The sequence below is a fragment of the Zingiber officinale genome, chromosome 3A, assembly GCF_018446385.1.
Source record: "Zingiber officinale cultivar Zhangliang chromosome 3A, Zo_v1.1, whole genome shotgun sequence".
Taxonomy (NCBI): Eukaryota; Viridiplantae; Streptophyta; class Magnoliopsida; order Zingiberales; family Zingiberaceae; genus Zingiber; species Zingiber officinale.
In genome coordinates this window covers 104,838,552-104,943,480 of record NC_055990.1, presented here as the reverse complement: position 1 = coordinate 104,943,480, position 104,929 = coordinate 104,838,552, and the positions used below count along the sequence as shown (strand labels likewise).

At 42.8% G+C, this 104,929-nt stretch overlaps 4 protein-coding genes, 1 long non-coding RNA gene and 1 pseudogene across 6 annotated transcripts; 3 read left to right on the top strand and 3 right to left on the bottom strand.

Moving 5' to 3' along the window:
- Positions 1–17,671: 17,671 nt before the first annotated feature.
- On the top strand, positions 17,672–19,587 carry LOC122052223 (root phototropism protein 3-like). Its single transcript, XM_042613645.1, has 2 exons — positions 17,672–18,496; positions 18,948–19,587. The coding sequence occupies exons 1-2, from the start codon at positions 17,726–17,728 to the stop codon at positions 19,494–19,496; spliced, it is 1,320 nt and encodes a 439-aa protein (XP_042469579.1). The 5' UTR covers positions 17,672–17,725; the 3' UTR covers positions 19,497–19,587.
- A 704-nt stretch (positions 19,588–20,291) lies between these two features.
- LOC122052222 (probable histone H2A variant 3) lies at positions 20,292–33,050 on the bottom strand. Its single transcript, XM_042613643.1, has 2 exons — positions 32,843–33,050; positions 20,292–20,760 (listed from the first exon to the last, which is right to left on the bottom strand). The coding sequence occupies exons 1-2, from the start codon at positions 32,951–32,953 to the stop codon at positions 20,464–20,466; spliced, it is 408 nt and encodes a 135-aa protein (XP_042469577.1). The 5' UTR covers positions 32,954–33,050; the 3' UTR covers positions 20,292–20,463.
- Positions 33,051–37,409: 4,359 nt separating this feature from the next.
- Positions 37,410–44,778, top strand: LOC122052221 (calcium-dependent mitochondrial ATP-magnesium/phosphate carrier protein 2-like). Its single transcript, XM_042613642.1, has 4 exons — positions 37,410–38,129; positions 43,430–44,209; positions 44,278–44,368; positions 44,438–44,778. Exons 1-4 carry the CDS (start codon positions 37,715–37,717, stop codon positions 44,628–44,630), a joined length of 1,479 nt encoding a protein of 492 aa, XP_042469576.1. The 5' UTR covers positions 37,410–37,714; the 3' UTR covers positions 44,631–44,778.
- A 236-nt stretch (positions 44,779–45,014) lies between these two features.
- On the top strand, positions 45,015–47,304 carry LOC122050556 (annotated as a pseudogene).
- Positions 47,305–75,801: 28,497 nt separating this feature from the next.
- Positions 75,802–79,540, bottom strand: LOC122052220. 2 transcript variants are annotated; one of them, XR_006131941.1, is made up of 3 exons: positions 79,408–79,540; positions 77,279–77,793; positions 75,802–76,042 (listed from the first exon to the last, which is right to left on the bottom strand). It is a non-coding gene; the product is annotated as an uncharacterized LOC122052220 (long non-coding RNA). The 2 variants fall into 2 exon arrangements; XR_006131942.1 differs by having other exon boundaries at positions 77,279–77,866; positions 79,408–79,528.
- A 374-nt stretch (positions 79,541–79,914) lies between these two features.
- Positions 79,915–83,282, bottom strand: LOC122050555 (type I inositol polyphosphate 5-phosphatase 1-like). The gene is made up of 11 exons (XM_042611451.1): positions 83,132–83,282; positions 82,969–83,062; positions 82,827–82,886; positions 82,662–82,749; positions 82,452–82,556; positions 81,550–82,345; positions 81,285–81,469; positions 80,968–81,076; positions 80,669–80,811; positions 80,265–80,475; positions 79,915–80,042 (listed from the first exon to the last, which is right to left on the bottom strand). The coding sequence occupies exons 1-11, from the start codon at positions 83,159–83,161 to the stop codon at positions 80,016–80,018; spliced, it is 1,848 nt and encodes a 615-aa protein (XP_042467385.1). The 5' UTR covers positions 83,162–83,282; the 3' UTR covers positions 79,915–80,015.
- Between the last annotated feature and the right edge of the window lie 21,647 nt (positions 83,283–104,929).

Genomic DNA, 104,929 nt, shown 5'->3' with positions numbered 1-104,929 from the left:
TGTGAGTTATCCTAGAGAAATGAAAGTAGGTTTATAGTCTTAAAAATCAGAAGGTCACTGATAGTATCAATGATCGATTTTTAAAAAAGGACTATGTAATAAACCAAGTGCCCATAAATAAATTTGTTCTTACGGAAATAATAAAAGACATGTCTAATCTAGTACCAACTGTACAAGATGAGATACCACAAGGAAAGTGCAACACGTATCACAAATGATACACAATTGCAGAAAGTGCCTCATCGTAGTGGGAGGGTTGTTAGGCAACCTAAAAAGATTCATGTTTTGGGAGAATTTTTGGACTCGATCCCAGGAGGACATGAACCTGATCTCCGGACATATGACGAAGCACTCCAAGATAAAGATGCAGCATCTTGCCAAAGAGTAATGAATAATAGAATTAGAATATATGTATTCTAATAAAGTCTGGAAGCTTGTAGAACCACCAAATGGTGTAAAAGCCTTTGGGTGTAAAAAGGTCTATAATAGGAAAAGAGGGATAGACAGGAAGGTAGAAACTTTCAAAGCAAGGCTTGATGAAAAAGGAAACTTTTTCACTGGTAGCCATGCTTAAGTCTATCCGGATTCTTTTATCTATTTGGCAAGTGGATGTCAAGACAGCATTCTTTAATGGAAGTCTTGAAGAAAGCATCCATATAAAGCAACCAGAAGGATTCATTGCAAAGGGCTAAGAGCATCTTGTGTGCAAGCTCAATCAGTCTATGGACAAAAGGTCTTGAAACATCCGGTTTATCAAAGTAATCCAAACCTATGGATTTATTTAGTAACCGGATAAGTCTTGTGTATATAAAAGGTGTGATGGAAACATGGTGGTATTTCTTGTACTATACGTAGATAACATTTTTGATAGTTGGAAACAATATCAAAATGTTGTCAGAAGTAAGGGTATGATTATCCAAACAATTCGATATAAAGGACTTGGGAGAATGTATATATTCTTGAGATCAAAGTAATAAGGGATCGCAAGAAAAGAATATTTTACTTATCTCAAGCTTTATATATCGAAAAAATCCTTGTTTGTTTTAAGCATGCAAAACTCCAAGAAAGATCTCTTACCTTTTTAGCATGGAGTAACTTTATCTAAAGATATGTCTCCGTAGACATCAAAGGAGATAAAGGAAATAAAGGCAGTTCTTTATGCTTCGGCTGTCAGAAGCCTAATGTATGCTATGCACGAGATCAGAAATTTGTTTTGCCAAGGGCATAGTTAGCAGATATCAAAGTAACCCTGGACAAGGACATTAGACTACAGTAAAGCATATATTAGTACCTTAGAGACACTAGAGATTATATGCTAGCTTATAAGGCAGTTAATTTGGTCCCTGTGGGTTGCACGGATTTTGACTTCCAATAGGGACAATAATAAGTCAACATCGGGGTTTTGTGTTTACTTTAGGAGGTAAAGTCATAACTATGGTAGAGTGATAAACATAGATGTTTTTCTAGACTCCACCATAGAAGCTTAGTATATGGCAAGCCTCTGAGGTGGCCATAAAAGTTGAATGACTCAATAACCTCAAGATAGATTTAGATATGATTTCTGGTTTGTCCAAAGATTATTACAATTTATTGTAATAATATTGGTGCAGTAGCAAACTCGAAGAAACCATAAGTCTATAAGGCAAGTAAACACAATAGAGCGCAAGTACCACCCAATACGAGAAATCGTATAAACGAGGAAAAGTTGTTGCCGCCTAGATTGCATCAGGTGATGACCTATAGATCCTTTCACTAAGGTCCTTAAGGCAAGAGCTTTTGATGGGCATGTTGAAGGGTTGGGAATCAGATGTATGACAGCAGATATAGCAGTTTAGTCTTTTAGTATAAGTGGAGATTGTTAGGATGTATACTAAAAGCCTAGCTTTTGGTATAAACATTTATCTAGAAATAAGAATCACATTGGTCAAATGACTACATTTATGATAAATGTAGTTGTTCAATTAATTTATATTGTAGATAATATGATGTGTGGTGTTACACACAGAGGATCATTTTATCAGTACCTTATAAATTATAAACAGTAGCTCACGACCATGATGGAAAGGAACAAACCATTGGAAGGTCGTAGTGTAATTAGGTGTTAGTTTATCTTAACTATATAATTACACTAATACACTAACAATGTATTGAGTAGGACCATTAGAGGTCGTTTCTTTTATACTGACTTTATAAAGGAACAAAGACCTCAGTTATTATGGAAGTGTGTGCTCTTAATCCTAATATAATAACAAGCACATATATTTGATATTTATTTCTTTAATTTATTAATGGGTGAGATTTAGTTCGATGAATCAATAAGCCCGATAAGTTGGGAAATGATATCACTTATAGTGTGTGTTGTTGATTATAGAAGGAAACTGTGTCCTAGTAATTTAGGTTGAGAATGTCCCCAAGAGGAGCTCATAAGGATTGTCATGTTAAATCCTGCAGGTGGACTTAGTCTGACATGACGATGAAGTTGAGTGGTACTACTCTTTGAGCTAGATATTAATTAAGTGAGTTGTCAGTAACTTACTAAATTAGTGGACATTTGTTATCTTAAACACAGGGAGACTAACACACTCATAATAAGAAGGAGCCCAAAATGTAATTTGGGATTGGTACGGTAGTTCAATAATAGTTCTTTAGTGGAATGAATTGTTATTGATAAAATTAAGTTGTGTGTTCGGGGCGAACACGGGATGCTTAATTTTATCGGGAGACCAAAACCAATTCCTCCTCTCGGTCCCTATCGTAACCTCTTAATTATAGAGTACTATACCCACCTATATCCACCTTCTTACCCATCCTATAAGGGGTCGGCCAAGCTAGCTTGGAGACCAAGCTAGGGCCGGCCAAAGTTTGGTTCATGGGTGCTTCAAGGTGGCCGACCCTAGCTTGAGTTCAAGCTTGGTGTGGCCGGCCCAAATTAAAATAAAAAGGATTTTTATTTTTTAAAATTTTTTTTATGTGGATAACATGTTTTAAAAGAGAGTTTAAAAATTTAAATCTTTCCTTTTATAAGATTCTACAAAAGATTAAGAGAAGAGTTAAATTTCTTTCCTTATTTATAGATTAAAAGGTTGATTTTAATTTTGGTAAAAACTTTCCTTTTTAACCATGTTCATGATTTAAAAGAAAGTTTAAAAAATTAATAATTCTCTTTTATTAGTTTCTACAAAAGATTAAGAAAAGATTTGATATCTTTCCTTATTTGTAGATTAAAAGAGATTTTAATTTTTAGAGATAATTTTCCTTTTATCCACATGTTTAAAAGAAAGATTTTAATTTATTAAATTTTCTTTTTATAAACCAATCATGAAGGGATTAAATTATTGGAGAAATTTTTATAAATTTTCGGAAACAAATTAGGAAGGTTTTAATTCTTGATTGAATTAAATTTCCTTTGATTGGAGGTTTGTTGTGTGGCCGGCCATGTTGATTAAGAAGAGGAATTTGATTTTAATTAATTAAATTTTCTTTTTCATGGCAAAGGAATTAAGGAAGTTTTTATTAAAGTTTCCTTATTTGCCAAAACCAAGGATTATAAAAGAGGAGGTAGAGGAGCCTTCATGAGATGAACTTCTATTCTTTTTCTTTCCTCTCCTTTTTGGTTTTGGTGGCCGGTATTTCTCTCCTCTCCTCTTGTTGGCCGAAACTCATCTCTTGGTGGAGCTTTTGTTTGTGGCTGGATCAAGGAAGGAGAAGAAGGAGAGAAAGCAAGCCTCGTCTCTAGCATCCCTTGGAGCATTGGTGGTGGCCGAAATTCTTCATCCTTGGAGGAGTTTATTGTGGCCGAAATCTAGAAGAAAGAAGGAAGGTGGAAAGGTGGTTCTCATCTCGGAAGATCGTTACCCACACAACGTCCGAGGTTAGAAGAGGAATACGGTAGAAGATCAAGAGGTCTTTCTAAAAGGTATAACTAGTATTTTTCCTTTCCGCATCATACTAGTTATTTTTGGAAATAATACCAAATATAAGAGGCATATGATTTTAGTGTTTCGAATATGTTTTTTGATGTGTTCTTTTGTTTTATTTTTCCTTGTGATTTGATTGTTCTTTTCGATTAACCTAAAGTTATTTTAGGAAATTAAATATTAGCTTTCCATAAAAGGTTTTGTCTAGTCGGTGGTGGTTGCTCCCATATCCAAGAAGGCCGTGTGCCTCGCCACGTCAGTACTGGGAACCAATTATGGAAAATAATATTTAATGGAATTAATAACTTAAGGTGATTTGGGTCGAACGTGTTAAGTTCCGCAGGAGACCCAAGTCAAAACCTAAAAGAACGAATAGATTAAGTTTTGGATCAAACGTGTTAAGTTTCGCAGACGATCCAAAATTTAATTTAAAAGAACACATGGTAGCTAGGAAAAGGTTCAGACCTTTGTATAAAATTTTTGTACAGTGGAACCTCTAGGCTTTCCGAGTAGCAACCAACATAGTGATCTCTTCAAAATCTATTGAACTAACTTGTTTTACACACGTAAGCAAGGATCCAAACTAGCATAGTGCAATGATTACAGAATTTGATGCACTTCTTTGAAATGGAACATGGAGTCTAATTCCGTGCACTCTCTTAATGAATATTGTGGGTTCTAAATGAGTATTCCGTCTTAAGCATCGAGCTGATGGTTCTCTTGAACGACACAAAGCTCGACTTGTAACTAAAGGATTATTCAACAATTAGATATTGACTTTAATGACACTTTTAACCCAGTTATCAAAATTATATCTGTCAGACTATTATTATCAATAGATGTTAATGTTAATTGACATGCATGATAATTAGACATTTCAAATGCATTTCTCCATGGTCATCTTGAGGAAACTGTATTTATGGTGCAACCACCTGGGTTCATTCATCCATAATTTTCATATGATGTTTGTTAACTTAAGAAATCCTTATATGGTCTTCGACAAGCTCCTCGTGCATATATGATTTCATTGACTATCTAATTGGTTACAAGCTCAAGGATTTTCTGGATTAAAGACTGACTCGTCTCTATTTCACAAATATAATGATGGATCTATGATATTTTTTCTTATTTATGTGGACGATATTCTGATAACCGGCAATGATCACAAGAGTATTACAACTTTATCAAATCTTCTCAATCAAGAATTTTGTATTCGAGATTTGGGTATTGCTTATTTTTTTCTTGGTATTGAGCTTATTCCACATGAGGATGACTATCTTCTCTCTCAGAGCTAATACATTACTAGACTTCTTCAAAGAGCCAAAATGGATGGAGCACGTCCGATCTCTATACCAATTGTTATAAATAACTCTCCAACTTCATCCTCTCATGCTCTGTATGATCCACAGATTTAGATTTATCGAAGTATTATTGGAGTCTTACAATATGTCATTATCACACGTCCTGATATTACTTTTGCGGTAAATCGTACTTGTCAATTCACGCATGCTCCAACTGAATAAAATTGGGATAATGTAAAAAGAATACTTCGTTATCTCAAAGGTACTATTCTACATGGTATTCTTTTATATCGTTAATCGTCTCAAGATTTACATACATATAGTGATGCAGATTGGGCAAGTTCTCCAGAAGAAAGACGCTCTACTAGTGGATATCAGTAGGGATGACAATGGGGCGGGGCGGGGGCGGGCTTGCCATTCCCATCCCCACCCCATTCTCATTTTTTCGGGTTCGGGGATTCCCCGAACCCGAATCCACGGGGATCAAATCCCTATCCCCGCCCCCATCTCCGTCTTATTCCCAAATTTAATTTATATTATTAATATTATTATTTAATAATTATTATTAATGATAATATTAATATTAATAATATTATTATTAATAATATTTTCAAAAATTTTAATATTAATATTAACATTATTTTTAATACTCTTTTAAAAAAAATCATATTATTATTTATTAATTGATCCGGCGGTAAGAATGGGGGGCCCACCCTCTGAAGGGTCCCAGCCTAAGGACGGATGGAAGGCTGGTCAAGCGGGTAATGGTCCGAGCGGAGCTAGAAATAACCCATCCATGGGCTTGAGTTTCCGACGCCAAGGCAGGAGGATCGAAGGGCCGAGCGGGAGACCGATCGGCTGGGATCGAAGGGCCGAGCGGGTGGTCCGTTCGGCCAAGATAAGGGTGAGGGTACAGATGTAGCCGAGCGGCCTATGCGCTTGTCTCGGGATATGGGATGTCAGAGAAGGCATGTCTGATGATTAGGCCGTACACAAGATTGCACGATGGAAGATCTCGCCGTCACATCAGGAAGAGGTGGATACAGTAGCAGTATGGCCTCATATATGCTCTTCTGACAGGCCCATACTTGGGTATGGTCTAAAGCAGATGACTGCTTCGATTGACGTGCCTGGGCTCTTTCGATAGTTCTATATAAGGCCTCCATTTCTTCACCGGAGGTACGCGCGTCTGGATCTCTGAAGCCACTTCTTTGCTATTTCCTCGCCTGACTTGAGCGTCGGAGGGCCGTCGCCGGGACACCCCTCCCGGCTCGGTTTTGTTGCAGGTTCGCCGGAGCATCTGAGGATCTAGTAGGGAGCGCCACGTCCCCAGCGTTCGTTGACCACTGGTTCGGACAGGATCAATTTGGCGCCGTCTGTGGGAACGCACCTGCATCTGAACAGAGACAATGGACGAGGCTGGAAGAATACACAATGTGGCACTCTCACAAGAAGAGTTGGACGCTCTGGTCGAGATGAGGGCCGCCAAACTTGTGGAGCAAAAACAAAAAGCGTCAGCCGAGCGGCCGGAGCAACAAGCAACATCTGCATCGGGTGGTCGAGCGGACGCACCTCAAGCCACCGTCGCATTCCACCGGGCCTTATTTCGCACCCCTGAAGCCGCACCAACTCGAAGAGATAGAGGTTTTTCTTCAGACGAAATGCCAAGGCGGGATGACAGAAAAGGGAAAGCCCCCCGGGCGGACTCATCTCCCGAGCGGATCAATCGCCAATTCTCGGAGGCTATTCTACGAGACCCTTTACCCAAGCACTACGTGCCTCCGACGATCGGAGAGTACAATGGAACAACGGACCCGGATGATCATCTGGGTATGTTTGATAACACAGCTACACTCCATCAGTATACAGATGGAGTAAAGTGCCGCGTCTTCCTTACAACTCTCTCGGGATCGGCTCAACGGTGGTTTCGGAGGCTGCCGGACGGATCCATCACTAGCTTCAAGGACTTCCGAACGGCCTTCCTCCACCACTTCGCTAGCAGTCGGCGTTATCAGAAGACAAGTGTCAGCTTGTTTGCCATCAAGCAAGAGTCGAGAGAATCGCTTCGAGCCTACATCCAGCGATTCAACCAAGTGGCGATGGATATCCCAACGGCCACATCGGAGACGATGATGAATGCCTTCACGCAAGACCTTGTGGATGGGGACTTCTTCCGGTCGCTCATCCGAAAGCCGCCCCGAGATTATGATCATATGCTACATCGGGCCAATGAATACATAAACGTGGAAGAAGCACAAGCCGCCTGGAAAAAGGAAATTCCTACCGAGCGGGTACCTATTCATGCCGAGCGGAAACAGCACGCCGCTCAGCAGTCACCTAGAGGACCGAGAGACGAAGCAATCCGATCTCCCCACGCCAGGTCGCACGTACAAGAAGTGGCTGCCGCTCGGCCCAAGCCAAAGAAGAGGTGGACCCCTATGTTCTGCTCCTTCCACCAGACGGATACGCACAACACGAAGGATTGTCGAAGTCTTCCCTTCGTGGCTAATCCCGTTCCTAGGAGGGCCGAACGACGGTCACCTCCCACCGACATGAGACAAAGGATTCATGAAGCTGACCGGACCCGCACCGAAAGGCGACATCAACAGACACCCGATCGGCACCGATCTCCGAGACAGGATAATCGCCGGGCGTCCAGAGAACGGTCACGACCGTCCGCTCGGGAAGAGGAGAATCGAAGCAATATTGCCAGAGGCGAGATCAACGTTATTGCGGGTGGGCCGACCGGAGGAGACTCCAACCGAGCCAGAAAGGCGGGCGTCCGGCAGCTGCAGATCCACGCAGTCGGCTGTAGCCAAGAGCGGGCAAGTGGACCGGAAATCACTTTCGGGCCCGGAGACTTAGAAGGAGTCGAAGTGCCCCACGACGACGCGCTGCTCATTAAAGCGGTAATAGCAAATTACACTATTTACCGCATATTTGTTGACACAGGGAGCTCGGTCAACATCATATTCAAGAAGGCTTTCGATCAGCTGCAAATTGATCGAGCCGAGCTGCTTCCCATGACAACCCCGCTCTACGGGTTTACGGGTAACGAAGTCTAGCCGGTCGGACAGATCCGGCTGACTACCTCGCTGGGAGAGGAGCCGCTCAGGAGAACCAGGACAATAAATTTTGTGGTGGTCGATTCTCCCTCGTCCTACAACGTCATTTTGGGCCGACCAGCGCTCGGCGAATTCCGAGCAGTCGTCTCAACCTTCCACCAGAAGATGAAGTTCCCCGTCGAAGACAAGGTGGGAGAGGTACGGGGAGATCAGTTAGCAGCTCGGCGGTGTTACATAGAGATGGTTCGAGCAGAATCCAACTCCGCTCGGAAGGCGCCTCGAATCGAGGTAAATACTATCACTGAAAAGCCACCCGCCTTAATTTACGAGGAAAAAGAGGAGGTGCAGATTCATCCGACCCGATCGGAGGCCACGACTTTTGTTGTCTCTGATCTGGAGGAGAGGCAGAAGGAGGAGCTGATCCAATGCCTCCGGCGAAATCATGATGTATTCGTCTGGTCAACACATGAATTGCCTGGAATCTCGCCGAGCATAGCACAGCATGAGTTGCATGTTCGACCGGACGCTCGGCCGATAAAGCAGAGAAAAAGAGATTTAAGCGCCGAGCAGAAGAAACTACTGGAGGCCGGCCACATACGAGAAGTGCAGTTCCCGAGCTGGCTGGCTAACGTAGTATTAGTCTCCAAGCCGGGCGGCAAGTGGAGAGTCTGCATCGACTTTCGGGACTTAAACAAAGCATGCCCCAAGGACTTCTATCCTCTGCCCCGGATAGATCAGCTGGTGGACTCTACGGCCGGCTGTGAATTAATCTGCATGCTTGACGCCTATCAAGGATATCATCAAGTGCCGCTCGCCCGGGAAGATCAAGAAAAAGTAAGCTTCGTAACGGCCGACGGCACATATTGCTATAATGTGATGCCGTTCGGATTGAAGAATGCCGGGGTCACCTATCAACGCTTGATGAACAAGGTGTTCAAGGAGCAGATCGGGCGTAATCTGGAAGTCTATGTGGACGACATTCTTATCAAATCCGTCCGAGCGGCCGATCTCTACAAGGACATGGAAGAAACCTTCCGAACGCTACGCAAATATGGAGTCAAGTTAAATCCCCAGAAGTGCTTGTTCGGAGCAAAAGGGGGGCGTTTCTTGGGATATATAGTGACCAAGCGGGGAATTGAAGTCAATCCCAGCAAGGTGAAAGCTCTGCAAGACATGCCGCCTCCAAGGAATACAAGGGAAGTGCAACGGTTGACCGGTCGGATAACTGCTTTGTCCAGATTCATCTCCAAAACCGCCGACCGGAGCTTACCATTCTTCAAGATCCTGCGGAAGGTTACTAAGTTCCAGTGGGATGAAGAATGTGACTGAGCATTTGAAGAATTGAAAACATATCTAAATTCTCTGCCTGTACTTGCCAAGCCGATCGGGGGTGAGTCACTTTATATGTATCTGTCGTCAACTGAGCATGCTGTAGGCTCGGCACTTGTGAGGGCGAGCGGCGAAGAGCAGCCGGTGTATTTTCTAAGCCACATTTTAAAAGATGTTGAATCTCGTTACACCGGGCTCGAGAAGTTGGCCTTTGCTTTGGTTCTAGCCGCTCGGCGCCTTCGACCATATTTCTTGGCTCACACCATCATCGTTCGGGCGAACAACCCACTAGGAAGAGTGCTGTTGAATCCAGAAGCGTCCGGACGGCTCATCAAGTGGACGACAGAACTAAGTGAATTTGACATCCAATATCAACCCCGCTCGGCGATCAAAGCGCAATCCTTGGCTGATTTTGTGACCGAAGTGCAGAGGCCAGAGCCGGAAGCTCTGTGGAGAATATATGTGGATGGGTCTTCCACTCGGCTCGGAAGTGGGATTGGAATATTGCTGCTTTCACCTCAAGAAGAAAAGATGCACCTATCCGTCCGACTGGATTACAAAGCCACCAACAATGAAGCAGAGTATGAGGCTCTCATAGCCGGATTGCAGGCAGCACGGCATGTGGGAGCCGGTCGGGTGACACTCTATTCGGATTTACAGTTGGCCGCTCAGCAACTTTCTGGTACCTTCGAAATCAACAACGTTCGGCTTAAGCTCTACGCTGAAGCATTTGAAAAACTCAAAGCCACTTTCCGAGAGGTCCTTATTCAAAAGATTCCCCGAACGGAGAATCAAGCAGCCGATGAGTTGGCCAAACTAGCAAGTTCTATAACACCGGTCGTCATTCAGCAACCAATTGAAAAAGTACTGCTGGTGGCGCACGTCGACCGGATGGAAGGCCTCACATTTCCAAGCGACTGGAGAACACCCATCATAGAGTTCCTCCGCTTGGGAGCCACACCGGCCGATCGGGATGAAGCCCAGCTGCTCAGGAGGAGGGTCGGTCGGTTCACACTCATCGGCGATCAGCTCTACAAGAAGGCTCTCTCTCGCCCGTTGTTGAAGTGTGTGAGCTCGGAAGATTCGGCTTACATCTTCCAAGAGGTACATCAAGGATCGTGCGGAGGACATCCGGGCGGACGATCACTAGCCAAGAAGATTTTGCTAGCTGGATACTTTTGGCCGACCTTACAAATAGATGCCGCTCGGACAGTATCTACATGCCTGTCTTGCCAGAAGTATCACAATTTCTCCCACCAACCGGCAGAGGAGATGAAGGCATCAACCGTCTCATGTCCGTTCGATCAATGGGGAATGGATATCGTGGGTCCATTTCCGATGGCGACCGGGAAGAGGAAATTTTTACTGGTGGCGGTCGATTATTTCTCCAAGTGGGTGGAGGCCGAGCCACTAGCCAGGATCACCGAGCAGATGGTCAAGAAATTCATCTGGCAACACATCATATGTAGGTTCGGTATACCTCGCCGATTGGTTTCCGATAACGGGCGGCAATTCACAGGGAAAGTGCTGGAAGATTGGTGCAAAAGCTACGGCATCGAGCAACGCTTCACGTCCGTGGCTTACCCCCAAAGCAACGGTCAAGCCGAAGTAGCCAACCGAGAAATTCTCCGTATTCTGCGCGCTCGGCTCGACCACGTGGGAGGACGTTGGCCGGATGAAGTGCCGGGCGTTTTATGGGCCATCCGAACAACTCCTAAGGAAGGAACGGGCGTTACACCTTTTCATCTAGTATACGGCGGTGAAGCGGTCATTCCGGTTGAAGTCGGCGTCGAGTCCGTTCGGGTCCAGTGTTATGATGAAGGCAACGCCGAGCGGAGAAATATGGAGCTGGATTTGGTTGACGAAGAGCGTGCCAAGGCATCCGTTCGGCTGATGGCATACCGTCAACGGATGAAGCAAAACTACAATCGGCGCGTCATTCCCCGATCATTCCAGGTCGGCGACCTTGTCTGGAAGAAAGTCAAACCGGTCGGCGACGTCGGCAAACTTGAGGCTCCGTGGGCAGGTCCCTTCAAAATCATCGAAAAGCTCCGCTCGGGCGCGTATTATTTGGAGGATGAGGACGGCCGACAGCTAGATAGGCCGTGGAGCGCAAACCAATTCCAGACTTACCGGGCGGGATGAAAGGTGTACCACTGTAAATCATCCTGTGTATTTTTTTCGACTGAATACTTGAAATGCAGAAATGAAAAATCAAAAGAACAAATATAAGGCATCGTCATCAAGGAACGAAGGCCCCGCGCCGCTCGGCCGGTGGTAAATGGGTCGAGCCAAGCGCTCGAGGAATGAAGGCCCCGTATCGTCCGGTCGGAGGTACTTGCGATGCAGGAAGTAGAAAGATGAAAGCACATTGAGTATTCTCTGCTGAAAGGAAGGCCAAGGTCGCTCGACCTGGTAAGGAGTTAACCTTAAAGGCCGACGAGCACCGTCGTTAAAGATCGAGAGTCGCGCCGATCGGCTATAAACATCCGAGCCGACGAGCCCCGTCGTTAAAAATCGAGAGACGAGTCGGCGTCTATAAATGATCCGAGCGGAAAAGCCGACGAGCACCGTCGTTAAAGATCGAGAGCCGCGCCGATCGGCTATAAACATCCGCGCCGACGAGCACCGTCGTTAAAGATCGAGAGCTGCGCCGATCGGCTATAAACGTCCGAGCCGACGAGCCCCGTCGTTAAAAATCGAGAGACGAGCCTGCGTCTATAAATGATCCGAGCGGAAAAGCCGACGAGCACCGTCGTTAAAGATCGAGAGCCGCGCCGATCGGCTATAAACATCCGCGCCGACGAGCACCGTCGTTAAAGATCGAGAGCCGCGCCGATCGGCTATAAACATCCGAGCCGACGAGCCCCGTCGTTAAAATTCGAGAGACGAGCCGGCGTCTATAAATGATCCGAGCGGAAAAGCTGACGAGCTCCGTCGTTAAAAATCGAGAGACGAGCTGGCGTCTATAAATGATCCGAGCGGAAAAACCGACGAGCTCCGTCGTTAAAAATCGAGAGTCGCGCTGACCGGCTATAAATATACGTGCCGACGAGCCACGTCATTAAACATCGAGTCGGTCCGGCGACTATAATACCCCGGGCGGATGAACGAATATCAGAATAAGAAACCGTGGAAACTACGAATATTAAAACATTCACGCCCGATCGGGGGTTGGTCCTTCGATACTTGGCGTTAGCTGAATTCACGTAAGCCAGATACGTGCAGCGCGAGTAGTCTTCCCCGCTCGAAATTTGTTTAATGGGTTAAGCCGATCGGCCGCGTGACGGAGAACGCTTAAGAGCATGACTGACTCTAAGCATAAACGTTAAGCAAACAGAAGAATATTATAGATAATGAGTACGAAGACAAAGGCAAAGGAGCAGCGTTTCATTAGAAGAAAAATAATGCCGAACGGCAAGTACAAAGATTTTACATCCGCTGAGCGGATGAAATACAGGAAGTACTGGGAAGAATCCGCCTCACTCAGGGTCCTCAAAATTGAAAAAGGCGTCCGGGATATCGTCGATCATGGCCGCCAGGTCGGAGGCTAGAATGTGCATTCCCGCGGGAAGGTGGCCGCCCTTCTTCAAGTACGCCATGGTGACCTTGACCGCCTCGAGGAAAGTTGAGGAGACGTTGCCACCGAATTTTGTGCCGAACCGCTCCGAGCGGAGGTATTCTTGGCGAGCTGCTGCTAGGCGACTCGACTCTCCCTCCTTATATTGTCTGAGCGCCGCCCGGGAGGCAATCAGAACTGGTCCACCTCCGCTTTGGTGCGTTCAGCTGAGCGCCCATCCCGTTCGGCAGCTAGTTGGGCTTCCAGATTCTTAGACTGCTGATCTAGGGCTCGGACTTCAACTTTCATTTTGTCCAGATCAGCAATCGCCCGCCTCTTCCGGCTGCTGGCGCGCTTCACGTCTGCATCGCGTGTCTTGACCAGGCCTTCAAGTCGAGCCACCTCTGTCGCCAAGTCGGCGGACTTCTTCTGTTCGGCCTCGAGGGTTTGTTTCTCCCGCTCGGCCGATGGACCCCCTGACACTTGGAGTTTCTCCAGGAGATCCTCCAGCTCGGCTAGCCGATGGCTAGTGGCGATTTGCTCAGCCCAACGCAGTAAGGGAAATAATAAGATCAGCGACCCAACGGAAACATGGCACAAGAAGAGAAATGAATTTACCTGAGTCGCCTGCTGCATATTGTTATCGCCGAGCTGCTTAGGCGTCATGAGGGCCACTTGAATCTGGGCGTCCTCGAAGAGCTTGGCGAGCGGGCCCGTCAGGGTTATTTCATGGACGGGGCTTGATGGCCGATCAGCAGACAGTAAATATTCCTCCGATGGGAATCGGAGGGTAGTCTTGATGGTTGGATGGCCGGACGGTGCTTCTTCAGTCGCGGCCGCCTGATGCGAGGACTCCCCCATGGTGGAAGTTTCGCCCAACCGACGTAAGCGGCGACGAGTTTGGGGAGGAGAGCCAGAGGGCCGTGCGGTAGGCGAAGCCACGGGGGTCCCGGTGTGCGGTCCGGCGAATCTACCCCGATCGGCGCTTGTGGTTCGCCTTGAGTCGGAAGGCTGGGGTCTCTTCGACGTTTTCGCCGAACTTCCAGTGGGGGATCCCCGACCTGGGGGACTCCCAGCTCTGCTGGAGCAGAGGAAACAGGATCCGCCTCAACCTCCGTTGAAGCGGCTGAGGTGACTTCTGTTTCAGGGGCAGACTGCGTCCCCCCCCCCTCTCCTGTAGCTGCCGGACGGCTGGGGATAAGACCCCGCTCGGCGAGTTCTCTTTTAGTCACCGCTTCGATTTCCACGGACTTCAACTTCAGATGATCGATGGCCTTGGAGCGCCACATGACTTCAGCTGTAATGGAAGAAATTAAAATCAGTTAGACAAAAAAGGCGAAGAGAGTAAAAAGTCCTTACTCATGCGGTAGGGGAGATTGGCCCGAACGGGTGATAATCCGAAAATATACAACACCCCCTTGAGAAGCAACTGGTCGATCTTGTACCGCTGACCGGACAACCAGTTCGCCGCATGAAGGTAAGCCGAGTTCCGGCTGGGTCGGCACAGCGGTCTGCCATTTGGTTCTGAATGCCGGCCGCTCAGGAAGTCGTATGTAGAAGAAGAACTCCTTCCAATGCTTGTTAGAGGTCGGCATATTATCAAAAACTTTTAAAGCCTATTCTACTTTGGAAAATGAAAGTGCCCGGCTCGGATTGTTTGGGATAGAAGAAGAAGTGGAATATTTTGGGGTCAAGTGGGATACTGTGCAACTTAAAGAGGACAACCACCCCGCTCAGCAACCTAAAGGAGTTCGGCACAAGTTGGCCGAGCGGGATGCGGAAATAATTGCAAACCTCCAAAATAAAGGGATGGGTAGGAAATCTAAGGCCGCCCTGGAATTGGTCTAGAAAAAAACAAATGGTGCCGATCGGGGGGTCATGGGGCCGGTCAGTCGGGTCGGCTACAACTATTTCATAGTTATCGGGAATCCCATACGTCCGAGCAAGGCGCCGAGCACCCTCCTCATCAAACCGACTCTCCATGGTCAGATACCAAGGGCCATGAACACCAACAGCGGGTTCGGAGAAGCTTGCCATCTCGAAGAAGCAAAAAGATAGCGAGGAATCGAAGGAATGGGAGCAAAAGAGGCAAAACAAGTTGGGAAGACCTTGTAAACGAAGGGAGAAGACTCACTGAGAAGGAAACGGACGGAAAAGATCACCGGGGAGAAGGTAGCAGCCGAAAGGTGGAACTGGATCGCCGGAGGCTGCAGCGGCAGAGGAGGCAAAAGGAGAAAGCACGAGCGAGCGTGCGACAAAGGAGGAGAACTGAGGCTCTATACAGCCGGGATCAGTCGGCCTCCGCCGTCCGATCTAGGTCACGACAGACAAGGACGTCATCGGGCCGTCCATTTTAAACGGGGGCGTCCCATCGTAAGTGACGCCGCCGCCACACAATGGTCGACACGTGGCGCTCTGTCACCAAACGTAATTAATGCGCCCATACCGCGCACGCTTCGCCTTAATGAAGAGGATTTACGTGATTTTCGAGAAGATTTAGACAAGCAAGCATCCACGTTGAGCGACAAGACAACCATAACTAAGAGTCGAGCGGCTGAACTTGGCAGAAGGGCCGAACGGCCCCAGGAATATTATAAGCGACTGAAAGGCGACGACCGCCCGCTCGGACACATAGTCCAGTCAGTCGGACTCACTGCCTCCTTCGACTAGACTTGAAGGGAAGACAAGTGATCCGACGGTAAGAATGGGGGGCCCATCCTCTGAAGGGTCCCAGCCTAAGGACGGATGGAAGGCTGGTCAAGCGGGTAATGGTCCGAGCGGAGCTAGAAACAACCCATCCATGGGCTTGGGTTTCCGACGCCAAGGCAGGATGATCGAAGGGCCGAGCGGGAGACCGATCGACTGGGATCGAAGGGCCGAGCGGGTGGTCCGTTCGGCCAAGATAAGGGCGAGGGTACAGAGGTAGCCGAGCGGCCTATGCGCTTGTCTCGGGATATGGGATGTCAGAGAAGGCATGTCTGATGATTAGGCCGTACACAAGATTGCGCGATGGAAGATCTCGCCGTCACATCAGGGAGAGGTGGATACAGTAGCAGTATGGCCTCATGTATGCTCTTCTGACAGGCCCATACTTGGGTGTGGTCTAAAGCAGATGACTGCTTCGATTGACGTGCCTGGGCTCTTTCGATAGTTCTATATAAGGCCTCTATTTCTTCACCGGAGGTACGCGCGTCTGGATCTCTGAAGCCACTTCTTTGCTATTTCCTCGCCTGACTTGAGCATCGGAGGGCCGTCGCCGGGACACCCCTCCCGGCTCGGTTTTGTTGCAGGTTCGCCGGAGCATCTGAGGATCTAGTAGGGAGCGCCACGTCCCCAGCGTTCGTTGACCACTGGTTCGGACAGGATCATTAATATTAATAATAATAATATTCGGGGCAGGTTCGGAGATGGGGATAATATTCCCATACTCGCCCCGAACCTACCCCATCCCCGAAAAATCAGGGATCCCCATCCCCATTTCGAGTTTTCCCCCGGGGCTCCAAACTCGCGGGGAAAATTGTCATCCCTATGGATATGTAATATTTCTTGGATGAAATGTTATCTCATGGAATTCGAAAAAGCAACCTAAAGTATTTCGTTTAAGCACTAAGACAGAATATAAAGTTATAATAAATACAACGTCAGAAATTATTTGGCTTCAATCACTTCTCTTTGAACTTCATCTTGCATCAAATATTGCACCAAAAATTTGGTACGACAATATTGGAGCAATATATCTCACAGCAAATCCAATCTTTCATGCTCGTACAAAATATGTGGAAATTGATTTTCATTTTATTCGTGAACGTGCGACAACTCAGCAGTTATCTCTCTTTTATATTTCTGCTAAAGATCAAATTGTTGATATCTTTACTAAGTCATTATCCAAACAATATTTCAACAAATTAGCAAGTAAACTCAACATCAAAGATCTTCCGTTAAGTTTATCGACGGGATAAAAGACATAAAAGAGAATTACCAGAATTGATCCGATCAAATCGCTAAAATAAATCAAATTAATATTTGAATTATTCTAATAATTCTGTTATAATTATTAGAATAATTCTGAATTATTCTTAGAATAATTATATTATTAATTAATTAATTGATCAAATATATTTTAAATATTATATATTATATTATCTTTAGGATAAATATCAATGAACAATAAATTTTATTATTCTCATATTATTTCTTACTCTCCTCCTCCTCCTCCTCCTTATGATAAAGTTCAACTAAAGGATGATGGACTTCAGACCTGTCCACTTCGAGCATTTTTCGATTTACTCTGATGGCCAATGAGAAATTTCTGTGAGGCTGGATCGATCACTCCAAGTTCGACATTATCGAGCTTGGTTAATTTTTTTTTTCTTCCAGTAAAGTTCGTCATAATTTGACACGTGGCTTATAAAAATAGATGGTAAATTTGATGGTAAATTAATTAATTAATTTATTTTAGTCAGTTACATTTATTGGACCGGAAATAAAATGTTAAAAAGTGGTTCGACCCGTGACCTCCATCGTGAACCAGCCACTGCACTGCGCACGCCGACCATGGCGACCATAACGGCCATGGCCTGCGCTTCTCCCCCCTCGCCTTCGCTCACCAGCGCCACCGGCCGCAGCCACAAGCTTACCTGCTCTCCGCTGCCGGAGGAGCACCACCGTCTCTCGGCGGCCGACCGCTCCTGGCTCGACGATTCGTCTGTCCAAGAACTCGACCACTTCGCCGAGAGCCTCGCCGGCATCAAAGCCAAGGGCGTCGGTCCGGAGCTCCTCGGCTCTCTCCTCGCCCACTACGCGTACCGATGGCTCCCCGAGCTCTCCGGCCGGGCCGCCCCCTCGCCGGAGAGCCCCACCGCCGCCTGGCTCAAGAAGCGGTTCCTCATCGAGACCCTCGCCTCCGTGCTCCCGCCCGACAAGGCCGCCCTCCCCTGCGACTTCCTCCTCCGCCTCCTCCGGTCCGCCAGCATGGTCGGCGCCGACCCGGCCTGCCTCCAAGCGCTGGAGGCCCGCGCGGCCGCCCAGCTCGACGAGGCCTCCCTCAAGGAGCTGCTGATCCCCGCCTTCAACCACACCACCGCCACGCTCCTCGACGTCGCCATGGTCCTGCGCCTCGTCCGCCGCTTCGCCGGCACCGACGACACCAGCAGGACCGGCGCCGCCCTCGCCAGGGTGGCCAAGCTGGTCGACTCCTACCTCGCCGAGGCCGCCCTCGACCCCGTACTCACCGTCCCTACCTTCGAGGACCTCGCCACCTCCCTCCCCGCCCACGCTCGCCCCATGGACGACGGCCTCTACCGAGCCATCGACACCTACATCAAAGTAAACTCTCTCCGCCATTTTTCTTCTTCAATCCAAACACACAATCATTAATCTTCCTGCTTCCGCTTTCACGCCGGCGGTGGGGTATTTTATTTTATTTTTTATTTTTTTTGCTTATTTACTTCGGTTATTTTTTTTTTGTTATTATACTCAAATCTCGTCATGCCATTGCTGTTCATCTTCGTCCTGTTGTTGAGGAAGGACCACTGGACCAGATGGATGAAGCCTGGCTTAGGCCTTAGCAATTAAATTGCTGGTAAAATGACAAGAAGAGAATAAGGTGAAGGGGATTGGTAATTAATGAGTTCGTAGCCGCTCCAAGCTCCGGCCGTCCTTTTCTTTACATTCTTATCTGCTTCGTCTGTATTTTTGTTCATCGAGCTTTTTATTGGGACCATGTCGGCTGATTAATTAATTAATTAATTAATGGCGGGGTTGGTTGGAATGGAAGGCGCATCCCAGCAGCAGCAAGGAGGAGAGGAAGGCGCTGTGCCGTCTGGTCGACGCGCGGAAGCTGTCGTCGGAGGCGGCGCTGCACGCGGCGCAGAACGAGAGGCTGCCGGTGAGGTCGGTGATCCAGGTGCTCTTCGCGGAGCACGGCAAGCTGAGCCGGTTGGCCGAGTGGAGCGGGTCCTTCAACGGGTCGTCGACGGGGAGGAGCCCGAGCGAGGCAGCGGCGGCGTGGCGGTGCCCATCGAAGCGGGAGGCGACGGCGGTGCAGCAGCAGGAGGTGCGGCGGCTGAGGGACGAGGTGGCGAGGCTGCACGTGCGTTTCATCGCGCTGCAAGCACAGGTGGATAGGCTGGCGGCCGCACAGAGGAAGAAGACGACGCCGAAGAAGAACGGGTGGCTGGGGTCTTGGTCTTGTTGTTTCTGGAGCGGCGGCGGTGGTTCGGAGGCGGCGGGGAAGAAGGTGGTTCGGTCGGAGTTGAGCGCCGGTCGGCGGACGCCTGTGCGAGGCCGGCAGAGATCAAAAATATTAAGAACTGCTTCTTTGTAATTGTAGTTACTGATCAAAATTGTGCTGCTGTTAGCTAACTTTCTTTTCTCATGAATTGTCAATGTTTTTGTCTCATCCACCTCACCGATGAATCGATCGAGTCCAATAGATTCGCGCTTGATTTGTCGAATTCATTTCGAATTATTTGAACTTGAATGATTTAAATTTGAACCTCAATCTGAGTATATTCAAACTAAAATTATCTAAAAAAAAATAATTCAAATTTAATTTTAAAAAATTATCAAATATATTCAAGTTAATATAAATTTAATAATTTAAAATATAAATCAAATATTTTTTTGAATCAGTTCGATAACTACTCTAGTAGTTTGTAGATTAGACAACTCAATTTATAGGATAAAAGTGAAAAACAAATCAACACAATCTACCAAAGTCAACTTAGTTGAACAAGAATGAATTACTGGAATGAAAATCATTACCCCAAGTTTATTTCAAAGTCAACTTGTTGTCTATCATGCATAAAACTGCTTTAGACAAATTGATTTTGAGCTCATCTTGACTGAACTCAATCACAAGATTTCAAGAATTTTCTTTATCACAAATAAAAGAAAATTTTGAAATGCAAAAGTATTAAAAGAAACAAGAATAAAAGTACGAATACTTTTTTCATAAATTTGGGTGGGGGAAGGCCATGGTCCTAAAAGAGTTCATAAGGTCCCAAAAGTTGCATCAAGATCACTGAACCTTCTAAAGTTGGAGTTTGCAACGTACAGGCGATAATAGGTAAAATAAATGAAGCTACAAAGAATTCAGCACCGAAATCAGATCGAGAGAGACTTATTAAAAGTGCCTAATTCATGAATGTGTAGCGGAGAGCATGACAGTTTAGGTGGCGGTTGAACGACAAGAGATGATAAATTTGTCTTCAAATCATATCAAATCAAAATAGCATGTGTTGGCATTAATGATACTTGAAAGAAACCACAGTGAACTGTTGGATTTTCAATCATTCCTTGGTTGATTTGTTGATAAGGGATTTGTGGATGTGGGGAATGACACCACCTCCGGCAATGGTGCCCTTGATGAGGGTATCCAGCTCTTCGTCCCCACGGATTGCGAGCTGCAAATGCCTTGGAGTGATGCGCTTCACTTTTAGATCTTTGCTCGCGTTACCAGCCAGTTCTAGCACCTCTGCAGTCAGATACTCTAAGATGGCGGCCAGGTAAACAGCCGCTGTAGCTCCCACCCTACCGTGAGCTGCCACTCGAGACTTGAGCAAACGGTGGACACGCCCGACTGGAAACTGTAATGAGGGAGACAGACACACACTAAAAAGAAAATTTTAAAGAGACTATTTGATCAGCATATAAAGCAGAAAGGGCAAAGTTAACAGAATTCTGTGTATTATGTTCAATTTGAGTCTTGTTAACTATTTACTAATAACAGCATCAGCTAAGTCTTGTCCCACTAGACAGAATTAGTTATATAGATCCGAGTCTATCCCCTACTATATTATTATTTATATTTAAATAAAATTTATTTTATTATTATTCATCAAGTCTTTTTTTGGTCTTCATTTTCCACATTGCTCTTCTTCATTTCAACCATCTTGCTTCTTGCTTGTATTCTGTATAAGACATCTTTTAATTTCTCCATCCTTTTGTAAAAATAATCCTAAACACTTAAAACTCTCAGTTATAGATAACTTATCATGCAATTAGGAATGAGCATTAGGTTAATTTGATATTAATTTTGTATAAATTCTTTTTATTGTTATTTTAAATAAATTTAGTTAACTCGATGTTAACTGAAATAAGTAATTCAATTAATTCAGTTTTAGTAAAACTTTGATTTGATTCGGTTAGCCAACACTAAATCGGTTTTCGATTAAGTTGGTTAATTTATGGACCGAATTAACCGAATATTCATCCCTACATGCAATTGTCTTATTACATCTAATATTACTAAAAACTTAGATTTCATATAAAAAACATAAACCCACTCCTAGCATTTCCATATAAAAAACTACCAACGAGACAATAAGTAAAACAAAAATTTCAATCTCGAGTTCCATATTTTCAACAATTTTGTCCATCTTTTCAAAGCAAAAGCATAGTATATATGGGTTCATGAAGATGTTTAGTTTTTCCCCTTTGTGTATATGGGCAAAAGGAGCATTACTCTTCAATGTATAAAACATAATGTCGAGATTCTGAATGAATCTCATACTGGATCTTTATTTGTACGAATTACTGAATCAGATGTACAAACCATCATATTACCTTGCACAGATTGTTAACAGTAGTACTAAAAATAATTAAATTTAGAAACAAAATCAAAAAACAGAATACAAATTTAATCTAAGAATAAGATGTGAATATGTAGATAATTTTAATGCTTATTTAGATTATAAAAATAAATAAGATTAATCAAATTCATTACCCAGTTACCTACTAGTTTTTTGATAGGATCCAAGAAAGATAGCAAAGACCCATGTAACTAAGAAATAATTTCTTTTATTTTCTGTATTAAGTTTCTTCTTTTATATTCTCAAGAATTCTATTCCCTTTATCTTTTCATTTTATTGCAGACAAGCCACTCCTTACATTCCTATGAATAATATGTTAATAACACCATTAGTCTTTTTCATATCAAACAAAGTAATACATTTTTGTGGTTGAAGATTGATACTCTCGATATGGTCATCCTTCTATCTCCTCCCTTTCCCCATGCTTCTCCCTTAGGGTCCCTCAAGGATGGAAAAACTTTCCATGAATTGACACAAAAATTGAGGCACATAAACTCTCATCTCCATTCATTTGGCAAAAGCTCCCGTGGAAAGGACTTGGAAATCTTTTCTGCACAAGGAATTTTGGCACAAATTGTTTCCACCCAAAATCGAGTAGAATAGGTCACCTTCCATGGAGAAGTAAAAAAAAAAAAAAAAAAACTATTTTGCCCCTATCGAGAGTTGATCACTGTAATCATGCGAGCTTTCATCTTCCTAATCTTTTGATTTGCCACTAAATGACACTCTCATCTGTTGCATTATCCTATTCATCACCACCTGTGGGATGATTCCATTGTCCACCTCATCTGTTGCATTGTCCTGTTCATCGCCACCTGCGGGATGATTCTATTGTCCACCTCATCTTTAACCTCAACAATTTTAGTGAGGAGGGCAAGGAGGCAGGCAGATCAGTCGAGGGTTGTCATAAGCAAGTCAGGTGTTGTGATGACAAGGATAGATGCAGTCGGCATAGCTAACCATTAGCTTGGCACAGCTCTCAGACCAAACGACATGGCCAGGGACTGGCAAAACATCATTGAATTTCCAGGAAGAAGACAAGAATGAGAGGTAACAAGGTAATTTTAATCTTTCCTACTGCATTCCTTTCTTTTATTAGGTAAATAACTTCTTTCCTTTCATTCCTCACTTTCTTGAAAATCCTCTCCATTTTCCTTCCCTCAAGTCTTCGATAGGACTTAAATTCCTATCAATTTGAAATCAAAACTATAGATCCTCTGTATCACCACTATCCTCCTATGCACAATCATCTTTTAACACTGCCACCCTCACCTCTACCACCACTATCCTCCTATGCACAATCATCTTTCGACACTGCCACCACCCCACTTATGCCTTCACTGCCACCCCCACCTCTGTAGCTTTCTAGCTACGTGCAATTATTCAACATTGTATTTCATGATGGAATGCATTGCTTCTACAGCTTCATCAGAGAAAATCTGCATCAATTACTAGCATTGAATCTCACGACACAATCTCTTCAACAAAGAAGAAATATCACTTCACAACAACAGTAGGTTGCCCAATCAGATGTACATTGTGTTACAAAACTCCAAAGTACCCATGGCTACATATTAGGTGAATTGCAAAACTGAACAAGATGACTCAAGCTAGAGCACTCAACTAAAATATACACAACAAGGAGATGAGTGCTTGTTGACCCTGACCTATCAAGTAAAATCTCAGTGGCAATTCTCAAAAACATCATCAGATAGCACTTTTTGATTGGATGAAGGATTTCCCATGTCTAAAAGAGTATATTGTACTTGGTGAATTTCATGAGCTGAAAAGTTTACTGAGTCAATCACACAAAATAACCTAAGGTAATGATAGCCTCTACTACTTGAGGTGCCAACATCTAATAATATGAATGGTTTGACTTATGTTGTGAGTTTCCATCCTAAGAAGAGTTTGTAGATGGTCTTTGATCCTGTCTGAGAGTCGAGGCGAAGGATGCTTGGGACGTGACGCTCCTGTTGACCGTTGGTGGACTTCTCGTTAGTGAAACCTGTAACCACAGCAACGTTAGTGTCGAGCCAGGGAGGGGTTCTTCGACGATGACCCTCCGACGCTCAAATCAACCACCGACAATGTAGAAGAAACGAGGAAGCAAAATGACAGGGTAACTGTAGCTCCAGTAGAAATTATGCAGACCTCCGACGAAGCTTGGGGGTCCTTATATAAGGCTCCAGGGAGTGCGTGCACGCTTCTCGAGGCATACACGCTCATCAAAACATACCCTGAAAAGACATATCAGAAAAAAAATCTCTGTCACCATACCTCAACAACCCGAGCATATCTCTAACAAGACAGTGGAAGCTTCCAAAAAGCTCGAGCTTGCCTCCACAAGGAAATAGCGAGCCATCGCCGACCTGGAACTAAATAACCAGGAGGCTCAGCGGCTCGCCCAAAAGCTTAAAGAAGCTCAGGACTATCTGATCGCCGAGCGGGCCTGTCGAGTGGCTGGAGAGGAGTCTTTGAATAAGAAGCTCCAGGATGTCGAAGTTGCACTAAAGGCCTCCCGTTCTGTACTGATGGTTTATCAACAGGACGAGCCGAGCCGATTTGCAGTGATGAAACAAGAGTATCTCCGCTCGGACCAGTTTACTGACAATGTTATCCGACGGATCATCCGAGCGTTCGAGCCAGCCGTTGATGGGACCCTCTAGTAGCTCAAGGTGGGCGGTCATCTCCCCGAAGCCCTGACGGACGACATTATCAACCGTAGTCAGTTGAACGACTCCATGCCTGATGATGTATTTGACTATATAGAGTGAGCTGGAGTCCTGTATAAGTTGAAAAGCTTAAATGTATTCCAGCCGCTAAGCAGTATCCTTTTGTGAAATTAACGGTTTGCCCGCTCAACGGGGCTTTTCTTTATGATTTGTTTGTTTCCATGCTTGACACCAGTTTTTCCGCTCGGCTATAATCATGGTCTGTCTTCGATCTACCCCGACGAATCATGATCGGCCATTGACGAATTCAATAAGGTTCATACTTTCTCCTGGGTTTAGGGTTGCCGCTCGACCGTCGGTGGAGGCCGGGGTTTAACGTCGCCGCTTGACGATTTGATGAAGTCTAGGGTTTAAGGTCGCCGCTCAACCGCTGATGGAGACAAGGATTTAACGTCGCCGCTCGACGGTTTGATGAAGTCTAGGGTTTAAGGTCGTCGCTCGACCGCTGATGCAGACAAGGGTTTAACGTCGCCACTTGACGGTTTGATGAAGTCTAGGGTTTAAGGTTGCCGCTCGACCGCTGATGGATACAAGGGTTTAACGTCGCCGCTCGACGGTTTGATGAAGTCTAGGGTTTAAGGTTGCCGCTCGACCGCTGATGGAGACAAGGGTTTAAGTCTCCGCTCGACGGTTTGATGATGATCCCGCATTTAACGTCACCGCTCGACGATTTGTTAGGTCGTTCGACACGGAGCTCGAAATTTGAGTTTTTTATTTCTGCCCTGCACACCAAGAGCATAGGGATATAAAGATACATTTGACTGTTACATCGGTACACCTTTTACTCGACTCGATAAGGCTAGAGATGGTTAGCGCTCCATGGCCGCTCCCGTCGTCGCCCATCCTCATCCTCCAAATAATGAACGCCCGAACGGAGCTTCTCCATGACCCTGAAGGGTCCATCCCACGGGGCTTCTAGCTTAGTGACGTCGCCAACCGGCTTTACTTTCTTCCACTCCAAGTCGCCGACCTGAAACGATCTTGGGATCATCATTCGGTTGTAGCTCTGCCTCATTCTTTGTCGGTATGCCGTCAGTCGGACGGTCGCTTTAGCATGCGCTTCGTCCACCAAGTCCAGCTCCAGAAGCCTCCGCTCGGCGTTGTCCTCGTTGTAGTGCTGTATCCGGTCGGATTCAACCCCGACTTTGACGGGGACGACCACTTCGCGGTGGAAGGGCGTTGCCGCGGTCCCTTCCTTGGGAGTCGTGCGGATCGCCAATAGCACGCTGGGGAGCTCATCTACCCAGCTCCCTCCGACGTGATCGAGTCGAACGCGGAGGATCCGAAGTATTTCGCAGTTGGCGACCACCGCCTACCCGTTGCTCTGAGGGTAGGCTACCGAAGTGAAGGTTTGCTGAATATCATACCCTTCACACCACTCCTTGAGGTCTTGACCCGTGAATTGTCTCCCATTATTGGAGACGAGCAGGCGCGGGATCCCGAACCGGCAAATGATGTGCTGCCAAATGAACTTCATGACCATTTGCTCGGTTATCCTCGCCTGCGGCTCAGCTTCAACCCATTTAGAGAAATACTCAACTGCGACGAGCAGGAACTTCCTCTGACCCGCCGCCATGGGGAAGGGTCCCACGATATTCATGACCCACTGGTCGAATAGACAAGCCACTGTGGACGCCCTCATCTCCTCGGTCGACCGGTCCAAGAGGTTGTGATACTTTTGGCAGGACAAGCAGGTGGCAACCGTCCGAGCGGCGTTCCCTTGGAGTGTCGGCCAGAAGTATCCGACAAGTAAAATCTTCCTTGCAAATGAACAACCGCCCGGGTGTCCTCCACAAGACCCTTGGTGCACCTCCTGCAATATTTAATTGGCATCATCCAGCCCGACGCACTTAAGTAGGAGCCTAGAGAAAGCCTTCTTGTAGAGCTGATCTCCGATCAGGATAAACTGACCAACCCTCTTTCTTAATAAGCGGGTCTCCTCCCGATCAGACGATGTAGCTCCCGATCGCAGAAACTCTGTCAGCGACGTCCTCCAATCGTTCGAGAAGGTAAATCCCTCCATCCGATCAATGTGGGCCACTAAAGACATCTGCTCGATCGATTGCGATATGATGATCGACGATAACGAGCTGGTCAGTTTGGCCAATTCGTCTGCAGCTTGGTTCTCCGCTCAGGGGATCTTCTGTATTACGACCTCCTGAAAATTGGCCTTCAGCTTTTCGAAAGCCTCAGCGTAGAGCCTGAGCCACGTGTTGCTTATCTCGAACGTCCCGGCCAGCTGCTGAGCGGCCAACTACAAGTCCAAGTGGATGAGGACCTTGACGGCTCCGACGTGCCGGGCAGCTTGTAGGCCAGCTATAATTGCTTCATATTCGGATTCATTGTTGGTTGCCCGATAGTCTAGCCGAACGGACAGCTGCATCCGCTCCCCTTGGGGGGAGATGAGCAATATTCCAATTCCGCTCCCTTACCGAGTGACTGAACCATCTACATATATTCTCCAAACGGCTTCTGGTTCAGAATTCTGTACCTCAATGACGAAATTCGCCAAGGATTACACTTTGATGGTCGTTCGGGGCTGGTATTGGATATCAAACTCGCTGAGCTCCGTCGTTCATTTGATTAGCCGTCCGGACGCTTCTGGATTGAGAAGGACCCTCCCCAAAGAATTGTTGGTCATCACGATGATGGAATGCGCGATAAAGTAGGGGCGAAGCCTCCGAGCGGCGAGCACCAACGCAAAAGCTAGTTTCTTGAGACCGGTGTAGCAGGATTCAGCATCTTTCAATATATAACTCGGGAAGTACACCGACTGTTCCTCGTCGTTCGACCTAACTAGTGTTGAGCCGACCGTATGCTCGATCGAGGATAAATAATTCTGAGTGGCTCGTCGACAATTGGCTTAGCTAATACAGGCAATGAATTGAGGTACTCCTTCAATTCTTCAAACGTCCGGTCGCATTCTTCGTCTCATTGAAGTTTGGTGGTTCGGCGCAATATCTTGAAGAACGACAAGCTCCGGTCGGCTGACTTGGAGATGAACCGAAATAGTGCAGTTATCAGACCGGTGAGATGTTGGGCTTCCTTAAGATTCCTTGGTGGTGGCATATCTTGTAGTGCTTTCACTTTGCTGGGATTCATCTCGATGCCCCGTTCGATGGCGATGTAACCCAAGAATCGCCCGCTTTTTGCGCCGAACAGACACTTGCTTGGATTCAGCTTGATTCCGTACGTCCTGAGTGTCTGGCAAGTCTCCTTGATATCTGCACATAGGTCAACAGCTCGGAGGGATTTAATTAGTATGTCGTCGACATATACCTTCATGTTACGCTCGATCTGCCGCCAGAACACCTTATTCATCAACCTTTGATAAGTAGCGCCAGCGTTCTTTAGCCCGAACGGCATGACTTTGTAGCAATAGGTTTCATCAGCCGTGATGAAACTAACCTTCTCTTGATCTTCTCGGGCGAGCGACACTTTGTGGTACCCTTGATACACATACAACATGCATATTAGCTCGCACCCGACAGTAGAGTCTACCATCTGATCGATCCGAGGCAGCAGGTAGAAGTCCTTCGGGCACGCCTTGTTGAGGTCCCGGAAGTCGATGTAGACTCGCCACTTATTGCCCGACTTTGAGACCAACACTATATTCGCGAGTCAGCTCAGGAATTGAATCTCACGTATGTGATCGGCTTCCAAGAGTTTCTCTATTTCCGCTCAGATGATCAAATTTTGTTCGGCGTTGAAGTCCCTCTTTTTCTGCTTCACCGGCTGAGCGTCTGGTCGGACGTGAAGCTCGTGCTGCACGACACTCGGTGATATCCCGGGGAGCTCGTGCGTCGACCACGCGAATGCATCGTGGTTTTGTTGATGACAGGCGACCATCTCCGCCTTCTGCTCAGCTCCCAGGTCGGACGCGATGAAAGTTTTTGCCTCCGCTCGGCAGGGGTGGATCTGTACTTCTTCCTTTTCTTCATAGACTAGAGTAGGAGGCATTTCAGTGATGGCGCTTACCTCTAGTCAGGGCATCTCCCGAATGGCCTTTACCATCTAATCGATCTGAGACAACGAGTAGAAGTCCTTCGGGCACGTCTTGTTGAGGTCCCAGAAGTAGATGCAGACTCGCCACTTATTGCCCCACTTTGAGACCAACACTACATTCGCGAGTCAGCTCAGGAATTGAACCTCACGTATGTGATCGGCTTCCAAGAGTTTCTCTATTTCCGCTCAGATGATCAAATTTTGTTCGGCGTTGAAGCCCCTCTTTTTCTGCTTCACCGGCTGAGTGTCTGGTCGGACGTGAAGCTCGTGCTGCACGACACTCGGTGATATCCCGGGGAGCTCGTGCGTCGACCACGCGAATACATCGTGGTTTTGTTGATGACAGGCGACCATCTCCGCCTTCTGCTCAGCTCCCAGGTCGGACGCGATGAAAGTTTTTGCCTCCGCTCGGCAGGGGTGGATCTGTACTTCTTCCTTTTCTTCATAGACTATAGTAGGAGGCTTTTCAGTGATGGCGCTTAACCCTAGTCGGGGCGTCTTCCGAACGGACTTGGCTTTGGTCTTGACCATCTCGACATAACAGCGACGAGCGGCCAATTGATCGCCTTTGACCTCTCCTACTCGGCCTTCTACCGGGAACTTGATCTTCTGGTAGTACGTTGAGATTACCGCTTGAAATTCATTGAGGGTCGGTCAACCCAGAATAACGTTGTAGGCTGAGGGGGAATCTACCACAATGAAGTTCGCGGTCTTGGTCCTTCTGAGCGGCTCCTCTCCGAGTGATATGACCAACTTGGCTTAGTCGATTGGCAGAACTTCGTTACCGGTGAACCCATATAGTGGGGTCGTCATCGCCAGTAGCTCACCTCGGTCGATCTGGAGCTGATCAAAAGCCTTCTTGAAAATTATATTCACCTAGCTCCCTGTGTCAACAAAAATCCGGTGAATTGTATAGTTGGCGATTACCGCTCGGATGATGAGGGTGTCATCGTGAGGGACTTCCACTCCTTCGAGGTCCCGGGGTTCGAAGCTGATTTCAGGCCCGCTCACCTTCTCATGACTACAACCCACGGCGTGAATTTCTAAGCGTCGAGAGTATGACTTCCAGGCTCGGTTAGTGTCACCGCTGGTTGGTCCACCGGCGATGATGCTTATTTCTCCCCGAGCGGCATTGCTTCTGTTTTCTTCCTCCCGAGCAGACAGCCTACGTTGCTCGTGTGAAGTTCGGGGATGGTCATTGCTCCTCTGTGATGGTGGTGTTGTCGCTCGGGTGACCGCCTGACATCTTCTCGTCGCCCGGCGGTTTGATGGTCGTGTCGCAGGTCGGGTGAAGGCGATCGGCGACGATAACCCCTTGGTGTCGGTCGGGGGACTAGCGTCAACCCATGACAGTCGCAGGTGTTGTGGGATGCCGATTGGTGGAAGGAACAGAACATAGGTGTTCATATCTTGCCCTTAGATGTCTTTGGCCGATTGGAAGCCACATGCTCCACGACCTATGCCCTCGTTTCTTGGTGCGGTCGGCCTTCAGCTCTCGGCCCCCTTGGCGGTTGGTGGCTGCTCGGTGGTCACCGTTCGGTTAGATGGTGCCTCCTTCCTTCTGGAAGCCTGGGCCTCCTCCACGTTTATATACTCATTAGACTTCTTGAGCATATGGTCGTAGTCGCGGGACGCCTTCCTGATGAGCGATCGGAAGAAGTCTCCCTCTACGAGCCCCTAGGTGAAGGCATTCATCATGATCTCAGATGAAACCGAGGGAATATCCATAGCTACCTGGTTGAAGCATTGGATGTATGCTCGGAGGGTTTCTCTCGGCCCTTGCTTCAAAGAGAACAGACTGATGATTGTCTTTGGGTAGCGCGCTTGCAAAATGGTGGAGGAAAGTCATTCAGAAATCCTTGAAGCTTTGTATTAATTCGTCCGGCAACCTCCTGAACCATCGCTGGGTCGAGCCGGACAGCGTTGTGAGAAAGACTCGGCACTTCCCCCCATTTGTGTATTGGTGAAGTGTAACAGCATTGTCGAAATTTCCCAAATGATCATTCGGATCGGTCGATCCGTTGTATTCTCTGATTGCCAATGGAGTGTAGTGCCTTGGCAATGGATCTTGAAGTATTGCTTCGGAGAACTGCCAGTTGATCCACTCGGGAGACGCGTCAGCTCGAGGCGCCTTGCCTTTCATGGCAACCCGAACGGGCGCTTCGTCTGAAGAAGATCCCCACTCTTGATTTACTTGCACAATCTCTGAGGGTGTTTGGAACAGAACACGGTGGAATGGAATAGGCGTGGGTGGAGCTTCTCCATGTATGCCGATCGACAGTCTATTTTGTCCCCAAATAGAATACTGCTCCGGTCGGTTGTCGTGAGCCGCTCGGCCTCCGGAGACCGATGTTGCTTGTTGCGCCAGCCGGTCGGCTAGTGCGTTTTGCTGCTGTTGCTCGACTATCTTTGTCGCTCGCGCTTGTATTAGTATGTCGAGCTCCTCTTAAGAGAGTGCCACGGTGTGAAGTCGTCTAGTGTCATCTATCTTCTCGGCTTGGACGCAGGCGCGTTCCCACATACGACGTCAAATTTGATGTTGTCTGAGAGTCGAGGCGATGAATGTTGGGGGCGTGGCGCTCCTGTTGACCGTTGGTGGACTTCTCGTCAGTGAAACCTGCAACCACAACAATGTCAGTGCCGAGCCAGGGAGGGGTTCCCCGACGATGGCCCTCCGATGCTCAAGTCAACAACCGGCGATGTAGAAGAAACGAGGAAGCAAAATAACAGGGTAACTGTAGCTACAGTAGAGATTATGCATATCTCCGTCGAAACTTGGGGGTCTTTATATAGGACTCCCGGGGAGTTTGTGCACACTTTTCGAGGCATGCACGCTCCTCAAAGCATACCCTGAAAAGACGTATAAAAAAAATGTCCCTGATATCATAGCTCAACAACCCGAGCATATATTTGACATGACAGTGGAAGTTTCCGTCGTACTTCCGTCGTACGATCCTCTGCCTGTCCATGCCGCCAACCATGCCGTCTGTCGGTGGCGCGAGTCCCCGTGAGGATATCGGTTGATCCTCCTTTTGTCTGTTAGTGGGCCAAGCGGAAGAGCCGCTCGACCAGCCATCGGTCGTCCAGGCGATCTTGTCCTCAGGCCGAGCGGAATGGTCGCTCGGCCAACATCCCACAGTCCGGGCTCCGCTGTTTATGTAGAACGGAGGAGCTGTGTCTGAATGTAGTCTACTCGGTCGTCACTGTTTTGTCGATGTGAGTCCGAGCGAGCTGGCCGCTCGGCACATGCCTTGTCTGTTTGAGAGCCGAAAGTTCAGTACATGATCGAGTTCTGGTAACATCTGCTTCATGTAGGCTCGGCGATTCTTCCTCCCGATCGGGAAAGGGGGTTGCCCGATCGGGCGATAATACCGGTACGTTGACCAGCTTGACTTTGACCTCCACCATGTCCTTGACCACCTAATGACCGGGCCCGTCCTCATCACCGGATCAATCTCCTAGTCTAGTGCCAGATGCAGTATCCAGTGTTTAGAGGGAGCAAAGTAGAACTAATTCCATTTTTGAGGAGTTATTTGGAAAACAAAACAAAACTCCAATTTTTAAATTATTTTGGAAAAATATAGTTGTGTGTGTGTGTGTGTGTAGAAAAGAAGGGTTAGCAATCAGCAACTAAAGGTAGATCGTGAGATATAAGACTGTAACATAGAATATGATAACTCGGAAGATAAGCACGAAGAAATTGAAGAATGAACAACCCAAGGATTATGTTGAAAATCAATCTAGGCACAAGTGTGAGTTTAATCAAGTTGAAGATCCGGATGAAGTGAAAGTGACCACAAAATAACACATGGAGCTTATTATCATCATGTACATATTTCGGCTCTCTTTCACTCCCCCCTCATATCTTCCATTCAAGTGAACTGACGGTAAATAACACTTGAGTTCCTATAGCTATGCAAAGCATGAGATTTTTAACTATTTGTATAAAACGATTCAAGTTTAAATTTTAGTACTGGAGTTTAGATATATATTTTTTTTCGAAAGTACGAATGAACCCCAAACAAAGAAAAGGTAAAGAAAACTACGTTAATTATATATTAATTATTCCAATGCAGAATATAACTTGAGCTAGTGTAATTTATTTGAGATCCAAGATATAATCAGAATGGTCACGATATAGGTAGCATACAATCCTCAGGCAACAACTCCCTATCATCTTGCATCTCTCTTAACGGGATTCGAAAGATAAATCTACGATCTTCAAAATAATTCAACCAAATCATGCTTAGGGTTAATAACAACAGATTCCTGGCCATAAACCGGAAAATAGATCGAGAAGCAGAGCAAGAGATGAAATCGGAAGCAGAAGAACGCACCTGAAGGCCTGCTCGTTGAGATCGGGAGATCGCCTTCTTCTTGTCTTTGTCCCTGTTCGCGTTAGGGACCGGAGGCCGCGTGATGAGGCCCTTCGCTCCCTTTCCCGACATTGTTACCGTCGATTCCTTGGGATCCAAGCCGAGGGAGAACTCGAGGAGCCAAAGCGACTGGAGGCGGAAGAAGAAGAGCTAAAAGAGGCAATTTCCGTAGGCATTACGTAAGATAAAAGGGATCATCGGGCTGAGATCCGACGGTCGCTACGCGCCCACGTGGTCGCATCCCCTGCTTTCTTCCCGTGATTAGTACGCTACTTTGGAAGGGTTAAAACTTAAAAAGACCTAAATTATTATTTTAATTAATTACAAGTTCAAAATGAAACTTTTTTTTTTTTGTGATAATTGCTAGTATATTAAAAAAGTTATATTTTTTAATATACACAAATTCAATTAACATTTTATTTATATTGATCAATAATTTTGAGCATGTTCAACTCAACAAATAATGTAAATTATTCGTGAAGAATGTTCACGTACAAAACTCAAATTGTTTATTAAATAAAAACGAAACTCTCAAATCAGACAAATAAGTTTGTAATATAAAATTTACTAATCAACCAAAATAAGTTAAACTATGTAAAAATATTAATAAATCAAATAAATTAAAATTAAAATTAAAATTCATAACATTTAAAAGAACCAACTCAAACTAATAAAAAATAAATAAAATTAATCATTTCAAAGGCTTAGTTCATTTTTATTTAATTTGATTAAATTATCTTATTAAATAAGTTTGAAGAACATAAAAATTAATTTAGCTCGGCTCATTTATACCCCTAATTATATTAAGTGGCTTCCATACTTCTCAAGGTAACTAATCTTACTGAAAACAAATGCTTGAAGCTGGTTTAGATTTTAGGGTTCTTGTATAGTTGAGCTGTTCTTCATTGATTCTGTGCTTTATATTTTATGATGGAGGATGTATTCTGCACAACAATATTCCTCTTTGTTGTTATTATTGTTGAATCATTGCAGATCAAAAGTAATCTATCAAGTGTATCTATTATCGTTGATTTTAATTCAGTCTGAGGTCGATGAGGTTGCATCTGCAGTTCGAATTGAACTCGGGCCTGCCCCTTCGTAGGGTGCTTCAAGTCATGATGTGATTTGACCTGAGGTGGATCAGAAATCAGGATTTGATCGTCGAAGCAGTTTGATCCGAGATGGTTCAAGTCTTAGCTGGGTGAGTACAAGGTAGTTAAGCTGGAGTACTTATGACTACTAGGTTGATTTCCCGATAATCTCCCATTCGTATACTAAATCAGTCGATAACGAATTGGAGAATTTCAAAGATGCGGCTATAAGCAACTAAACAGCTGTAGAGGGCTCCAGTCAAAACTGGTCTAGTACCGGAAGAACCCTAAACTCATAGAGGGGACTCAAGTGCATCGAAATGTTTCAGCCGACTACGTGCCTGATGTTATCAAAACACTAATAATTCCCAAATCGACCAAAATGTTTCTTGTAGGTTTTTTCCTTATGAGGTGCTGAAGCAATGAACAAACAGAAAGGAAAACAATTCATTCGTATGGGAATAGCTCAATTGTGGAAGCTAGAAAAAACTTAGTCCAATGCAAATGTGTAAATATGGTTGGTCTAATATGATTCTCTAATAACTTTGAAATAGTAAGTTGTTATAAACAAAAAGTATCTACGCACTAAATTCTTGTGCAATCGAGATATAGACCATGCGTCATACTAAATTATGTGCAACAGAACCAACAGGGAATCTTGTGTGCCATAGAAAATCATTAGTATGAGAAATCTAAAATGAGTTGGTAGACCAGAGACCCACTTTAAATCTAGCATGTTAGTAAGCAAAAAAATATGTAGTTTACTACTATAGAACCGTGTTGCATATATTAAGGCACTCTATAGGTAATGCTTTTAGAATGGGGAAGAAGGCATTCTCTCTTGAATCAAGTTTATAACCTTGAAAACAAAGTAATTGAAAAAGGCCTTGTGAGAGATCCAAGGATGGAAGAGAAATTTACTCTCACTAGTTAAAGCTACATCATAAGCAATACGATGATCTGTGTTCAAAATGCAATGCCTATTTATTTACTCATGAATACTATAGTATCTCTGAATTATTGAAACGAATTCAAGTACTTACATCCATTTTCTGAAGGAATAGTTCTACACCTGTATTATATTATTTGAGATATTATAACACCTCCTATCCTTACCGAACAACTCTTTATCCCTTTGGTTTCAAAAAGCATAAGCAAACATCCAAAAATACATCCATGGAACAAAAAGGAACCAGTACATCTCGTTGTAAAAATACTTCAATTCAACATCTCAAAGTGGGGTTTACCGAGCTCATTCAAGATGGTTAACAATTAGCTCACCAAGTTTCCTTTTAGTAAGAAGTCTTTATGAAAATGTTTTTGGAGAAAGCAATTTTTGTAAGATTTCTGATTTCATCACTAAATAAATTAGAGTATCATGATGGCAAAAAACGACTACGCTCGCCCCTAGCGCCCCCGCCAATCTATCCCAGGACCAACATGGAGGAGGTAAATCACGGGTGACTACTAGCCTTTGGAATAGCGGCTGACACATAAGGGAGCATTTACCTTGGCTATGCCGAGATTCGAACTTTATACCTCATGATGGCAGCACCTCATGTGCTAGCCACTAGACTATTCCGAGAGGACAATTTCTTGTAGTTGTTCTGTCATGAGTTGATATCTCAAATCTGGCTCATCTGTTTGCAATGTCTTTTCACTGAAGAAAATATATATTGCTGCACAATTTCTTCTTACTGAAGAAAAGAGATACAGTTGATACTGCTTTGCCAGATTTGAGATGAGAAAGGGATTTCAAGTTTTGCCAAAAAAATGAAGGTTTTTCTCTAGGGCTTAAAATCACACCTATCATCCACTAATATCAATTCCTTCAACCAAAAAAGTATGTATCTAATGCAATGAATTTAAATCATTGTTGTCTTGAAGAAAGCAAAAGCGTAGTGAAATTATTATAGTTGAAACTTGATATAGTTTCTATTTAGATTGACTAGGAGGGCTAGTGTCTCGGGCCAAACTACTAACCAGGCATAGACTGGCTTGGTCATTCTCACATCTGATAGCTCTCTTCCCTAACCACGGCTGAAAAGAAACTCAAATCGGCAGCACAATGAGCCAAGATACTAAACGCATATAGGTCAGATCACATACAAAGACCATGCTAGCAACAAATACCTGGAGGGGACATTAGGCCAACCTCATCCTGCTTCATGGCAACTAGATGTCTAGAACCCACCTGTACAAATCTCTTGAGTCTTCAGCTTCTAGAGAGACCCTGATCAAGGAGGACTCCTCATCTCACATCTATACAATGGAAGAGTTCAATGGCAGATGTCCATTTCAATTTTACCTTAGCATGACGATGTCATACGAAGCCCAATTCTAATGACATACACCTGAGGTCTCTATAAATAGTTGAGCCTTGATGCCAATAAACAACTTTTTCCTTTTCCCTTTCCTTGGCTATCTCTCATTATTCTCCAAACAGCCTTAAGAGGCAGACTGCAATGCTCATAGCAGAGGGGGCAAAGGGACTCAAGCATTGATGTGAGACACCGGACATGGGATCGCATTGCACTCCCATTTGGGAGATGCATCACCATCTCACTCCTATCAAAGAAGATGTGACCATATCATGTGCAAGAACACACATTGATCACACTTCTCTTAGATTGCGGAACATCTACAGACTTGAGCTTTCGAAGTATGATTTTTCTTATCCCTACCCGCAAAGCCTGTTGCCTACTGAATCGAATTGGGTTGGAAATGTTCTTCATTGACTGTAATAATTTTACTAATCAAGGAACTGAAATAACGAGGTTTATCTAAGGTAAAATATACTTCTTCTTCAAAATTTCTATTCATTTCAAATTCCATACTTCATCCAAATACAAAGATCAACTGAAAAAGGAGGAGGGAAATGATGAATCTTACGAATCCAAATCAAAGATGCCTGGAGCTTTCAGAACGAGAAGGTGGCTTGCGGATCGGACCGAGAGGGAAGCGGGGCGGACTCGGAGAAGAACCATAGCACGATGGCGCAGAGGGCGACGACGACGGGGATGACGTGGACCGCGTTCTCGGCGCACCTCATCCGTGCGGCGGTCTTCTTCCCGATGTCGGAGTTGGGGTGGCACGTCGGGAGCTCATCGTACTCCACCGACGATCGGCGAGGCGGAGGGAGGCGTCGTTCGTCCGGTGATCTCCTAGCGGTCAGCGATCGGAGCATGCTTGCGACCGAGGGAAGGGGAAGAACGGAAGATCTCGGAGAATATTTTTTATTTTATTTTTTCCAGGGATTTAAATAGGTATCTTCTTAAATATTTAACTATTTTTTATTCTTAAATAGATATTTTTTATTATTTATAATTTATTTATATATTTTTAAGTGGATGAAAATAGCCGCATACAAAAGACAAAGTGGTCGCACCGTAAATTAGATGCATAAACAATTTATTAAATTACATCGTAGTCTTGGAATCTTTTCTCTCTCATCCTCTCACTCTCTTTCTCTCTCTCTCTTCTGTTATTCTTCCTTCCATCGTTCCAAATCCACCAACGCTATTCCGATCGATCGCTGCCTCTCCTTCTTCCTCCGATCTGCTGTTGTTTCCCTAATTTCTGCTCCCGATTTCGATCTTTGCTTCGCCTTCTTGGAGCCGGCGAGAGTTGGAATCCATGGGGCGTCGAGTCTGCTCCATTTCCGGATCGGCTTAACTCGTTGACGTCACTCGTCCGCCGCCGCGGCAGTGGCGGCGGTGGAGAAACAAAGGAAATCAGCTCGATGGCGGAAGGGGAAGACCAGCAGCAGCGGCAGGAGGGCGGTTGCGATCCCGTGAAGAAGCCGGGGCCGGTCTCCATGGACCACGTCCTTCTCGCGCTGCACGAGACCCGGGAGGAGAGGGAGGTCCGGATCCGGAGCCTCTTCAACTTCTTCGACGCCGCCGGCCTCGGCTACCTCGACTACGCCGAGATTGAGTCTGGTCTCTCCGCCCTTCGCATCCCCGCCGAGTACAAGTACGCCAGGGATCTCCTCAAGGTGTGCGACGCCAACCGAGATGGCCGCGTCGATTACCACGAGTTCCGGCGCTACATGGACGGCAAGGAGCTCGAGCTATACCGCATCTTCCAGGCTATCGACGTCGAGCATAACGGTTGCATCTTGCCGGAGGAGCTCTGGGACGCACTCATCAAGGCAGGTAAAATTGAATTATCTTGTTTCGTTATCCTTCTCAAGTGCGCATATGGGATGATAATCAAATAGGTACCAAATTTGTGTTCTCTTTTGAGGGCCACAACGTGATACGGGCATATGCTAAATTGGGTCATTTGATGATCATAATTCATAATCTTTTAGATATTTGTGTTCATCACTTTGTGATACAATTTCTACATATTTGCCTTTTCTTCTCTTCATTCTTGAATTATGGGAAACATTTTATGACTATGATTACTTGAAGGGGAAAAGAACCCAAGGAGAGGAAGGTGGATGAGGGATTGGAAGGGAGTGGAAAGAGGATTTAAAAACTTAATTACTTGAGTCTTGAGACCATTAGATGAGAGGAGGGAAACTTGGACATAGAATAGAGGGTAGAAAGGAAAGTAATGTCTAAAATTACACTCTTTATAAATTTAAATCCTTTCAATCCCTTGTTACATGGATAGAAAGGAGACTCTTGTTTGTTTTGCTCCGTGTGCTCCTCATGTCATCTTCTAACAAGCAATATTGCATTCCCAACTTCCTCATTCTAATCGAAGAAAGTGTTCATTCATCACCATTTCTCCTATTACCAACCACAACAAAAAGGATGTATGAGTGCTTCCATCACTAGATAATATTCAACTATACAGCAATATCTTCAAAGACCGTTATCCTTCTCAAGTGCTCATATGGGATGATAATTAAATAGGTACCAAATTGGTTCTCTTTTGAGGGCCACAATGGGATTTGGGCATGCTAAATTGGATCATTTGATGATAATACTTCATAATCTTTTAGATGTTTATGTTGCAGTTTGGGTTCATTACTTCGTGATACATTTCTACATATTTGCCTTTTCTTCTCTTCATCTTTAATAATGGGAAACATTTTATGGCTATGATCACTTGGAGGGGAAAATAATCCAAAGAGAGGAAGGTGGATGAGGGATTGGAAGGGAGAAGAAAGAGGATTTTAAAGCTTAATTACTTGAGTCTTGAGGCCATTAGATGAGAGGAAGCAAACTTTACTCTATCCCTTCTGCTTGGAATGGAGAGTAGAAAGGAAAGTAAATGCTCCTTATTGTGTTATCTAATAAGCAATATTGCATTCCCAACTTCCTCCTAATCGAAGAAATTGTTCATTCATCACCATTTCTTCTATTACTAACCACAAGAAACAGGATGTTTGAGTGTTTCCACCAGTATAGAACAATATCTTCATAGACCATAATACACCAAGATATAGAACAATACTACCAGTCAATATCTTCTTGAAATGCCAGAAATAACTAGAATCACAATTTAATACTAATAAGTGTTTAAATAACAAATATTTAAAACACAATTCGAATCACAATTACTGCATCATCTTGAGCAATGATTGCCTATTCTCAGTTGGTATAGCATGAAACTCATAAATTTGTCTCTGTTCTGGCTTAGATAATAGTATGTGGGAGGTAATGTTGTTTTAGTGACTCCAATATATGTTAACTCTTCATGCAACCTCTCCTAAAATTTATCTTCCCTTTCGACAATCTTATTCTAATGGCAAATGCAAAGGCATAATTATTAATTCTGTCCCTTGAAGCAAGATTCTAAAATTCGTTAAGCGCTAGTTAGGCGCTAGACCAGTGCCTAGCCTAGGCGGGGACTAGGCGTCGCTAGGTAGATTCCATGGTATCAACATAAATTACATAATAAATCATATACTATAACTCCAACACAATAACCTCAAATTTAAAATAAGTTCAAAATTGCACAACCAATAAAATATTATATATTTATTCTACATCTTCTTCTCTATAATTTTCAACAACTTGTTCTTCATCGGGCACAAACTCAATATCATCATTGTGATCTTCTTCTTCTTCGGATGCAAAATCATCCTCGTGAAGTTCTCTCCCTCTAGAGCTTCTTCGGGTTGTAGATTTTCATTTGCTCCATTTGCTTTATCAACTATTTGCCATGTGAGCTCAGAACCTAGTTTAACTTCATCATCTTCCCCACCATTCACAATCCAACATTGTGCATTTGAAACATCTTTTGCAAAAAAGACATGACATTCCTTTCTTTTTATCTTTTTATTTGTTCAACAATCTAGCATTAAATTGGATAAATACTAGATTGTTCAACTTGTTGACATTCAACCTATTTCTTTTCTTTGTATAAATCTTTAAAAAAAAAGAGAAAGTAAATATTAGAGCTAGTAACATGAATATAAACTTTAAAAATTAATACTTTACTTTAATTAAAAGACTTAAAGTTTAAAGCTTACTCCTTCAAATGCACTTCAATTCCTTTCGCACCCAGATGAACTTGTAGTTAATGAAAGTTTCTCAATGTCACTCTTAGTAAGTTGGGTGTGTGAGCACCGTATGTACTCCATCATGCACATGGATAAAATGTATCATCATTTTTTTCACATGTTTTTGCTGCCAATTTTTTTCCAAATAACCTAGTCTTGTCTCTGTAGTTTGCAAATTTCTTATTAATAATTGTATCTTGTAGATCTAACTCATTGGCATGCAAAATTTCTATGCATTCAAAAATCTCCATCATGACCTCCTCATAGAGCAATAGAACTATATTTATAGTAAAAATAGGGATTCAACAAAAAAAGTAGTGGTATACAATGATGTATCAAGTCTATCTTTTATTTTTGACTTAATAATCACTATGATAGGCAAATAATTTAATTTCACGTTGTTCAGGGCCACTTTGATATCTTCTTTAGCTTGAATAAGCTTCTCATATAGAAACTCCATGAATGACTTTCTATCTCCTTCTACCAATCGAAGAACTCTTAGCAAAGGAGTAAATATTTTCAAACAAAGTGTCACACCATTTCAAAAAATCATGCTCATCACAGTAGAGTAAATCAATTTTCCTTTGTTTATTTTTGACCATTTACATTTCTCCTACATATCACTTGTAAACATGACCCTTAAACTAGATTTTTTTTCAATCAAACTTCGTAATGTGAGGAAATTTGATGCAGACCTGGTAACTCTTCACCGAACTATGTCTATCTTTTTCGTGAAACGTCTCGTCAATGACAAAGTTTTAAGTTGAACATAAATAAAAATGGTAAAGGACTTAGATTGCTCAATAACCTTTTTATACCGTGGAAACTTGCCAATACTTTCAAGCTTGAAATTAACAGTGTGAGTTGCACATAAACTCCAAAAGATCCCAAGTTATTTTTCTCTCATCAATTTAGCTGCAGTCATATTGTTGGCAGCATTGTCTATTACCATCTGAATAATATTCTGAGCTCCTACTTGTTCAACACACTTGTCAACATATTTAAAAATAAATTTAGCTATATGTGTCTCGTTTGAAGACTCCTTAGATTCTAAAAATATAGTACCCTCCTTGTAATTAATACACAAATTTAAGATACTTCTTCTATTTCTATCTCTCCATGCATCGGTTATGGTCGAACACTCATTCTTTGTCCATTCTTCATGTTTCTTCAGCAGTTATTTTTTCTTTCAACTTCGGCTTTCAATAGTGGCTCTTAAGTTTATTAGATTTTTTAAAAATTTTGAATATCAAATTAGGAATATAAATATGATTTATGAATTAATAAGATTTATTCGAATTTTTAATTTTAAATATAAAATTATCTGAATATAAATTAATTAATAATATTTATTAGAATTTTTTAATTTTAAATATAAAATCATTAGAAGATAAATAAATTAATATAAAAAGATTTTAATTTTAAATATATTTTTTTATATAGTTTATTGGGATAATTTAATTAGAATTTATAAAAGCATATTTGAATTACCCCTTCCAAGTGAGGAGTTGTTTGAATTAAATAAATAATAAATAAATAAAATATCGCGATCCCAACGGCATTGAGACGCCTCCGGTGGCGTCGGACGCGTCGTTGGAAGCTTCCGGTGGTGTCAAACGTGTTGTCAGAAGCTTTCAGCGGCATCGGACTTGTCGCCGAAGGCTTCCAGCACTGCCAGAAGCATCACGGGATGTGTCCGGCGCCGCCAAAAGCACTGCGACACTGGCGCTAGGCTTGTCCCACGACGCTTCTGGTGCTGCTGGAGGCTTCTAGCGACGCGTTCGATGTCGTCGGAAGCTTCCCATGATGCATTCGGCGCTGCCGGACCCAACACGTCGCGGAAGGCCAAAAAAAAAATTAATTGCATAAAATAAACTGGACATGTTTCGGAAGGCCAAAAAAATTAATTCCATAAAATAAATTACAGAAAAACTTACCGATCGAACAAATGTTTTCCGAGGATGTGAGAGGTACTAGTCTAACTGGCGTGAGAGGCATGAAGCCTTGAAGGATAAGATTTAGGACTTTAAACAAAAGAAAAAAAAATCCGTGATGCCCAGCCCTACACGGCGCCTAGGCTGGCCGCCCAACACCATTCTGATGCCGCCACCTAGGCAGTCTAACCCACATTTTAGAACATCTTGAAGTCAATTGTTCTTTTTGCTAAGACTCAACAACTTAATACCACGCTTTTGTTCTTTCTTAAAATTTCCAATCTAGATGCTTTGAACCACTCTTCATTCGTTGATTTCCTATTCCCTCTATCCTCTATATTATCATGAAAGAAAACATCTACTCTATCATCATAAATTGGTGCATCATTCTGATCATTGTCATCATGCTCTTCAATTTCCACCATCCTTTGTTTAGCTGTCCTAGAACCATCACTAGTTTCTCTATCTTGAGAAAATAATATTCCCAACGCATCGAAATTGTTTATTGGTGTGTTTTCTTTTACTTCAACATACTTGGTTTAGTGAAATATAGTTAAAATGGAAACAATTATTATAACAGCTATACAAATGTTGAGCTTGTGCATAAGTTCAAACCCTTGTCAAAGTGTCCCAACCTCCTGCAATGACAATATTTCAGGAACATTGCAAAGGTTAATGGAACATCAATCCGTTCCTGTTTGCGGGCTAATCAAACATAATATCAATTAACACATTGCCCATGTGTTCTGTCCACTTAATGACATCTTCGTTTGCATCAGATCGCACCTTGACATGCTGCATAAAACAGAATAAGCATATCTTATCGACTAAACTGTATATATGACTACGTGGAACAGTAAAGACTAAGAAAAATGGAAGCATCAAAGTAAATTCCTCAAAGAAACATGTCTTGCAATGCAACCTGTTGATATACTCTAAAATAAAACAGAGAAAAAGGAAAAACAGAAGATTGGAACTTACAATGCAATTTGTTGATAATACATTCATGTTTTCTTCTAAAATATATTCTACATTATGCCTGGTAGTTTGCTTTTTGCAGGAATTGAGATCGACGACGACGAACTTGCTCGTTTTGTGGAGCACGTCGATAAGGACAACAATGGCATTATAACTTTCGAGGAATGGAGAGACTTTCTTCTACTTTACCCTCATGAAGCAACCATTGAGAACATTTACCAGTACTGGGAGAGAGTATGCCTTGTGGATATAGGTGAACAGGCTGCCATTCCTGAAGGAATAAGCAAGCATGTAAGCGCGAGCAAATACTTAATCGCAGGCGCCGTAGCTGGTGCAACTTCTCGGACAGCCACTGCTCCACTCGATCGCCTAAAAGTCGCTTTGCAAGTGCAGACGACGGAAGCACGAATAATGCCGGCTATAAAGAACATATGGCGAGAGGGTTCCTTGAGCTTCTTCAGGGGCAATGGCTTGAACGTGGTGAAGGTTGCACCTGAAAGCGCCATAAAGTTCTACACATTTGAACTGCTCAAAGATATCATTGTCAAAGCTAAAGGAGAAGAGAAGAGTGATATTGGTGCAGCCGACCGCCTAGTGGCCGGCGGTTTAGCCGGTGCAGTGGCACAAGCCGCTATCTACCCCATGGATCTTGTTAAAACACGACTGCAAACTTATTCTGGCGAAGGCAGAGTTCCAAATCTCGCAAACCTGACAAAAGACATCTGGGTTCATGAAGGGCCTCGAGCTTTTTACAGAGGGATCGTACCTTCACTTCTCGGGATCATCCCTTATGCAGGTATCGATCTCGCTGCATACGAGACCTTGAAGGAGATGTCCAGAGCATACGTCCTCAAGGACAGCGGTGAGCTCGATCAAATTCTCATTTTGTTTCCCTCTTAATTCAAATCTTGAATGCTCACAAACATGCAGAACCTGGCCCACTTATGCAACTGGGCTGTGGAACCATTTCCGGAGCTCTTGGAGCAACCTGCGTTTACCCTCTGCAAGTTATCAGAACGAGGTAGTCGTCGCATTACTGAATGCACCTCTCACTCCGTTCAACGATGATGATATCGACTATCTATTGCAGAATGCAGGCCCAGCGAGCCAATGCATCGACCTCGTACAAGGGGATGTCCGGCGTGTTCCGGGAAACACTTCGACTCGAAGGGGTTTTAGGGTTCTACAAGGGGATTCTGCCCAACCTTCTCAAAGTCGTGCCATCTGCTAGTATAACTTATCTAGTCTATGAGACTATGAAGAAGAGTCTTTCTCTGGATTAGAGAAAGCTTGATTTTTGTTTCCCTTCGTTTCCATGATGAGGAAGAAGAGAAGATTGCAGATTGCAGCGTTGAAACGATTGTTTCAATGAAATTACAATGATTGATTTTTAATCTCAAATAATAATTCTAGCGATAATATTTTCGTTAAGTTCTTGGTTCTTTGCTTTTCTTCGGTTCGAGGCATCGCGGCGTCCGCGGATTCGGAGGGCAGAGGAGGACAAGAATCTCGTCCATTGCATGCCCTAAGTCAAAGCAATCAACCCTTCTTCCTTGCGCTCCTGTTCGCCATGGAATCCTTCTCCTCCCAAACGCCTCTCCATCTTCATCTGCCCAACTTCCGCCTCCGAAGAAGAAGGAGAAAAGAAGAAGGAGAAGAAGAAGAAGATGCCCGCTGCACCTCCTCCTCGGTTGTCGCTCCTTGCCTGCTGCTTCGTCTTCCTCGCCGTCACTACTAAGGTACAATTTGAACGCTTCCTCCTTCTACTACTTAACGGCGATTGAGGAGGGATTGGCGCAAACTCTTATCTTGATCTCTGATACTTCGTTCTGAATGAACTTATAGCTTTTCAATTCCTCCTTCTAAGCTTCTTATGCTTAGGAAATATCTTGCCCTACAACAGATCTGCTGGATTATCCTTTTTTAATTTGAGATTTCTGGCAGATAGTTTAGATTAAGAGGTTTTGAAATTAGGACTTTAACAGATTGTGGTCGAAATAAGGGAAAAAAACACCTAGAACAATCATTTCAATTCCCAGTGAGAAGGCCAGATTTATTATTAATTAACTGATCAAAATGACATTTTGATCCAATTGTTCTAGGTTGATGGGTTCCAAAGTCATCCTGTTCTTTCTAATTAATAGTTTGTCGATGCAATTTCAAATGGTTCAAAAATAGTCCATTACAATTTATGTTTGGTGAAGCATCTATATTACCAATCATCTTTGTTGAAATATTTTATTTTATTTTTAGTTATTTATTTGATACCTAATTGAATTCTTTTGAAACAAACTGGAAGTTTGAAACCTTCCTGGTAGAGATATAATGGCCATAGAATGTATATACTTCATGGCTAGATTGAAGGAATCTGTTCTGTTGTTACAAAGGCCCAGTGAAAGTTAAAGCATTTACTGGAACTTATGGCATAAACTATGGAAGAATTGCGAACAATCTTCCTCCAACTGAAAGTGTTGTGACCCTCCTAAAAGCTGCAAGAATAAAGAATTTTAGAATCTACGATGCTGATCACAGCATGTTCAATGCGTTTAAAGGATCTGGACTTGAGTTAATCGTGGCAATTCCCAACGAGTATCTGAAAGATATTGGTGTATATGAAGACCATGCCATGAGTTGGGTCAAGGAAAATGTCGAGCCATTTCTACCTGATAGACATTAAAGGGATTGCAGTTGGCAATGAAGCTTTAGCAGGCACAGATCAGGAACTGGAAGAAGTTCTCTTTGGTGCCATAAAAAATGTGCACAATGCTCTCAAGATGCTTCAATTAGAAGAGAAAATTGAAGTGTCAACGCCGAATTCAGTGGCAGTGTTTGCTAATTCCATCCCTCCCTTGTATTGTACATTCAAAGATGATGTCCTGGTTTACATGAAGCCCATTCTGGAGTTCTTTTCGCAGATTAATAGCCCCTTCTATATCAATGCATATCCATTCTTGGCTTATAAAAGTGATCCTGAGCATATCGATATGAAGTATGTTCTCTTCCAACCAAATTATGGATTTCATGATGTGCATGTTTGATGCTCAAATAGATGCAGCGTATGCTGCTCTGGAAGCTGCAGGGTATCCTAAAATGGAGGTCCGGGTTTCAGAGATGGCTGGGCTTCTGCTGGCGATGAGAATGAAGCTGGAGCCACTGTCATGAATGCAAGGACTTACAACAACAATTTGTGCAAAAGGCTTCTCAAGAAAAAAGGGACTTTTACTGGTCTGAGGCCTTAAAGCGCGTCTTCACACCGCTTATCCTTGAAGGTACAACTTTTCTGTCTCTTGTTTCGTTGGCATATTTCATAAAAGAACTTTTCTATCGCGCAAACTTCCAATACCTTGTGATATCTTAAAAATACTGCTTATTTAACTTTGCTAATACATCTGCATCGATGAAATTAGGTACCATCTTTTGAAGCAGACAAGGGAATATCTCTGTGTTCTTCCTTTATTAAGATAGTGATTTCCTTTAATTTTCTCGCTCGAACTATAATCATTAAGATCTAAAGCTTGGCACGTAGTACAATTCATCTTGCAGGAAGACAAAGCAAGAAGATTGTGAATTATTAGTGTAACAAGATTTCTCATTAGTTGCGCATTTGTAATTACTAACTAATAGCAAGACCTAATTGCATGATTTCCTACTTGTGAAAAATGACAGGATCTTCGAAGACAGAATTGGTCAGCACCATACTTCATTGTTCTCACTTGCGCACTCACACTCACTCTGGCTTTCACAATTTAACTTGAAAGGACATATCTTCATTGAAGATGAATGCGAGATGATATCTGCAGTTCAGAACACGGTGGAATCGATGATCAAGTTGTCCTCTTCATGTACTCAAGTTTGACGCACTTCTGAACTAGGATTTGTATGCACGATACTCATTGTTTTAGTTGTGGATTATAATGATCTTATGAAAGGGTTTAAGGTCTTGGATTCTAAGAGCAACCCGAGCTCCCACTGTGACGTGGCTTGAGTGAAAAACCTCCCTCCCATAATGGAGGGAGGTTTTTTGATTAAAACGAAGAAGCGGCTCTGCCGCTGCAGAGCCGCTTCTTCTACTTTTAATTTTTATTTTTTTATTTTTTTAATAATTAAAAAAAATCAAAAAGTCTAGTACCTATTTTTTTTAATTATGAAAGTTATATTATGTTAGTTGATCCGGCAGTAAGAATGGGGGGCCCTATTTAGCAGAGTCAACGCCGCGAGGAGGTCCAAAGGCAAAAGGCCAACCATAAGCTTGGCCGAGCGGATAATGAGGGCGACGACCGGCTGAAGCTTCCGAGCAGAAGCAATACACCCCGCCAGAGTCGGGGTTCCGACGCTCATGATGAACAGTAGGTAAGGCCGAGCGGATGGCCTGGTCGGCCGAAGGAATAAAACATCAACACTGCGAACAGCCCAGAGCACATGACCAGGAAGCTCTCGCGCGGATCAGCACATCCGACCGGCCGGACGCGAGGAAATCGCCGACCGGTCGGACGCTCGACGAGGAGTAAGAAAAGGCAAGGATAGAAACATCTTCTGACAGCAGATGATATGCAGGATCTTAGGACATGGGCTCACTGTCCCATCAAAGACGTGCTCGTACTGTAGCAGTAAGGAGTCAGGCAAGCTCCTCTGACAAGCCCATACTGGGTATGGGCTTAGGACACGTGTGTGTGCCTCGGTGTATGTGCATCAGCCTCCTCAGAAGTCTATATAAGGCCTCCACTTCTTCAACCGGAGGTACGCGAGTCTTCATCTTGAAGCCACCTCTTTGTCATTCCTCGCCTAACTTGAGCGTCGGAGGGCCGTCGCCGGGACACCCCCCAGGCTCGGTTTTGTTGCAGGTTCGCCGGAGCACTCGAGGATCCAGCAGGGAGCGCCACATCCCCAGCGTTCGTTGACCCCTGGTTCGCGCCGTCTGTGGGAACGCACCTGCATCCGAGCAGGAACAATGGACGAGGCTGGACGACAACACACGGTGGCGCTTTCAACAGAAGAACTCGACGCTCTGGTCGAGATGAGGGCCGCCAAACTTGTGGAGCAAAAACAAAAAGCATCAGCCGAGCGGCCGGAGCAACAAGCAACATCTGCGTCGGGTGGCCGAGCGGAAGCACCTCAAGCCACCGTCGCATTCCATCGGGCCTTATTCCGCACCCCTGAAGCCGTACCAGCTCGGAGAGATAAAGGATCTTCTTCCGACGAAATGCCTAGGCGAGACGACAGAAAGGGGAAAGCTCCCCGAGTGGACTCATCTCCCGAGCGGATCAATCGCCAATTTTCGGAGGCTATTCTACGAGACCCTCTGCCCAAGCACTATGTGCCTCCGACGATCGGCGAGTACAATGGAACAACAGACCCGGATGATCATCTGGGTAAGTTCGATAACATAGCTACGCTCCATCAATATACAGATGGGGTAAAGTGCCGAGTCTTTCTTACCACTCTCTCGGGATCGGCTCAACGGTGGTTTCGGAGGCTGCCGGACGGATCCATCACTAGCTTCAAAGACTTCCGAACGGCCTTCCTCCACCACTTCGCCAGCAGTCGGCGTTATCAAAAGACAAGTGTCAGCTTGTTCGCCATCAAGCAAGAGTCGAGAGAACCGCTTCGAGCTTACATCCAGCGATTCAACCAAGTGGCGATGGATATTCCAACGGCCACATCGGAGACGATGATGAATGCCTTCACGCAAGGCCTTGTGGATGGGGACTTCTTCCGGTCGCTCATCCGAAAGCCGCCCCAAGATTATGATCATATGCTGCACCGGGCCAATGAATATATCAATGTGGAGGAAGCGCAGGCAGCCAGGAAAAAAGAAACACCAACCGAATGGGCTCCTCATGCCGAGCGGAGACCCTTGGCCGCTCATCAACCGCCGAGAGGACCAAGGGCCGAAGCAATCCGTTCCCCTCGTGTGAGGTCCCAAGTACAAGAGGTAGCTGCCGCTCGGCCCAAGCCAAAGAAGAGATGGACCCCTATGTTCTGCTCCTTCCACCGGACGGATACGCACAACACGAGGGATTGTCGAAGTCTTCCCTTCGTGGCTAATCCCGTTCCCAGAAATGCCGAACGACGGTCTCCTTCCATCGACAGGAAACAAAGGACCCATGAAGCCGACCGGACCCGCACCGAGAGGCGATATCAACAGACGTCCGATCGGCACCGATCTCCAAGACAGGAGAATCGCCGAGCATCCAGAGAACGGTCCCGACCGTCCACTCGGGAAGAGGAAAATAGGAGCAATACTTCCCGCGGCGAGATCAATGTCATTGCTGGCGGGCCGACCGGAGGAGACTCCAACCGAGCCAGAAAGGCGAGCGTCCGGCAGCTCCAGATCCACGCAGTCGGTTGCAGCCAAGAGCGGGCAAGTGGACCGGAAATCACTTTCGGGCCCGGGGACTTAGAAGGAGTTGAAGTGCCCCACGACGATGCTCTGCTCATTAAAGCGGTAATAGCAAATTACACTATTCACCGCGTATTTGTTGACACAGGGAGCTCGGTCAACATCATATTCAAGAAGGCGTTCGATCAGCTGTAAATTGATCGAGCCGAGCTGCTGTCCATGACGACCCCGCTACGAAGTTCAGTCGGTCGGACAGATCCGGCTGGCTACCTCGCTGGGAGAGGAGCAGCTCAGGAGGACCAGGATAATAAACTTTGTGGTGGTCGACTCTCCCTCATCCTACAACGTCATTTTGGGACGACCGGCGAATTCCGGGCGGTCGTCTCAACCTTCCACCAGAAGATGAAGTTCCCCGTCGAAGACAAGGTGGGAGAAATACAGGGAGACCAGTTAGCAGCTCGGCGATGCTACATCGAGATGATCCGAGTAGAATCCAACTCCGCTCGGAAGGCGCCTCGAATCGAGGTAAATGCCATCACCGAAAAGCCACCCTCCTTAATTTATGAAGAAAAGGAGGAAGTGCAGATTCACCCGACCCGATCGGAGGCTACAAGTTTTATTGCCTCAGACTGGAGGAGAAGCGAAGGAGGAGCTGATCCAATGCCTCCGACGACATCATGATGTATTCGTCTGGTCACATAAGTTGCCCGGAATTTCGCCAAGCATAGCGACATGAGTTGCATGTTCGATAGGACGCCTACCGATAAAGCGAAAAAGAGACTTGATCGAGCGAACTCTATCATCCGGTGAGTAGAGAAACTTCGGAGGCCGGCCATATCTGTGTCACGGTTCCGTGGGTGGCTAATGTAGTATTAGTCTCCAAGCCGGGCGACAAGTGGAGAGTCTGCATCGACTTTCGGGACTTAAACAAAGCATGCCCCAAAGATTTTTATCCCCTGCCCCGGATAGATCAGCTGGTGGACTCTACGGCCGGCTGCGAATTAATTTGTATGTTTGACGCCTACCAAGGCTATCGTCAAGGGCCACTCGCCCGGGAAGATCAAGAAAAAGTAAGCTTCGTAACGGCCGACGGCACATATTGCTATAATGTGATGTCGTTCGGATTGAAGAATGCCGGGGCCACTTATCAACGCTTGATGAACAAAGTGTTCAGGGAGCAGATCGGGCGGAATCTGGAAGTTTATGTGGACGACATCCTTATCAAGTCCGCCCGAGCGGCCGATCTCTTCAAGGACATGGAAGAAACCTTCCAAACGCTGCGCAAATATGGAGTCAAGCTAAATCCCCAAAAGTGCCTGTTCGGAGCAAAAGGAGGGCATTTCTTGGGGTACATAGTGACCGATCGGGGAATCGAAGCCAATCCCAGCAAGGTGAAAGCTCTGCAAGACATGCCGCCTCCAAGAAATACAAGGGAAGTGCAGCGGTTGACCGGTCGGATAACTGCTTTGTCCAGATTCATCTTCAAAATCGCCGACCGGAGCCTACCATTCTTCAAAATTTTGCGCAAGGCCACTAAATTTCACTGGGACGAGGAATGCGACCGAGCATTTGAAGAATTGAAGACATATCTTAATTCTCTGCCTATACTAGCCAAGCCGATCGGGGGTGAGTCACTTTATATTTACCTGTCTTCAAACGAGCATGCCGTAGGCTCGACACTTGTAAGGTCCAGCGGCGAGGAACAGCCGGTGTATTTTCTGAGCCACATTTTAAAAGATGCCGAATCTCGTTACACTGGGCTCGAGAAGTTAGCCTTTGCTTTGGTTCTAGCCGCTCGGCGCCTCCGACCATATTTCTTGGCTCACACCATCATCGTCCGGACGAATAGTCCACTAGGAAGAGTACTGTTGAATCCAGAAGCGTCCGAACGGCTCATCAAGTGGACGACAAAACTAAGTGAATTCGACATCCAATACCATCCCCGCTCGGCGATCAAAGCGCAGTCCTTGGCTGATTTTGTGACCGAAGTGCAAAGGTCAGAGCCGGAAGCTATGTGGAGAATATATGTGGATGGGTCCTCCACTCGACTCGGAAGTGGGATTGGAATATTGCTGCTCTCACCTCAAGAAGAAAAGATGCACCTATCCGTCCGGCTGGACTACAAGGCCACCAACAATGAAGCAGAGTATGAGGCCCTCATAGCCGGATTGCAGGCAGCACGGGATGTGGGAGCCGGTCGGGTGACTCTCTATTCGGATTCACAGTTGGCCGCTCAGCAACTTTCTGGCACCTTTGAAATCAACAGCGTTCGGCTTAAACTCTACGTTGAGGCCTTTGAAAAACTTAAAGCTACTTTCCGAATTCCCCGAATGGAGAACCAGGCAGCCGATGAGTTGGCCAAACTAGCAAGTTCTATAACGCCAGTCGCCATTCAGCAACAAATTGAAAAAGTACTGCTGGTGGCGCACGTTGACCGGATGGAAGGCCTCACATTTCCAAGCGACTGGAGGGCACCCATCATAGAATTCCTCCGCTCGGGAGCCTCACCGGCCGATCGTGATGAAGCCCAGCTGCTCAGGAGGAGGGCCGGTCGATTCACACTCATCGGCGATCAGCTCTACAAGAAGGCTTTCTCTCACCCGTTGTTAAAATGCGTGAGCTCGGAAGACTCGACTTACATCCTCCAAGAGGTACATCAAGGATCATGCGGGGGACATCCGGGCGGACGATCACTAGCTAAGAAGATCCTGCTAGCTGGATACTTTTGGCCGACCTTGCAAATAGACGCCGCTCGGACAGTATCTACGTGCCTTTCGTGCCAGAAATATCACAACTTCTCCCACCTACCGGCAGAGGAGATGAAGGCATCAACCATTTCGTGTCCGTTCGATCAATGGGGAATGGATATTGTGGGTCCATTTCCGATGGCAACCGGGCAGAGGAAATTTTTGCTGGTGGCGGTCGATTATTTTTCCAAGTGGGTGGAGGCCGAGCCACTAGCCAGGATCACCGAACAGATGGTCAAAAAATTCATATGGCAACACATCATCTGTAGGTTCGGTATCCCTCGCCGATTGGTTTCCGACAATGGGCGGCAATTCACAAGGAAAGTGCTAGAAGATTGGTGCAAAAGCTACGACATCGAGCAACACTTCACATCCGTGGCTTACCCCCAAAGCAACGGTCAAGCTGAAGTAGCCAATCGGGAAATTCTCTGTATTCTGCGCGCTCGGCTCGACCACTTGGGAGGAAGTTGGCCGGATGAAGTACCGGGCGTTTTATGGGCCATCCGAACGACTCCTAAGGAAGGAACGGGCGTCACACCTTTTCATCTGGTGTACGGCGGCGAAGCGGTCATTCCGGTTGAAGTCGGCGTCGAGTCCGTCCGGGTCCAATGTTACGATGAAGGCAATGCCGAGCGGAGGAACATGGAGCTGGATTTGATTGACGAAGAGCGAGCCAAGGCAGTCGTTCGACTGATGGCGTACCGTCAACGGATGAAGCAAAACTACAACCGGCGCGTCATTCCCCGATCCTTCCAGGTCGGCGACCTCGTCTGGAAGAAAATCAAGCCGGTCGGCGATGTTGGCAAGCTTGAAGCTCCGTGGGCAGGTCCCTTCAAAATCATCGAAAAGCTCTGCTCAGGCGCGTATTATTTGGAGGACGAGGACGGTCGGCAGCTAGATAGGCCGTGGAGCGCGAACCACCTCCAGCCTTACCGGGCGGGGTGAAAGGTGTGCCAATGTAAATCATCCTGTATACTTTTTTTGACTGAATGCTTGAAATGCAGAAACGAAAAATCTAGAGAACAAATATAAGGCATCGTCAAGAAGGAACGAAGGCCCCGCGCCGTTCGGCCGGAGGTAAATTGGTTGAGTCAGGAGCTTGAGAATCGAAGGCCCCGTACCGTTCGGACGGAGGTAAATTATCCGAGCCAAAATGCTTAATGCTGAAGACCCTGTGCCGTTCGGCCGGGCGTACGATACCCAAGCATCGACACAAAAACCGAAGGCCACGTGCGGGAAGCAAAGTGGTGTAATATGACGCTAATTCTGTATATTTTAAGCTGCGCCGAACGGAAGCGTTAAAATTAGCCTTGACGCCCGTCTAGCCCAGACGTTAAACCGTAGAGCCGCGCCGACCGGCTATAAAAACCGAGCGGAAGACCGACGAGCTCCGTCGTTAAAAATCGAGAGCCGCGCCGACCGGCTATAAATATCCGTGCCGACGAACTCCGTCGTTAAAAATCGAGAGCCGCGCCGACCGGCTATAAATATCCGTGCCAACGAGCTCCGTCGTTAAAAATCGAGAGCCGCGCCGACCGGCTAATGATATCCGTGTCGACGAGCTCCGTCGTTAAAAATCGAGAGCCGCGCCGACCGGCTATAAATATCCGTCTCGAGCGAGCTCGTCGTTAAAATCGAGGCCGGCTATAAATATCCGTCTTGAGCGAGCTCCGTCGTTAAAATCGAGAGTCGCGCCGGCGGCTATAAATACCCGTGCCGACGAGCTCCGTCGTTAAAAATCGAGAGCCGCGCCGACCGGCTATAAATATCCGTGCCGACGAGCTCCGTCGTTAAAAATCGAGAGTCGCGCCGACCGGCTATAAATATCCGTGCCGACGAGCTCCGTCGTTAAAAATCGAGAACCGCGCCGACCGGCTATAAATATCCGTGCCGACGAGCGTTCGCAAATACTAAATTGTTTAAGTCCGATCGGCCGTCGGTTTGTCAATACTTCGCGTTCACTGAATGCAAACAGTATAGCCAAGCGCTAAACGATTTCGAGGAAAACGAGTTAATTGATTAACCTGATCGGCTGTCTAGTGGGAAACACGTATAGCTTAACTGACTCTACAAATGAGCACCAAACAGACAGAAGAGGGCAATGAAGGACAAACAAAAGTAGAAGCAAAGGAATACAATAATGCCGAACGGCACGTAAAAAATTTTTACATCCGCCGAGCGGATGAAATACAGGAAGTACTTGGAAGAACTCGCCTCACTCTGGATCCTCAAAATTAAAAAAGGCGTCCGGGATATCGTCAATCATGGCCGCCAGGTCGGAGGCGGGAATGTGCATTCCCGCAGGAAGGTGGCCACCCTTCTTCAAGTACGCCATGGTGACCTTGACCGCCTCGGCGAAAGTTGATGAGACGTTGCCGCCGAATTTTGCGCCGAACCGTTCCGAGCGGAGGTATTCTTGGCGCGCTGTTGCTAGGCGGCTCGGCTCTCCCTCCTTATATTTTTTGAGTACCGCCCGGGAAGCGATTAAGGAATCTTGGACTGCCTTCAAGTCCATTTCAGCCTTTGTGCGTTCTGCCGAACGGTCCTCCCGCTCGGCGTTCAGCTGGGCCTCCAGATCCTTGGATCGCTGATCTAGCGCACAGACATCTACTTTCATCTTGTCCAGATCAGCTATCGCTCGCCTCTTCCGGGCAGTAGCGCATTTGGCATCCGCTTCGCACTTCTTGACTTGGCCCTCTAGCCGAGCCACCTCTGTAGCCAGGTCGGCGGCCTTCTTCTGTTCGGCCTCGAGGGTTTGTTTCTCCCGCTCGGCTAGCCGATGGCTAGTGGCGATTTGCTCAGCCCAACGCTGTAAGGGAAATAATAAAATCAGCAACCCAACAGTAGCATGGCACAGGAAGAAAAATGAATTTACCTGAGTGGCCTGCTGCATGTTGTTATCGCCGAGCTGCTTGGGCGTCATGAGGGCCACCTGAATCTGCGCGTCCTCGAAAAGCTTGGCGAGCGGACCCGTCAGGGTTATTTCATGAACGGGGCTTGATGACCGATCGGCGGACAGTAAATATTCCTCCAATGGGAATCGAAGGGTAGTCTTGATGGTCGGGTGGCCGGCCGACGCTTCCTCAGCCGCAGTCGCTTGGCCCGAGGACTCCCCTATGGTAGAGGTTTCGCCCAACCGTCGTAAGCGACGACGAGTTCGTGGAGGAGAGCCGATCTGCGACGGCGTGCGATCTGGCGAAGCTACCCGATCGGCGCCTGTGGTTCCCCTCTTGGGTCGGCGGAAGACTGGAGTCTCTTCGACGTTTCGCCGAACTTCCAGTGGTGGATCCCGACCTGGGGACTCCAGCTCGGTGGGCAGAGGAAACAAGATCCGCCTCAACCTCCGGAGGCGGACTGCGCCCCCCCCCTCTCCTGCATCTGCCGGGCGGCTGGGGATGAGACCCCGCTCGGCGAGCTCTTTTTTGGTAGCCACTTCAATTTCCACGGCCTTCAACTTCAGATGAGCGGTAGCTTTGGAGCGTCACATGACTTCAGCTGCAATGGAAGAAATTAAAATCAGTTAGATAAAAAAGGCGAAGGGAGTAAAGAGTCTTTACCCATGCGGTAGGGGAGATTGGCCCGAACGGGAGATAATCCGAAAATGTACAACACCCCCTTGAGAAGCAACTGGTCGATTTTGTACCGCTGACCGGACAACCAGTTCGTCGCATGAAGGTAGGCCGGATTGCTTCTGAATTTACCGAGCTCCTGCTGGGTCGGCACGGCGGTCTGCCATTTGGTTCGAAATGCTGGCCGCTCGGGAAGTCGGATATAGAAGAAAAATTCCTTCCAGTGCTTGTTGGAGGTCGGCATATTATCAAAAAATTTAAAGCCTATTCTACTTTGGAAAATAAAAGTGCCCAACTCGGATTGTTTGGGGTAAAAGAAGAAGTGAAATATTTTGGGGTCAAGTGGGATACTGTGCAGCTTAAAGAGGACAACCACCCCGCTCAGCAGCCTAAAGGAGTTCGACACAAGTTGGCCGAGCGGGATGCGGAAATAATTACAAACCTCCAAGATAAAGGGATGGGTAGGAAATCTCAGGCATACAGAATTGGTCGAGAAAAAGCAAATGGTACCGATCGACGGGTTATGGGGCGGTCGGTCGGGTCGGCTTCTAACTATTTCATGGTTGTCCGGGATCCCGTACGTCCGAACAAGGCGCCGAGCGCCCTCTTCATCAAATTGACTCTCCATGGTCATATACCGGGGACCATGAACATCAGCGGTAGTGCGGAAGTGCTCGCCATGGTAAGTACCAAGAAAAGAAAGAAGGAAGGCGAAGAAACTCGGAAGCGGAGAGCGGATAAGAGTTCGCAAGCAAAGGAACGAAAGGAGTTCCACGCGAAAGGGAAAGGCCGAACGAAAGAAAGGGAGAAGCTTACTGAGGGAAGATGAACGGAGAAGATCACCAGAAAGCCGAAAACCACCAAGAGGCGAGAACAAGGACAACCGGAAGGAGGCAGCCGCGGGCACCTGCGATGGAGGATGCGCGATGAAACAGAGAATGCAGCGTAAGGGCAGAGACGAAGGCTTTATGCGAACGAGGCTGGTCGACCTCGTCCGTCGGATGCAGGTCACGAGAGACGAGGTCATCATCTAACCGTCCATTTCAAAGTAATCGCGTCCCATCGTACGGATCATCACCGCCACGCGAGAAGAGCCACGTGGCGCTCTGTCACTAGGCGCAATTAATGCGCCCATACCGCGCATGCTTCGACTTAATGGAAAGGATTTGCGCGATTTTCGAGGAGATTTAGACAAGCAAACATTCACGTTGAATGCCAAGACATCCAAAGCGAAGAGCCGAGCGGCTCTAGGTATATCATAGGCGACTGTAAGGCGACGACCGCCCGCTCGGACACATAGTCCAGTCAGTCGGACTCATTGCCTCCTTCGACTAGACTTGAAGGGGAGGCAAGTGATCCGGCAGTAAGAATGGGGGACCCCATTTAGCAGAGTCAACGCCGCGAGGAGGTCCAAAGGCAAAAGGCCAACCATAAGCTTGGCCGAGCGGATAATGAGGGCGACGACCGGCTGAAGCTTCCGAGCAGAAGCAATACACCCCGCCAGAGTCGGGGTTCCGACGCTCATGATGAACAGTAGGTAAGGCCGAGCGGATGGCCTGCTCGGTCGAAGGAATAAAACATCAACACTGCGAACAGCCCAGAGCACATGACCAGGAAGCTCCCGCGCGGATCAGCACATCCGACCGGCCGGACGCGAGGAAACCGCCGACCGGTCGGACGCTCGACGGGGAGTAAGAAAAGGCAAGGATAGAAACATCTTCTGACAGCATATGATATGCAGGATCTTAGGACATGGGCTCACTGTCCCATCAAAGACGTGCTCGTACTATAGCAGTAAGGAGTCAGGCAAGCTCCTCTGACAAGCCCATACTGGGTATGGGCTTAGGACACGTGTGTGTGCCTCGGTGTATGTGCATCAGCCTCCTCAGAAGTCTATATAAGGCCTCCACTTCTTCAACCGGAGGTACGCGAGTCTTCATCTTGAAGCCACCTCTTTGTCATTCCTCGCCTGACTTGAGCGTCGGAGGGCCGTCGCCGGGACACCCCCCAGGCTCGGTTTTGTTGCAGGTTCGCCGGAGCACTCGAGGATCCAGCAGGGAGCGCCACATCCCCAGCGTTCGTTGACCCCTGGTTCGGACAGGATCATTAGTAATTTATGAATTTAAATTTTATTAAAATTTAATTATATAAAATGTAAATATGAAGAAGAGATAGTAAAATATATATAATGAAAAGTGTGGGATCCATGAAGAAAATTGTTGAGAGGTTTTTTGATAGTGAAAAGAGGTATGGGGTTTTTAACTTTTGATGTGGTGCAGATGTGGCAACGAAGGAGCTCACAGTGGGATTTAACCACTGTGGATGCTCTAAAGGAAGAGGATTGCGCAGCTCGACACGCTCATGGGGATGGGTGTGCTCTTAACAATTTCTAGTGTAAGTGATATATTTGGGATAACACTTTAGGAAGTCTACTTCACAAATATCGCAGAGTAGTTTAATTTTATATAATTTTGAATGAGATTAGGACTTAGTACTTAGTAGGGATTGGGCCACGTTGAAGTTCCTATAGTTGACTCCACTCCCTATAAGGGCTCACGGGTCATTCGAGATAGTAAGTACTGGTATACTTATCACATGAGATCGCGGGGTCAAACGGTAGGGTTGTCGGGACATAAATTCTTGGATCTTGTGCAACTCACCCCACCACCACTTGCCCTTTCGGTTGTCGTGATTTACCTCCCTCTTAATGGCTTGGGGTTGGGTAGTTCGGATCCTTTGTCCCCATTTCTCTCTGTCTCCGTGTCCCATTGTCGATCGGACGGATCAGATTAAATCTCAAGGCATCATAACATCTTTAAAATATGTGCAGGATCCTCATGATGTGCAAAGTATCCTCATGATGTGAGATTTAATCTGATCCGTCCGATCGGTAATGGGACACGGGGATAGAGAGAAATGGGGACAGAGGATCTGAATTAGGTGTCGGGTGCTGTGGGGCACTGAGGGAGAGCGATTTCACCTTTTTGCCACTTGATTGTTGTCCTATGGATTTTTCGGGACGGTCTAGTGGCTAGCACATGAGATGTTGCCACCATAAGGTTTGGGGTTTGAATATCGACAAAATCGAGGTAAATGTCTCCCTTATGTGTTAGTTACTATTCCAAATGCTAGTAGCCGCCCGTGATTTATCTCCTCCATGTTGGCTCTGGGATGGGTTGGCGGGGGTGTTGGGGGCGAGTGTATTCGCTTTTTGCCACCTTGATTGTTGTCTTATGATCCTCTCGAGGCGGTACGATAGTTAAGACATGGGGTGTTTTCACATGAGGTCTTGGGGTCGAAACTCGATGCGTCCAAGTATGTCCTTCCTTATGCTTTGCTACTTGCACTATTGGCTAGTAGTTACCTGTGATTTACCTCCTTGGTATTGGCCTAGGGACGAATTGGCGGAGGCGCTGGGGGCGAGCGAATCACCTTTTGTCACTTGATTGTTGTCCTATGTCCCCAAGATTATGGTGTCATGGGAGGATATCTAGGTTATCACTCAGGTACCTATTGTTCGATCACCAGCTATGACATATTTGTAAAAAAATTTTTATTGTTGTCCAATGTGTGATGGGTTTTATTTTTGGAAGATATGTGTCCTCTTGGAGTGGTGCAGTGGTTAAGACATGAGATGTTGTCATATTAGGTCATGAGATCGAAACTCAGCGTGTTCGATCATGTTTTAATTTCCTCATGCTTTAGTCACTGCACTAATGGCTAGTAGCTTCCCGTTATTTATTTTCTCCTTGTTGGTCTAGGGACGGGTTGACGGGGGCATTGAGGGTCAATGAATCACTTTCTGCCACATTGATTGTGGTCCTATGTATCTCCTAGGGGGCTTGTTAAGAAATGAGTGTTGTCATATTAAATCATGGGGTTAAAATTCAATCCCTCATGTCTTGATCATTTGCACTAATGGCTAGTAGTCATCCGTGATTTATCTCTTTCGTGTTGACCTAGAGATGGATTAACGGAGCATTGGGACGAACGAATCACCTTTTATCACATGGAGTTAAAATTCAGTGTATTAGAGCATTGATGATATTGGATTATCTGTGATGAGCGCGTCACTTTTTTATCACATTGATTATTATCCTATGGGATTATACAGGTAAGTTGGTACTTAGATGATGGAATGCAGGAGGTAGCCGAGTTGACTTTCACGGTTCTCATTCCCTTCCGGATTACACGTCTTTCATTTAATTTACCTTTCTTTTTTGTTATATTACTGTGAGGAGTGGTTAGGACCAGCGAAATTATCTTTTGCCTATTATTGTCCCATGAGTTTCCATAGATTGAAAATTAGATAAATAGAAAATCAAAGGACGCTTTTAATTATTATAAGAATAATTAAAAGGACATTCATAAAAAAAATCAAAATAACGCTCTATCATATTCTTCATCTACAAATCTGGTGTAGCTTGCTGTTATAATATGTAAAATATTGATTCAACTCGCTTATTTTTTTTTAAAGAGTATTTAGAGATTTTTGTATAAAAAAATTCTTTATCAAAATTATTTTAATTTAATAAAAAGCACTTCAATCGATTCAAAATAATTATAATATCATTATTAAAATATTATAATGGCTCATTAATACTTATTACACTATTGTAACAGTCATTAATTGGTTATTACCATGGTTTGTAAATCTATAATTTTATGTTACATTCTATGTACAGTTTATAATTTCTGACATCCGAAGCATGGAGTTGTCGTCGTAAGGTAGCTACAACAGAAGAGACGCGCAAGCGTGTGCGAGGAGGGCGGCATCGGCAGCTTGCGCAAGTGGATGCACGAACTTGCATGTCACTAGTTTCTCACAAGGTAGTCTCCGACGGTTGACAGAGGAGGGGAAAAGAAAAGAAGACATTGGCCGGCGGCCAGCAATGACGGCGACAACGCAAGAGCGCAAGTGAGGCGAGCAGCAGAGCTCACGCGCGCAGGTGAGGCAGTGTGATAGCATTAATTCATTCAATAAACTTCTCAGTTAAATAAGATGAATTAAATAGTTTGCTTAATTAAATTATTTTATATTATATTATATATATATATATATATATATATATATATATATATATATATATATATATATATATATATATATATATATATATAAATGAATTATATTAAATTTTAAAAATTATAACTAAATTATATTTATTTATTATATATATTATTAATCTATTATTATTATTAATTTAATTTAATTTATTATAATAGAAATTTTAATTAAATATCAAATTGATTTAGTCTCTATCTATCAATTTGATCATCTTATCCCCTAGCAATGGTACATCGACAGGATGTTTTCTCAGTTTTCTAAATGTCTAAAGATCAAGTCCCCGTTTTAATAAATTAACAGATTTTATTAGACAATTGACCTAAAAATACTGATGAACCACTCATTACAAGTGCTATCCGATAAATCCTAATACTCTGTGAGAATCTTTAATGATGCCGAACAAATCACCCCAGAATTAATCAAGCAAGACATTTTATGTAATTAAAAAAAATGATCATCTTATCAAATATTAAATTAAATTTAAAAGTTTTTTTTATAAGAGTATATGATTACAATCTAATTCTGACTAATCTGATCATAATCCCAAATCAATCTAAGATCATGATCCTACAAAGTCCGTGGGATCATAATCAACTATGATTATTACAATAATATTATGATAGTAAGTATAAATAATTTAAATATAAGTGCATAAATATAATACTTATGTATATATATTTTTTTGACTGAATTAAATTATTATTTTTCCACATTTTATCTTTGTCTATAAACATCAACGAGTGAATCATCAGTGAGTTAAATTTATTGCCAAATTAATCGTCAATCGCCGAATGATGACAAGGATGATGATGTGATTAGGAGTTTGAACGGAAACAAACAAGAAAAAAAAAGAAAGTTAAAATGATGGCCAAAGATTCCCCGGCATAGGGGAAAAAGATGAGCATTAATTTGGGTTTTGATATACGTAGGTGTGCCTATGCATATCTTAAATAACGGAAAGGACTACCTTTTATAGAGAGATAGTAGACTTTTTCTTTACGTTATGTTCTGTTCCGATCCTTGTACTGTTATTATTTAATTCCTTAAATAATACAAGATTTATTCATGTCCTAACTTTTTCTCGAAATAAGTTAGATTAATAGATTTTTTTCCTTTTTATCCTGATTTTCGCATTATCATTATTTAATTTCTTAAATAATACAAAATTTATTCATGTCACTGTCTTTGTAATAATCTAAGATTTATGGGATGATTATTCTTTTCCTAAAATGACCCTTCATCCTGCATTGCTTAAGAGTTGGGAGGCCTTAAAGGTCAAGAGGCCAGGGAGTCGAGAGGCCAAGGAACCAAGCCGGGAGGCTAAGGAATCGGGCCGAGAGGCCCGAGTAGCTAAGCGTTGATTTGTCCTTCTTGTTGGAACCACAAACTACAACAATAGATTCATTAATCTTCTTTTATTCACATAGCACCTTATTGATCATGTTGGATCAATACGCATGTGGGGTGAACACATGTATTTTTAAAACGATTATCTTTTTGAAATACGAGTGTGCAGCGGAAAAATAAAAATAATTAAGTAGAGAAAAATAGAATTCGAATACAAAAAGTTATTTGGTTCGGAGCCTTCAACGACTCCTATTCCAAAACTCACGATCCCTTAGACCGTATAGACGGGCAATCCACTATAAACCTCTTTCAGAACCCTCGGGAAAGGGAATTGAATATAAGTACAAAAAACGAGAAAGTGTAACGGCCTACACTTTCTTTTTTCAAGTATGAAAAATGTACAAGAATATTAAATGGTTACCAACACTTTAGAAATGTAGAATCTGAACGGACTCGTGTGTCAGTGTCGGTTTGCCAACAACAGTCGTATGCTTCGGAGTAGTAGCACAACAATAGAGTGTAGTCGAAGCGGTAAAAGAGTCGTTGAAGCTCATAATTAACTTTTCTTCAAGTTCTGGTTGAATAGCTCTTTTAAAAAGTGTTGGAGGTGCCTCTAACCTCAAAAATGATCCCTAAAGTCTTGGATTCGATTACTTCTGCTAACTTTGATTTCTATCCGTGTGAGGGTGTCTCCGAACTCTCTAAGACGCCTCCAATGTGCCTCTAGGGTGCTTTTGTACCACGAAGTTTTATCCGTCACTTTTATATTCTTGAGGGCGCCTCCAAGTGCCGATTTGAGGCACCTTAGAGCACCTTTGAAGTACATCGGACATTGCTCATCCGAGGTTGATTTTTACTACTTCAACCCTGCAAAATACGATAATGTGTAACCTACAAAATAAAGTTAGCACAATATAGAAAAATATTATTTATTAGATCTTGTCTTTCCAAGATCAAGATCTAGTTATGGTCTCAACTTAGACTTCTAAAATAGATTTAAGCTGGGCAAACACCTAAAGTCCCTAATTGAGACTCGTCCTCACTTGATCACTCTTCTCTAGTGTTTACCTTCACTTATCTGTCAAACATTTGGTCCTTTAGATATGTTTTTATTTTCTTTGGTTCTGTTTAGTGTCTAATTAATCTGATCTACTAAGACTTACCTGCGACACTGAGTTAGCACAATAGATATAAAATAGTAAGGTAAAGCAATGTTAGCAATATTAAGAATGTGTCGGTTTGGTCGACCACGCGTGGTCGACAGCAATCAGTCGATCATACATGCTTGGAGTTTATAATTACTCCTCTAAGACTTCTCATTGTCTAGAGTTATCTCCCCCTAAGGTTGTCTAGCTTCACTCACTAAGACTTCCATTGTTTGACTCACTAGGACTTCCACCACTTAGCTTCACTCACTAAGGTCTAGCTTCACTTACTAAGACTTCTATTTTTTTGCTTCACTCACCAGGACTTTCATCAGCTAGCTTTACTCACTAGGGTCTGACTTTACTCAGTAGGACTTTCACCACCAAGCTTCGCTCACTAGGGTCTGGGTTAACTCATTAGGACTTCAATCACCTAGCTTTACTCACTAGGATTTGACTTCACTCACTAGAATTTTCCCTTGCCTAACCTCTAGTTAGGACTAGTCACTTATTAAACTTCTCACCTATTTAGTCTTTAGTTAGAAGTTACCTTTGCTAATCATCTAGTCCTGGTTAAACTTCTCTCTTTCAAACATTCAGTCATGTTTGAATTAACTCTTAGTCAACCTGACCATACTTTGATGCATTGTCAAATATTGAAATTCTAGAAGTCGATTGTACCAATAGATCACTCTCCGGATCAATATTATAGTAACTACTTTGACAACTACAGAGTAGTTGCTACGATTATGTTTAAAAAAATGATACAAAAATTATAATAAGACGTTGTTGTGCCCTATAATTAGAGAAGTGGTCAGTCCGTTAAAAATCCATGGGAAATCGTTAAATTTTTTATTTTAATTTTGAGTTTTGAAAAAAAAAAAAATCATCTCTGTAGGCCAACTAGTAAAACAACTCGGGGCCACCATGGGCCAGTCCGTCTGAATCTACAACCTACACGGACTGACCTGTTTAAATCTGTTTTCTAATAAATTGATAAAATTTTAATCTAATTCACTTTCATTAATTATTTGACAAACAGACCATCTAACAGATCCGATTGAAATGGACGACTCTACTTACAATTTATTATACAATGCACTGATTAGCATGTGCTGCATCGTCTCTCCATGTTCTAGGGATTTGACGGTTGTCCCCACTCTCCTCTGTCTTTGACTTCTTTGAAGGATTAAATTCAAATGTAGCAATTCTTGTTGACTTGTTGTTTGAATGGCAACGCTCGAGAAGAATCGTTTGGCTGAATTGAATAGATAATTATACAAATTTGTAGAATTTATGATTGAATTATTTAAGAAGTCAAATGTTTATTATTTCTAGTTTGTACTTCCATTTTAATTTAAAAATGAAGTTTAATGGCAAGAAAAAAGAGCCATTAGAAAATCACTGTAATTTCTCATATAAAAGATTTCTCATATGAAATCATCTTGAGTTTAAATTTTTTATAATCTCGTCATAAATAAGTCAAGCGGAGTTACATTTTATGAGGTTTAAATTTATTTGATAGAATAATTGAGTCAAGTTAACTTTAACTGAACTTAAAATGAATCAATATGATTATTGAATCTTGATTTGGTTTTCTTATTAGCTTGATTCAAGTTCTCAATTTAAACTTATTTAATTATTTAAAAATTTTATATTTTAAATTTATTTGGTTAGTTATTAAATTTGATAATACAAAATTATTTGTTTATTTTAAAACTTTGATTGTTTATTTAGTATGTTCATAAGATTTTTATTGGTGGGTATTGTTCATGAATATTAATGAGTTGAATATATATGTGTTTAAATTTATTTATTTAGTTTAACGAGTTATTCAATCTTATTCATTTAATTGATCTTGTGTGTATTGAAAAAATATAATTAAGTTTGTACCAAGTCATAAATAAATTTGTATCAAATCGAACACTAAATTTATTCATGAACTTTCGATATATTTACAACCCTACTCATAAACGCTAATAATGTATTTAAGAGGATGAGAGAAATTATACGGTAGTTGAGATCTTCTCCATTATTTCCTAAAATTACTTAAATGATATATTGTCAATAGATTTACAAAGTGCAAGATGAAAGTTTCTAGTGTTTTTTTCATCCTTTTATTATTTTCATTATTTGCCCTCCCAAGTAAAGTCGGCCTAAATCTCACTAAACTCTTTACTTTCTAAAGATAGCAATGAATGTTTGAGATAAATGTTAAAATGTAGTAAAATTAGGGGTATTTTGTTTCGCTTTTGTAAATTATGAGGAGTAAAACATAAATAAAAAAATATATGTAATAAAAAAAATAATAATAATCTCAGTTAGTCTCATTGATTATTATAGGATGATCGATTTGGTCCCACGAAAATTTTCCATCTACTATCAAGATAAATCGAGAAGCGCAAGTGGTGATCAACCCAAAAATCTAGTATTTTTTTATTATATTTTTTATTTAGAGAAAAAATTTCTATAAATATATTATATTTATATTTAGTGTTCGAATCATGAATACTTGATTAACATCTAGATGTCCTAATTGTTGGGACCGAAAATGTAGCTAGAGGGGGGGGGGGGGGGTGAATAGCTCGGCACGATCTCGTGCTCTTCGTTGCTTGTTTCTTGTGGTGAAATGCAGCGGAAAATACAAAGAAACAACACTCAACGCTAACACTAGGGATTTACTTGGTATCCACCTCAAGAAGAGGTGACTAATCCAAGGATCCACACACTAACGCATCTTCCACTATGTAAACATTCCTTTTCAGTAACTACCAAAGACGGAGAAGCCCTAAAATACTCTCAATACAACAGGAAACAAAGAGAAGCAAATACAAGGGAAAGCTTACACGGTTTACACAATAAACCCTAACCCTAGCTTCTTCTTCTTATTGTAGATTCGCCTCTTGACTTGGAAATGCCTCCAAGAACCTTCAGATCTGGCGTGAGAGTGACTGTGGAGAAGCTCTATGGTCGCTGTTGTCACTGGAGAAGAAAGCCGAGAGATCTACCGAAAGAAACGCTGGCCAATAGCTAAATACGACGCCAACGGTCAAACCCCAATCGATTGGATTGTTCTCAATCGATTGAGGAGGCTTTGGATCGATCGGCCGATCGATCCAGAGTGCCTCTGTGCTCCTGGGAATCGCCTGGATCGATCGGTTGATCGATCCAGGGCTTATCACGCAAAATCGTAGCTCCCAATCGATCAGCCGATCGATTGGAGGCTCCCAATCGATCGACCGATCAATTTGGAGACATTCTGTACGATCGGCAATTCTTCTCAATCGATCGGTTGATCGATTGGGGAAGCCTTTGTCGCGGGGACTCACCCAATCCATCAGCCGATCGATTGGGCATGAGCCAATCGATCGGCTGATCGATCCAGCTCCTTGTTTTTGTCCAAAACAAAGTCCAAAGTCCAAAGTCCCCTAAACCAACATCCGATCAACCATGACCTGTTGGTAATTATGCCTAGCATCCGACCACCCTTGACCTACTAGGATTCTCTCACCAAGTGTCCGGTCAATCCCTTTCACCTACTTGGACTTTTCTCCTCGTGCCAAGTGTCCGGTCCTCCATGACCCACTTAGACTTCCACCAGATGTCTGGTCAACCTTGACCCATCTGGATTTCCCGTGTCTGGCTTCACTCACCAGAACTTTCCTTCTACTTAGCTTTACTCACTAGGACTTCTCCTCTGCCTGGCTTCACTCACCAGGACTTTCTTTACTGCCTAGCTTCACTTACTAGGACTTTCACCTCTGCTTGGCTTCACTCACCAGGACTTTCCTTACTGCCTACCTTCACTCACTAGGGCTTTCACCTGGCTTCACTCACCAGGATTTTTAACTCTGCCTAACCTCCCAGTTAGGACTTTCACTTGGCTTCACTCACCAAGATTTTCCAGTCAACTATTCAGTCAGCCTTGACCTACTTGACTCTCCTTCACAATCTCCCCACATGAACAATTGCACCTGCAATTTCCATGTGTCATCTCCATGTATTATCAAACATCGAAACCCAAACATCAAGACTCGAGCTTGAACCAATTTAAGCTCAGTCAACCAGGTCAACCTTAACCTAGGGAATATTGCACCAACAATCTCCCCCTTTTTGATGTTTGACAATACCACTTTTAAGTTAGGCTAATCCCATAACCTCAATTCTCCTTCATGCCAATGTAAGAATGATGGTTTCCTTCATTCTCCACATTTTCTAGAGGGCAAACTCCCTCTTTAGGTAATGAAGGCCTAACTTAACTACACATTCTCCCCTTATTGACATACATCAAAAAGTCTCCCCCTGAAGAGTTACCCAACGTTGTTTACAACTTCACTCGTTGTTCACAACACAATAACGAAGGTCTCATACCCTTTATTATTCTTAACGCTCATCCTTGAGCATATCCCACTTAGTATATTCACACACGATTCAAATGAAGGTCTCATACCCTTCATTGTCATCAAATGTTCATCCGTGAGCATACACCACTTGAATAATGAAGATATCCACTCTCCATTACATTCAAATGTCCAACCTTGAGCATTTCGCTAAAGAAGATTAACCACCTTCCAAGGTGTATGAAAAATATATTTTCATATCCTTAAAGAGTAACTCCCCCTAAAGACATGCACGTAACTTTTGTCATTGCACCAACAATGACTTGGAATCCCTAAACCTTTAGAAAACCCAAATTTTAAAGTTTTGAGGTTCAAAAATTCAATATTGAAACCAAACCTCAACCTAAACCTCTACTTAGTCTTCCTTGACCAATCCATCCTTGTTTTCATCATGAAAACTCCCCCTAAATGTATACAAATGTGTTTTGAGGGGTTAGGAATGGTTACCTAGACTAAAGATGGTTCAAAATGCTAAAATCAAGCTTTCCCAGCCAAAATCAGCATTCCCAATCGATTGGAGTTGGGTCCCAATCGATTGAACCTGCTGAATCGATCCACTGATCGATTCAGCTAGTGTGGATCGATAGGTGGATCGATCCAGTGAGCTTCTGTTCGCGAGAAGCTCACTCTCAATAGATCGCCCAATCGATTGAGACCCTTCAATCGATCGGGTGATCGATTGAAGGTCTGAAGTTGCTGAAATTTCATTTCAGTCAACTTCAGAAACCCCTATAAAATTCTACAAAATTTCAAAAATTATGAAAATTCATGTAGACATTATTTAGGGTATATATTATCAAGGAAAAATAGTTTTCTATGAAAATACTTTCTATTTTCAAAGATTGACACAAATTTGAAAATTTAGAAAAACCTTAGTGTTTTCTTCAAGTTTGTGTCTAACTATTCAATGATGATCACTATCAAAAGATAATCTTCATCAAGATTTTCCAAAAGAATTTTAAAATCATTTTCAAAACCAATTTCCAACCATGTTCTTTGGGCTCAATACACATAACTTGTACATTAGCTTTCCCAATGATTGAAAAACACATAACTATGTGTTTTGATGAACTTAAAACTCAAAAAAAATGCACTAAATCAACATCTTGAGTTTTGTTCATCATCCTAACATCTCACTTGTATTTAATGTGTACGAAACCACATACAAGTCACCTTATAGTTCTTAGTGAGATGTAAACTTTGGTTTTGCCCTAATCTAGGGATCATGCATATCTATCTAGGCATTTTGAGGTTAGGAATATCCACCAAGGATGTTACTTGTTAATGAATGTCATTTGTCCTTAGTTTGCAAGGAATTAAAAATAATGCATGATGTGTTATGGCATATATCAAGGATAAATAATTTTCAAAAGAAAAATTCCTATGACTACATGATGTATGTATGACATGACATGATATTTTTGTGTTTTTCATAATAAAACATGAATGTAAAATATGATGTCATGACATATGATGGGCAAACAATGCATGGTAAATTAACATAAATGAAATACCTAGATTATCTATCTAAGTATCCTTAATCCTTAGCTAAATTAAAATTTAAAACCTAGATTGCCCACTATTTCCCAAGAAAATGCCAAAATTCAATTTTGACATTTCTTTTGATTTTTCTAATTTTGTGCCAATTTAAATTAAGCAAATTCCTCAAATTTTTTGGCACAAATTACTCTTTTAAAGAGTAACAAATTAAGTTAAGGCTTAAGTTGCCTTTAATTCCTAAGAACATACCATAATCCCAACTTGGTAGTTCTTATGATTTTCCTAAATGTGTCAATTTAATTTTAAAATCAAATTTCTCACATTATGGCACATCTTACCCTTTCCAAGAGTAACTTAGTTATCCATTTCATTTTCAAAGGTTAATAATAATCTTGAAAATGCTCTCCGAGTGTCAACTTCATCAAAGTTGAGTTAACTACCCTTCTAATCGGAGTTGACACTCTCTATCCCATCTAAGGAGTAGAGAAAATGCTCCTAGGAACCCAAAACCTATTGGTGCTCCTTGGATGCTCTAGGTATTCACTAAGGATAACTTCCCTAGATACCTTTCTAGTGACCTTGTTAGTCTTCTTGGAAGCCTTAGTCACATTTCTTAGATCAATTCTAGGGATTGCCTCCCTTGTAATCTTCTTAGTGACTTTCTTGGACTTCTTAGAAGTCTTAGTCACGTTTGTTGCAAAAATACTCTTAGGAATAACCTCCTTAGTATTTTTGACTTGACCATTTGACCTAGGGTTGGTTCCATAATTATATAGAACCATATGGTAATAAGACACATCCTTTTTAATTTTAGGTTTGTATCCCAAACCCTTATGGCCCGTGGATGACCCTTGTAGTGCTAAACCTAGGTTTTGCTCATTTTGCCCTTTTAGGATACTTTCCATCCTTTTTAGGGTATTTTCCATTTTATTAAGCCTTGACCTCAATACTTGATTTTCTTCCCATAAATCCCTAGATTTTGATTTTTCTTTAAATCCTTAAGCATTTTTATTTCTAGGCTTATAACTATGGTCCTTAGTGTTATTATCTAACCTTTTACCTACCTTCCTAACCCTAGGTGTGATAGTCTTAGCATGGAGAGCCATATGCTTTTCTTTAATGCTATCATGCTCCATATTTTTATGGTAAATAACATTAAAATGATAAAAATTAGAATTAGCATGCTTTTTACCATTATTTAAAGGGGTAGGCTCAATAAATGATACCTTTCGTTTTACCTTGGAGGCTCCCCCTAGACTCATGCTTCCTCCCTTAGGCTTGACCGCCTTCTTCCCCTTAGGACATTGGCTTCTATAATGTCTTTTTTGGTTGCACAAGAAACACACAATGTGCTCCTTGTTCTTCTTTGTTGTGGGGACGGTCTCCTTGGGATTCTCCTTGTCCTTTGGTACCACTTGGCCATTTTTTTGGCCAATTTAGGGCACTTGCTCTTATAATGCCCATGTTCCCTACACTCAAAACATATAATATGATTTTTATTCTTAATTGAAACATTTATACCTTCATGTGTAGGGATGACCTCTTCGCCTTTTGATCCGGAGGTAGAAGCTTCCTCTTGATCCGATAATGATGCTCCTCCAATAGATTTGACTTGACTTGTGGAGGATGCAATGTCTTCTTCTCCATTAGACTCGGATGTAGAAGCTTCTCCTTATTCTCGATCCGGTGTCAACGAAAATCGCTCCCCCTTAATCCTAGAGGTGGAGACTTCTTCATCTTCATCTTGTACATGGAACAAAGAGTATGCTCCCTTTTTATTCTTTTCGTTGCATTCCTTTGAAGATTAAGCTTCTTGGACTTCTTCTTCGGAAGTTGTGCATCTCTCAACTTCGAAGTTCTCTTGATTTTGATCCAATGAGTCACCCTCTTTGGATTCTTCTTGATCTGGTACAGTGGAGGGGATCTCATGAATCGTTGCCAATTTGCTCCAAAGCTCCTTGGCATCCTTGAATTCTCCAATTTGCTCCAAAATGTGGCTAGACAATAAATTGACCAAAAGCTTGGTCTTTATAATTGGTCTCACTCCTTTGAATTTGTTCTTGGCTCCACTTGCTTCTCTTGAGAATTTTGCCCTTTGAACTTGTTGGAGCTTCGAAGCCTTCGATAAGAGCAAACCATTGCTCTATCTCCACCATCAAGAAATTTTCGATCCTTGATCTCCAAAGATCGAAGCTCATCATTGTGAATGGTGGAGGCACCCTCGTGTCGAATCCGAGCCCATCTCGGAATTCCATCTTGAAGTTGAGCTTCTTGAATTCTTTGACTTTGATGAATTTACTTCAACTTCTTCACCCTCTAGCTTTTTGCCCCTTCCGGTGATGATTCCGGTGAAGAGCAACCTTGCTCTGATACCACTTGTTGGGACCGAAAATGTAGCTAGAGGGGGGGTGAATAGCTTGGTGCGATCTCGTGCTCTTCGTTGCTTATTTCTTGTGGTGAAATGCAGCGGAAAATACAAAGAAACAACACTCAAGAAGAGGTGACTAATCCAAGGATCCACACACTCACACACCCTCCACTATGTAAACACTCCTTTTCGGTAACTACCGAAGGCGGAGAAGCCCTACAATACTCTCAATACAACAGGAAACAAAGAGAAGCAAATACAAGGGAAAGCTTACACGATTTACACAATAAACCCTAACCCTAGCTTCTTCTTCTTGCTGTAGATTCGCCTCTTGACTTGGAAATGCCTCCAAGAACCTTCAGATCTGGCGTGAGAGTGACTGTGGAGAAGCTCTATGGTCGCTGTTGTCACTGGAGAAGAAAGCCGAGAGATCTACCGAAAGAAACGCTCGCCAATAGCTAAATACGACGCCAATGGTCAAACCCCAATCAATTGGATTGTTCCCAATCGATTGAGGAGGCTTTGGATCGATCGGCCGATCGATCCAGAGTGCCTCTGTGCTCCTGGGAATCGCCTGGATCGATCGGTTGATCGATCCAGGGCTTATCGCGCAAAATCGTAGCTCCCAATCGATCAGCCGATCGATTGGAGGCTCCCAATCGATCGACCGATCAATTTGGAGACATTCTGTACGATCGACAATTCTTCCCAATTGATCGGCTGATCGATTGGGGAAGCCTTTGTCGCGGGGACTCACCCAATCGATCAGCCGATCGATTGGGCATGAGCCAATCGATCGGCTGATCGATCCAGCTCCTTGTTTTTGCCCAAAACCAAGTCCAAAGTCCCCTAAATCAACATCCGGTCAACCATGACCTTTTGGTACATTATGCCTAGCATCCGACCACCCTTGACCTGCTAGGACTCTCTCACCAAGTGTCCGGTCAATCTCTTTGACCCACTTGGACTTTTCTCCTCGTGCCAAGTGACCGGTCCTCCATGACCCACTTGGACTTCCACCAGATGTCTCGTCAACCTTGACCCATCTGGATTTCCTGTGCCTGGCTTCACTCACCAGGACTTCCCTTCTGCCTAACTTCATTCACTAGGACTTCTCCTATGCCTGACTTCACTCATCAGGACTTTCTTTACTGCCTAGCTTCACTCACTAGGACTTTCACCTCTGCCTGTCTTCACTCACCAGGACTTTCCTTACTACCTAGCTTCACTCACTAGTAGAGCTGTCAGATGGGCCAACCCGTGGCGGGGCAGGTCGGCTCGTGGCGGGCTAACCATTTGGCGGGGCGAGGCGGGCCAACCCGCCAACTTGGCGGGTTGGGAAATTTCCAACCCAACCCATTCTAAGGCGGGTTGCGGGTTTGGCGGGCCAACCCGCGGGCCCATCAAAAATTTAAAAAAAAATTAAAAATTATTTCATATCTTCAATATTTTACTTCGAAAATATTTTCTACAATTAAATGTATACATAAACATGTATTTTAAATATAAACGAACACAAATGAGTACTTATGTTGGATGAAAAGTATTATTTTTATTTCAAAATTATAATAAAGAAAGATAATAAATTGGCCTAAAACTTAACTTACATATGTTTTTCAACCCGCGGGTCAACCCAAGCCCGAGCGGGCCGACCTGCGCAGGTCGCGGGCCTAGGCGGGTCGGCCCACGACGGACTTGGGTTGATAAAATTCTAACCCAACCCGCTTAAATTGTTTGGCGGGATGGCCCAACCCGACGGGCCCAACCCAAATTGACGGCTCTACTCACTAGGACTTTCACCTGACTTCACTCACTAGGATTTTCAACTTTGTCTAACCTCCCAGTTAGGACTTTCACATGACTTCACTCACCAGAATTTTCCAGTCAACTATCCAGTCAACCTTGACCTACTTGACTCTCCTTCACAATCTCCCCACATGAACAATTGTACCTACAATCTCCATGTGTCGTCTCCATGTATTGTCAAACATCGAAACTCAAACATTAAGACTCGAGCTTGAACTAATTCAAGCTCAGTCAACTAGATCAATCTGGACCTAAGGAATATTGCACCAACACTAATGTGACATCACAATCCTGGGGAGAAGAAACATAGGTAAGAGAATAAATGCAAAATGGAATTTCTCATTAAATTATCTAACTTTAATCAATATATTTTGTTTTTTTTTGTGTTTTTTTAAAAAGGGGTTCTACTAAGCTCTCGTCAATACGGTATTCGAGAAAGATCCAGCGTTGAATTGTCAATGTGAGTCTAAAAAATGATGGGAGTCAATGCAGGTTAGCCAGAAAGATCAAAATATATTGAATTGTCAATGTGGGGTTCATCGAATTATATTAAAATTAAATTTATTATACGAAGTTTTATGAATTTTAAATCACATGGCAGTAATTCTACCCTTGGGCTGAGAGCCTGAGACCTCTTACAAATCATAACAAATTAATTAACTTGCCACCGTCGTCTGCGTCATCCCCTGTCGCCGGCCGGCGTACTTTGCAGAGAAAGATCTCCACAGGAAGTCCGGCTCTGCCGTTGTGAACCCGTCGTCGAAATTTTGCACGTAAGTGTAGGGATCATAGCACGGCGGCGCCGCCGTTGATGCCGACATCGTCAGGCCAATCCTCCTCCTCCTCTTCACCATCCTCGCGCAGTCTCACGTCGGCAGTCGTTTTCCCACCATCGACGGCCGGGCGGCAACCCTCAATGAACGCTTCGGCCTCAAACCGGTTGGAGTCCTCGTCGCCGCTCATCAATCGGCGCCGGGACTTGCTCCACGGCCAGCTAACGAGCGGGAGAGGAGAAGGGCGAGGACAGGAGCTCCGCCTCATGAAGTCAGAGCTGCCGCCGCCCATGGCGCCGCCGTATGCTTCTGCCATGGCTGGCCCATGGGCGGCGGGCGTGCAACTATTGTGAACCTTCATTTATATGCCCAAAAATATTTTTATTTTATTGTATTTTTAATTTAATTTTTGAACTCCGGAGAAAGAGTTTTTTTTTAGTTTAAGGTTTGATCGAGATCCAAAACATGGTAACAAAAAGTGAATATATTTGTCTCCAACTTCTTCGCCAATTTATACCAGGGTCAACAATTTTCGTCCGAATTAGATAAAACGACATGGAAATGAATGGCTAACAAAGCAGGCACCTAACAAAATGTGTAGAATCGTTATTACCTAGAATTGCAACAATCTTGCTTCAACTTCACCGCAAAAGATGATTCCAAACGTTCGGGATCGATTGGGTACTTCTGGATCGTAGGTTGTGCAAACTATGGTGACGACTAAGCTCATTTACCTCTGGACCAAGCAACTATTACTCACTCCGACGATATTTGTCATAAACACTGGGTGACTAATATGATCAAATGTTATTTAAGATGCCGACATAGATAGCTAACCAAACCAACTAGGCCGAACTAACACCTATCTGATGAGCTGTCCGGAGATGTTAACCCTGCTATAAACCTTCATCCAGTGTCGATCATACTTAAATAATGACAAAATGCTCATAATCAGTGTCTAATCTTGTATCCAGGCATATGATACACTCTTTATGATGTTTTCGAGTGTCCACATTTCGCCCCATTAATCCTAGAGATAGGTCTTTTTCTTGGTTTGCCTACCAGATAAATCCTAAGCACAACTTATATAAACTTAGAGACTAAGTCTAATTCTACAGTTAGTGACAAGTCTAACTTTTAAAACCTAAAATTTTGATCGATCAGATCATTGTTTACCAAAGTTGACTCAAATCTTCTCCACATATGTTCCTGTCCTAATTAATATGATGTGTTTGAATCAATAAATACCTGATGTGGATTTTGAAGATCTGTGTTTTTGTCTGGTGGACCTGTACACTTGGTCAATGGCTTTTACTTCAGTAGTCAAACAAGTAGATGCATATGAAAACCAAGCAGTTAATTGATGATTGATTGAATAATCCACAAGGATGAGCAAAGAATTGTAGAATCAACTGTATCAAGGAATACTTTTATCAAAACAATAGTTCGCAAATAAAATCAAAATCAGTATACGACGGCACGACTAAGTTGTTTTTTTTTTTTTACATTGCCGAGGAGGAAACGGCGCTGTGGAGATTGGAGCAGTAATGGAATGGAAGAGAAGTTTATTGGATAACGCAGTGGCCTTTGTCACCGTCATCTCCGTACTCTTCGTCTGATGATTCATCATCACTGCAGGATTGAAACAAGCAATGGAAACTCAGTTCCATCAACTTCACATGTTCATTTGTAGAAATGATGACGATTTGATAACTATTTGGAATTAACAATGAATAACATAGAGATAATTGTTCGATAGTTTGATTTCTAGAATGGAATTGATAGTTCATTCTAATTCAGGTAAAATCATAAGTCCTGGTTTGTCCTACCGACAAGACCGATCCTATTTGTTGGAATAAATTTATGAACATCCAAGAACAATGATTAGGGAATCATTAGTCCTTCCAAGTTTTTTTTTGTTACCAAATGTACAAATACATTCGACGATAATTCATAAAGAATACAATAGCTATTTTGTGTGCCAAATGGACCATGCAAATAACAAGATAAGGCTCAAGAAAGAAAATGCTCATCAGCAATAAAGTTTGTATTTCTAGCAGTTTCGAATCCAAAATGGAATCAAAGGAAATGAAAAATCAGTTTTCACAAGTCACTTCTGTTCCAAACCTCTCTTTCGTTGGATTCGATAAGATCCAAGAACAGCTAATCATTTCATCACAAACTAAATCAGAACACAAATTACTTTATCATCTTCCACTAAACAGCTTGTGTTTGCTCCGCACAATCTACCCCACTAAAGCTTAAACATATAAACCTTGTGGATTCAGTTTCAGTATCGACATATCAAGTTTTCTAATTCAAAATTTCAGCAAATAATTAACAAGAGTAATGCTTCACACCATGAATAAGTTCACAAGTGAGGCAAGTTACGGGCGGCTACTAGCCTTTGGAATAGTGACTAGCACATAAGGGAGGCATTTACCTCGGCTTTGCCGAGATTTGAACCCCAGACCTCATGGTGGCAACACCTCATGCGCTAGCCACTAGACCCATCCGAGGGGACTTACTAGGTGGTGCTGGGGGCGAGCGTATTCGTCTTTTTTGCCACCACAAGTGAGGCAAATAAACCTCATGATTTAGTTTTCACTATCTTAGCAAATGACAATTACTAGGTGAACAATATCATATTTAATTAATTGATCGTGAATCCTAAAATTTCTAGCTTTCTGGAATATAGCAACATGCATTCTAATGTGGCCTTGTGAATTACACATCAATAGAAATCTAAAGTTTTACTAACACACGCAAAGACAAATGAAGGAAATATCAGCAGATTAAATGATAAGCAGGCGAGATTAATCAGCTAAATCGTTGTTTGAGAGATAAATCATTCAGATAGCAGTGTACCTGACAATGAACTCCTTAATTTCAATGAGCTCTGTTCCGCAAGTATCGGCCCACTGTACCTTCCTCCTTTTGGTAAACCCTGATGTGCTGCTCGGTAAATTTCTTAAATAATCATTTTTTACAACAGCTTGAGCAGATAAATCGGAGCTATCTATGAGCAGTGGCTTTTTAAGGCTACTCTTAAGATATATTTCTTTTACATCCAGTTCAATTGCATCAGCAGCACCAACAATATCCCGTTCTCTATGGCTACTGGAAGAAAAGTTACGAATGGGATCTCGTTTGGCAGTGGAAGTTCCATTTGCTCCTGCAGAGGTATGCTTGAAGCAGGTGAAGGAACATCTAAAGGAAACTCGACCTTTTTTGGAAGCCAGCTGAAATTCAGATTAATCTCTTGTTTGAACAATCGGTATTACTTTCAAGGGGAAACTCTCATCTTTTTTTCATTGTTTTTGCAGCCATGGATCAGAAGAAAAACCTTTGATGTGCCCAAAAACCTTGAAGCTACTGCTCATCTGAATAAGAGGTAGCTCTTTTATATCCTAAGTAATCAGGATATAATACCTATTGAATAAGAAGCAGCTTTCTCTACAAAGTTAATTGAAAATGAATCATACAAACATATTTACCATATCTTTTTCATATATTAGTTGCACCTTAATCTTTCAATGCAGATAGCAACAACATAAGCACTTTGACTTGTTAAATATGCAGCTCTTGTTATGTTTCCTTAATGTTAATCAAACAATGTAATTGTGAAGTGTGATCTTTTAGAAGATGAATGATACATTACACAAAGGATGTTGAAATGTATCATAAGATGATACTAGAAGGTTGACATTTGTAAAGTCATGGTGTCTTCCCTGATGTCATTTAGATCAATGGAGTAGGCAAAAAAAATAGGGTTGTAAATGAATCAAACGTTCATGAGCAAGCTTGGTGTTTGGCTTGATATGAGTTTATTTATGTTTGATCAATATACATAAAGTCGATTAAATGAATAAGCTTGAGTAACTCGTTAAACTAAATGAACAATTTGAAAGCGTATGTATTCAGTTTGTTTATGTTCATGAACAAGGATTGTGAATTGTTCGTGAACAATGTTTATGAACAATATTCATGAATAAAGTTTATGAACCATGTTTATCAATAAAACTCTCATGAACATGATAAATAAACAAAAAAGCTTTCATAATGAACAAACAAGCTTGTATTATCAAACTTAATGACCAATCAAACAAATTTAAAACTATAAATTTTTCAAACAAGCTTGAGCTGAAAGCTTAATAACATCTAAACAAACCAAGCTCAAGCTCGTAAAAATGAAACCAAGCCAAGCTTGAACAATCATTTCAACGGCTTGGTTTATTTTAGGCTCAGCTTGGCTTTGCTCGATTTCTCATCAAACAAGACTGAATACCGCAAAGCTTGGCTTAGTTTGTTTACAGCCCTGTAAAATGACAAAGTAATGATGTTGATGATTATCCAATCTTCTAAAGTTCGATTTAGTAAAAGAATATAAACAGATTGATACATCATGTAAAATCCTACAAAAAAATTGCCAAAAACGATAGAAGTTAGTTTCTTAGCATCATTCTCATACCGAAGAATCATTTTAGAAACTCTGTCCAATTCAACTAATTGAAAGATAGCTTTTCTTTCTTGTTCAAAAAAAAAAAAAAAAATGAAAATCATCTAACAATGGAAGAATCAGAGCTTAGATGACAGAACATGATCTAGGTTCTTGTTTAAATAAATTTTAAAAAACTGCACCTCTGTGTATGAATTCCCATTCCTACCATCTCGAGAAAACACGAGCATCAACAATCATCTGAGGGCTGATAGGAAAAGCATAAAACAGAGACGGAAACAAAGAAGCCAGCCAAAGAGGACATCAATCAATAGAGGTCTAAATAATAATTAAAAAAAAATCCCTAATTTTTCCGATCGATATTGGAGGGGGCGTGCGATCCCGAGAAACTTGACCCCAAATATCTGGAGCTGAGGATTCTTACAACGAACCCTACTACATTCCCATTCCTCGCTCCGACACAATTAACAAAAAAAAGAAACTTTTATTTAATAGAGAAACTGCAAAAGGGAAGGGGAGGAATCGATCAGAAAGGAACCTGGAGGAAGAACTTAATAGGAGGAGGGAGACGAAGAATCCGGAGATCTCGGCGCCCGGAGCACGAGAGACAAGCGGCGCCGCAAAGAGAAGATGGCGACGCGATCAACTTTCGGTCAACCCAGGCGTTTTTGGAGCCGTGACCAGGATCGCTTTAGGATTCGTGCAATTCCTGATCGACGAGGACGAACGGCGATTGCTCACGGCCGAAGACGGCTTAGTGGATTAGCTCCTCCCTTTGATCTCCATCGGACGTCCGAGGGGCTCTAGGGGCCGGAGCGGACGGACAAGATTGACCATCAACCGTGGGACCCAGTTAGTTAATCTCGGAAGGCACGAGATAAGGGATCCAGCGACATGCCACGTGTGCTTTTTATAAAAGGCTTTTAATTATAGCACGCGTGTAGGGAACTAAATAATTAAGGAAAATATCTATTGTTTAATTATTAGTTAACATTCGATTAAATGAACTTAAACAAATAAAAATTAAAATTAAAATTAAAATGTTATGCCTGTAGCCATAATTCAAAGTCTAATTTACACATCTTTCATTGACTCAACCATCGAAGAGCTCTCCTGATCACAAAAGAAGAAGATTTTGTAGATCTTTCATCGCCCCAACCATCCAAAGCTCTCCTGAGACATTGATCACAAAAGAAAAACATTCATAAATTTTGAGAAATTGACAGTAGAAAGTCATTGCTCAATTACTCTGGTGTATACTTCGGTGGAAGATCATGTGTTCTTCCTAGCTTAACAATGTAATTTGTTGAAGAGGGAACAACATCATAAAGAAAATCCCCCAACAACTAAATTCACAACATAAATAATGAATAGATTTAGTGCAAATCGACTTACTTCGATTCCTGGATGAACCATCTCAATGTCGAAACCAATTTCTATCTCGGCATCTGTTAAAGTCAGAGCCTTCTGAAGCTTTCTATGGCAAAAGATCTCAACTTCAACTGTGAAAATGGCCGTCACCGGCCGGTGATCGGAGAGCTTCAGCTCAGCTCTCCTATAGTTTAGGAGTTTTACACCCTTTCCGAACCATAGAATGCGGTCGCACCTAGCAAGAAAGAAACAATTGTGATTGCTTCACCAAACTGCCATGAACAAGTTTGTGAGCAAAGTGAATGATATTATCTGCATTGTTTCAGCACTTACAAGCTACAAAATGCAACAGGTAGTGAATTAATTAGGAGTTCATACACAAGCTTGTCAATAAAAGTTTTGAATCAAAAGGCAATCTAAGCTCATACCATGCAGGATTTCTCTTCCCGCCCTTGTGATCATCCCTCACATAGCTTGTCGAGTCGAATTCATACTTGTAAGTTGGCGGAAAGTTCATAACACCCTCCGACCATCCGTCGAAAGCACCCCCTTTCTTTAGCTCTCGAATCAGCTGCCAGAGAAATTATGAAATTCTTGTCAAAGGTCTCTACTTTCACACAAATCTCCAAGGTTGGACATAGTGTGTTCGATCACTTTAATATTATTGTTATCAAATGTTCTTATTGTGCTAACTACAAAAACTTTAGTAAAATAAGAAAGTTGCAACCTGGTCTCTCTCTAGCAACATACTCCAATTCTTGCTGGAAATGAGTTCATGTGTTTTTTCAAACGACAAATCGATGCGGTAGTTTAGATCTCCTAGCCAAAATATTCTTCTGTAAATATGAAGCCACAGAAACAAGAAAGAATCAGAAATTAGGCAAATTGTAAGATTGGCCGAAGTAAACTTGACCGGCTATTTCTACGGATTGTTTGATCTACATAAGTAATGCATTTGGTTTATCATCATAAAAGAAATTACTGTCCGTCCTCACACAAATGCTAGCCTACTGAATAATTAAGCCTTTGACACTTTAAACTCACTCATGATCATGGATTCTTTTAGGCACTCCAGCTTGAGCAATCGTACTAAATTGTGTTTTACGGTGGATTTCTTGCACGTCTGCATTCCTATGAAGTTCGTCCCCACTTTTTTCGCCCGAAGAGAGGTGGCAACATGTGAAGCAAAATAAGGTTTGGTATATAGACATGCTGATTGATACTGAACCCTGAAGCAAGTTTGAAGTCATCAAATAAGTAGCATGCCAAATAATATGAACTTGATTGCTAAGAATTCAAGTAAACTTACTTTGTTTCCGATATAACCCATGACACCTACACCGACCGGAGATACCTTCAGGTTCTGAATGTACTTCTTCAAGTCACGACGAACCCATATTGAAAGGTATATCCCAACCATTTGTTTGCTGATTATCCTGACAAAGGCCAATCTCTTCCTTCTACATGACACTATATTCAGATCAAGTTCAGCAGCCAAATCTCTTCCTGATGAATCCTTGACAACACTACCGATCGGCCGGAAAGAATTGTATTTTCGGAAAGACTTGGTTGCCTTGAATGAACTTGAATTAGTTAAAGTGTGTTTAGGCAGCAAGTCTAGTGGTTGTTCTGGCCAAGCTAATCCAATCCTCTCTGCTGTGCTAAGTGTCCTGAGTAGCTTCTTTTCCTGAATCAATGGCATAACCGAATTGGCATCAAAATCAACAAGAGTGAAATGATTCAACCTTTGAAACTTCTTTATGCCAGATGGCCTAATGGATTCATCATGATCGAAATTAGAATCTAGAGTATTCGTCGAATCACTGAAACTAGTGGCATTCTCTTCATTGTCGTGATAATCATCCTCTTCGTCTATGTCACTGATAGTCTCATCAGACAATAGTCCATCCACAATGATGGTAGTAGCATCTTCAGATGGTCTAAATCTAGATGGAGAGGGAGGATCACTGTGACATTTATACTTGGGTTTCACTGTCCGAATACTATTTAGTGTTGTCCGAATGAGATGTTCCCATTTTGCAACTGGCGTATTGTCCTCGGCACCGAAGATGTTGCCGGCATTCAAGGGAACAATCTCTTGGACGCTGCAAGACAAGAAAGCTCACATGAACATCATGGAATTTATGCTCGAGATGAAGAAATGTTCAGACCGAGGAATCGACCAAGTGGTAGATTAAGGGGGTTGATTACCCAAATACATAGATATCAGCAGGCTCCTCCATGTCTATCCACTTTGCTACATCAAGATCATCAGGTGGAGCTCGTCCACCAACATTCCAAGTTCCTGTGCAGATTCTAAGGATCCAAGACATGAAAAGCTTCTAAGTGTTGCAAGAATATGAACAATGATAATTTAGTGCTTTTAATAGCATTTTTACCCTAAAAACAGGTGAAACATGCCTGAGTTCTTTGGTATCGATATATTGTGCCCGGAGAGTCTCTGAATTCCTTCTTCTCAACTTGTATGGGAGGCTCTCTAGCTCATCATCTGCAGTAGAAGTCAGATAACATAAATCTTTGTTAGGAAAGAATCTCGAGTGTCAAACTGGAAGTACCACCACTTACCATTTGTCTTCTCCAATCCTCTTACCTTCCTCTCACTGTCCCCCTCGCAGCCAGAATTCTCTGCGAGAAAAACAACCACCTTTCACTACGAACAAACTAGTCAAGAAGAAGAAGAAGAAGAGACTCATCATAATCTTGTGACCTTCCTCATCGTCTTCGCCTTCATCAGCGCTGAACTCTGAGTTGTCGCCTCTGATGTTCAGCCATTTCTTGAGCACCACCTTAGGCCAGAAAACCTGCAACGGCTCCAAATAAGCCAAAAGCCCAAAGGGAAGTGTCAAGAGGCAGGGAGCAAGATAGGAAACCTGCCACGGCTTGTTCGGAGTCTGCTTCATCTCTTTTCAGCTGCAACAAGCTTCACAGTAGAGTCCTTGTTATTCTTCCTTTCAAGTGAGCAATTGTTGCCAGAGAATTGAGAGCCAAGCAGCCACTTTATGAAGGACTCTTTTTCCCCCCCCTGTTCATAAATGTCCATGTCAATGCAAAAAAAGAATTCATTTTCAGCATTAGTTGTAGGAACCGTGTTCGAGATTGATTCTGAAGCTGACCTATTTCCCTATTTGTGTATACAAGAGCAGAAGAGTTTCAGTGAAATCTGCAAGAAGAGAGTCGATTGTTTATAACTGAGCAGACAACAGGAACTTGCACCAGCTTCCATGTGCTTGTTTTTTTGAGAAAGATTTCATTTTTGCCTCCCCTATTTTATTTATTTTTTATTTGAGTAATTGGCCAAAAGGTATATTTAATATGGTACAATTTTTAAAAATCACACCTAAGTTTTAGATTTCTCAAATGGAGTATTTATTTTCCATTTTATTCCTCGTTACATTTAAAGAATAACATCATTATGTAGTAGATTTTAAAAAATAACACCACCATGGTGCTATATTTCAAACATCTATACCACTTTAGTGTTGCTTAAACCCTAAAACTAGTCCTACTGTGATGCTATGGTATTGATTTTCAAAATGTAATGGTACAATGGTATTATTCTTTCAATGTAATACTATATTGATCAGTGAGAGGGATAAAATAAGAAATAAATGTCTAAAATTCTAAAGTTAAGTGCAGTTTTAAGAATTCTCTCACTTGTGTCTTTGGTCATATTTTAATGTTATAAGTTAAAATAAAATATTGAGTTATATGGTAAACGGTGATACATTTGTCATAGTACATCTGTCAATTCGTCTGTATATTAATATAGAAAAAATAAATCATAAATAATTATTAATCAAGTCATTAGTTTATTGTCGAGTTTCAACTTCAAGACCTCATATGATAATATTTCATGTTTCAACTATCGCAACATTTTGAGGAGACCAAATATTATAAGTTATAGCAAAAAGATGTGATTGTTTTAATCTAATGAAATAGTGGAAGGTCATTAATGTAATTTAATTAAAAAATATTGTAGTGAACATTAGTCATCAAAATAAGAATAAGACGGCATTATTTAATCACATTCATTGTGTTATTAATTATGCTCTTATTGAATTTTGAGTAGTAAAATATATCAAGGTGGTTTTTTTAAAGATAACTTCATAAATTTGTATTAATCTGATTGGTGAGACTATCAATATATTAATAGCATTAAAAAATTATTTTTACTTTTGACTTTTTATTAATAATTAAAATGGATAAGACAAGAAAGGGTATTTTTAAAATGCATCATTTACATAAAGTACAATTATGATTATGACGTGTCATTAAAAACTATTAGTATTTTAAAAACTATATAAAAAAATAGATACTTCAATAATATAAGAAAATCAATTTTATATTAATTGTTTTACTTTTTTTTATTTAGAAGAAGATCATAAAAATAATTTTAAAATATTTTAATGGCAATAAGTGTCATTAATTATACCTTTATTTCTTAATTTTAAACCGTATAAGATTATTAAAGTGTTTTTAAAACATCACATGGTAACCTTCTCAATTAATCAATTATCAAAAAATATTTTAGTAATCAATTAATAATCTTACTACTATTTTATTAACAATCCTACTCTATACTAACTAATTTTAGTTAAATTCAAAATAAAATTATGTTAATATTCTTTTTTTTTAACTAACAATAATTTTAAAATTTATTAGTAATTTTTTATGATTATTTTTTATACAAACATATGCATTGTCATGGGTTTCTTTAGTCTCACATGATTATCTACACAATGAGCGGATAAATTTTTATAAATACATTGGGCAGATAATATTAAAAAGTATATATTTCTTAGCTTTTTGGATAAGATCAAATATAATATCTATTTTTTGTTGGTGCAATATCCTTTAGGTCAAGGTTGATCTGGTCGACCAAGCTTGAGTCTTGGTTTGAGTTTCGATGTTTGACAATATATTGGGTTTAGACGATATGGACAATGCAGGTGCAGTTGTTCATGTGGGGAGATTGTTGATACAATTCCCGCTTGGTCGAGGTTGACCAGTTGAGATGTGAAGGAAAGTCAAGTATGTCAAGTGTGATCGGATACCTGACTGGAAAGTCCTGGTGAGTGAAGCCAGGCAGTTAGAAAGTCCTAGTGAGTGAAGCTGGGCAGGAGGAAAGTCCTGGTGAGTGAAGTCAGACAGAAGAAAGTCCTAGTGAGTGAATCTAGGCAGAAGGAAGTCCTGGTGAGTGAAGTCAGGCAAAAGGAAATCCTGGTGAGTAAAGCCAGGTGAAAATCCTAGTGAGTGAAGCTAGGTGAAAGTCCTGGTGAGTGAAGCCAGACAGTTGGAAAGTCCTAGTGAGTAAAGCTAGGTGAAAGTCCTGGTGAGTGAAGCCAGACAAGGGAAATCCAGATGGGTCAAGGTTGACCAGACATCTGACGAAAGTCCAAGTAGGTCAAAGAAATTGACCGGACACTTGGCAAGAGGAGAAAAGTCCAAGTGGGTCAAAGGGATTGACCAGACACTTGATGAGAGAATCCTAGCTGGTCAAGGGTGACCATATGCTAAGTTTTATGTACCAACAAGTCATGGTTGACTGGATGTTGGTTTAGGGAACTTTGGACTTGGTTTGGGCGAAAACCAAGATCTGGATCGATCAGCCGATCGATTGGATCATGCCCAATCGATTGGCCTATCGATCGGGTGAGTCCTCGCGACAAAGCTCCTCCCAATCGATCAGATCGATTGGGGAGAAGCATCGCGCGAACAGAACACCTCTGGATCGATCGGCCGATCGATCCAGAGCCCCCAATCAATCAGTGGATCGATTAGGAGGTGCGACTTCGCGCGATAAGCCCTGGATCGATCAGCCGATCGATCCAAGCATTTTTCTAGAGCACAGAGGCGCTCTGGATCGATCAGCCGATCGATCCAAAGCCTCCCCGATCGATTGGGAGATGTTGGTTGCTACTCGGAAAACCTATAGGTTCCACTGTACAAAAATTTTGTACAAAGGTCTGAACCTTTTCCTAGCTACCATGTGTTCTTTTAAATTAAATTTTGGATCGCCTGCGGAACTTAACACGTTTGATCCAAAACTTAATCTATTTGTTCTTTTAGGTTTTGACTTGGATCTCCTGCGGAACTTTACACGTTCGACCCAAGTCTCCTTAAGTTATTAATTCCATTAAATATTAATTTCCATAATTGGTTCCCAGTACTGACGTGGCGAGGCACATGGCCTTCTTGGATATGGGAGCAACCACCACCGACTAGACAAAACCTTTTATAGAAAGCTAATATTTAATTTCCTAAAATAACTTTAGGTTAACCAAAGAGAACAATCAAATCACAAGGAAAAAAAAACAAAAGAACACAGCATCGAAAAAATATATTCGAAATTCTAGAACGTAAGCCTCTTGTATTTGGTATTATTTCCATAAATAACTAGTATGATGCGGAAATAAAAATTACTAGTTATACCTTGTAGAAAAATCTCTTGATCTTCTATCGTATTCCTCTTCTAACCTCGGACGTTGTGTGGGCAACGATCTACCGAGATGAGAAACCACCAACCACCTTCTTCTCCTCCAAGCAAGGTTCGGCCACAAAGGAAGAACTTCACCAAAGAAGAAAACCAAAATACTAACCAAGCTCCAAGAGATGCTAGCTTTCTCTCCTTCTTCTTCTTCTTCTCCAAGCAGTATCCGGCCACCACAAGAACTCCAAGAGAGATGAAGTATTCGGCCACCACAAGAGGAAGAGAGGGAGAGGATGATGGCCGGCCACAACACCAAGGAAAAGAGGGAGAGAAAACAATAGAGGTTGTGTCTCATGAAGGCACCCTCACCCCTTCTTTTATATTCCTTGGCCTAGGCAAATTAGGAAATTTAATTACAATAAAATTTCCTTAATTTTCCTTGACACGAATTAATTGAGAAAAATAAAATAAAATTTCCCAATCAACTTGTGATGGCCGGCCACAATCAAAAGAGCAAATTAGGAGAGTTTCAATCAACAAATTAAAACTTCCTAATTTGTTTCCGGAAATTTTAAAAAATAAAATTTCTCTTTAAAAATCTCTTCATGATTAATAAAAGGAAATTTCTATAATTTTAATTTTATCAATATGTGAATAATTTTTAAAGAGAAAATAAAACATCTCTCCAATCTACAAATAAGGAAAGAGATCTAATCTCTTTCTTTAATCTTTTGTAAATCTTTTACAAGAGAGATATTTTAATTTTAATTCTCTTTAAATTATATCTTCCACATAATAATAAAAATTAAAATTAAATTTCTTTTTTAATTTAATTTGGCCGGCCCTACTAGCTTGGGTTCAAGCTAGGCCGGCCCTAGCTTGTTCCCAAGCTAGCTTGGCCGGCCCCAATTGGGTGGGTATAGAAGGTGGGTATAGGTGGGTATAGAACTCTATAAATAAGAGGCTACGATAGGGACCGAGAGGAGGAATTGGTTTTGGTCTCCGATAAAATTAAGCATCCCGCCTGAACACACAACTTAATTCTATCAATGACAATTCATTCCACTAGAGAACTATCATTGAACTACCGCACCAATCCCAAATTATATTTTTGGGCTCCTTCTTATTATGAGTGTGTTAGTCTCCCTGTGTTTAAGATATCGAATGTCCACTAATTAAGTGAGTTACTGACAACTCATTTAATTAATATCTAAGTCCAAGAGTAGTACCACGCAACCTTATCATCATGTCGGACTAAGTCCACTGCAGGGTTTAACATGACAATCTTTATGAGCTCCTCTTGAGGACATTATCAACCTAGTATCTCTAGGACACAGTTTCCTTCTATAATCAACAACACACACTATAAGTGATATCATTTCCCAATTTATCGGGCTTATTGATTTATCGAACTAAATCTCACCCATTGATAAATTAAAGAAATAAATATCAAATATATGTGCTTGTTATTATATTAGGATTAAGAGCACACACTTCCATAATAAGAGATCTTTTTTTCTTTATAAAGTCAGTATAAAAGAAACGACCTCAAATGGTCCTACTCAATACACTCTGAGTGTACTAGTGTAATTATACAGTCAAGATAAACTGATACCTAATTACACTACGACCTTCTAATGGTTTGTTCCTTTCCATTTTGGTCGTGAGCTACTGTTTATAATTTATAAGGTACTGATAATATCATCTTCTGTATGTGACACCACATACTATATTATCTACAATATAAATTAATTGAACAACTACAACTAAATGTAGAAAATTTGACCAAATGTGATCCTTTATTCATAATGAATGTTTACAAAGCTTAGGCTTTCAGTATACACTCCAACAATCTCCCACTTATACTAATGACTAAGCTGCCATATCTTCTACCATACATCTGATTCCCATTCCCTCCACATGTCGATCGAAAGCTTTCGCCGGAAGGGCCTTAGTGAAAGGATCTGCCAGGTTATCCGCTGATGCAATCTTGGCGATGACAACCTCTCCTCGCTTCACGATATCTCGTATCAGGTGGTACTTGCGCTCTATATGTTTACTTGCCTTATGAGCTCGTGGTTCCTTCGAGTTTGCAACTGCACCGCTATTATCACAATAAATTGTGATGATTTTGGGCAAACCAGGAATCACATCTAAGTCCATTAGAAAGTTCTCGAGCCATACTGCTTCTTTAGCTCAGAGGTGCTACATACTCAGCTTCCATGGTTGAGTCCAAAACGCATTTCGCTTAACACTCCTCCATGAAATGGCTCCACCTCCTAAAGTAAACACATAGCCCGATGTAGACTTACTGTTATCCCTATCGGATTGGAAATCAGAATCCGTGTAACCTAGAGGGAGCAGATCGTGCTTGGTAAACTAGCATATAATCTCTAGTCCTTCTCGGTACTTTAATATATGTTTTACCGATCCAATGTCCTTGTCCGAGGTTACTCGATGTCTGTGACCATGCCCAAAAGCGGATATCGGTCTCGTCATAGCATTGCATACATTAGGCTTCCTACACCGAAGCATAACTGCTTTCATGTCCTCTATCCCTTTCGACGTCTTTGGAGACATCTCTTTAGATAGAGCTACTCCATGTCTAAAAGGTAAGAAACCTTTCTTGGAATCCTGCATGCTAAAACGAGCAAGGATTGTATCTATATATGAAGCTTGGGATAGACACAACATTCTTTTCTTACGATCCCTTATAACTTTGATCCCAAGAATGTGTGCACAATCTCCTAAGTCCTTCATATCAAATTGTTTGGACAACCATACCCTTACGTCTGATAATACCTTGACATTGTTGCCAATTAACAAAATATCATCTACGTATAGTACAAGAAATATCACCACGTTTCCGTTACACTTCTTATATACACAAGACTCATCCGGACTTCGAATAAATCCATATGACTGGATTACTTCATTAAACCAGATGTTCCAAGACCTTGAAGCTTGTTTCAGTCCATAAATGGACCGATTGAGCTTGCACACTAGATGTTCTTTGCCTTTTTCAATGAACCCTTCTGGTTGCTTCATATGGATGTTCTCTTCAAGACTTCTATTAAGGAAAGCTGTCTTGACATCCATTTGCCAAATCTCATAATCCATATGAGCAGCAATGGATAAGAGTATCCGGATAGACTTAAGCATGACTACCGATGAAAAGGTTTCCTCATAATCGATTCCCTCTTTCTGAGTGTACCCTTTCGCAACAAGCCTAGCTTTGAAGGTTTCTACCTTCCCGTCTGTCCCTCTTTTCCTTTTGTAGATCCACTTACATCCAACGGCTTTTACACCATCAGGTGGTTCTACAAGCTCCCAGACCTTATTAGAGTACATAGACTCTATTTCAGAATTCATCGCCTTTTGCCAAGATGCTGCATCTATATCTTGGAGTGCTTCGTCATATGTCCGGGGATCAGGTTCATGTTTACCTGGGATCAAATCCGAAGACTCTCCCAAAAACATGAATCTTTCAGGTTGCCTTACAACCCTCCCACTACGACGAGGCACTGTCTGTGGTTGTGTATCATGTGTGACACGTGTTGCAGTCTCTTGTGGTACTTCATCTTGTACTGTTGGTACTGAAGTAGACGTGTCCTCTCTAAGTTCTTCTAAAACAACTTTGCTACTGGGCTTGTGATCCATTATATAGTCTTCTTCTAAAAACTGGGCATTGGTGCTAACAATGACCTTCTGGTCTTTAGGACTATAAAATAAACCACCTTTCGTTCCTTTGGGATAACCTACAAACACACGAACTTCTGTACGAGATTCTAACTTATCAGCGTCTGGTTTCAGCACATGTGCTGGACTACCCCAAATCCGAATATGTCTTAGACTAGGCTTTTGCCCATTCCACAATTCTGTGGGAGTAGAAGATACTGATTTAGAAGGTACTAAGTTCAGAATGTGCGCTGTCGTTTCCAGAGCATATCCCCAAAACGAATTTGGTAATTCTGAATAACTCATCATTGATCTAACCATCTCCATAAGAGTCCTATTCCTTCGTTCGGCCACACCATTCTGTTGGGGTGTTCCAGGTGCAGACAATTGGGATTGAATCCCGGCCTCTGATAAGTAATTCCTAAACTCTCCTAAGAGGTATTCGCCACCACGATCTGACCGTAGTGTCTTGATACTTTTACCTAGTCGTTTCTCCACATCAGCCTTGTATTCTTTGAACTTATCAAAGCACTCGGACTTGCGGCGCATTAGGTAAATGTATCCATATCTTGAATAATCGTCTATGAAAGAGACAAAATATTCAAAACCTCCTCTTGCCTGGACAGACATAGGACCACACAAATCAGAATGAACCAATTCTAACACTTCTTTGGCTCTATACCCCTTGGCCTTGAACGGCCTCTTGGTCATTTTACCTTCCAGGCAAGATTCGCAAGTTGGAAAATTTTCCAACTCAAATGAACTCAAAAGTCCATCGGCTATAAGCCTCTGAATTCTACTTAAGTTAATATGACCAAGCCTTAGATGCCAAAGATATGCTTGGTTCATCTCCGAAGGTTCTTTTCTCTTATTAGAGTTAGAAGATGAGTTATAAATTTCCATGTTTTGCTTTGTGGAAGAAATTGGATTTAAAGTATACAAATTGCCAACTAATGCACAAGAATAGATAATCACTTTATTTCTTTTAATAACTACATCGTTACTGAAAGAAACTGAATATCCATCTAAAAATAGTTTAGAAACTGAAATTAAATTCTTTCTAAAACTGGGTACATAAAGACAATTTCTTAAAATCAAATTTCTATTTCTACTAAAAGATAAGTAGACGTCTCCCACTGCAACAGCTGCCACCTTAGTAGCATTGCCCATGTAGACGGTAATCTCCCCTGCAGATAGTCGTCGGGTTTCCTGGAACCCCTACAAGGAATTGCAGACATGATCAGTGGCTCCCGTATCTACACACCAGGTGCTGGTAGATAACACCGCTAAACATGTTTCAACAACTAGAGTATGAGATATACCTTTGTTTTGGTTCCTACGAGGACAGTCCGCCTTCCAATGTCCTGCCTGCTTACAGATGAAGCACTTGCCCTTCGACTTTTTAAATCCTGTACTCTGAGATTTATTCACTTTCCTTCTTGAACCAACTTGTTTCTTCTTCTTCTTTCCTTTCGGTTTAGAAGTAGAACCATTTTCAACATAGTGAATTTGAGCATTGTGACGAAATAATCCTTCTGCTGCTTGAAGTTCCGTCAGTAGTTCCGCTAATGAAACCCTCTTATTCATATTATAGTTCAGGCGAACTGCTCAAAACTTCTAGGTAGCGTTTGGAGGATCATATCGATCTGGGTTTCCCCATCAATTTCTCCTCCAAGGATCCGTATCTCGTTTAGATAAGCCATCATCTTTAGGATATGATCCCTCACAGGAGTACCCTCTTGCATGGTGGGTCATTATCTTTCTCATGGCTTCTTGCCTAGAAGCCCTATCCCGATGACCAAAGAGTTCCTTGAGATTGTTCATAATATCATAGTCGTTGGTAAATCTTGATCTTGATGTTGCAATACATTTGACATTGAAGCCAAATGTAACACCGCGCCATCTCATACGCTTTTACCCATTTCCTATGATATTCAATCTCCTCTTGGGTAGATTCACCGATGGGTGCATCGGAACCTTTTCGTCGATAAATTTATAGCTTTCAAGAACAATGTCCGGTTTCTTTTCAATCTATGTAGTTTGGTCCAGTAAGTCTATTCTGTTGAAGTATGATGGACAGTGGGTTGAAAGACATCCTAAGAATCACAAATAACTTTTGGTCAGAACTCTAAATTTAGAATAATATTGATTCCTCAAACAATACTATTTTAAATTAACCAACACCTCAAAACACCGTGAATATTGTATGCCACGTTAGTGTGGACGTATACAAATTCAACATTTGTAAAAGGAGGGTTTTAACCCATTAATTTTATTATCTTGTCAACCTAACTTTTTGACAAATAAAATTAATAGTTGGTATCTTTTGGTCACACAAATAATAGCAGTGACTCCGATGGGGAGGATACTATTAGGTGTGTCTAAGTGTATACCATTACTTGACACTAAGTCCATTAATAAGATTATGCCTCTTCCGTTGGGGAAGATCACACGCTCTTAATTAACTTCCTATAGTCATCCAAAAATGGAAGTCTGTTCTAGTGATCCACAAACAAGCTCATCCGTTATGGAGGAAGGCACTCAGAGCCAACGCGCAAGCTTGTTTGCATCACTTACAAACCAGTAATGGAGACCATGGGATTTATTTAAAAATCTCTCTCCCACTTAGTTATTTATAAATGAGGAATTTTAACTATGCTAGCCTACTAAGCATGTAAACTAACACATACACAAAGCACAATATAAAAGCAATAAATAGAAAATCTAATTTTCAACTATTATGACTTTTATCTCTAGTTGTCCTCCGTGTGTTGTCATCCCAAGCTGCTGCCATATTTGGCCACCGCCACCGGGTCTCGCTGTCGCATCCATCTTGCTCCTAGTTCCGCTGCGCCTCTGGTCCTTAGAAGGTTTCACGCTTTACAAGATTCGATCCGCGACATAAATAGAATTTTACATTTTTGATCCTATATTCCATAAAAAGAATGTACATGTATCTAGATCAAAAATAAAACCCTAATAAAACTAAATACAGCTCCTGCTGTATTTTAATACAATCATGCACACACATATAAATGCCCTTGACATGTCCAAGGGTCCAATCACACACATAATAACTAAAAGCCATAATAGTTGGATCCTGCATCCACAAAGTTAGCACATCCTACTATTAACCTGCCTAAATTATGTATGACATGTGCATAATTAAACTAATACCAAATACACAGAGGCAAAACCCTAGCTCTGATACCAATTGTTGGTTGCTACTCGGAAAACCTATAGGTTCCACTGTACAAAAATTTTGTACAAAGGTCTGAACCTTTTCCTAGCTACCATGTGTTCTTTTAAATTAAATTTTGGATCGCCTGCGGAACTTAACACGTTTGATCCAAAACTTAATTTATTTGTTCTTTTATGTTTTGACTTGGATCTACTGCGGAACTTTACACGTTCGACCCAAGTCTCCTTAAGTTATTAATTCCATTAAATATTAATTTCCATAATTGGTTCCCAGTACTGACGTGGCGAGGCACATGGCCTTCTTGGATATGGGAGCAACTACCACCGACTAGACAAAACCTTTTATAGAAAGCTAATATTTAATTTCCTAAAATAACTTTAGGTTAACCAAAGAGAACAATCAAATCACAAGGAAAAGAAAAAACAAAAGAACACAACATCGAAAAAACATATTCGAAATTCTAGAACGTAAGCCTCTTGTATTTGGTATTATTTCCATAAATAACTAGTATGATGCGGAAATAAAAATTACTAGTTATACCTTGTAGAAAAACCTCTTGATCTTCTATCGTATTCCTCTTCTAACCTCGGACGTTGTGTGGGCAACGATCTACCGAGATGAGAAACCACCAACCACCTTCTTCTCCTCCAAGCAAGGTTTGGCCACAAAGGAAGAACTTCACCAAAGAAGAAAACCAAAATACTAACCAAGCTCCAAGAGATGCTAGCTTTCTCTCCTCCTTCTTCTTCTTCTCCAAGCAGTATCCGGCCACCACAAGAACTCCAAGAGAGATGAAGTATTCGGCCACCACAAGAGGAAGAGAGGGAGAGGATGATGGCCGGCCACAACACCAAGGAAAAGAGGGAGAGAAAACAATAGAGGTTGTGTCTCATGAAGGCACCCTCATCCCTTCTTTTATATTCCTTGGCCTAGGCAAATTAGGAAATTTAATTATAATAAAATTTCTTTAATTTTCCTTGACACGAATTAATTGAGAAAAATAAAATAAAATTTCCCAATCAACTTGTGATCGCCGGCCACAATCAAAAGAGCAAATTAGGAGAGTTTCAATCAACAAATTAAAACTTCCTAATTTGTTTCCGGAAATTTTAAAAAATAAAATTTCTCTTTAAAAATCTCTTCATGGTTAATAAAAGGAAATTTCTATAATTTTAATTTTATCAACATGTGAATAATTTTTAAAGAGAAAATAAAACATCTCTCCAATCTACAAATAAGGAAAGAGATCTAATCTCTTTCTTTAATCTTTTGTAGATCTTTTACAAGAGAGATATTTTAATTTTAATTCTCTTTAAATTATATCTTCCACATAATAAAGCTAGGGCCGGCCACCCAATCTTATACCTAGGCCGGCCCTAGCTTGATTCCCAAGCTAGCTTGGCCGGCCCCTTATTGGTGGGTATAGAAGGTGGGTATAGGTGGGTATAGAACTCTATAAATAAGAGGCTACGATAGGGACCGAGAGGAGGAATTGGTTTTGGTCTCCCGATAAAATTAAGCATCCAGTGTTCGCCCCGAACACACAACTTAATTCTATCAATGACAATTCATTCCACTAGAGAACTATCATTGAACTACCGCACCAATCCCAAATTATATTTTTGGGCTCCTTCTTATTATGAGTGTGTTAGTCTCCCTGTGTTTAAGATATCGAATGTCCACTAATTAAGTGAGTTACTGACAACTCATTTAATTAATATCTAAGTCCAAGAGTAGTACCACTCAACCTTATCATCATGTCGGACTAAGTCCACCTGCAGGGTTTAACATGACAATCTTTATGAGCTCCTCTTGAGGACATTATCAACCTAGTATCTCTAGGACACAGTTTCCTTCTATAATCAACAACACACACTATAAGTGATATCATTTCCCAATTTATCGGGCTTATTGATTTATCGAACTAAATCTCACCCATTGATAAATTAAAGAAATAAATATCAAATATATGTGCTTGTTATTATATTAGGATTAAGAGCACACACTTCCATAATAACCGAGGTCTTTGTTTCTTTATAAAGTCAGTACAAAAGAAACGACCTCAAATGGTCCTACTCAATACACACTGAGTGTACTAGTGTAATTATACAGTCAAGATAAACTGATACCTAATTACACTACGACCTTCTAATGGTTTGTTCCTTTCCATTTTGGTTGTGAGCTACTGTTTATAATTTATAAGGTACTGATAATATCATCTTCTGTATGTGACACCACATACTATATTATCTACAATATAAATTAATTGAACAACTACAACTAAATGTAGAAAATTTGACCAAATGTGATCCTTTATTCATAATGAATGTTTACAAAGCTTAGGCTTTCAGTATACACTCCAACAGGAGCAATCCAATCGATCGGGATTCGACCGTTGGCGTCGTTTATAGATGCAGGCGTTCGAGAACTTCGGCAGAGCTCACGACATTCATCTCAGAACTCCACAGCTCCTCCACAAAGTGCAGATCGCCAGTTCTTGAAGGTTCTTGGAGGTTTTCCAAGTCAAGAGGCGGATCTACAGCTAAAGAAGAAAGCTAGGGCTAGGGTGTTTCTATACTCATTGTAAGCTTCTGCTTGTATTTGTGTATCCTTTCCCTTTCTTCTTGTAGTGTGAACTTGTAGGGTTTCTCCGCCTTCGGTAGTTACCGAAAAGGAGTGTTCATTAGTGGAGGTGTGTGTGAGTGTGTGGATCCTTGGACTAGTCACCTCTTTTGGAGGTGGATACCAAGTAAATTTACTTGTTAGCGTTGTGTGTGTTGTTTCTTGTATATTTCTACTGCACATCTTTGAAGAAACAAGCAACGCCGATCACGAAGATCGCACCAAACTATTCATCCCCCCTCTAACTACTTTTCGGTCCCAACATTCTTATCAATTTAACATATGATATAAAAAAAAATTAAATTAATTTTTTATGAGTCACGTGCTCTTTGGTTGCACTATTGTATAGGCCTGATACATCCTTATCAAATTTAATTTATGTTACACGTGTGACTAATTATTATAATATTTTAAAAATGAATTTAACTATATTAAAATAATTTTAATTAAATTTGAATAATTTTTATAAATTAAAAATAAAATAAAATATTTTTTATATAAATTTTTTAATCAAGTTGACATAAGCTATAGTGTATATATATATATATATATATATATATATATATATATATATATATATATATATATATATATATGGAGCTCCCACTCTAATATTTCTTTAACTTTTTTTAATTATTAAAATGATTTTTTAAAATATTTGTAAAAAAGCATATACTAATATTTCTTCATCTTTAAATTTATGAATTACAAAAATTTAAATTATATATAAGATAAAATAAGAAGGAGATATAAGAAATATATATAATGAATAAGTATATGATCAATAAAAAAGTTATTGAGAATTTTTTTTTAATAGAGGAATGATATATGAGATTTTTTAATGGCGATGTGGCAACGAAGGATTTCTTGATATCCGGATGGTCGACTTGGCTCTAAGGGTGGCTCCCATAATTGCCTCCCTTTCAATCGTGCAACGTGTCCTACATGGTGAGCGTCAAATAAAATTATCCTATATATATATCTTTTGACTATTTATTTTCATTTTTGTCAAATTAGGAAAGATGCTTACCAAAGCTTGCGAATGTCAATCGTCATTGCACACGTCAGAAATTTCTCCATTAATTTCTTCACTGCAGTTGATTATTGTTGTCGCAGGAAGTGAATGCTTCATCTCAGCCGCTCCATGAAAACTACTCTACATGGATCACGGAGTTTAATCCGTCTTAATTATTGTTGGATAGAAATGATATAATCTAAAATAGTATTTATATATCATGGATACGACTTCACCTGCGGGGACCCTGTAGTTGGTTCGTCGACACATGCGAAGGTTGTTGTCCGTATTTGCGGACAAATAAATACTGCCACGTCAATAAGATTGGTCAAAGGTCCCAAACACTGTGTTTCTTACGATAACAACAAATAAAATGAAAATAAAAAAAAGCTAATTAAAATTAAATAGTTATAACAAAACATTGAATATTACTATACTGATGCAAGGATCTGAATCACTCGTGATAAGTTTGTTTTTTCTTAACCATAAAATTCTTAACAAGTGTCGGCAATTAGAAATACAAATGTCGATCTTCTAGTTTGTTGTATTGCCAAATGATGTATTGATAAAGCTCAGTTCAGCCTCGGTTAAGTAGTGCACCAGATACATGGTATAGCCAAAAAAATAAAAAATAAAAAAAAATAAAAAAAATGAGAGAGGTGGGCACAATCATAATTTATTGAATCATAATTCTACGGAGGATCGATTTAGGATCTAGATCATATCAGTTGGATTGGATCGGTCGGGATCAGATAGATAGAATTGAATATTGCTTCCGTTGATTCGAATATGAATATTAAAAATAATCTTTTAAATACTTGTTGATTCAGCAAAATATCAGAAAATATGCATCCAAAACTCATAATTTTAGATAAAAGAACGAAAGAAAAATTCGTAAAGATTAAAACTGTCGAATACCAATTAAACAAATATTTTAAATAGTCTTAAAATAACCCTAATACAATGTTAAAAATTATTTGGAGGCTCTTTTGGAGTGAAAACAAATAAAGAATACACTTAGTAGCAACTCCGAAAGAGAAAACAAGCAATCATGTCCAGCGATATTGCCATGTTTCTCAGAGCATATCAGAGTCTAAATAAAGTCAAAATGTGCTCAAATTTCACCCACATGACTATGAATTGATGAGGAACATGGCCATGGAGAGTTTCAGGGCAAAATCACACGGCCAAAAGGCACAGCCGTGCCTTCAAGCACGAGTATGCCAGATTTTAGACTGCCGCACAAATACATAGTAAAACAGCCATAACCTTTTGCTCATTTGGAGTTATTGGTTATTCAAAGTATCAAAGTGAAGATAACTTCAAGCTCTACAACTTTGCTTCAGACGTGACTATGATATTTTACACGGTTATGCCCCTAACCGTGCCTCAAACGCATGGTCGTGTCCTAGGGTGTGCATCCAAGCAGCAGCAAACAAGGGGTGGTCATGCCTAGAGGCACGGTCGTGCCTCTTGTTCCAACCAATTTTTGAATGGTCGTGCCAAATGGCACGACTAGGAATCTACCCATGTCTTTTTCTAGAACAAAATTGGTTGCGGTCGTGCCTGGAGACACGACCATATCTCCAAAAGCAAGTTTGAAGATTAGGCCGTGCCAAATGGCACGACCCAGAAAGGATAAACAGAGAAGACTCTATTTTGGTCGTGCTATTTGGCACGGCCAGAAGTTAGAGAAAGCTTTAGCTATACCAAATGGCACGGTCAGGTGCCCCGAACTAGAACCAGCTTGGCTTTGGCCGTGCCAAATGGCACGACCAGATAGTTAGAGGGTGGCTTGCCCCGTGCCAAATGGCATGGGTCATGTCCCAAGGCACGACCACCCCGTGCCCTCACCTTTATATAAGGGGCACTTCATCCCCTTGCACGAGAGGAAGATCGATCCAAGGCAAGAAGGGACCATCTAGGTTAAATTCTTGCATCTGGAGGTGTTATCTGGGCGATCCGAGGTCGTCCTACTACTCCATCCTCATCGACACTCCAAGGTCTACATCCAAAGGCTTCACTTGACTTCAAGGATAAGTTTCTTCTCCCATTCCTTAGGGTTCTTGAAATTCTTATAGATTTGAGTTCTTCCAATTATGCAGTAGATTTCTATTATTCTAGAGCGTAAGAAGTAAATGTAATGTGTGGATGTTGTAAACTATATTGAATTGGTAATTTCCTTATTTGATGAACCTTGTATGACATTTGTTCTGTTTGATAAAATGCTTGTAAGTAGACTTTCCTTATGAACATGAATTTATCTATCTAGATTATATATCTGTATGTATAGATCTAACTTCTGAGCTAGATATATTGCTGTGTGTATATATATGGGTATGAACCTGAATTTTCATTGAATAGATGCATAAATTGTTGTCTCTTTTGAGTGTACATTTTGATATAGTTCAGCATAACCTTAGAATACTTGTTTAACGTTGAGTATCTAAGGTAACTATCCTTCTATATGAAATGTAACCTCCTAAGGGAGAACAATTCTATGTGATCCGGTAGTAAGAGCGGGCCCCCCCTCCTCTGGCAAAGTCAACGCCAAGTGGAAGTCACCGGAACAGCCGCCCACCCAGAGGAGAGTGTGGTCCGACCGGACGGACGGCCGTAGATGGCCGGTCCGACTGGACTGCCGGCCGGCCGATGGAATCGAGTACCTGGAAGGGTCCGGCCGGTTTGCACTTATAGTTGGTAGGCACCCTGTCAAATCGGGGTTCCGACGCTCAGTTAAAAAGGTCATGGACCGAGCTGACCTTTTGACCGATCACAGTCATAAAGCACCCCTGTTTGTTAGTCTCCACAAAGCACAAGTAAACCACTGCGGATGTCCGGTCGGATGTTTAGGTATCTTTCCGCTCGGACTACAAGTTTGGAGCAAAGGAAAGGGCCAGAGGATTTCTTTCTCTGACAACCTGTAGGTTTCACGTGTGTGTCATGCTCCAAATCTTGTGACAGGGGATTCTGCTGTCCCATCGAGGGCATGCTCTGACTGTAGCGATATGGGTCAGGTAAACTTTCTGACAGCCGCGTACCTAGGAAAGGACAGGTAAGCTTTCTGACAGCCGCATACCTAGGATAGGACAGGGGACACTTATGCACCTTGGTACGCGTGCCCAAACCTTTCACAGCTCTATATAAAGAACCTCAGGTTTCATCGACAGAGGAGGCTGGTATGTACTCTGAGACTTCTGGAGCCACCTTGTTCATCGTGATTTACCTGACTTGAGCGTCGGAGGGTCGTCGCTGGGAATCCCCTTCCCGGCTCGACTTCTGTGCAGGATAGCCGGAGCATCTCGACACTAGTTGGAGACCTACATCAGCGAGCCTTGGAGCGCCACGTGCCCAGCGTCTATTGACTTCTGGTTCGGACAGGATCAAATTGGCGCCGTCTGTGGGAACGCTCCTGCATCCGAGCATAGACAATGGACGAGGCTGGACGACAGCACACGGTGACGCTTTCAAGGGAGGAACTCGACGCTCTGGTCGAGATAAGGGCCGCCAAACTCGTGGAGCAAAAGCAAAAAGCATCCGCCGAGCGGGCGGAGCAACAAGCAACGTCCGCGTCGGGGGGCCGAGCGGAAGCACCTCCAGCCACCGTCGCATTCCACCGGGCCTTATTTCGCACCCCTGGAGCCGCGCCAGCCCGAAGAGATATAGGATCTTCCTCAGATGAAATGCCAAGGCGGGATGACAGGAAGGGGAAAGCTCCCCGGACGGACTCATCTCCCGAGCGGACCAACCGCCAATTTTCGGAAGCCATTCTGCGAGATCCTCTGCCCAAGCACTACGTGCCCCCTACGATCGGCGAGTATAATGGAACAACGGACCGGATGATCATTTGGGTAAGTTTGATAATACCGCCACGCTCCACCAATACATCGATGGAGTGAAGTGCCGAGTCTTCCTTACCACGCTGTCCGGCTCGGTGGTTACCGGACGGATCCATCACAAGCTTCAAGGACTTCGAACGCCTTCCTCCACCACTTCGCCAACAGTTATCAGAAAACAAGCGTTAGCTTGTTCGCCATCAAGCAAGAACCAAAAGAATCGCTCGAGCTTACATCCAATGATTCAACCAAGTGGCGATGGACATCCCAACAGCCACATCGAAACGATGATGAACGCCTTCACACAAGGCCTTGTTGATGGGGACTTCTTCAGGTCGCTCATCCGAAAGCCGCCCCGAGACTATGATCACATGCTACATCGGGCCAACGAATACATAAACGTGGAAGAAGCGCAAGCCGCTCGGAAAAAAGAAGCTCCAACCGAACGTGCACTTGTTCATGCCGAGCGGAAGCAGCACTCCGCTCAGCAACCACCTAGAGGACCAAGGGCTGAAGCAATTCGATCTCCCCACACCAGATCGCACGTGCAAGAAGTGGCTGCCGCTCGGCCCAAGCCAAAGAAGAGGTGGACCCCAATGTTCTGCAAATTCCACCAAACGGATACGCACAACACGAGGGATTGCCGAAGCCTTCCCTTTGTGTCCAATCCTGTTCCCCGGAGAACCGAACGACGGTCTCCTCCCCTCAACACGAGGCAAAGGACCCAGGAAGCCGACCGGACCCGCATAGAGAGGCGACATCACCATACGTCCGATCGGCATAGATCCCCAAGACAGGAAAGTCGCCGGACGTCCAGGGAACGGTCCCGACCATCCACTCGGGAGGAAGAAAACAGGAGCAATACTTCCCGGGGCGAAATCAACGTTATTGCTGGTGGGCCGACCGGAGGAGACTCCAACCGAGCAAGAAAGGCAGGCGTTCGGCAGCTGCAGTCGGCTGTAGCCAAGAGCGGGCAAGTGGACCGAAATCACCTTCGGGCCCGGAGACTTGGAAGGAGTAGAAGTACCCCATTTGCTCATTAAAGCGGTAATAGCAAATTACACCATTCACCGATATTTGTTGACACAGGAGCTCGGTCAACATACTATTCAAGAAGGCGTTCGATCACCAGAATTGATCGAGCCGAGGCCCAATGACGACCCCGCCTACGGGTTTACTGCAATGAAGTTCACCGGACAAATCCGGTTGGCCACCTCACTGGGAGAAGAGCCGCTCAGGAGGACCAGACAACAAACTTCGTGGTGGTTGACTCTCCTCATCCTACAACGTCATTTTGGGACGACGCGAATTCCGAGCGGTTGTCTCAACCTTCCACCAGAAGATAAAATTTCCGTGGAGGACAAGGTTGGAACGGGAGATCAACTAGGACTTTGCTATATAGAGATGATCCGAGCGAAGCTTCCTCGGAAGGTCCCCGAACCGAGGTACACGCCATAACCGAGAAACCTCCCGCTTTAATTTATGATGAAAAGGAGGAAGTTCAGATCCATCCGACCCGATCGGAGGCCACCACTTTCATCGCCTCGGATCTAGAGGAAAAGCAGAAGAAGAAGTCGATCCAATGCCTCCAGCAAAATCATGATGTCTTTGTTTGGTCGACCCACGAGTTGCCGGAATTTCGCCTAGCCTAGCGCAACATGAGTTGCATGTCCGACCTGACGCTCGGCCAGTAAAGCGAAAAAAAGATTTTAGCGCCGAGCAGAATGCTATAATCCGGGTAGGGCATATCCGGGAAGTGCAATTCTTGAGCTAGCTTGCAAACGTGGTATTGGTCTCTAAGCCGGAAAACAAGTGGCGGGTCTGTGTGGACTTCAGAGATCTAAATAAGGCTTGCCCAAAAGATTATTATCCTCTAACATGATTTGATCAAGTGGTGGATTCTACTGCTGGCTGTGAATTGATATGCATGCTGGATGCATACAGGTGTACCACCAAGTTTTGCTCGCCAAGGAAGATCAGGAGAAAGTCAGCTTCATCACTACTAAGGAAATGTACTGCTATAATATAATGTAGTTTGGACTAAAGAATGTGGGAACAACATACCAATGGCTCATGAACAAGGTGTTCCAAAAGAAAATCGACAAAAACATGGAGGTATATGTTGACGATATACTAATAAAATCCCTCCAAGCTGCTGATTTATGTGCAGACATTGAGGAAACATGCCAGACCCTAAGGAGCTATGGAATCAAGCTCAACCACAATAAATGTCTGTTTGGGGCTAAAAGAGGGCGCTTTAACAGTTACATCATGGCTCAATGGGGAATTGAAGTCGACCCCAACAAGGTGAAGGCCTTCCAAGATATGTCTTCGCCTCACAACACAAAGGAAGTGCAACGTCTGACCGGGTGGATAACTGTCTCTCTCAATTCATCTCAAAGCCGCCGACCGGAGCCTGCCATTCTTCAAGATCCTACGCAAAGCTACTAAGTTCCAGTGGAACGAAGAGTGTGACCGAGCATTTGAAGAGTTGAAAACATATCTGAATTCCCTGCCTGTACTGGCCAAGCCGATCGGAGGCGAGTCACTGTATATGTATTTGTCGTCAACTGAGCATGCTGTAGGCTCAGCACTTGTGAGGGCGAACGGCGAAGAGCAGCCGGTGTATTTTCTGAGCCATATTTTGAAAGATGCTGAATCTCGCTACACCGGGCTCGAGAAGTTGGCCTTTGCATTGGTTCTAGCCGCTCGGCGCCTTCGTCTTGGCCCACACAATCATTGTCCGGACGAACAGTCCACTCGGAAGAGTCCTGTTGAATCCGAGCGTCCGGACGGCTTATCAAGTGGACGACAGAATTAAGCGAGTTTGACATCCAGTTAAAGCCCAATCCTTGGCTGATTTTGTGACCGAAGTGCAGAGGCCCGAGCCGGAAGCTCTGTGGAAGATATATGTGGATGGGTCTTCCACTCGACTCGGAAGCGGGATTGGGATATTACTTATCTCACCGCAAGAAGAAAAGATGCACCTATCCGTCCGGCTGGACTACAAGGCCACCAACAATGAGGCAGAGTATGAGGCCCTTATAGCCGGATTACAGGCGGCACGACATGTGGGGGCCGGTCGGGTAACTCTCTATTCGGATTCACAGTTGGCCGCTCAGCAACTTTCCGGCACCTTTGAAATCAACTGTGTTCGGCTTAAACTCTACGCTGAGGCCTTTGAAAAACTCAAAGCTACTTTCCGAGAAGCGCTTATTCCCCGAACGGAGAACCAGGCGGCCGATGAGTTGGCCAAACTCGCGAGCTCAATAACGCCGGTCGCCATTCAGCAGCCAATTGAAAAAACGCTGATGGTGGCGCATGTCGACCGGATGCAAGGCCTCGCGTTTCCAAGTGACTGGAGGACACCTATTATAGAATTCCTCCGTTCGGGCACCACACCATCCGATGAATATGCAGCTCGAAGAAGAGCCGGTCGGTTTACACTCATCGGAGATCGACTTACAAGAAAGCTTTCTCGCGTCCTCTGCTAAAATGTGTGAGCTCGGAGGACTCGACATCCTCCGGGAAGTACATCAAGGATCATGTGGAGGTCATCCGGGCGATCGTTAGCCAAGAAGATCCTCTTGGTCGGATACTTTTGCCAACTTTACAATGATGCCGCTCGGACAGATTCTACATGCCTTTCATGCCAGTATCACAACTTCTCCCACCGACCGGCAGAGGAGATGAAGGCATCAACCATCTCATGTCCGTTCGATCAGTGGGGAATGGATATTGTGGGTCCATTTCCGATGGCGGCCGGGCAGAGGAAATTAGTGGCGTAGATTATTTCTCCAAGTGGGTGGAGGCCGAGCTACTGGCAAAGATCACCGAGCAAATGGTTAAAAATTCATCAAGACATCATTTGTCGGTTCGGCATCC

Bases quoted from the DNA above. Each gene is read 5' to 3' on its own strand.
- LOC122052223 (XM_042613645.1), top strand. From the start codon at position 17,726: ATGGCGACCATAACGGCCATGGCCTGCGCTTCTCCCCCCTCGCCTTCG. The intron at 18,497-18,947 runs GTAAACTCTCTC...TTGGAATGGAAG, and splicing joins CCATCGACACCTACATCAAA to GCGCATCCCAGCAGCAGCAA.
- LOC122052222 (XM_042613643.1), bottom strand. From the start codon at position 32,953: ATGTCGGGAAAGGGAGCGAAGGGCCTCATCACGCGGCCTCCGGTCCCT. The intron at 20,761-32,842 runs GTGCGTTCTTCT...CCCTCATTACAG, and splicing joins CTCAACGAGCAGGCCTTCAG to TTTCCAGTCGGGCGTGTCCA.
- LOC122052221 (XM_042613642.1), top strand. From the start codon at position 37,715: ATGGCGGAAGGGGAAGACCAGCAGCAGCGGCAGGAGGGCGGTTGCGAT. The intron at 38,130-43,429 runs GTAAAATTGAAT...TGCTTTTTGCAG, and splicing joins GGACGCACTCATCAAGGCAG to GAATTGAGATCGACGACGAC. The intron at 44,210-44,277 runs GTGAGCTCGATC...ACAAACATGCAG, and splicing joins ATACGTCCTCAAGGACAGCG to AACCTGGCCCACTTATGCAA.
- LOC122050555 (XM_042611451.1), bottom strand. From the start codon at position 83,161: ATGAAGCAGACTCCGAACAAGCCGTGGCAG. The intron at 81,077-81,284 runs GTGAGTTTAAAG...TCATATTTACAG, and splicing joins AAAAGAATCCATGATCATGA to AAGAATATTTTGGCTAGGAG. The intron at 80,812-80,967 runs GTTGCAACTTTC...TTTCTCTGGCAG, and splicing joins TGTTGCTAGAGAGAGACCAG to CTGATTCGAGAGCTAAAGAA.